At 44.2% G+C, this 121896-nt stretch overlaps 8 protein-coding genes across 8 annotated transcripts; 5 read left to right on the top strand and 3 right to left on the bottom strand.

The window, feature by feature from the left end:
• The first annotated feature begins 21646 nt into the window (after nucleotides 1–21646).
• LOC147958442 (protein FAR1-RELATED SEQUENCE 9-like) lies at nucleotides 21647–25506 on the top strand. The gene is made up of 2 exons (XM_087537071.1): nucleotides 21647–24111; nucleotides 24193–25506. The coding sequence occupies exons 1-2, from the start codon at nucleotides 22617–22619 to the stop codon at nucleotides 24855–24857; spliced, it is 2160 nt and encodes a 719-aa protein (XP_087393197.1). The 5' UTR covers nucleotides 21647–22616; the 3' UTR covers nucleotides 24858–25506.
• Nucleotides 25507–30257: 4751 nt separating this feature from the next.
• LOC125521928 (serine carboxypeptidase-like 3) lies at nucleotides 30258–35341 on the bottom strand. The gene is made up of 14 exons (XM_048686991.2): nucleotides 35108–35341; nucleotides 34869–35014; nucleotides 34358–34434; nucleotides 33651–33773; nucleotides 33460–33562; nucleotides 33023–33060; nucleotides 32795–32899; nucleotides 32634–32714; nucleotides 32356–32511; nucleotides 32163–32234; nucleotides 31909–32027; nucleotides 31662–31775; nucleotides 31322–31367; nucleotides 30258–30599 (listed from the first exon to the last, which is right to left on the bottom strand). Exons 1-14 carry the CDS (start codon nucleotides 35251–35253, stop codon nucleotides 30516–30518), a joined length of 1410 nt encoding a protein of 469 aa, XP_048542948.1. The 5' UTR covers nucleotides 35254–35341; the 3' UTR covers nucleotides 30258–30515.
• A 17196-nt stretch (nucleotides 35342–52537) lies between these two features.
• LOC125519944 (uncharacterized) lies at nucleotides 52538–53010 on the top strand. Its single transcript, XM_048684723.1, has one exon. The coding sequence runs from the start codon at nucleotides 52663–52665 to the stop codon at nucleotides 53008–53010; it is 348 nt and encodes a 115-aa protein (XP_048540680.1). The 5' UTR covers nucleotides 52538–52662.
• Nucleotides 53011–53043: 33 nt separating this feature from the next.
• On the top strand, nucleotides 53044–54890 carry LOC125519943 (pentatricopeptide repeat-containing protein At3g25210, mitochondrial). Its single transcript, XM_048684722.2, has one exon. The coding sequence runs from the start codon at nucleotides 53181–53183 to the stop codon at nucleotides 54372–54374; it is 1194 nt and encodes a 397-aa protein (XP_048540679.1). The 5' UTR covers nucleotides 53044–53180; the 3' UTR covers nucleotides 54375–54890.
• Nucleotides 54891–55813: 923 nt separating this feature from the next.
• On the bottom strand, nucleotides 55814–59276 carry LOC147958441 (S-locus-specific glycoprotein S13-like). The gene is made up of 2 exons (XM_087532133.1): nucleotides 59115–59276; nucleotides 55814–56869 (listed from the first exon to the last, which is right to left on the bottom strand). Exons 1-2 carry the CDS (start codon nucleotides 59274–59276, stop codon nucleotides 55814–55816), a joined length of 1218 nt encoding a protein of 405 aa, XP_087388259.1.
• LOC125519945 (uncharacterized) lies at nucleotides 59144–59855 on the top strand. Its single transcript, XM_048684725.2, has 2 exons — nucleotides 59144–59393; nucleotides 59487–59855. Exons 1-2 carry the CDS (start codon nucleotides 59292–59294, stop codon nucleotides 59706–59708), a joined length of 324 nt encoding a protein of 107 aa, XP_048540682.1. The 5' UTR covers nucleotides 59144–59291; the 3' UTR covers nucleotides 59709–59855.
• A 3230-nt stretch (nucleotides 59856–63085) lies between these two features.
• On the top strand, nucleotides 63086–63709 carry LOC125519946 (hydrophobic protein OSR8-like). Its single transcript, XM_048684726.2, has 2 exons — nucleotides 63086–63335; nucleotides 63424–63709. The coding sequence occupies exons 1-2, from the start codon at nucleotides 63240–63242 to the stop codon at nucleotides 63556–63558; spliced, it is 231 nt and encodes a 76-aa protein (XP_048540683.1). The 5' UTR covers nucleotides 63086–63239; the 3' UTR covers nucleotides 63559–63709.
• A 124-nt stretch (nucleotides 63710–63833) lies between these two features.
• ABCC13 (multidrug resistance-associated protein 11) lies at nucleotides 63834–77818 on the bottom strand. Its single transcript, XM_048684721.2, has 36 exons — nucleotides 77619–77818; nucleotides 77488–77528; nucleotides 77314–77398; nucleotides 76227–76391; nucleotides 76023–76151; nucleotides 75677–75777; nucleotides 75184–75253; nucleotides 74455–74709; nucleotides 72595–72664; nucleotides 72137–72197; nucleotides 71230–71317; nucleotides 70672–70790; nucleotides 70473–70570; nucleotides 70095–70161; nucleotides 69850–69967; nucleotides 69646–69762; nucleotides 69482–69562; nucleotides 69142–69396; nucleotides 68670–68771; nucleotides 68521–68588; nucleotides 68249–68380; nucleotides 68023–68170; nucleotides 67555–67838; nucleotides 67311–67458; nucleotides 66983–67158; nucleotides 66799–66910; nucleotides 66645–66698; nucleotides 66071–66193; nucleotides 65826–65924; nucleotides 65619–65711; nucleotides 65387–65497; nucleotides 65152–65313; nucleotides 64893–65080; nucleotides 64576–64765; nucleotides 64278–64445; nucleotides 63834–64072 (listed from the first exon to the last, which is right to left on the bottom strand). Exons 1-36 carry the CDS (start codon nucleotides 77646–77648, stop codon nucleotides 63992–63994), a joined length of 4389 nt encoding a protein of 1462 aa, XP_048540678.2. The 5' UTR covers nucleotides 77649–77818; the 3' UTR covers nucleotides 63834–63991.
• Nucleotides 77819–121896: the final 44078 nt, after the last annotated feature.

Below are 121896 nucleotides of genomic sequence, written 5' to 3'. Positions count from 1 at the left end.
GTGTATCGTATCACGGTATTTGGATGCACCGGCGAAGTTTGCACCAACTCTCAAGGTGAGAAAGGGCAATGCACGGTACCGAAGAGGCTAGCAATGATGGAAGGGTGAGAGTGCGTATAATCCATGGACTCAACATTAGTCATAAAGAACTCACATACTTATTGCAAAAATCTACAAATCATCAAAAACCAAGTATTACGCTCATGCTCCTAGGGGGATAGATTGGTAGGAAAAGACCATCGCTCATCCTCGACCGCCACTCATAAGGAAGACAATCAAATAACACCTCATGTTTCAAATTTGTTACACAACGTTTACCATACATGCATGCTACGGGACTTGCAAACTTCAACACAAGTATTTCTCAAATTCACAACTACTCAACTAGCATAACCTTAATATCACTATCTCCATATCTCAAAACAATCATCAAGTATCAAACTTCTCTTAGTATTCAATGCACTTATATGAAAGTTTTTTATTATTCCTAAAGGCAAATTACCATGATGTTCTAAAGGACTCTCAAAATAATATAAGTGAAGCATGAGAGATCAATTTATATAAAATGAAACCACCACCGTGCTCTAAAAGATATATAAGTGAAGCACTAGAGCAAAAACTATATAGCTCAAAAGATATAAGTGAAGCACATAGAGTATTCTAATAAATTCCGATTCAAGTGTGTCTCTCTCAAAAGGTGTGTACAACAAGGATGATTTTGGTAAACTAAAATAAAATACACAAATCATACAAGACGCTCCAAGCAAAACACATATCATGTGGTGAATAAAAATATAGCTCCAAGTAAAGTTACCGATAGACGAAGACAAAAGAGGGGATGCCTTCCGGGGCATCCCCAAGCTTAGGCTTTTTGGTGTCCTTGGATTTTACCTTGGGTGCCTTGGTCATACCGAAGCTTAGGCTCTTGCCACTCCTTGTTCCATAATCCATCAAATCTTTACCTAAAACTTGAAAACTTCACAACACAAAACTTAACATAAAATCTCGTGAGCTCTGTTAGCGAAAGAAAACAAAACACCACTTCAAGGTACTATAATGAACTCATTCTTTATTTATTTTGGTGTTAAACCTACTGTATTACAACTTCTCTATGGTTTATAAACTCCATTACTAGCCATAGATTCATCAAAATAAGCAAACAACACACGAAAAACAGAATCTGTCAAAAACAGAACAGTCCGTAGTAATCTGCAACTAACGCAAACTTATGGAACCCCAAAAATTCTAAAATAAATTGCTGGACGTGAGGAAATTATCTATTACTAATCTTCAAAAAGAATTAACTAAATAGCACTCTCCAATAAAAAATGGCAGCAATTCTCGTGAGCGCTAAAGTTTCTGTTTTTTTACAGCAAGATCAAAAAGACTTTCCCCAAGTCTTCCCAACGGTTCTACTTGGCACAAACACTAATTAAACACAAAAAACACAACCAAAACAGAGGCTAGATAAATTATTTATTACTAAACAGGAACAAAAAGAAAGGAAAAAATAAAATTGGGTTGCCTCCCAACAAGCGCTATCGTTTAACGCCCCTAGCTAGGCATAAAAGCAAAGATAGATCTAGGTATTGCCATGATAATGATAAGGTAAATCGCGAAAACTCATCTCATACTCCCTACGTTAAGCATCAAGTTTTTTTTGTGGCAAGCAAAAGTAATCAAAAGGGCTAAATTTAATGGGACAAAAGTCCCCAAGATCAAGCTCGGGAGGTATTGGTTCCTCCTTTGGACCCTCATATTGCACAACCAATTCATCATTATAAGCATTCTTTTGGCAAAAAGTCATGAGTCTTTGTTCAAGGGAAAAACCCAACCCATTATTTTGGATAGCAAAATTATCATTAAATTCAGAGATCCTATCAACAAGAACATCGGTAGGAACCTTTTTCTAAGGTTTTCATTAAAGGCAACATGATCTAAGGATCATAAACGCATAATGTCTTCTTGATAAAAAAAAGGACTGCTTCTATGGGAGGACGGCCGGCATCCACCCTATAATGCGCAAAAATTTCATTGGCCTCTTTTATTATAAATCTGAATTCATGAGCTAAAAATATAGTAGCTGCTCGCTTAACAGAAGAATGCTCAATATTAGAAAATTCTAGGAAAATCCTTTGTATGGAAGGATGCATATGTAAAAATTGTCTTTCAAGTTCAACTATGAGCAAAGATATAGCATCCGCGGGGCTACTAGTTTTATGAAGAATAGACCCGCTCATGGTCGGCAAAGCACCGGCACAAGTAAAGAAATCTTGAATAACTCCTTTTCCAGTAATATTACCACTACCAATCCGAAACTTTTTAGTGTGAAGAATAGTAGGATTTTCAAGAGGATCATCAATAGCATCAAAGTTTTCCATATTATTATCTTTGTCAGTGATAACCTCCCCAGTTTCAAACATGATGGAAACAAATTGCACAAAGAACGAGCACGCAGGAGGCAAGAGAGGAGAAAAGGGAGAAAAAGGGCGAATAAAACGGCAAGGGTGAAGTGGGGGAGAGGAAAATGAGAGGCAAATGGCAAATAACGTAATGCGAAGGATAAGAGTTGTGATGGGTACTTGGTATGTCTTGACTTGGCGTAGATCTCCCCGGCAAAGGCGCCAGAAATCCTTCTTGCTACCTCTTGAGCATGCGTTGGTTTCCCTTGAAGAGGAAAGGGTGATGCAGCAAAGCAGCGTAAGTATTTCCCTTAGTTTTTGAGAACCAAGGTATCAATCCAGTAGGAGACCACGCGCAAGTCACCTCGTACCTACACAAACAAATAAGAACCTCGCAACCAATGCGATAAAAGGGGTTGTCAATCCCTTCACGGCCACTTGCAAGAGTGAGATCTGATAGAGATAATAATAATAAGATAAATATTTTTGGTATTTTTAATGATATAGATTTGAAAGTAAAGATTGCAAAATAAACGGTGCCAGAAATAGCTAGTTGACAGAAGATTAATATGATGGAAGATAGACCCAGGGGCATAGGTTTCACTAGTGGCTTCTCTCAAGATAGCATAAGTATTACGGTGGGTGAACAAATTAATGTCGAGCAATTGATAGAATTGAGCATAGTTATGAGAATATCTAGGTATGATCATGTATATGGGCATCACGTCCATGACAAGTAGACCGACTCCTGCCTGCATCTACTACTATTACTCCACACATCGACCGCTATCCAACATGCATCTAGAGTATTAAGTTCATAAGAACGGAGTAACGCTTTAAGAAAGATGACATGATGTAGAGGGATAAACTCATGCAATATGATATAAACCCCATCTTTTTATCCTCGATGGCAACAATACAATACGTGTCGTTTCCCCTACTGTCACCGGGATCGAGCACCGCAAGATTGAACCCAAACCTAAGCACTTCTCCCATTGCAAGAAAGATCAATCTAGTAGGCCAAACCAAACTGAAAATTCGAAGAGACTTGCAAAGATAACCAATCATACACAAAAGAATTCAGAGAACATTCAAATATTGTTCATAGATAATCTTGATCATAAACCCACAATTCATCGGATCTCGACAAACACACCGCAAAAGAAGATTACATTGAATAGATCTCCAAGAGAATCGAGGAGAACTTTGTATTGAGATCCAAAGAGAGAGAAGAAGCCATCTAGCTAATAACTATGGACCCGAAGGTCTGAGGTAAACTACTCACACATCATGGGAGGGGCTATGGTGTTGATCTAGAAACCCTCCGTGATCAATGCCCCCTCCGGCGTAGCACCGGAAAAGGCCCCAAGATGGGATCTCACGGATACAGAAGGTTGCGGCCGTGGAATTAGGTTTTTGTGGTGCCCTCTGATGTTTTCAGGGTATATATGTAGGTATATATAGGAGGAAGAAGTAGGTCGGTGGGGCCACGAGGGTGGAGGGTGCGCCCAGGGGGGTAGGCACGCCCCCCTGCCTCATGGCCTCCTCGTTGATTGCTTGACGTCCACTCCAAGTCCTCTGGATCACGTTTGTTCCAAAAATCACGCTCCCGAAGGTTTCATTCCGTTTGGAATCCGTTTGATATTCTTTTTCTGTGAAACACTGAAATAGGCAAAAAAAAAACAGCAATTTGGGTTGGGCCTCCAGTTAATAGGTTAGTCCCAAAAATAATATAAAAGTGTATAAATAAGCCCATTAAACATCCAAAACAGAATATATAATAGCATGGAACAATCAAAAATTATAGATACGTTGGAGACGTATCACCCCCTGCCTCGTGGGCCCCCTGACGCTCCACCGACCTCAACTCCAACTCCATATATTCGTGTTCAGGGAGAGAAAAAACAAAAAGAAGGATTCATCGCTTTTACGATATGGAACCACCGCCAAGCCCTATACTCTCTCGGGAGGGATGATCTGGAGTCCGTTCGGGGCTCCGAGAGGGGTATCCATCGCCATCGTCATCATCAACCTTCCTTCATCACCAATTCCATGATGCTCACCGCCGTGCGTGAGTAATTCCATCATAGGCTTGCTGGACGGTGATGGGTTGGATGAGATTTATCATGTAATTGAGTTAGTTTTGTTAGGGTTTGATCCCTAGTATCCACTGTGTTCTGAGATTGATGTTGCTATGACTTTGATATGCTTAATGCTTGTCACTAGGGCCCGAGTGCCATGATTTTAGATATGTACCTATTATGTTTTCATGAATATATGTGAGTTCTTGATCCTATCTTGCAAGTCTATAGTCACCTACTATGTGTTATGATCCGGGAACCCCGAAGTGACAATAATCGGGACCACTCCCGGTGATGACCGTAGTTTGAGGAGTTCATGTATTCACCATGTGTTAATGCTTTGGTCCGGTACTCTATTAAAAGGAGGCCTTAATATCCATTATTTTCCAATAGGACCCCGCTGCCACGGGAGGGTAGGACAAAATATGTCATGCAAGTTCTTTTCCATAAGCATGTATGACTATATTCGGAATACATGCTTACATTACATTGATGAATTGGAGGTAGTTCTGTGTCACCCTATGTCATAACTGTTGCATGAATAATCGCATCCAACATAATTCTCCATCACCGATCCAATTCCTATGAGCTTTTCATATATTGGTCTTCGCTTATTTACTTTTCCGTTGCTACTGTTACAATCACTATAAAACCAAAACTGCTACCGTTACTTTTACCACCGTTACCACTACTATCATATTACTTTGCTACTAAATACTTTGCTGCAGATATTAAGTTTCCAAGTGCAGTTGAATTGACAACTTAGCTGCTAATACTTGAGAATAATCTTTGGCTCCCCTTGTGTCGAATCAATAAATTTGGGTTGAATACTCTACCCTCGAAAACTGTTGAGATCCCCTATACTTATGGGTTATCAAGACCATTTTCTGGCACCGTTGTCGGGAGCATAGCTCTATTCTTTCAGTCACTTGGGATTTATATCTGCTTATCATTATGAAGAACTTGAAAGATCAAAGAACCAAGATTTTTCCCTCAACTACGAGGGGAGGTAAGGAACTGTCATCTAGCTCTGCACTTGATTCACCTTCTGTTTTGAGTAAACTTGCGACACCTACACATGCTATTGATTCTGATAGGTTGCATGTTATTGATGATGCCACTTCTGCTATGCATGATACTTATGATGAAACTACTTCTATGCTTGATACTACTGTGCCACTTGGTGAATTTCTTGATGAACAACTTGCTAGGGCTAGAGAGAATGAAATTATTGAAACTGATAATATTGATGAAAGTGATGATGAAGATTCTCCCCCTAGATATGAATTGCCTGTTGTTCCTGAGGGTTATGTTATGGATGAAGAAACTGCTAGAGACTTTCTTGCCTGCAATGATAGAAGTGATCTTAAGAAACTATTAGCTAAGCTGAAAGGAAAATCTCTGAATGCTAGAATGAAATATGATCCTGCTTATGCTACTTCACTATCTTTATTACTGCTAAGGATTATGATTTCTCTGTCGATCCCGAGATAATTACTTTGGTTGAACCTGGTCCTTTTTATGGCTATGAATCTGAAACTGTTGTGGCACATCTTGCTAAATTAAATGATATAGCTACCCTGTTTACTAATGATGAGAAAACTCGCTACTATTATATCCTTAAATTATTTCCGTTCTCATTAAAGGGTGATGCTAAGATATGGTTTAATTCTCTTGATCCTGGTTGTGTGCGTAGTCCCCAGGATATGATTTACTACTTCTCTGCTAAATATTTCCCCGCTCATAAGAAACAAGCTGCTTTAAGGGAAATATATAATTTTGTGCAAATTGAAGAAGAGAGTCTCCCACAAGCTTGGGGGAGGCTTCTCCAATTACTTAATGCTTTGCCTGATCATCCTCTCAAGAAAAATGAAATACTTGATATATTTTATAATGGACTAACCGATGCTTCCAGAGACCACCTGGATAGTTGTGCTGGTTGTGTTTTCAGGGAAAGAACAGTTGATCAAGCTGAATTGCTATTAAATAATATGTTGACTAATGAAAATAATTGGACACTTCCTGAACCAACTCCTAAGCCAACTCCGAAGAAAAGGGGTATTTTATTTCTCAGTCCTGAAGATATGCAAGAGGCAAAGAAATCTATGAAAGAAAAAGGTATAAAAGCTGAAGATGTTAAGAATTTACCTCCTAGTGAAGAAATACATGGTCTTAATTCATGACCTATTGAAGAAACACACGGTCTCGATAACCCGACACAGGTAGTAAAGGTAAACTCTCTCTATAGATATGATAAAGCTGAAATCCCTCCTGTTAAGTTTGCTAGCAATGCTTAGATGAGTTTGATGATTTTATTGTTAAACAAGAAAAATTCAATGCTTATGTTGGTAGACAATTGAAACATAATGCTTATATGATTGAACACTTGGGTGATTATATGGCTAATGTTAAAGGTGAACTTAAACTTATCAGTAAACATGCTTCTATGGTTACCACTCAAGTAGAACAAGTACTTAAAGCTCAGAATGATTTGCTCAATGAATTGAATAGTAAGAATAATGACTTTGCTGTTAGAGTTGCAACTAGAGGAGGTAAAGTGACTCAGGAACCTTTGTATCCTAAGGGCCACCCTAAGATAATTGAACAAGATTCTCAGAGAACTACTTTAGATGCACCTAGTCCTTCTAAAAAGAAGAAGAAAAAGAAAAATGATAGGACTTTGCATGCTTCTAGTGAACCAGTTGTTGACACACCTGAGAATCCTAATGATATTTCTATTTCTGATGCTGAAACACAATCTGGTAATGAACATGAACCTAGTGATAATGTTAATGATGATGTTCATGCTGATGCTCAACCTAGCAATAATAATGATGTAGAAATTGAACCTGCTGTTGATCTTGATAGCCCACAATCAAAGAATCAACGTTATGATAAGAGAGACTTTGTTGCTAGGAAGCACGGTAAAGAAAGAGAACCATGGGTTCAGAAACCCATGCCTTTTCCTCCTAAACCATCCAAGAAAAAGGATGATGAGGATTTTGAGCGCTTTGCTGAAATGATTAGACCTATCTTTCTGCATATGCGTTTGACTGATATGCTTAAAATGAATTCGTATGCTAAATATATGAAAGATATTTTTACTAATAAGAGAAAGATACCAGAAGATGAAATTTCCACCATGCTTGCTAATTATACTTTTAAGGGTGGAATACCAAAGAAACTTGGAGATCCAGGAGTACCAACTATACCATGCTCTATTAAAAGAAACTATGTTAAAACTGCTTTATGTGATCTTGGAGCCGGTGTTAGTGTTATGCCTCTCTCTTTATATCGTACACTTGATTTGAATAAGTTGACACCTACTGAAATATCTTTGCAAATGGCCGACAAATCAACTGCTATACCTGTCGGTATTTGTGAGGATGTGCCTATTGTGGTTGCAAATGTTACTATTCTAACAGATTTTATTATTCTTGATATTCCCGAGAACGATAGTATGTCCATTATTCTTGGAAGACCCTTCTTGAATACTGCAGGGGCTGTTATTGATTGCACCAAAGGCAATGTCACTTTTCATGTTAATGGTAATGAGCATACGGTACACTTTCCGAGGAAACAACCTTAAGTCCACAGTATCAATTCTATTGGAAGAATTTCATTGATTATTTTTGGAGGTTTTGAATTTCCTCTTCCTACTGTCAAGAAGAAATATGATATTCTTATTGTTGGGGATGTGCATATCCCCGTTGAGGTAACCTAGTGTTATTCGAAAATTCTCCGGTTTCATGCAATTCGGAATGAGTTTGTTAACAAGACTTGATCAACCTTGTTAGTGGATTCCTTTTGATGAGCATGAGATGGATGAATTTATAAAATACAACTCTCTCTACCCTCTTTTTACTTTCTGTTATTTATATTAAATAAAGCAAAATAGTAATTTCTGTCTGTTTTCTTAATTATCCGTGCAATAAAAATACCACGAAAATAAAATTTCTCCAAATGCCCTGAAAATTAAATATGGTTTTTTATAGAATATTTGAGAATATCTGGCACTGAGAACACACCAGGGGAGCAAGCACCTGGCCACGAGGGTCCAGGGTGCGCCCACCCCCCTGGGCGTGCCCCCCTGCCTCATGGGCCCATGGTGGATCCCCTCCACTTATTCCAGCCAGCACACTCCTTCTTCCTCCCAAAAAAATCACCAACCCGCTCAAGCACGAGTTCTAGCTCATCTTGCTGCCATTTTCGATCTCCTTGCTCAAAGCTCCACTCACAAAACTGCTTTGGGGGATTGTTCTTTGGTATGTGACTCCTCCAATGGTCCAATTAGTTTTTGTTCTAGTGCTTTATTCATTGCGAATTTTGCTGCCTAGGTGACCCTGTTCTTGAGCTTGCGTGTCAAATTTATATGGTCCCAAGTAGTTCTAATGCATGATATAGTATCTAGGCACTTGTGGGAGTAGTTGCTATCAATTTTCTTGAGTTTGGTTCACTTTTATTTGAAGTTACTAAAAATTTCAGAAATTTTCATAAAATGATGAAGAGGTTTTTGAGGGGCTCGTCGAGCCGAAGCTCGAAGGACAAGCAAAGTGAGGAGGATAAGAGGCCCAAATATAATCTCCCTCGCACCGCGGAAGTTCGGCCATGTGAATGGCCTTATGATGATTTCTTGAGAGCAGCCGGGATTTATGATGATCTTTTTGCGTTGGCTGAGAATGCAGGTCTCACCGACTTCCTTCGCGACCAACGCGAATAGTATCTCTTACTCACTAATATTTTTGTGCAAAATTTTCATTTCCATGCTAGGAGGTCACCACCTTCGGTGGATTTCTATTTATATGATGAGTATAAGGAGATGTCCCTCTATGAATTTTGTGAGGTCAGCAAGTCGCCCTTTTCGGGCAGTGTAGAGGAACCACATCGTAACGATGTGGAGGGGTTTATTGATACAATTGTTGTAGCAGAAACTAGGAAGGTTTCCGATGCAAGAATTACTAGCATACATTTTCCTGTTCTACGTTACTTTGCAATATTTGCTAGTAGATGCTTGATTGGTCGTGGAAACTGTGGCAACCTTAGTGCCCCTGATATTGTTATTTTGTGCCATGCCTTGTTCTGTGATGACACATTTAGTATGGGCGCTATTGTTGCGAAGCAGTTAAATATTAAATGTACTAAGGGCCCCATCTTGGGAGGTATCTTCGCCTCGCGCCTCGCTGCACATTTTAACATACCTATTAGACATTATGAGAAAGAAGAAAAGTTGTTGCCTCCTATTTTTCTAGACTATAAGAGTATGGTAGCACATGATTGTATCGTTAAGAATAAGGAAAAGATGCTTAAGTACAAGCTGATTTTTGATAAAAATCACCCTGAGACTATCACTTTGCCTGCTCCTTCCTTGTTTGACTTATCTGCAGGCAAGTACCTTGTTCCCCCGGAGGCCATTCACGCCTACCGAAACCCCACACCAGCTACAGAGCCAGATCTGGGACCACAATTTGTTCCTTCACGACAGCCTGTTTACCAGTGGGATCCAGAGGAGATTGCCAACCAGTGGCAACCCAAGGTTCCTTCTCAGTACGACCCCAACTACAACTTTGGATATCCGCCATGCCAGCCGTGGCAGTAGACCAACTTAGGCCAAAAGCCTAAGCTTGGGGGAGTACGTATTTCTCACCGATATTACATTCCTATTCACACTCATGCTAGTTGTCGTTGCTCATACTTTTTCATTGTAATATCCATGCTAGTTTATTTCCCTTTTTATGCTTTCTTCTTGTGTCTTTGATAAACCTTAAGAAAAAAATTAGTTGTAGCTTTTAGTTAGTTTACTTTCCATGCCTGTAGTAGTAGTAACTAAAAAGAAAACCCAAAAAGATTTCTCGTTCTTCTTTTGCTTGTTGGGAGCTTTCCCGTGTAAATAGTTTTATTTCTTTTCTTTTCTTTGGGGGTCAAGAGGAGAAGACCATAATGAAAATGTTGAGTGGCTCTCATATGCATTATTGTTGATCTAACAAAGAGCCCATATTACCTTGTCTTCTCTCTTGAATTGAACAAGGCGCGGGTTGAAATTTCCGGACAAGCCTAACGTGTATTGTACCAAATCAATGCGCCCTACAAATGTCATTCAAAACTTTGAATTCATGTTATGTTCAATTAAAATATTTCGCTACGTGTATAATGCATGCAACCTACCACTCAAATGAACATTTTAGTGCATTCCAAACGTATATACTACCGCTTCAATATGAACTAAATTTAAATTCGTTTCTCTATTTGAACAAGATCTACAGTAATGATTGTTGTGAAGTCAAAGCATTTGAATTCGTTTCTTTGTTTTAATAAGATCTACAATCATCATTATTGTCAAGTTAAACCATCGTTTGTGTATTATCTTCACATCACACCACATGATTAGTCTCGAGTTACATATGAACTATGTGTACTATATGAACTCGAACTAGATTTTTTGAATCCACTTTATTTTGATTTCAAATCAAATTACATTTCTGGCTCTAGCTAGATCTTCATAATCTAAACCATGTCTCATATGTATAATGTGTTTATCACATTATGTATGGTGCCCCGCCCCCTACGCCTACAAGTATTTAGATGTGAGTTGCAAACACCACACATTACCACAAATTCAAATAAAATGTGAGAATGTTCGATATATAGTATTGTTTAGATTGTTTGATATTTAGTTGTAAGCTGCAAACGCCACACATTATCACAAATTCAAATAAAACTAGCGGGGTTACCCGTGCATTTGCGTGGCTAGATTTTCTGTATATTGCTATGTCATGTTCTTTGCTTTACCTATTTTATTTCATTTTATTGGTATTAAATTTTCATACATCTGTGTTCCTCTTATTCTAGCCCCCTGATATTTTGTCACAATTTCTTTTATTGTATTTAGAAAACATGTAATATTCACGGCCTATAACTGAACCTTATTGTCGATTAATACTATATCGTACAGTATCCACATGTTTTGATGTCTTCTCATCTTACTCTAATCCTCTATTGTTTCCAATCCAGTATACATAACTATTGGTAAATGGTATCAAAACTGATAAAATCTTTTGTTCTATGCGCATCATAACTTGCTACTTTACTATTGTGCCCACAATATTTCTTTCTTTACCAGTATATTCCCTGGAATCCAAATGTTATCCGAATTACTTTTTCTATCAAAGTAGCAATCAAATATCATAATTTATGGAAGAAAATAATTATTCAATATATTGGAACCTTACATATAAAAGTGTGCCATGTTCTTTATCGACGCACAAAAGATTTGTCTACAATTATAGTTACGTGTCATGTTATGTGTAACTTTTTATATTTTATTCGGAACCATTATAGTTAGAATCAACAGATCATTTTTGGTTATACATTCATCTGATGAGTTATCTGTCTTTTGATATTTGAATTTATGAATCAGCTCTTGCATTTGTTTATTTACATTTCATGGTAAACAGATCAGTTTTGGTTATACTTTCATCTTATGAGTTATCTGTCTTTTGATATTTGAATTTATGAATCAGGTCTTGCATTTGTTTATTTACATTTCATGGTACATATTTTATGTGTATTGAACACCATGTATACCCTATGTTTTTCACACTGTTATATATTTTAGGTATCTCCAATTTTTCAGCCATATTTTTCTCGGTTGACGTTCTACTACATGTTTCTGATCCATCAAAGCAATAATAAATTATGTGTTAAATAGAACTCCTTAGAAAAAAACCACGATGCTTGTAGCTATATTGATGCTTATATATCTAGCAGAGTGACCTGCGCAATTGCGCGGCTAGATTTAAATTTTCTGTGATATTATTTTAGATTTTTCTAAAATACTTGTACATATGATTATTTATTTTGACTTAGTGGAACTACAAAATTATTATTATTTTATGTGTTGTTGGATAATTCCTTGAATGTCAACCCCATTTCTAAGCATTTTGATCAGCATTAGATGGTCATCATTGTTAGTGATATTCTAGATTGTTAGTGATTTTCTAGATTGTTAGTGATTTTCTTGGACCATAACCTCATTTCTTAGCATTTGTATTAACATTCAATGGTCAGCATTTATGTCTCATTCATGGTGGAAATAACCGATGAAAATAAATAACTAATGAGAAGACATAATTGGGGCTGTGATAGGCATGAATCTTCTGTCCCCCTTGAATGGTATAAAGGTCAGTGTAGAGTTGCATACGTTTGTCTGTTCTCATGTATGCTCTATTCAATTTTGAAGGACATTATACATTCCTGCTATGCATACATATATACACATTCTTCGATGATAAGTCTAGTATTTTGATCTCTAATTCTCACAACAGTAGTAATAATTAGGAGTCACTATAACTAATCGCTAGATTGCTACCAATTGATATTCCAAGTCATGTTCTCTTGTTAATCCATTCCTTGCAAGAAAAACATAACTTTGGATCAAACCTCACATTGGCTTGTTAATGAGATCTAAATAGATATATAGATTGGCACATTTAGGAACACAGTCGCCCACATCATCTACACTAATATACCATTTTATTATTATTATTTTTGATTACGATGTCATGAATCTGTTGTACCATTTTATGTATGAACACAGACTGCGCCATGCTGCTTACATTGATAGTTTGTATTTACCACTAAACATTGACCGGTATTTTTGGTGTATAAATATTCATAAATGGCGGCACTAAGCAGTGTTTGTCACATGCCTATTATTGTATAAATTCACAAATGGCAGTATTACAAAAATAGCAATGAAACGATCAATCCAAATTTTAATACACATAAAGTTTACTATGTACTTTCCACCATGTATGGATTTCATATGAAAATTATTTTTATATTTTTTTATTCTAAAATTCAACCGATAGATGTGTAATCACTGTGCACCTAATCAGAATTCTTTATATACACATTTATTTTTAGTTTATGTATTAAGGACACTTTCAGTTTGAACGGAAGCTAATTTGCTATTTCTCTTTTTTATGTTTATTTTAGTTCATTTAGTAAACATATAGTTGTATATTTTACCTTTATTAAAAAATATTTTTAGTATTTATTAGTTTCTATGGGAGCCAAATCACTACATGTCCTTTTACTATATCAATTTTGATGTCGCATAATGTGGTTGTATTATTTATCGATCTAATAAGTATTTTTAATATTACAACTGAATTTGAATATATTAAGTATATAAAATTACACTAATCTAATATAATACTCCCTCCGTCCCAAAATAAGTGTCTCAACTTTGTAGTAAATTTGAGATACTTATTTCTGGACCGAGAGAGAGAGAGAGTATTTTTTATATATATCTAATATTATTTTTATAAAGTAAAAATACTACTTTTAAAATTTTAAATGATACAAAACATTTTACTATTAGTTACTCATCTAGTAAGGGCCATTTATTGGTTGGACGGATGTGTGTGTTTCAGGCTATTTCCTTGCTCACTTATTTTTTTCCACTTTGATACTATTCGGCCATAGGCTTTTGACATTAGATTAATGCAGCGTGAAAATGGGCCAATATATATGTGGCAGGTCCTGTGCGTAGCGTGGTTAGCTTTGGAAGTATTTTCTCCGAATAGAAGTCGTACTGGAATTGATTACATGTCTACGCAGCACTTTTTTCTATAGAGTCCTGTCTCCGCACGTAAAAAACGTGAGGAAGACTTTGTAAAAAAAAAACTTCAAGCTGTCAATCTCCTTCACGTGATTTTCTTATTTGAACTTTTCCAACCATAGGTACTTGTATGTGACAGGTTCATTGTGTGCATAGTAGTACATGTACATAATATTTGTATGCAACGTATGTCGCTTTAATCTTAGCCGTTTATATTTATAATTAGCGACTCGGATAATTTAATCTGTGTGGACAAACGTAATGGCTCGTTTGTCTCTTGTTTTAATTAGATAATAGATACTTGCAGAGTCCACCTTAGTTCAATGCACGTGCACTATTATTATTATCCACACTATTCGGTCGTGCAAGTGAAAGGCGATAATGATGATTATATGATGAACTTATTGAGATGAGGAAAACTGGTATGAACTCGACCTCTCTTGTTTTTGTAAATATGATTAGTTCATCGTTCTTGATTCAGCCTATTATGAAAGAAACATATTTTCAATTACAACTAGAGATTGTAGTTGCTTATGCCATGCTTAATTAGCTAGGAGTTTATAATGGTTTACCTTGCGTGCCAACGTGCTATTAAAATGGTTGTGATGTGGTATCATAGGGTGGTATCCTTTTTTGAATGATTCGAGTGGCTTGACTTGGCACATGTTCACGCATGTAGTTGAAACAAAATCAACATAGCCTCTACGATATTTATGTTCATGGTGCATTATATCCTACTCATGCTTGCATTCGGTGTCGATTAATTTTAATGCATGTTCATGACTGTTGTCGCTCTCTAGCTGGTCGCTTCCCAGTATTTTTCTAGTCTTCACTTGTACTAAGCGGGAATACTGCTTGTGCATCCAATTTCATAAACCCCAAAGTTATTCCATATGAGTCCACCATACCTACCTATACACGGTACCTACCTGCCGTTTCAAGTAAATTTGTATGTGCCAAACTCTAAACCTTCAAATAAACATTCTGTTTTGTATGCTCGGATAGCTCATGTATTAACTAGGGTTGTCTATATCTTCCATGCTAGGCGGGTTATTCTCAAGAGGAGTGGACTCCACTCCTCACTCACGAGAAAATGGCTGGTCACCGGGATGCCCAGTCCCATGCTTTATGCAAATCAAATCAAAATAACTGCAAACAAAACTCCCTAGGGACTCTTGTTAGTTGGAGGCACTCGTTGTTTCGAGCAAGCCATGGATTGATGCTTGTTGGTGGAGGGGGAGTATAAACTTTACCATTCTGTTTGGGAGCCGCCTATAATGTGTGTAGCATGGAAGATATCGAGATCTCTCTGTTGTTATGTTGACAATGAAAGTATACCGCTCATAATAGTATTCATATCTATTTCAAAACCGAGCCCTGGCACCTCTACAAATCCTTGCTTCCCTCTGCGAAGGGCCTATCTATTTACTTTTATGTTGAGTCATCATCCTTTTATTAAAAAGCACCAGTTGGAGAGCACCGCTGTCATTTGCATCCATTACTGTTAGTTTACATTGAGTATGACTTGACTGGATTTCTTTTACCATGAATTACAATGTCTAATCAGTCCTTGATCTTTAAAGGTGCTCTGCATTTATGTTTTGCGGTCTCAGAAAGGGCTAGCGAGATACCATCTTGTTATATCATATTATGATTGTTTTGAGAAAGTGTTGTCATCCGAGATTTATTATTATTGCTCGCTAGTTGATTATGACATTGATATGAGTAAACATGAGGCCTAAATGTTATTGCGAATGTGGTTAGTTCATAATCTTTGCTGAAACTTGAATGCTGGCTTTACATATTTACAACAACAAGAGCAAACAGAGTTTGTAAAAGTTTTTATTTATCACTTTCAGTTTATCAACTAAATTGCTTGAGGACAAGCAAAGGTTTAAGCTTGGAGGAGTTGATACGTCTCCATCGTTCTACTTTTCCAAACACTTTTGCCCTTGTTTTGGACTCTAACTTGCATGATTTGAATGGAACTAACACGGACTGACGTTGTTTCAGTAGAATTGCCATGGTGTTATTTTTGTGCAGAAATAAAAGTTATCGGAATGACCTGAAAATCAACGGAGATTATTTTTGGAATATATAAAAAATACTGGAAGAAGAATCCACGTCAGGGGGCCCACACCCTGTCCACGAGGGTGGGGGTGCCCCTACCCCCTGGGCGCGCCCCGCTGCCTCATGGGCCCCCTGACGCTCCATCGACCTCAACTCCAACTCCATATATTCATATTCGGGGAGAGAAAAAATCAGAGAGAAGGATTCATCGCGTTTTACGATACAGAGCTGCCGCCAAGCCCTAAACCCTCTCGAGAGGGCTGATCTGGAGTCCGTTCGGGGCTCTGGAGAGGGGAATCCGTCACCATCGTCGTCATCAACCTTCCTCCGTCACCAATTCCATGATGCTCACCGCCATGCGTGAGTAATTCCATCGTAGGCTTCCTAGACGGTGATGGGTTGGATGAGATTTCTCATGTAATCGAGTTAGTTTTGTTAGGGTTTGATCCCTAGTATCCACTATGTTCTGAGATTGATGTTGCTATGACTTTGCTATGCTTAATGCTTGTCACTAGGGCCCGAGTGCCATGATTTCAGATCTGAACCTATTATGTTTTCATGAATATATGTGAGTTCTTGATCCTATCTTGCAAGTCTACAGTCACCTACTATGGGTTATGATCCGGCAACCCCGAAGTGACAATAATCGGGACCACTCCCGGTGATGACCGTAGTTTGAGGAGTTCATGTATTCACCATGTGTTAATGCTTTGGTCCGGTACTCTATTAAAAGGAGGCCTTAATATCCCTTAGTTTCCAATAGGACCCCGCTACCACGGGAGGGTAGGACAAAAGATGTCATGCAAGTTCTTTTCCATAAGAACGTATGACTATATTCGGAATACATGCTTACATTACATTGATGAATTGGAGCTAGTTCTGTGTGACCCTATGTTATAACTGTTGCATGAATAATCGCATCTGACATAATTCTCCATCACCGATCCAATGCCTACGAGCTTTTCATATATTGTTCTTCGCTTATTTACTTTTCTGTTGCTACTGTTACAATCACTATAAAACTAAAACTACTACCGTTACTTTTACCGCCGTTACCACTACTATCATATTACTTTGTTACTAAATACTTTGCTGTAGATATTAAGTTTCCAGGTGCGGTTGAATTGACAACTCAGCTGCTAATACTTGAGAATATTCTTTGGCTCCCCTTGTGTCGAATCAATAAATTTGGGTTGAATACTCTACCCTCGAAAACTGTTGCGATCCCCTATACTTGTGGGTTATCAATCTACCTCATGTAGGGACTGCGGAGGTTGTGGCGATCACAACATGATACATCTGGTGGATCAGACGAAAAGTCACACACAAGGAGAGGACACACCCAACAACGAATTGTAAGTTATCTGTTCTGTCCCTATGCACAAACTTCACCAAAACAACTCAGACTAATAACACAAGAGAAGTAGTTAAATGGATAAAACCAGATTCATGTCAAGTTAAATTAAATGTAGATGCCTCGTTTCATTTTGAAGAGGGAGAAGGGGCGACGGGCACGGTTATCCATGACAAGATAGGCAATTTCCTTGCATGTGCATGTTTTTATGTTCCACACTTGTCATCAGCCACGATGATGGAAGCAGTGTCAATGAAAAAAGGCCTTGAACTGGCGGCATCTTTGAGCTATCACCAAGTCATTGCTGCAGTTTAGAGGTGGTTGAAGCTTGCAAAGGAGGACAAACATGGCGGAATGAAGAAGTTGTAGTTTATGTGAACTGTATTAATCTGGTGACGGAAATAGGAATAGTTCAGTACTCACACTGTCTCCGGGAGGCCAATGGTGTCACACATGAGATAGCAAAACATAGTTATGAAAATCATTTATCTTGTAATTGGGTAGATGATCACCCTTCTTTTCTGACTGAATATCTCATGAACGATGTAAGTGTGCTTATTTGATTAATAAAGTAAGCCAAGATGTCATTCCCTAAAAAACAGTCTGTGCTTCAAAGTTCATCAACACAACCCAAGTTCATACATAGCTAAACATAGAACAAACTACAAATTAAACCTAGGGGAGGTGTCACACCCCGGATTTTTTTTTTCAAATCCGATATGTCTAAAATTTCACAGTGAACTATTTTTTTCCAACAAAACCCTTGATTGATCTCTAGTTAGCTAACATTGCCTAAGATTTGGTTGATGATTGACTATTTGCTTTGTTTGATCACCCAAAGGGTCAAAAGCCCTAAGCCAACATTTGAAACCCTAATTTGATGTTTGGAGAAAAAAATGAACCCTAAAGAATTTAGGGAATAATTTTGAATCCCAAAATAGGGTGACAAATTAAATTATTTATTTGGGCATGACAGTATTCTTAATAAGACCCAGATAATAATTAAGCCTTGGATAAATCCCTAAAATGGATGAAATGTATTGATGTTGGAATCAAATCAAAAATCAAAAGGGAAATTATGTAAAGAGGCTTTGCATTTATTTTAGCAGGAATATATGTCACCATAAGTCCTAAAATGTCTGATCTTTTGTCAATCTTTCAAAATGGATTCAGAGCATATTTGGCTTTAAAACCAAACTAAAATTCAAAAGTGAACTGAAAACAGAAGAAAAAAATATAAGGTGGAAGAATGTTTTTGTTGGAAAGTGGCAAAGAAAATGTTCACCAGATTAGGAATATTTCATTCGAAATTTAGAGCTAGTTTAGTTTTGGAATAAAATTCAAATTCTAAATAGTTTAAAATTTACAGAGATGATAGGAAAAAAAGAAAAAGAAAGGCCCAGGCGAGCCAGGCCATGACCCAACTAGCCAGCCGCAACCTAGCATGGTCGTGCGCCCTCTCCCTCCCTCTCTCTCACTGACGCGCCGGCCCACCAGTCAGCTTCTTCTTCCTGCAACCGCCGCTGACCACGTGCACGACCTTACCAGTTCATGCTTCCGTCGATAGAGGGAAGAATCTTATATCCGATGAATCATGGATGTTTAGACGAATGTCCTATTATTGTGTATTTCTTGAAATTACTTTGAATGTCAAATTCTACTGTATGCTAAATATTTCCACTAAATAAAGATGATTATAAGTCTTCCACATCTTTTAGTATCTATCAGGAAGGAGAGGTTGGCAACTTGATGAGATGGACCACCCTTGGTTCAGTTTTTCTAAAATAACTACTTGGTGAAGCTATAAAACTAATGATGCACGTATATGATAAAATAACAAGTTGCTTTTATGGTAAAAAGAATAGTTGGAACAAATTTGAATTACCTATGAAAACCCCCGTCATTGATGTAAAGAATCAAGCATATCTTTGCATGTCACACCCGAAAAAGGGGAAATTTACAGTGACATGGGATAGGCTTGGCTCTTAAAAAAGAAGGGGGAGAGAGAAAATTATCTTCATAAACAATAACTAGGGATGACTTATTCGCCTGAAAGATGGGTGAATTATCGCTTAGAGTTCACATCTTTTAAACGATAGATAGTAAGGTGTAGAAGTCTTCATGCTGGTCTAACTAACGTGAAGATATGGTAGTGCTAAGTGGGAGTAATCATACGATGCAGATTCCGAAATTCCGTGATGGACTCATTCATTTCTATTATCCGCATCTCATAATAAAGATGATCTCCTTCTTACAAGCTGTGGTATTTGCTCACGGACGAGCAACCTTTAAGCTTGGGGGGAGTTGATGAGTCCAAATTACGTGATAAATTTGGTGGTTTTTTAGTGCCTACGTATCAGGATTTGTGAAATTTTATGGCACTCGCGCACCTCTTTCTGTCGTTATTCCTCAGGAAACGCTTTTGAAGCAAATAAATGCATATGAAAGGAATCCCAAGAAATTATGGCAAAATCATGTTATTTAATGCGATAATCATCTACCATAACAGAATAAAGCAAGGGTACCAGAGGACAGGCGCCGGCGGCGTCTCCAAAGCAAAAGACGACCAACAATACGAGCGTGCCCGCTCGTATGGGCGATCGTATGAGGCGCCTGGGGAACCGCCTCATCGACTATTTCCACCCCATGAAATCGGATCGGAGATCAAACGGGCAAAGACACATAAATTCGTCCAGAAGAAGGAACCCTAGCCTCTGGAGCGATCCGGAGGGGGAATTGGCAAGGAGGAGATTATCATCTTCACCACCAAGCACAAGGGGGGCTACAATGTCATCTTCACCCTCATCATCATCATCATCCCCATTGTCATCATCATCATCATCATCCACACCCATCTCATTGTAACCTCAAGAACCCTAGTGAATCAACTTGTGTGTTACGTGTTTAATCCATTCATGTTTACCATCATGGGCCTTATGATGTTTGTTATCTCCATGTGTGAGTAGTTCCCTTAGTTCTCGGGGATATAGTTGAACCCTAGTGTGTAATAGATCATTTGATACTATCAGGATTTAATATCCTCTTTGCATGTTTATGTAATAATCTTCTTGATGTTGGGTGAAGTCGACTGGTTGGTTGCGGAAGTAGGTGTGTGACATGCCCTATCTCCTTTCGTCCTAGACAGTTGCAGCAGGGGGTAAAACAGAGACCAATTATAGGTTGTATCCACGGGGACCTTTTTCCCCTTAATCACTGTTTGGTAACCTGAGTGGGGAAGAATGATGGTGGCGTATGTGATACAGGACTGTAGTGTGTATGCATGTATCTGTACTGGCTCTGCCCACAAATAAAAATATGCAAAGTGGCCTAGGAATCCAACGTAGCATTGTGTTTATGCACCGCTATAGATGCACGCTAGTGGGGAATCGATACTCCCTGGGAACACTTTAATCCTATTGGTTTCGAAACTCTTGTTCACAATCCTTGTCACTCAATTTAATTTCAGCAATTTACTTTCATGCTCACTACACCATTTCCATCACATTACTACTACTTTGGATCACTCCAACTTACATGCACAATATTTAAACCATTTAAGATCCAAAAGATTGATTCTTGTGATTCATATGGGATCGATACTTTTACTTTGAAAAGGCTACAACTAAATCATGTGCACTTGCAGGACCTTAATAGGACATCAGATAGTATTAGACAAGCCGTTGCCCAAGATAGATCGGGCTCTATCACCTTGGAAATTTTTTCAAAGTTACCACCAGGAACGGGTGAAGTTCCTATACTGGGGGTCGGGCTCTCCTGCTGGGATCCCTGCACGCACTATCGTGCAGGGTCAACCAGCGGCCAACACGTGGCTTGGTGGACCCATCACTCAAACAACCCACCAGATCGTATATCTCTAATTACAGAAAATCAGCAAAACTGCCTTTCTTTCTCCCGCGTATCAACAGACTGCCGCCAAAATCTCCAACACCCTTTCTCCTATCTATCTACTCCATTGTGGATGAGACGAGAATAGATCAGGATCGATAGAGAATTGCCCTCTCACGTGGACGAGCATCTACGATGTTCTTCGGCATGGAAGGAGCTCCCGCGACTTCTTCATCCATAGGTTTGTTGTTGTGCCTTGAATCTGCAAATTATCAACACTCTCATCATATGGAGGAGACAAGATTAAACAGAAACAAACTAAGAGCTTAATCTATGACATGCAGATTAATCCTTTAGACTTAGCTCCTCGTACTTCATCTTCCATTGGTCTGTTTGTGTCTTTTTGCCAATTGTAATGATAGAGAATATTGTATCTAAGAAAAAAGTCAATTTTTTGGTAATGCTCCTATGAATACAGTGCGATATTTGGCAAAATATGTTGTTGAATCTTCAAGTGTTGTTCAGGTTTCACTACAAGAGGACTGAACATCGTGTGGTTTTTTTTACAAAAATGGTTCGCCCATGAACTAATTAGTATATGATATTCTTTTTATGTTGTGTAGATCAGGAGACCACAAATGTGGGAGAGGCAAGTCAAAACACAGATGATTATTACAGCAAAAGGTTAAAGCCAGAGATAGGAATGGAATTTGAGAATGAGGATATAGCATATGAGTTTTATAATGCATATGCAGGACATGCAGGTTTCAGTGTCAGGAAATTTTGGCATGATAAATCCACAACGAATGTTATTCGAACAAAGAAATTTGTATGCTCAAAGGCAGGTTTCAAGGACAAGAGCAAGGAACAATGCCAGCGGAAACGAGCAGATACAAGAGTTGGGTGTCTGGCAGAGATGACCATTAAAATAAGTGCTAACGGAAAATATGTTGTAAGCAGCTTTGAGGATGCCCATAATCATGAACTGGTAACTCCAAGCAAAGCCCATCTACTGCGATCCCAAAGAAGAATTACAGAAGCTCAGAAGGCCCAGATTGACATTTTGAATGATTCGGGTATTAGACCAAAATCTGGTCATGAAGTGATGAGTAGGCAAGCAGGAGGGCGACAAAGTCTTTGCTTCGGTCACAAAGATTATAAAAATTATCTCCGATCGAAGCGTGCAATCAATCCAAGAAGGAGATACAGGTGCCATTCTTCAATATCTACAGGAGAAGCAAATGGAAAATCCTTCCTTTTTTTATGCAATACAAGTAGATGAAGAGGATATGATGACTAACATATTCTGGGCAGATGCAAGATCAATATTAGATTATCACTACTTTGGTGATGTGGTATGCTTTGACACAACCTTTAAGACAAATAGTTATGGCAGACCATTTGCCCCTTTTGTTGGTGTCAACCATCATAAACAAACAGTGGTTTTTGGAGCTGCATTATTGTATGATGAAACAGCCGATACGTTTGAATGGTTATTTGAAACATTCAAAAGGGCCATGTCAGGAAAGGAACCAAAAACAATATTGACCGACCAATGTCCTGCCATTATTAGTGCCATTGACAAGGTTTTTACTAATTCAATACATCGTCTATGTGTGTGGCACATGTATCAGAATGCTGCAAAACATTTGAGTCATGTTTTCCAAGGTTCAAAGACATTTAAGAAAGATTTTGCCAAGTGTGTTTATGATTTTGAGGAAGTTGATGAATTCTTAGCAGGTTGGAATGATATGCTAGTGAAATATAATTTGGAAGACAATGACTGGCTACATAGATTATTCCAGAACAAGGAGAAGTGGGCTTTGGTTTACGGTCGACAGACCTTTTGTGCGGATATGAAATCTACACAAAGAAGTGAGAGCATGAATGCATTATTGAAGCGGTACTTGCATGTTCGTCTTGATTTATTAGATTTCTTCAAGCACTATGAGAGGGCCGTGGATGATAGAAGGTATGCTGAAGTGGAAAGTGATTTCTATGCGAGTCAAACATCACCAAAAGTGCCACATGTGCAGATGCTGATTCAAACTTCCAAAGTATATACACCTGCTATGTTTGAGATATTTAAAGGAGAATTTGACATGGTAATGGGATATTGTGTGTATGAAAGTGGTCGTAGTGCCTCTATTTCTGAATTCAAGGTTACCCATTCAGCTAGCCAAAATAGTCATACAGTGAAATTTGATCATGATGGATCAAAAGTTTCATGCTCATGCAAAAAGTTTGAATTTGTTGGGGTATTGTGTCGTCATGCATTGAAGGTGTTGGACCACAACAATATTAAGGAGTTGGCACCGGAATATATCTTGAAAAGATGGACAAGGCAAGCAAAATCAGGGCCATCACATGCAATTCAAAAGTGCGCTGATGATGAAGATGCTAGAGTTGTGCTAGCTAGGCAGTATGGATCACTATGTCGCACTTACAATAACATTTTGAGCAAAGCAGCAGCAAACAAAGAGGCATATGCACTACTGCAAAGTATGTCAATTGAACTAATGGAAAAGGTGGACCAGATTTTACATGGAAGCAACCAGTCGAAAGATATCCCATCAAATCATGAACAAGCTGAGAAGCAAGCAGAGAAACAACCAGTTGAATGCAACAATGAGAACATTGTCCAAGCACATGGAATAAAAAGAAAAGAAAAAGGAAATAGCAGTAAGAGGATTAAATCTGGTTTGGAACTAAACAATAAGAATACACGGAAGAAAGGTATGGTATAGCACAAGAAATGGGTACATAAATATTTGCTCATGTTATTTAAATAGATCTAACAATTTCTTTTCCAAATAGGTCAAGCAACAACATGCAAGAATAGGAATGATGATTGTGCTCCTGCCTCAACTGAAGCAAATCCTAGCTTCACCATGTCAAATCATTACTCCAACTTGCAAGTACTGCAGAGTGCCATGCCTCTAGTACCACATGCTACGAACTACAGCTTGCAAGTATCTTCGCACGCTATGCCTCCACTACCACATGTTGCGACCTACAATTCGCAAGTATTGCCACACGCTATGCCTCCAAACCCACAAGCTACAAACTACAGTTTCCAAGTATCATCGCGCGCTATGCCTCCACTACCACATGCTGCGAACTACAATTCGCAGGTATTGCCGCAGGCTATGCCTCCAAACCCACAAGCTACAGACTACAATTTGCAAGTATTGCCGCGTGCTATGCCTCCACAACCACAAGCTATGAACTACAATTTGCAAGTATTGTCGCGCTCTATGCCTCCGCAACCACAGGCAGAGAACTACAAATTGCATCAACTTCCTCAGATTATGACACCAGTACCACAGCCAGAGAATTATAATTCGCAAGTATTGCATCACGGCCTGCCTCAAGTATCGCAGGCAAATGCTACTTCTTTTCAGCAGTTACTCGGCTTGCAACCACAACAACCATATTTCTATTATGGTACTCAACCAAGTCAGGTATATTTATATAGTTAGTCGTTAAAAATTAAGATGAACATGCATAGGCCATTCACTTCCGTTAACTTTAAACTGCATGTAGAGTTCTGTATTGATACCGACCTCGGATTGGCCAACATATCAAAATGACCAGCTGCCGACTAAGGTATTGTTTCACTTATAAGTCAGACTCTCAAATTCAAGTTTATTTCTCACACAAAATCGTTTCTTTCTTATTTCAGGACTTGGGTGGCCAATCAAGCCATGGACAAGATAGCACTTTTAAATAGCTCTGTATAAATATTGCTTCTCAGAATTTCTCTACAAAACAATAACATCCTGATGTAATAGTTTATCTTACTATTCCTTTTGGTGTGAGATGTATAACGGATTTATTCTAAATGGAGACATAAAAGTGTACTGATTAGTTGCTGGTTATTTCTCTATGGTTCAATCCACAAGGATCTTTCACCAATTTGAGATTTCTGTGACTGTTGTGTGACTTAAAACAGAGAACATGTCCACATGAGGCTGCCTAGTTTGAAATCATTGAAAGCTAGTTCAATCTCAAATTAATTGTTATCTTAGCAATATACTACGTAGTAATTAATTGGATGGCCCATGTACTAGTATGAAGCCATCGAAAGCTAGCTACTAGTACAGGATATAGATGAAGAAATCAGCTACCACTAACCTCTGTCTGACGAGTGTGCATCGGCCTCCCGTCTTGATGTGCGCCTCGACGACCTCCGGCGGCATCCCGGCGAAGCGGCGCTGCACCCAGCCGACTGCACGCCCTGCAGGTCCCCACCTTCTCCAACGGATCTGCTTGGTCCAGGAGGGGAACGGCGGCATGCCAGAGCAGCTACTCCAGCCTCGGCCGGGGCTTGGGCGCGCCGGAGTCAGGCAGCGGCAGCACCGGCAGCAGCCGCTGCTCCCTCTCTATCGCTGGCCACGACCACGAGCCTGGACCGCCGGACGGCGGACCTCACTTTCTCGAATCCTCTCTCTCTCACGAAGCTCAGCTTAGTGGAATAATGGTACTAGCTCGAAGCGTCCGCGGCGGATAAGGCAAGGGAAAGGACTTTTCAGAAAACCAAACAAAACAAAATCTGTTTATTAAGTGGTGGGGTCCACGGGTACATGTGTTGCTCAATGATTGGCCCTGCACAATAGCGCGTGCAGGGCTCCCAGCAGGAGAGCCGAACCCCTATACTGGAGTTGGTAATTGTTACATCATGGTATGTGTGATGGCAACGACGCAAAATTGTAAACGAAGAATTGATACAAACCCCGGGTAGAACAACTCTTGCTATTAGGGTGTTAGCTACAAACTATGTTAGAGCTGCATCTCCTAAAGTATCTGAACGTGAAATAATCAGATCTGGAAAAAAAGGCCTAGTAGGGGAGCTACAAATTAATAGGGGGTTGTTGCACGTGATGATCATAGTCATTTTATTGCAGCTGCAAAATGGGTATTACCATACATGAGTAGTGTTGATTCAGCGGAGATCTTGGCCATCAAGCATGGTCTTTATTGGGCAGCAAGGATCGGATGCAATGTTACTCATATTGAGTCCGATTTTTTTTTGAAACGGAGACAAAAGATTTGCCATTAAATAAGAGAGAATAGAGTTTGTTACAATTCACCCACGACACCACATGAATTATTACTCTCGCGATATGAAAGACCCTAAAATTTTTTTGCACCGGCGGTGACCCAAAGGTTGGCTTCGGTCGAGATGGTGTTAAGCAAGGTAGTCGGTGGAGCACTTTTAAACCTAAACACTCTTGCATTTCGCTCATTCCAAATTATCCACGTCACAAGCATGGTGAGGGAGGCTTTGGCTTGGCGGTTTGGCGTGCCGGCGTCACAAGTGCTTGTCTACCAAGCGTCGAGGAGTCCAACAAGCGCCATGAAGAGGTGTCCAACTCGAAGATGTGAAATTTTTCAGTGACCAAGGCCCATAGCCTTAGAGTGTAGCGGCACTTGAAGAATAGGTGTGACCCGCTTTCTTGCACCCTCTTGCAAAGTGGACACAAACCACAATTTGGCCACCCTCTCTTGGCTAATCTGTCTGCGGTCCAAATTCTATCTTGAAGTGCCAACCAAGCAAAAAACTTGACTTTGGGGGGACCCCAAACCTTCCAAACCATTTGGTCCATGGGTGAGAACACCATCCCTATGAATTGCGCCTTATACGCCGAGGCCGCCGAGTAGTGCCCACTAGTCATGTGTTTCCACAAAATGTCGTCCTCGGCGAGCGCATCAAGATGCATCTCATCCAAGAGCATCCAAAGGGTGAAAAATTGTGTGATGAACTCAACGGAAATAACGGTTGGAGGCTTAATCTTGAGCATCCACGTGTTGTGCTTGATGGCCTCGCGCACTTTCCACTTCTTTCGCGAGGAGACTTCGAATATTAGTGGCGCAATGTTCTTTGGCTTGTGCCCAAGAAGCCAAGGTGATTCCCAAAAAGGTGTCTTCGCACCTGTTAGAAATATGCCCTAGAGGCAATAATAAAAGCATTATTATTATATTTCCTTGTTCATGATAATTGTCTTTATTCATGCTATAATTGTGTTATCCGGAAATCGTAATACATGTGTGAATAATAGACACCAACATGTCCCTAGTAAGCCTCTAGTTGACTAGCTCGTTGATCAACAGATAGTCATGGTTTCCTGACTATGGACATTGCATGTCATTGATAACGAGATCACATCATTAGGAGAATGATGTGATGGATAAGACCCAATCCTAAACATAGCATAAGATCGTATAGTTCGTTTGCTAGAGTTTTCCAATGTCAAGTATCTTTTCCTTAGACCATGAGATCGTGTAACTCCCAGATACCATAGGAGTGCTTTGGGTGTGCCAAACGTCACAACGTAACTGGGTGACTATAAAGGTATACTACGGGTATCTCCGAAAGTGTCTGTTGGGTTGACACGGATCAAGACTGGGATTTGTCACTCCGTATGACGGAGAGGTATCACTGGGCCCACTCGGTAATGCATCATCATAATGAGCTCAAAGTAACCAAGTGTCTGGTCACGGGATCATGCATTACGGTACGAGTAAAGTGACTTGCCGGTAACGAGATTGAACGAGGTATTGGGATACCGACGATCGAATCTCGGGCAAGTAACATACCGATTGACAAAGGGAATTGTATACGGGGTTGCTTGAATCCTCGACATCGTGGTTCATCCGATGAGATCATCGAGGAGCATGTGGGAGCCAACATGGGTATCCATATCCCGCTGTTGGTTATTGACCGGAGAGCGATCTCGGTCATGTCTACATGTCTCCCGAACCCGTAGGGTCTACACACTTAAGGTTCGGTGACGCTAGGGTTGTAGGGATATGTATATGTAGTAACCCGAATGTTGTTCGGAGTCCCGGATGAGATCCCGGACGTCACGAGGAGTTCCGGAATGGTCCGGAGGTAAAGAATTATATATAGGAAGTGCTATTTCGGACATCGAGACAAGTTTCGGGGTCACCGGTATTGTACCGGGACCACCGGAGGGGTCCCGGGGGTCCACCTGGTGGGGCCACCTGTCCCGAGGGGGCACATGGGCTGTAGGGGGTGCTCCTTGGCCTACATGGGCCAAGGGCACCAGCCCCAAGAGGCCCATGCGCCTAGGGTTTCAAGGGAGGAAGAGTCCTAGGAGGGGAAGGCACCTCCTAGGTGCCTTGGGGAGGAGGGATTCCTCCCCTTGGCCGCACCCCCCTAGGAGATTAGATCTCCTAGGGCTGGCGCCCCCCCCCCCCTTGGCCCTCCTATATATAGTGGGGGAGATGGAGGACTTCTTACCCCTGCCTTTGGTGCCTCCCTCTCCCTCTCCAACACCTCCTCCTCCTCCATAGCGCTTGGCGAAGCCCTGCCGGAGTACTGCAGCTCCATCACCACCACGCCGTCGTGCTGCTGCTGGAGCCATCTTCCTCAACCTCTCCTTTCCCCTTACTGGATCAAGAAGAAGGAGACGTTACGCTGACCGTACGTGTGTTGAACGCGGAGGTGCCGTCCGTTCGGCGCTAGGTCTTCGGTGATTTGGATCACGTCGTGTACGACTTCCTCATCCCCGTTCTTTGAACGCTTCCGCGCGTGATCTACAAAGGTATGTAGATGCAATCCAATCACTCGTTGCTAGATGAACTCATAGATGGATCTTGGTGAAACCGTAGGAAAATTTTTGTTTTCTGCAACGTTCCCCAACAGCACCATTGCCCACGGTGATAGTGGTAGAAGCATAGAAAAAGTTGAGGTCCTCCTCATTGCACGGGTTGCCCATCCCCACCCACAACTTGGTGGGCTCCTTCCATTCATACCAAGGCCACCGCAGCCGCAGAGCACGCGCGAACTTTTCCATGTTGAGTACCCCAAGCCCCCCATACTCAAGTGGCCTACAGACAGTTTCCCAATTCACTTTGCATTTCGCCCCCGTCGTCTTGTCCGAGCCGGACCATAGGAAAGCTCTCTCGAGCTGGTTGACTTTGAAGAGGATACTTGGTGGGATGATCAACGGTGTGATGAAATAGATCACTTGGGAAGTGAGAACAGACTTGACAAGGGCCGTGCGTCCAATGGTGGTGATATTTTGGCCCTCATACGTTGTCAACTTGGATGCAACCTTGTCCACAAGAAATTGAAGATCCACCAACCTTAGTTTCCAAACAGAGAGGGGGAGCCCCAAGTACCTCAAGGGGAAAGAAGCCCTAGTTGCCGGCAGAATTTGAGTGATATGATCCAAGTCAAGATTATTGCAACGAATGGGCACCATCGAACTCTTAGTTTTGTGGTGGAGACTATGCAAAAACAAGAAGATTATTACGGCGAGGAGGTTGCAACGATCGCATAATGCAATCAGTTGGTTTGTGATATTGCAAAGGTCTTGTTCTCTCATTGCTTTCGTGAAACAAACTTGGTAGCTGATCGCTCAGTTAGCCTCTCCTATAGTATTGGATCTTCTAATTTTTGGGTAAGTTTTATCCCTGATTTTATTTCTCAATTTTTTATAAATGACATGTCTATCATTTGAGAAATAAAGTCTTATTGATGTAAAAAAAAGAACAATATGGGCCGACCCAGACGAAGGGGGGTTTAAAACAAAACAAAAAATGGATTATCCCCCGTACAACGGGAGAAGAGGCCGTCGTTAAGTGCCAATTTTTAAGGGATCTGGTGGTTTTTAATTTTACAGACAGACTGCCTAATTCTAATTAGTCTCTTTCTTCCACCTAGATAAAGATCTCACGTGGCGTATGTTGCAGACGACCAAGTAGGGTTATGATCCTTATGATATACTGAGACACGTATTACTATGCAGAAAAAGGAGCAGGGCACCCAGAAGTCGTATGCAGCTGCGTCGGCTCTAGGCAGACCGCATACTGCCATCCACTCTTGTTTTTGGCAAATCACATCACAGGTATATGGAGAAGAACAATTGAAATAATTTTAATTTATATCGTCAACTCAACACTCAAGGATGCGAAAGGCACCCATCAATCGATTATAGAGCATGCATGAATCATTTTTATTATTATGCTTCTAACATAGCTGCATCGTAAAGGCAGCCAAGCTTTGTGGGCGCAAGCAGGAGGCCACGGAATGATCCGGCTGGCTGTAGCTGTATGACGTGAAACACGTACGCAGGAAACGTTGGAGGAGCCAACACAAATACTGTAGATCAGAGAGGCTCGTTGTCCAGCCAACGCTGAGCCATGGCAAAACATTGTTTAGGCTGGTGTCGTATTGCTGTATGGCCACCACCCTGCGACCGCACCATAATAAAGAAATCATGATTCCTCTATACAATCCCAGTATACATGTAAAGTGAGAGAGCGCCACAGTTTGAGAGCTTGGTATGTCAAAATTCAAAAAACACATTTGAAAGTTTTTCAAAAACTACTCCCTTCATCCCACAAATTTATACTAAATCAGCGACACTTTTGAGACGGGTGGAGTATTTGTTACATGTGTATATATTCATATTTTCTATGTGACTACAACTTTTTATTAGATAATACGTTGAATTTTAAGCTACATAACCCCGCAAAAAAAAGAATTTTAAGCTACATAAAAAAGGTGGCTCAAAATAGGTAAAGCCATGTTCGGTTAATCCCCTTGCCACAGGGATTAAAGGGGATTGGGGAGATTTGAGGGGAATTTTGACTTGCAAGGGATTTAATCCCTTCAGTCCCTTTCAAACCTCTTCAAACCCTGCCTAACCGCACAAGCCCTAAAGAGAAACCCCATTCCGATCCACATATTTGTGCATTTTTTTGTGCACCACACCAAAAATGTACGCACATTCTATACACCCATATGTAGATGCACAAAATTATTTAGACATTTTTTAGGTCTCAAAGTAATCTTTTCGTCGTCCCCCCCCCCCCCCCCCCCCCCCCCCCCCCCCCCCCCCGCGTCCTCCATGTAGGCTAAGGTTTGTATTATGGACAGAAAGAAGAATGTACAGCAAAGAAGATAATATACCTTTACCGTGGCGAATGTAATATTGTTGGCATATGCAACCGTGAATCTGCATAGGAAAATAACAGGTTCTCTTGATTAGATAACACTACATATATAAGATTGAATTTTGGAACCATGATATACATTTGAAAACTTTTTTCACGGAGCTCATGTCACAATTTCTTTGACTAAATTTATATGCAACATAACTACTATTTTTGTGAAGTCCTATGGGCACAAAAGTCATTCTAAAACCCTGTACATCTCATTGTGAGACATAATAAAAAGTTTATACTTGGTCTTAGAAAATAAGAAAAGAGAGTAGATGACTAAGTTTGAAGGATAAGTATGATGACTTAACCCTCCACTCTGACCATCCACATGCCATGCTCTCCAGTCATCAACAATGGAGAAGTTCAAGGATCTGATCCACTCATATGTTCCCAAAAATGGTACCCCAGGGTCATGGTCTCCGCTGCACCCACAGAGGTCACCATTTTAAGACGTGGAAGAAGATTCAACCAGTATGTATATTAAAAAAATCTTCTAGCAAAATAGAAAGGGCCACTTGTATCTGCAAATCAGAATTTGTCCTTTGATATTTTCACCTGAACACAAGCACACGGTAACCCCTGGTGCTGAGATTAAGGTGGTACGGTATGCTGCTTGGGAGGTCTCCCGTATAGGGCAATCCTGTGATGCATCTTACCCACTCGCCAATTGTTCCCTATATGCCATACTTGTGCCATTAAATTCAGAACCTCGTTCAGACCAATCCATGGTACAATTTTAATTTCAGAGTGTATATTTTGCGGAAGAGGTTGGTATAAGAGTATGATTGTAAAAGGATTCATCTGGTTACCTGCTTTATCCGAAGAGCATCTCTAGTCACGTTTTCATTCGCCCAAATGTTAGCTAGGTAGTAACGGTACGACTGCGTGTTGGAAAGAGATGTCAGATTATGGAAACAGAGAGATGAAGTACTACAGTATCATATTCAGTAAAATCTTCTATAGGAATTTACACTTCATGTATAAGTATTAGTAATAACTTACAAAACAATTAATAGTAGGATGAGGAGATGGAACATTTTGTTGAATGTGTTCTTCTGACAGAAACCTATTTCTTTCAGCAGCAGCATTCACAGGGTTTGGTGCAGTGCGTACACATTTGTCATCCAAGATATGATCGTGGTCGACTTCCGAAAGGAGCTGCAACACAAGGGACCAGTGTGCTTGAATAATTAAATATAGATAAATATCTAATGTATGGCAGCAAGTATTAGTTATTTCAGAGAAAAAAAAAAAGCAATATGTCAGTATGTGAATCATACCTTTTCAATAGTATTTAGAATCCCAGCACATATGTTATTCAGCGGGTTTATATAGTCTCCTTTACAGTTCTCAATTGCAGCCTTTTAAAAACAAAACCGATACATGATCAATGATTGTAGAACTGCACTTTGCAAAAGGGTACGAACGCGGAATTTGATACCTCATATAGTTGTCCCGGTATGATTCCAAAGCCATGAGCATATGGTATTCTGGAATTGGAATCAGTATACCTGGAGCCTGTAATAGGGTTGCCAACTAAATAGCCCTATAAACAATTGAATGAAAAATAGGGAACCGTTATGATTTTTTCATGTTGCTTGCGCACCTTCTCTCGTCCCCATTAATTTATTAAAAAAAACTTTAGTTTGAAGGCTAGGAAATTACTTGCCTTGAGATTAATCACAGGTTGCTTCCTTTGCTCAATTCCTGCAGTAAAGTGAAACAAAATGAAGATATCATTATGAGTTGATTAGTAAGATATGTGGTTATTTCAGTCATAAGCAACTTGAAACATGAACTGGCATGTGACCAGGCTAAAATGCGAAGACCATAGTGATCTATGTGACTGAGTAGAGAAAATAGGAAAACTGCAACATTTAACTTTTGATTCCTCTTAACAACCTGCAAGGATGGCTTTATACACCTTTGTTTTATTTTTGCAAAGGTCCAAAATAAATATCGAAGAGGTTATCACAGATTGCTTCTCCTATCCTTATTTATTTCTAGGATGTGCAGGTATTATATACTCCCTCCATCCTGAATTACTTGTCTTAGATTTTTCTAGATAGGGATACATTAATTTGGGACAGAGGTAATGCTAGTTACCTTCTGAGATATATTGCGCGATAAGCGGAATGATCTTCCCAGCATATGAACTTCCTCCAATGTAAAATGCATTTGAACGATAGCGTGGGTGCTCGTCGAACCACTAGGTTAGTATGCACAAGATGGTCAGAAACTACATGAAATTCTGCCAATTCAAACTTAACTAGGAGATAAGTTGTGCCTCTTTTCACCTTGTTCAGAAATGTCACGACTTGCAAGGAAGATGACATGTCCCCAACATCATAGCCTTTTAGATCACGAGCATATGAGAAACCAGAACCGACAGGAGAATCCAAGAAGATGATACTTGCCATCTGACATTGTTAACAAAGACGGAATAATTAAACTTTTGTGTTCATTGCAATCAATAGCGATAAGTAGTTCCCATGTGGTTTATAAGAGATTTGTTTTGGCTTTTGCAGGTTCGAGTTAAGCCCGCTCTCGTAAACATTGGTGTGTTTTGCCCATTTCTGTAATGAAAATACTAGGAGAAAAGAGACATCTCCGGTGTTACTTTTTTTATGGAGAACATGCCGGAGAAGTAAGAGTTTCTGGTGCTACGAAGGCTTAAATGCTACCATGATATGGGCATCTGGGCCGTTGGATTCTTATATTTAACGACATCCGTGAGTTGTTGGATCTGCTAGACCTATGCGCGAATTTTGGACTCCTTGTAGTTTTTTTTTGCAAATATTGTAGAGTTATTGAGAGCCACCAAATCCGAGAATCCGACGGCCGAGAAGCTTGTATCATGGTAGCACCTAAAGCTTGGTAGCACCGGATATTTTCCCCTACATGTACATCTATTCAAGAGAGGTCAAAAAGATCAGACCATCGGAAGGACGGTCTAGGAACATAGTACATCTCTGGTGCTATGACTTGTCACTGAAAATCTCACCTTCGACCATGAATGCGGATTATAGACCAACTGCGGCAAATGACCATCATAAGGTGCCAGCACAAAATTTACAGGGCCTGTAAAAAAACATGGCGGATGGTAAAAAAATAACATCTCATCTGAATCACTCGACATCGATCTACTAGTGTATCAGAGTAGGCATCTATTCCCTCTGTTCCAAATTACTCGTCGTAGAAATGGATGTATCTAGAACTAAAATACATCTAGATACATCCAAACTTGTGACAAGTAATTCGGAATGGAGGAAGTAGTAGCGTTTTCTTGGTGAAATCACGGTAACTGCAAAGTTAGCATCTAGTCTAGGAGAGTTGGATCACCAGCTTCATCTCAAAATGACGGCCAACTGCGAGCACCGGCCATGGCGAAACTTGTAAGAAAAGAATGTCGCTGCAAACTTTCAAGACTTTTTTTTTAGAACAAAGGTTCAAGAAAAGCCCGACTTTGAATTAAAAAGCCATCGATCGGCCAGGATTGACTTCGAGCGACTAACCAACTTCGAAGGCGAAGCCGCTGAAGCCCGAGCAGCGGGGCCCGCCGGTGAGCCACAGCAGCACGGGGTCCGTGCCGGGGCTCCTCTCCGACTCCACGAAGTAGTAGAAGAGCTCCGTCCCGGTCTTCTCCTCCACGTCCACGTACCTGCAACGCAGTGCGCGCGTACATGCATGGCGGATCCCCCATTAGTCCCAACAGTACCAGGCGGCAACGAAGCTTTGGCTGTGAGGCTCTTACCCGGTCTCGAGGTAGAAGGGCAGAGGGCCATGGAATCCTGGCAGGTGGGTGACCGCCGCCGACGCCGACGCCGACGCCGAGGGCGAGAGCGGCAGAAGGAGCAGGCCGAGAAGGAGATGCGGCACCATGAGAAGCTCCAGCTGCATTCTACTTTCCCTCTACTTCTCCGTCTGCCTCTACAGTCTGCATTCTACTCTGCTCTTTGCAAACTCTGCTGCTCGCGGGACAGGATCCGGTTACATGCATCAGGCCATCAAAGCCCGACCGTTTCGGCAGGCCCGCCGTACCGCAGCCTTGTGCACGTACAGGGTCCAAGATGGCTCAGCCTCACCGGTCACCAGACTTCTCGTTCGCGTGTTTCTCTTCTTTGGATTTGGAGGAGCATTGGAATCGGCCGGCTGGTTTTCGTCGGCGCGTCGGTTGCCCGGCACGCTGTTGGATCGCTCCTGCTCCTGGCCTCCAGCAGAGCTTTAGTCAGGCGACGTCCAAAAACAGAGTTTTCATATTATTATTTCAAGTTTTGTTAAAACATATCTAAATGTGCCGTAAGTATTGCACATCTAATCTTATGTCATATGTGAAGATTCGTGTGGATATTTTTTTTCTTTTTCTTTTTGAGAAGTAATTCGGTACAACCCTCCTCCCCCCTCCCCCCCTCAAAAAATAAACGTAGAAGGGGTAGTATTGTCCATACTAAATTTCATATCTGTGTACCCGCCGTCCGTCGTAGGGCCGGCCGCCCGTGTACGTCCCGCCCCGTACACCCGCGTCGTACGCATACCGTGGCATTCGGTAGTTCGATCAGGAAAGGAAAAAAAACCACACCCCATCCCCGCCTACGAAACCCTAGCGGCATCAACGCCGCCGTGGTCCACCGCCGTCACGACGTCAGGCAGCGTCCGTAGTCACCCACGTGCCGTGTCGCCGGTGTTGCGTGAAACCGACACCCCATCCCCACCTAGGAAACCCTAGCGGCATCAACGCCGCCGTGGTCCACCGCCGTCACGACGTCGACCCCGACGTGCCCGTCTAGTCGCGAGCACGGGCGGCGTCCGTAGTCACCCACGCGCCATGTCGCCGGTGAAACGCCCAGCGCTCCCGCGTCAACGTTCTGTCCTGGTACGCGCCCTCCAGGACGTGGGTGGCAGCAGCGCATCGGCGTCGACCCCAGGCGAGGACCCCTCAACGGCGGAGAGTAGGTTCTCTGGCTCTTTTTTTTCTTTTTGATTTGTCCATTGCATTTTTTATGCAAAATGATTCCCTACTTGGCTAAATAAGAGAGTAGTGACCTCTTAATGACCTCTTAATGATTTTATACATTCAAATTTGTATGCATGACACATAGTCATGTCATTGTTGATGAATTTACTGTATTCGCGATGATGTTATGGAATGTTGGCATTGATCTCACACCTTATTTGTATGTGTATAGATGGAGCAAGAAACCGGATACGCCAGTGATGATTTCGGTAGCGATAATGGATCCTCGTCATTGAATGCGAACCAACCTCCCGATGACAACTATATGAGTCAGGATGAATCGTACAGTGGTAATGTAAGTGCCTTGAATGTTGACCAAAACATATTGAATAGAAACTAGTTCTTTGACACTTACATGTCTTTTAAATTTGTACAACTACATGGCAATGATGACGATGAGCAATATGATATAGATGAACAATTTTATGCAGATAGTGCGAGCCAGGTACGTTGAAAAAATTGTAGGGCAATGATTGACATTAAAAATGTATTACCACTTATTTTACTTTAAATGTGCACAGATAAATGCTAATGGTGACAATAAGCGTAATAATATAGATGATGACAATGCCAAGAGCGAGGTCGATGCATCTCGTAGTAGGAGTGCTAGCCAAGTAAGTTTTTACATTATTTATGGTAAGTAACAATACAAGAACAGATTAACATGCAAGGTTATATGTCATATTTTGCAGGGAGGTGTTGGTGGTCCTAGTGGGAACGATGAGCACAGTGATGATGATCAGTTTAACCTTGACATGGGCTATGATGAATATCAGCAAGAGTCGCTTGATAGGCATTGGAAAGTGATGGCAAAACATTTAGGTCATTAGATGAGGTGTACACGTTCTACAACAAGCATGCGAGAGAACGTGGGTTCAGCATCAGGAAGGACTCGATAAACCATTCAAAGGATCGCGCAAGGACTGCGCGCTTGAGGAGGTATCCTGTTCCGCCACAGGAAAATGACAGGCCAAGTTCTGTACCATGAAAGGCCGGACCCGCAGGCTTAGACCGGAGAGTCGATTCTTCTACTAAGCCCATTTGACAGTTAAGCTTGATAAAAAGCTTAATCTTTGGTATGTCAGCGGTTTCTTCGATGATCACAGCCACATTCTTGCACGACCGGACGAAGTCCCTTTCCTCCAAATCATAATCAGATCAAAGCATTTGAGAGAGCAGAGATCTTAGCTATGCAGGAGTTGAGATAAGAAAACATCTTATTTTTGACAACATCGTTAGCAGGAATGGCTTGTATGCAAAGTCACCGTTTCAGAGAACAAAGCTGTACGACATGTGCTACAGGGAGAAGATGAAATTGCTTGCACAGGGTGATGCTTGTGACGCCCGGGAAATTAGGCTACAGTGATCTCACGTTAATGGTGACACGTCACCTCTGTCACTGTAATTAATCTCGGATTAATTCAAAACCGTTTCAAATTTAAATCCTAAATAAATCAAACGACAAAAGTTTTCAAATATTAAAATAAAATGTTCGGTTTGTACTAAATATTACATAGATAATTATGATGTAGAAGATACAATTTTATAAAATGCATAAATATTTTAAATTGAATTAAAACAGAAAAGAAAGAAATAATAAAAGAAAACAAAAAAAAGAAACAAACAAAAAAACAAAAGGAGACCCTTGGCCAATTGGGCCAACAAGCCCAGCTAGCCTCTACCAGCCCAACCGACCGGCCCACCCCGCACCCATAAACCGTTCCCCACTTCCCCCCACTCTCCACCGACACCCCACTCCCCCCCACGAAAATATCTCCTCTCTCCCCGATTGGATCGGGAACGGAGGAGGAGGTCGCCGCGACGCCCTCGCTCGACGCCCGACGCCCCCACCGCTGGACCTCGATGGAGGGCGCCCTCGCCGGCCTGCTTCCTCTCCACCGCGTCGTCTTCGCCCTCCTCCTCGCCCCCCCTGTTGCCTAGTCCCTACGAATCCCGGTGAGGCCCTCGGCCTCCTCTTCCCCTCGCCCCGCCGCTACTTGCGTCGCCCGCCCGTGGTGGCCTCATGCGTCGCATGGCCCGCGCCACCGCGCCCTCCCCCCCTCGTGCGCCCCTGTGGCTGTCCCCTGCTCGCCCAGCCACCCCACTCCCGCGCTTGCTGCTGCTTAGAGCCGTAGCCGCGTCTGCCACGGCCAGCGCCGCCTGGTGCTCCCCGCTTGCACTGCGTGCTTCTGCCTCCCCCTTGGCATGCTGCCGCCGTCGTCCGATGCCTGCGGCTGTGCTGCTGCTACCTGCGTCGGACCGCGCCGACCCCATCTGAGACCACGCACCCCCTCTCTCCTTCTCCTCCCGTCACCGCTCGCACTTACCGCGATGGCCCGCCGCGCTACTGGTCTCGCCGCTCGTTGCCGCCCGAACGGCCTCCGGTGGCCGCCTGCGCATCGCCGCGGCCTCGCCCCGCTGCCTCGCGAGCGGGCTCGACCCCGTACGGGTTGCGCCCGCTGCCCGCCTGCCCGTCGCCCGCTATTGGCCCCTGTGCCTATGACGAACGGGGCCTGCCCAGAACAATAAAAAAAAGGAGTTAAAAATAAATATAAATAGATAAATAATAAGTAAATAAAAATGTTAACTAATTAATTAATTAACTAACTAAATTAATTAAGTTAATTAATCATGTTTAACTAAACTAATTAAATGGGTTAACCTAATCTAGTAATTAAGCTAATTAACACTGATTAGTTAGTCTGAGCCTATGACGAATGGGGCCCACATGTCAATTTGACCTAGTCCACCTTTGACCCTGCTGACTTCATGATGACATCACGCTGACATGATAATAGCTTTTCTAATTAAATTAATAAAATAATTCCAATAATGATTAAATCTTTATAAATTAATATAAAATAATCCGTAGCTCGGATGAAAAAACTTTGTACATGAAAGTTGCTCAGAACGACGAGACGAACCCGGATACGCAGCCTGTTCGTCCGCCACGCATCCCTAGCATAGCGAACTCGCAACTTTCCCCTTCCGGTTCATCTGTCCGAAAACGCGAAACACTGGGGATATTTTCCCGGATGTTTTCCCCCTTCACCGGTACCATCTCGTACCGCGTTAGGGCACCCCTAGCACCGATACTTGTCATGTCATGCATCGCTATGCATCTGTTTGCTTAATATTTATTGTTTCTTCCCCCTCTTCTCTCGCTAGACACCGAGACCGACGCCGCTGCTACCCAGTACGACTACGGTGTTGACGACCCGTCTCTCTTGCCAGAGCAACCAGGAAAGCCCCCCCCCCTTGATCACCAGATATCGCCTACTCTCCTCTATACTGCTTGCATTAGAGTAGTGTAGCATGTTACTGCTTTCCGTTATTCCTATCCTGATGCATAGCCTGTCCTTGCTACTACTGTTGTTACCATTACCTGCTATCCTACTGCTTAGTATAGGATGCTAGTGTTCCATCAGTGGCCCTACACTCTTGTCCGTCTGCCATGCTATACTATTGGGCCGTGATCACTTCGGGAGGTGATCACGGGCATATACAATATACTTTACACAGTTACCTTACCTGTGATACTGTTCGGAGATGGGGGCTGAAGGGGCAGGTGGCTCCATCCAGGTAGTGGTGGGCCTGGGTTCCCGACGGCCCCCGACTGTTACTTTGAGGCGGAGCGATAGGGCAGGTTGAGACCACCTAGGAGAGAGGTGGGCCTGGCCCTGGTCGGCGTTCGCAGATACTTAACACGTTTAACGAGATCTTGGTATTTGATCTGAGTCTGGCTACTGGCCTATACGCACTAACCATCTACGCGGGGACAGTTATGGGCACTCGACGTCGTGGTATCAGCCGAAGCCTTCGTGACGTCAGCGACTGAGTGGCGCGCGCCGGATTGGACCGTAAGCCTGCTCTTGTATTAAGGGGGCTAGTTCTGCTTCCGGCCGCGTTCGCAACGTGCAGGTGTGCAAAGGGCGATGGGCCCAGACCCCTGCGCCATAGGATTTAGACCGGCGTGCTGACCTCTCTGTAGTGCCTAGATAGGGCTGCGACGTGTTGATCTTACGAGGCCAGGCATGACCCAGGAAAGTGTGTCCGGCCAAATGGGATCGAGCGTGTTGGGTTATGTGGTGCACCCCTGCAGGGAAGTTAATCTATTCGAATAGTCGTGATCTTCGGTAACAGGACGACTTGGAGTTGTACCTTGACCTTATGACAACTAGAACCGGATACTTAATAAAACACACCCTTCCAAGTGCCAGATACAACCGGTGATCGCTCTCTCACAGGGCGACGAGGGGAGGATCATCGGTTAGGATTATGCTATGCAATGCTACTTGGAGGACTTCAGTCTACTCTCTTCTACATGCTGCAAGACGGAGGCTGCCAGAAGCGTAGTCTTCGAAAGGACTAGCTATCCCCCTCTTATTTCAGCATTCTGCAGTTCAGTCCACATATGATAGCCTTATTCCAATTGATACCAATACATACATATGTAGTGTAGCTCCTTGCTTGCGAGTACTTTGGATGAGTACTCACGGTTGCTTTCTTCCTCTTTTCCCCCTATCCCTTCTACCTGGTTGTCGCAACCAGATGTTGGAGCCCAGGATCCAGACGACATCATCGACGACGACTCCTACTACACCGGAGGTGCCTACTTCTACGTGCTGCCCGCTGACGACGACCAGGAGTAGTTAGGAGGATCCCAGGCAGGAGGCCTGCGCCTCTTTCGATCTGTATCCCAGTTTGTGCTAGCCTTCTTAAGGCAAACTTGTTTAACTTATGTCTGTACTCAGATATTGTTGCTTCCGCTGACTCGTCTATGATCGAGCTCTTGTATTCGAGCCTTCGAGGCCCCTGGCTTGTAATATGATGCTTGTATGACTTATTTTATTTGTAGAGTTGTGTTGTGATATCTTCTCGTGAGTCCTTGATCTTGATCGTACACATTTGCGTGCATGATTAGTGTACGGTCAAATCGGGGGCGTCACAAGTTGGTATCAGAGCCGACTGCTTGTAGGAATCCCCTTTCCACACTCCTTGGCTAAAGTCGAGTCTAGACATTACAAAACTTTTTACTAACATGGCTGTGTGCCTTACGGGCCCACGTCGCCATCTGGGTGGTTTTAGGATCTTTTATTCCTCATCTATACTCTAGGACTCTGATCTCTCTTCTATTCGGGTTAAATGATTTTACTAAATCTGACTCTAGGTTCTCGTAACTACTTTCTCCCGGAGAGCCCCTTATCACAGATGATCGCATGCTGCACCAGAAGATTCTGAAGATACTCTCCGATGTTCTCTTGAGACTTTGTGCCCACCGCCTTTGCAATTCCCTACCACTGAATTATCCCTATGGATAAATAGATACACCAGCCGTCCTTAATTTTATTCCTAGCTGATCTTGTTATTGCAAGATACCCCGAAATTCTCTCTATTGTTCCGAGAATACTTTGTGCCTACTGCCTTGCAGTTCTTTGCCGCCTGAATGCCCCTATGGATAAATTCTCGCACCTACCGAGTATCCGCTCATCCCCAGTTGTTTAGGTGTTTCACTAAGGTCTTCGAGATAATATTCGATCTTCCGAAAATCCTTAGCAGCTTATTGCCCTTGAAATTCTTACTTGCTTGCATTATGATTAATCCCATAAGTCCCGTAATCATTATTGGCATCCCTTGTCATTGTCATTTTGAGTCTTTGATCCAATATGGTTGCGAATGCTTGCAATCCTCAGGATTTATCCTTCCGGCTCAGACATCATTTTAAACATGAGCTGATTCTCGACCAATCGGATTGCCATCGATTGTACCCGTAAGCATACGCAACTTATCCATCCTTAATCAGAGTGTTTGCTTCCGATCCCTTGGTCGGAAACCATAATTCTTTTGTATTTGAGCTTTGAATTAGTCAGTTGTTTCTATAGTCTGATCGCCTTGCAATGTTTCTTCCTCTGGTTAAGTACCGATGCTCACATCAGATCCTTTGAGGACCACCGGATCCTTTGTTGGTTTTTATCCGATAGCATCCTTCTTATTCAATCCCTTTGGAAGTTCTTTCTCCATTGGTAAATCCTATCCTCTGATTGACCAACCATGCTCTGCTTTCGAGCTTGTGGTATTTACTATTGAAGCTTGTGGTACATGTTTCCACGATACCCTGATGGGTTGAACCTATGCCTTTCTTATTCTGTGTGAACCCGAAAGTTTTCACGGGTCATACTCCTCTGGTAATTCACCAGGTAGGTTTTGACACTGAAATCATTTTTATCTAGAGCAGTGAATGAAAGGTTATGCATTGAAGAAGTGGGAGTCGACCTTGAACTTTGTGTTCATGCCCATGGACACGATGTAGATCTTATCATTAAAGCTTCTCTTAAATTAATTTTTTCCCTTGGTATAAGTTCTTATATCTGGGATCCGGCCTTCTGCAATTGTGGTTTCGACCATATGTTCTTCTTTGACCCCATTTCACGAGCAAGTTTAAGCACTTGCCTTCTGTGGATTAATACACTAGTCCAACCTTTACTTTGATCTTCCATCGAGTATTACACCATGGTACCTCGATAATATCAAGTACTACATAACCTCTTATGAGTTCCTCATCAAGTACTACATTCTCACTGAGTCCAAATTTTTCACGGGCTCTGAGTTATTAAACACTCAAAAACCGGTAACTGAACCAAGTCCGCACTACAGTTCGACAACCTTTGGTAATCTTCTTTACTTACGAGTTTGTACCCGATCATATCCTTCCTACCCTATTTGGCTATATCATTACTGTGATGATTTTAACTGTGCTACCTGGTCCTTATTCACGGAGCACAAATTTCGACAATGAGCTAATCTTACGTCGATCTTCCTTGTCATATCATTTCTCCTTGAATAGCAAACTTGATTTCGAGCTTGTTTCATACCCATGGTTCTGGTAACTTTCGCTTCACCCTTCCTTTTGCTTGATGTCATCGACGATCGATTATACCCTCATGAAACCCCCTCGACAAGTGTGTCGTGGCCATCATCAACATTTTGACCCCTTCCAGGATATCAATTGAATTCATGATGAGAAGTACCATCCTTGCCCTCGATGATTTGTGTTATCATCGACCACTTTATTGCCTTCCGTTCAACACAAACTTGTTCGTGTTTCGTGATATACCTTGAGATCCTTGCTATTCAACATTAGTTCTTTACCTTGGAGTATTACCATCTTTTATGTCAAGAATGTCGTGAGAATTTCACCACCTCTTAAGAATTCTAGATACAAGTGATACTCCTTGCCATATCCGTTTGCTCCTTGGTCCCCGTGTTGTTTCTAACCAGAAAAACCGTCAATTGAACTATGACATGCGAATTCAGAACTTCTAGCAACCCTATTGCTTTGAAGTTAATGGTCGGCCGTTCGTTCTTAGACTATTGATTATTGAATCACCTTTCTGACATTGGTCGTGCAACCCACCCATATTTTGGGCGCACCTTTCAACCAATGTTTAATTGTGTATGTTTTCCGTGAGCATACTTCCTTATATCATTTGATCTGACAAATGTTATCTCCTTGTTCACTCAATTGTGGAAATCCATCTTTTGGAAATCTCGATGAATTGCCGTTGAGTTCACCAGACACCTCCTTGTCCTCTCCTTGGATTAATTATGAACTCTTGTTAACGGAAATCACTTCATAGTTCATTTCCCGAGAATCTTACATTGTCATCTCGTCAATTGTGTTGCACTTTTTCTTCTCAGGCTTACTAAGTCGGAGGTATCCTAGCACTAATCAGATCTGAATCTAGGTCAGATATGATGGTTGGAACATATTTCCAAGAGTTACAACAATGGTCCTTATGTGACCCGGTAAGGTGATGTCATGCCTAGCACACCTGGCCGGAGGCCCAATTGTTATAGTTTCCCTTTTCAGCCAGGCTATCCTTTCTTCCATGAGGAAATTGTAAGACTTATTCTATAAGTTCTTCCTGATGGACCCTTTTTGTTTCCAAAGTCTGAACTTGCTTGGAGACCATGCAATGCTATCTCGAAGCATGTTTGTGGTACTCCGATTTTCAACAAGGACATTTGAAGCCAATGCTAAATGTTTCCTGCTAAATTATCCAAACACCGCTGTATGGGTAATGTCATGAAATTTCTCTCCCCTACCTAAAGAGTTTTTCTACGTTATATCCTATCATGGATATCATGCTCTGCTTGTCCTTGGGAAGGATATACCCCTGAAAGATGTGTTTAAACACATTTTTCCTTTCCATTGTTCTGTTTAACCTGAGGATCACATTTTCCTTTCCATTGGTTTGTTTAACCTTTCTTGTGATCTATATGATCTAAACAGTAAGATTCTTCTGCTCATGTAAACACATCGGTGTACAATTCTGTCAGCAAGACCCTGTTACTATTGTTTATGACATTCCGGTAGCCACCGATGGATGAGAACTTTGCCTATTGGTCCGCCTCGTTCAACGAGCAGGAAAATGGTTCTCTTCGTCCCTCGCCCTTGGTACCGACGCTGTTGCCAACACCACTGGCAGGCTACCCTCTGACATGCCGTATCTACATGATCGTGCAAGGCATCACCGCCCTTCCTACTTTTACCCCACATGGTGGGCCCATAACCCACAGTTCCACAGGATCGAAACCTGACTCTCCTGTACACCCTGTTGTCAAACTTATTCCCCACGCTTGACTTCGTATGTAATTCACGGGCCACCTGCCTAGTGATCTATTCTGGTATCAGGCGCAATACTTATTCCCATTGCTCTGAACCCCTTTCACATTTCGTATCAGGCAACAAATGATTGCCTATCCACTTGAAAACTTCTTATTGCACCTTCGTACCTTGCTCTCGATATTTTCTTCAGTTTCTGTTCGAGAGTTACTTTCTACCACCTTCCCCGATGTTATCGACCAGGTAGTCAACCTTGTAGAGGTCTGCTCTCTCGGAATAACCACCCTTTATTCTTTCGTAAGAACGATGGACATCCTGAAGAAAGGACGACAATTTCATCATGATGCGATGAAGCAGAGAAATGAAGACGTCCATGTAAGGGATCGACCTCTTCGAGAAGAGCAACCAAGACCGAGAAGATCCGTTAGAATTTCACAACCACAAATTTCCCCCTTACACCACCTCTTAAATCTCGGGACGAGATTTCTTGTAGTGGAGGAGAATTGTGACGCCCGGGTAATTAGGCTACAGTGATCTCACGTTAATGGTGACATGTCACCTCTGTCACTGTAATTAATCTTGGATTAATTCAAAACCGTTTCAAATTTAAATCCTAAATAAGTCAAATGACAAAAGTTTTAAAATATTAAAATAAAATGTTCGGTTTGTACTAAATATTACATAGATAATTATGGTGTAGAAGATACAGTTTTATAAAATGCATAAATATTTTAAATTGAATTAAAACAAAAAAGAAAGAAATAATAAAAGAAAACAAAAAAACAAACAAACAAACAAAAACAAAAGGAGACCCCTTGGCCAATTGGGCCAACAGGCCCAGCTAGCCTCTACCAGCCCAACCGACCGGCCCACCCCGCACCCATAAATCGTTCCCCACTTCCCCCCACTCTCCACCGACACCCCACTCCCCCCACGAAAATATCTCCTCTCTCCCCGATTGGATCGGGAACGGAGGAGGAGGTCGCCGCGACGCCATTGCTCGACGCCCGACGCCCCCACCGCTGGACCTCGACGGAGGGCGCCCTCGCCGGCCTGCTTCCTCTCCACCGCGTCGTCTTCGCCCTCCTCCTCGCCCCCCCCCTGTTGCCTAGTCCCTACGAATCCCGGTGAGGCCCTCGGCCTCCTCTTCCCCTTGCCCCGCCGCTACTTGCGTCGCCCGCCCGTGGTGGCCTCATGCGTCGCATGGCCCGCGCCACCGCGCCCTCCCCCCTCGTGCGCCCCTGTGGCTGTCCCCTGCTCGCCCAGCCCCCCCCACTCTCGCGCTTGCTGCTGCTTAGAGCCGTAGCCGCGTCCGCCACGGCCAGCGCCGCCTGGTGCTCCCCGCTTGCACTGCGTGCTTCTGCCTCCCCCTTGGCATGCTGCCCCGTCGTCCGATGCCTGCGGCTGTGCTGCTGCTACCTGCGTCGGACCGCGCCGACCCCATCTGAGACCACGCACCCCCGCTCTCCTTCTCCTCCCATCACCGCTCGCTCTTACCGCGATGGCCCGCCGCGCTACTGGTCTCGCCGCTCGTTGCCGCCCGAACGGCCTCCGGTGGCCGCCCGCGCATCGCCGCGGCCTCGCCCCGCTGCCTCGCGAGCGGGCTCGACCCCGTACGGGTTGCGCCCGCTGCCCGCCTGCCCGTCGCCCGCTATTGGCCCCTATGCCTATGACGAACGGGGCCCGCCCAGAACAATAAAAAAAGGAGTTAAAAATAAATATAAATAGATAAATAATAAGTAAATAAAAATGTTAACTAATTAATTAATTAACTAACTAAATTAATTAAGTTAATTAATCATGTTTAACTAAACTAATTAAATGGGTTAACCTAATCTAGTAATTAAGCTAATTAACACTGATTAGTTAGTCTGAGCCTATGACGAATGGGGCCCACACGTCAATTTGACCTAGTCCACCTTTGACCCTGCTGACTTCATGATGACATCACGCTGACATGATAATAGCTTTTCTAATTAAATTAATAAAATAATTCCAATAATGATTAAATCTTTATAAATTAATATAAAATAATCCGTAGCTCGGATGAAAAAACTTTGTACATGAAAGTTGCTCAGAACGACGAGACAAACCCGGATACGCAGCCTGTTCGTCCACCACGCATCCCTAGCATAGCGAACTCGCAACTTTCCCCTTCCGGTTCATCTGTCCGAAAACGCGAAACACTGGGGATATTTTCCCGGATGTTTTCCCCCTTCACCGGTACCACCTCGTACCGCGTTAGGGCACCCCTAGCACCGATACTTGTCATGTCATGCATCGCTATGCATCTGTTTGCTTAATATTTATTGTTTCTTCCCCCTCTTCTCTCGCTAGACACCGAGACCGACGCCGCTGCTACCCAGTACGACTACGGTGTTGACGACCCGTCTCTCTTGCCAGAGCAACCAGGCAAGCCCCCCCCCCCTTGATCACCAGATATCGCCTACTCTCCTCTATACTGCTTGCATTAGAGTAGTGTAGCATGTTACTGCTTTCCGTTATTCCTATCCTGATGCATAGCCTGTCATTGCTACTACTGTTGTTACCATTACCTGCTATCCTACTGCTTAGTATAGGATGCTAGTGTTCCATCAGTGGCCCTACACTCTTGTCCGTCTGCCATGCTATACTACTGGGCCGTGATCACTTCGGGAGGTGATCACGGGCATATACAATATACTTTACACAGTTACCTTACCTGTGATACTGTTCGGAGATGGGGGCTGAAGGGGCAGATGGCTCCATCCAGGTAGTGGTGGGCCTGGGTTCCCGACGGCCCCCGACTGTTACTTTGAGGCGGAGCGACAGGGCAGGTTGAGACCACCTAGGAGAGAGGTGGGCCTGGCCCTGGTCGGCGTTCGCAGATACTTAACACGTTTAACGAGATCTTGGTATTTGATCTGAGTTTGGCTACTGGCCTATACGCACTAACCATCTACGCGGGGACAGTTATGGGCACTCGACGTCGTGGTATCAGCCGAAGCCTTCGTGACGTCAGCGATTGAGCTGCGCGCGCCGGATTGGACCGTAAGCCTGCTCTTGTATTAAGGGGGCTAGTTCTGCTTCCGGCCGCGTTCGCAACATGCAGGTGTGCAAAGGGCGATGGGCCCAGACCCCTGCGCCATAGAATTTAGACCGGCGTGCTGACCTCTCTGTTGTGCCTAGGTAGGGCTGCGACGTGTTGATCTTACGAGGCCGGGCATGACCCAGGAAAGTGTGTCCGGCCAAATGGGATCGAGCGTGTTGGGTTATGTGGTGCACCCCTGCAGGGAAGTTAATCTATTCGAATAGCCGTGATCTTCGGTAACAGGACGACTTGGAGTTGTACCTTGACCTTATGACAACTAGAACCGGATACTTAATAAAACACACCCTTCCAAGTGCCAGATACAACTGGTGATCGCTCTCTCACAGGGCGACGAGGGGAGGATCATCGGTTAGGATTATGCTATGCAATGCTACTTGGAGGACTTCAGTCTACTCTCTTCTACATGCTGCAAGACGGAGGCTGCCAGAAGCGTAGTCTTCGAAAGGACTAGCTATCCCCCTCTTATTCCGGCATTCTGCAGTTCAGTCCACATATGATAGCCTTATTCCAATTGATACCAATACATACATATGTAGTGTAGCTCCTTGCTTGCGAGTACTTTGGATGAGTACTCACGGTTGCTTTCTTCCTCTTTTCCCCCTATCCCTTCTACCTGGTTGTCGCAACCAGATGTTGGAGCCCAGGATCCAGACGCCATCATCGACGACGACTCCTACTACACCGGAGGTGCCTACTTCTACGTGCTGCCCGCTGACGACGACCAGGAGTAGTTAGGAGGATCCCAGGCAGGAGGTTTGCGCCTCTTTCGATCTGTATCCTAGTTTGTGCTAGCCTTCTTAAGGCAAACTTGTTTAACTTATGTCTGTACTCAGATATTGTTGCTTCCGCTGACTCGTCTATGATCGAGCTCTTGTATTCGAGCCTTCGAGGCCCCTGGCTTGTAATATGATGCTTGTATGACTTATTTTATTTGTAGAGTTGTGTTGTGATATCTTTCCGTGAGTCCTTGATCTTGATCGTACACATTTGCGTGCATGATTAGTGTACGGTCAAATCGGGGGCGTCACAATGCTGATATTGCCAGAGGAATCATGTTGACCAGAAAGGACAGAGATCCAGATTTCTTCTTTAAGCACACAGTTGACGCTGAAGGCAGGCTCCAAAACCTGTTCTGGTGTGATTCGCAGTCACGCCGGGATTATCTTGACTACGGTGATGATGTCATCTTCGACAACACATGTATGGAATGTCGTTCATCCCTTTTGTGGGTTTGAACAACCACCGTTGCACTATGGTATTCGCATGCGCCATTGTTTCAGACGAGACCGATGCTACATATGTTTGGTTGCTTAACACGTTCTTGAAAGCTCAATGTCAGAAGAGGCCCAAATATGTAATTACCGATGGAGATGCGGCGATGATCAGGGCTATCAGGAAGCTGCTTTCTGACGTGTGGCATCGTCTATGTTCATGGCATATTGAAAGAATATGCAGAAACACCTCAACCACAAGTCATTGAAGGAGTTCAGGGCATTATTGTACTATGCCACTACACATAAAGTTTTTGAGGAGAGATGGGCCTTGTATGTGCGCAAATGGCAGACGGAGAGAACGAAAACATGGCTCCATAGGATGTACAGGAAGAGGACGCTTTGGGCTGCATCATATTTATCTGGTGGGTTTTTTCTTGGTATGCGTAGTAACCAGAGGAGTGAGAGTTTGAACTCCAGCCTGCACCTCCATCTTGACTATGGTATGACGATCGTTAACATGATTGTACACTATGAGAATTGTATCGTTTGCCTCCGTGAGAATGAAGCTTATGATGACTACACGGCCTCACAGACTGTCCCAGTAACAATGATTGAGTGTGAGACCATTGAGTCGTATGCTGCCAAAGCATTCACGCAGGCAAACTTTATATGTTGCAACAAGATATGAAGAAGGTACAGGAGCTTGAGGTAATTGATAGACTGACAGGGACCGATAGTCAGAGATTTGTGATTGCGTGGAAGAATAACAGGGATAACAGATTTAATGTGGACTATACGCCAGGTAACTCGGCAGAAACTATAAAGTGCAGTTGCCAAAGTACGGCTCGCAAAGGGCTTTCTTGCAAGCATATTCTTCATGTTTTGAATGCACTGAACTTACATGTGATACCCAGGTGTTGTGTCCTGCGAAGGTTCTCAAAAAAAGCAAGAGCTGGACTGCCCGTGAAGCGCACCGGCGATCTGTTTGCGTGGGGTTGGTCGAGTACTGAGGACAGAGCTAGATATAGTGAGTTGACCATCAAATCTGCAGAAGCATCTCATCTCGCATGCAGTAATCCATTCTTATTCGACAAGTTGATGGCAGCTCTGGATGATATTATAGCGAATAAGGACGTTTAGGGGAATGAAGATGATAGTCAGCGAAGCTTCATGAATGATAATCCATTTGAGCCTAACCGAGATCATATTCTGGTTCGTGATCCAGTAAAGGTTTCCACCAAGGGCGCACCTAAGCAGAACAGTAGAGGTCGCGGTAAGGGTGGCCCAGATGTGACAAAAAATGAGAGACCTAAAGCATTTGACGAGAAATCTGGACGAAAATGTAGCTTATGCAGCCTCCCAGGTCATAACAAGAGCACATGCAGTAAAAATGAAGAGTATGTCTATTGTTTGTTTATGTTAGTTTTGTTGTTTCATTTACTATACATTGATTCTCATAGTTTGTAATTTATTCTATGCAGCAACTGGGCTTGAAGACAGAAGTGAGCACGGTGCATCTGTTTTACTTCATCTATTTATATGTAACTGTACGTCTTTTTGCTTTGTTTATGTTAGTTTCGTTTATTCATTTACCGTACATTGATTCTCATAATTTTTAATTTATTCTATGCAGCAACTGGGCTTGAAGACTCAAGTGAAGACGATGGAAGTGTTTTACCTCTTCCATTTATATGAAAGACATTTGTTAAATTTATATTTGTGTTGAGTATTTTATATGTGTGAAACCAAGATTATTGGCTACGAACCGTTGTTATATGAGACTTGATATTTTCTGTCGACTATAATAAAATTACCGCGGTGACAATTGTTATGTTGAGACATCATTATTGTTGATATAAATGCTTGATTGAGTCACTTAGATGGATATGCAATAACTAGGACACATCTAGATGTGCTTTATTTTTATTTCTCATTTAAACACTTTTGATTCTCTTCAAATTTAAATGTCTAGCATATCAAGCAAGTATGCATATAGTTTATAACAAGCCATGTGAACAGAAGCATTTAACCGGCGACATTTACAAATCACATTTTGTTCATGTTCTGATCCAACATGATAAACCAATTCTCGTCTACTATTTGTTTAGTTGTCATTCGACGCTCCTGAATTTCAAGCATACATCCCTCTATCTCTTTCTGACATTGTCTGCTCTCTAGCATATCATCCTATCTCACTCTCTTTTCTTAGTTCTCCTTCATCTCTAACTTTTCTTGCTTTCTCTTCTCGGTGTACTCGTTTCTTGTCATCATCAACTCATTGATATTGTTTCATCGCCTATATCTCTCCTTCTCCCTTAAGTTTCTCCTTTCCTCTATTCCTCCCACTGGGCTGACCCGTGCTAGACGTCGGAGTGGGACTTATAGACACGTTTCTCTTTCCTCTCCATCACCATCGTCCATCTCCGGAGAGGAATTTTTACCCCTCCCAACTTTTTGGAATGTTGTCATCATTCCTTGATTATGACATTGTATTGCAGAAAATAATCTACTACAAGATGCTCATGTCCAAGCTCCGGGCGAAAATCATCACAGAGATGCGTGTTGCCGAGGAGGCACACCGCGCTGCTCAAATTGTGGCGGAGCAAGAGGAGGTACCGGAGGAGGCCCCAGAGGACATGGAGGAGGCGGAGATGAAGTTCCAACACGCCCAAGCCACCGAGGCAGCAACGCAGTTTGAGGCGAAGCGAGCGGCCATCCTTGACTAGATCCAATCCATTAGAGGTGGTTGCGAACCGTCACCGTATCCACCTCGCCGACATGAGGCGGGAGTGGCTCTTCACGAACCTCGACGACGAGGAAGAGGAGTTGGAGTTTCGTCCCGCCAATGACCACGAGGCTAGTCCGTCCGTCCTGGAGGGTCATCTACATCTCCGATGACGACGAATAGATTAGGATAGTTTGCTTGTTTTTAGCTTGTTTGTTCATGTAACATGTACAGTAGTACGTATGATGAAATGATCGTTGCGTTGCCAGTATGAATTTAAGCGTTCATAAATACGGATTGTGATTAAAATAACAAACAAATGACGGACAAACCGGCATCATCTGCGGACGCATCCCACACACATTTAGGGGTCGGATTTGCCTAATCCGATTGCAAGCTAGAAAGCATCACCACGAATTTACTAGTACTCCCTCTGTAAACTAATATAAGAGCATTTAGAACACTACTTTAGTGATCTAAACGCTTTTATATTAGTTTACAGAGGGAGTACTATTTGTAGTAAAACGTATCGTTATGTGTAATGCACTCCACCGGAGTTCTGCTTTGTAAAAGCACTAACAAAGGCGGAGAGAGAAGACATTCCACTGCATCGACAGAGGCAGCGGCGGCTAGTCCCTGATGGAGTGGGGCGACGAGTGGCTCGCGCCGGACAAGCTGCAGCACGTCCTCGCCTGCCTCCTCATCGCCCTCGCCGCCGCCGCGCTCGCCGGACGGAGCTCCCGCCCCTTCCTCCGCCGCCGCGCGCTGGCCCTCGGCTGCGCCGCCTCGCTCGCCGTCGGCGCCGCCAAGGAGGCCGCCGACGAGACCCGCCTCTTCGGGTCCTCCGGCGCCTCGCTCAGGGACGCCGCGGCCGACCTCCTCGGCGTCGCCCTCGCCGCGGTCCTCGTCTCCCTCGCCCACCGCCTCCGCCGTCAACGGCGCCGCGAGAAGGCCGACGATACGGACGGCAGCATCTCCATGGTCTGAGTAAGTCTGAGTACTGTCAAATGGGTCGCTGGGCCTAATTCTTTTGCCGGCCCGTTTTCACCGGCCCGCGTGGCGAGGCCTTTCTCGTGCGCGTGACCTTTCCACCGTCGCTCCGATCTCTCCTCCTCCTGCGCTTTAGGGAGACGCCGCCGCGCCGCCGACCACCCGCCATGGCGCTCCTCGCCGCCGTCCGCCGCCTTCCTCGGGCCATCCGGCTCCTAAAGCCTCACCACCTCCGCACCACCTCTTCCTCCGCCTTCTTCGGCGACTCCGAGGGCTCCGCGCCCGCCTGGGAGCCGCGGTCCCCCGTCCGCTCCCCGCCGGACGACCAGTTCGCGGCGTGGGTCACGCGGCTCCGCCCGGGCTTCACCGCGTGCGACCTGGCCGACGCCATCAACTCCGAGCAGGACCCGGACCTCGCGCTCGCGCTCTTCCGCTGGGCGGGGCTCCGCCCGGGCTTCCGCCACGCGCCGGCCTCCTACATCGCCGCCCTCAACGCCGCCTCCTCCGGCAAGCGCCCCGTCGCTGCGGAGAACCTCATCCACGACGTGCTCGCGGGGGCCTGTCCCCCCGACCTCCAGCTCTTCAACGCCTGCCTCCGCTTCTGCTGCGACCGCCGCAGCCTCTTCCCCGTCGCCTTCGACATGTTCAACAAGATGCGCGCCCTCCCGGCCAACGCCGGCTGCCGCCCCAACGTCGAGACCTTCACGCTGCTCCTCAGCACCGTGGTCCGCCGCGTCCGCCGCCCGCCGGCGTCGCTGGTCTACCTCCACGCCGTCAGGTCCCTCTCCCGCCAGATGAAGGCCACGGGCGTCGTCCCGGACACCTACCTGCTCAACCTCATCATCAAGGCGTACGGGCGGTGCCTCGAGGTGGACGACGCCCTCAAGGTGTTCCGCGAAATGCCCCTCTACGGCTGCGACCCCAACGAGTTCACCTACGGCTACATCGTCAAGGCCATGTTCCAGAAGGGCAGGACCGACAACGGGTTGCTGTATCTCAAGACGATGAGGGACAAGGGGTTCGTGCCCAGCGGCGGCGTGTACATGTCCGCGGTGGCCGCACTGGCGCTGGAATGGAGGTTCGAGGAATCGAGAGAGGTGCTTTTGGATATGCTGGATAGCAAGAGGAAGCCGGACATGATCACTTACAGGACGCTGCTCGAGGAGCTGTGCCGAGCTACGCGGACAGAGGACGCGTTCCAGTTGCTGGAGGAGCTGAAAGAGAGGAAGCGAGGGGCGTTGGACCAGAGGATGTACTCGGAATTGCTCGATGGGCTGCACTGGATTTCTCAGCCACAGCAGAATAGCTTTCCTCGCCGTGACAGGGGCTCTGCCTCTGATGATAGGGGATCTGATGACTGAAATACTTGGATGAAAATTGCATGTTTTCGTGCCATCCAATGGCAAAATCAGTCATAGAAAGTCAAATTCATGAATTAAGCAGGAGGGCCACCTTCACTGGGATTATCTGGTTGACTCAACTTTGCACAACTACTGCTTCTGGCATGATCGATGACATGCCCACAGGGCAGAGAAGATGCACAATATGTCTTGACAAGAGATGTGGTGGGATCAGAAAAATTGCTTGTTGCTGGCGGCAATGATTGCTGGGGTGCTCTTGTCAAATGCAATTTCCAAAGTCAATCATGGTGGCACATTCAGAAATGGTTATTCCAGGTATCATGTATTGAACACAACAAACTGTAGTAACGTTGATATATTTAAAATTCCTTTTGCTCGTAAAGTCCGGTTATAGAATAACTAGTGCTTGCGCCTGTGAGAAATTGCTCTATATTTTCTCTACTTGGTGTTGATAGCACAACCAGTATTGATTGTATGTAGAACCTCGTTCATGGTTGTGCAGTTAAGATGTTTATCTGTGAGAATAGTGTTTTTTTTTTCTGAAATGATCTGGTCAGACACGTTTTAAATTCCTTTTGCTTGTAAACTTCAGTTTGTAGAATAACTAGTGCTTGCGCCTGTGAGAAATTGCTCTCTATTTTCTCTACTTGGTGTTGATAGCACAATCAGTATTGATTGTATTGTAGAGCATCGTTCATGGTGGTGCAGTTAAGATGTTTATCTGTGAGAATAGTGTTTTTTTTTCTGAAATGATCTGGTCAGACACGTTTTAAATTCCTTTTGCTTGTAAACTTCAGGTTGTAGAATAACTAGTGCTTGTGCCTGTGAGAAATTGCTCTATATTTTCTCTACTTGGTGTTGATAGCACAATCTGTATTAATTTGTGTTGTAGAACCTCGATCATGATGGTGCGCTTGAGCTATTTATCTGTGAGAATAGTGTATGATGTGCCATTTTTTTTCTAAAATAATATGGTCAGACATAGTCCTCTCATACCACATAACATCTCTTGTTGATATAACATGGATACAAATGAGGGCGCAATTCCATATTTTTTCAAGTTTAAGAAAACTTTAGAATATGCTTTTTGACTTAGTATTTATTTTAAAGGCCCAAGTGATCCGAGCTCAATTTACAACATTCATCGACCCTCGAAGTGACACTCCATCCTACCAAAAAGAGTTGGAGATAACTCTGCATCCTTTGCTGCTGATGCCCCTGTGATGCCATGATGTGTCCTTTGCGGTTTCTGTTTCCCCGCATCGATCAAGCAGCAACAAGGGCCGTTTGGCCTCAATGCCAGTTTGGGTCATCAGACGGGTCCATTTTGGCTTCCTGTCAAATCTGGACTAGCTAGACGGGTCTAACTTTACAACCCTGGTGTGGTGTGCCAGTGCCAGTCACTGCAACTGGCACAGACGTATATATGGTCACAGGAGTCAGCAGACGTGCAAGGTGGAGTCATCTTCCTCCCTTATCAGCTCATTCCACCTCCGTTGACTGTTGTTGCCGCCGCATCTCAGCGCCTCCTTCCTCACGCACCCTGCTTTGGAGGAGTCGCCGCCGTCGGCCGGCTCGAACCCGACGAGGCACCTGCACTCCCGGGCGGCCCCTTTGACCTCGCAGTAGCCGAACGGCCCGCACGCGCCGTAGACGAGGCACCCCTTGCCCGGCCGCTCGAACAGGGGCACCCACGACGACGACGGCGACCCCTCCACCCACACCCTGAACATCACCTCGCCCGTGTGGTCGAGCTTCCAGTGCGACCTCGCCGGGGCCGAGTCGTTGGCTCTGTTGTAAGTGAAGTAGGCCATCTCTCCGTCGTCGATCATCTGGGACAAGAAGGATTTGGTGAAGCTGGCGGCCGTGGCGCCGTTCCACACCCCGGCGCGCCAGTAGAGACTCGACCCTCGCCAGGTCAGGATCTGGAGGCCCGTGCTGGTGTCGCCGCTCAAGACGAACTCGCCGGTGGACGGGTCGTCAGGGCCCTTCCACGCAACGATGCGCGCTGCTACGTGGGTCTTGTAGTTCACCCACAGCTTGAATCCCGGAAGAAAGGTGTCAGTCGGCTGATCGTAGCTCTGCCATATCTCCGTGCCGTTCCGCGACCGGAGAACAAAGTTTCCGGTGTCGAGCAGCACCGCCACCGCACCTCTGCCACCTGATCCCGCGGTGGTGACGTTGTTCGTCTTCGTCGCCCAGAGGACACGGCTGTCGGAGTCGGACAAGACGAGGTCAGAGGTGTTGCTCGCGACCAGCTTCCCGGGCAAGCTGCTCGTGATCGGGTTGTCGCGGTTGGCCACCCACACGTATGTTCGCTCCGAGATGTTGTGGTACCATATGCCTAAATATGTGTTGGCGGCGGAGCTTTGCAGGGAGAAGAAGCTTTGCGTGGAAGGCGCTGAGATGCGGCGGCGCTGAGACGTGCAAGGTGCGTAGAGCGTGACCTTGCTGTTATTTGGTACCAGTTGACTGATATTTGTAGTGATACTATTCTAGTTGTCCTATAAGGTGATCAATACTCTCATTATAATTGCTGCCGCATCAAATCATTGTATTGAAAAAGTAAACGTATTTCTCTGGTTAACTTTTAGGAGAACATTTTAACCAGAGACGTTTTGTAACATAGAGGATGGACGGGGAACGCTTAAATGTCCATTCTGTGATGAGAATGAGAGTATTGATCACTTTTTTTCAGATGTGCAGTGGCAAGATATATGTACGAAATGTGGTGAGGTGTGCGTTTAATCCCTGCCGGCCCCTATTTGTTTTGATGATAATACATCATACATGGATGCCGCAATAGTTTTGATCCAAAATCGAGGAACTTAGTAGTGTTGGTGTAGGAGCGGTTATTTGGACGTTGTGGAAAGCCCGCTATGCCGCATGCTTTAGGAATGTTTTCCTTGCGGAGCCTGTTATTCTGATTTTTAGCATATCACATTACATATCCTTCTGGGCAATTTTTCAGAAAACAAGAGCTAAAAAATTGCAGCGTAGCGAAGCAAGACTTCTAGTTGTGATGGCCACTGAGATCTCCCACTGGAGAATGGGGTGGGGGCCTCTACAGAAACTTGAAGTTAAAATTGATCGGTTATACTAGCTGCTATTTGGAGGATCACTTGAAGCAAATCTTGTTTTGTATGAGTTTGCAAAAGGGCATGCTGTTAATTAGTTGTTGGCCCGCAATAGGAGTAGTTTTGGCTGTTTTGTTGAATGATCATCAGCATGTGGGCCATGGTCGGTTCCTGGTATAGCTGCGACCAGGACTCCCTGTGAAAACTGATGTATGTTGTGTGCTCAATTTCCGGTCCAAAGGCTCCGAACTGTCTATGGGCCATGGTCTATTCCTGGCATGTCTTAGTGCTATCCAATGGCAAAATCAGTCATAGAAACTCTAATTCATGAAAGAATGTACTTCTGCTTGATAGATTCAATATGTTTTAATGGGGAAATGCTGAAGAGCATAAGGAGGAACTGCAATGACCTGGTTGACTCAAACTTATGCACAATTACGGCTTTTGTCATGATTGATGCAATACCCACAGGGTAGAGAAGATACGCAAAATGTCTTTGATGGAAATGTGGGATCAGAAAAAAAAATTTGCTTGTTGCTGGCAGCAACGGTCGCTGGACTTGCTTGACAATAGCAATTTCCGAAGTAAATCACGTATGGCATCCAGAAAAGGCTGTTCCAGGTATCATGTATGATATGAAGAACTACACAACAAAACTTTAGTGTGGTACCTTTTAAATTCCTTTTAAAGCTCAGTTGTAGAATAAGTGTTTATGCCTGTGAGAATTTGCTCTTTGTTTCTCTTCCTGGTGTTGATAACACAATCTGTATTGTAGAACCTCGTTCATGACAGATATTTATCTGAGAGAATAATGCATCATGTGCCTTTTTTTACCTTCCGAAATAGTCTTGTCTGTCAATACACCCTTCATACAAGTGGTGTTCTTCTGAATTCTACCAACATCCGTGTTTGTGCAGTGTCCAGCACTGGAACCAAAAAAACTAGTCGATTGTATCAGTAGTAACAAATGGATGAAGTTGATCCTTTGCCAATCGTAGCGAGTCAGACACGAAATCCTGCATATTGCTATCCTGATTTGTGGTATCAGTTTTTGTTTTTCTCTTTTGTTTATTGTTTTTGTTTTTTGAGGGGATGTAGTATCAGGTTTCGGTGTTGGTTCAGTTTTCTGGTAAGTCGAGCAAGTACTCTCTTTGTCCGTCCGGAATTAGTTGTCGTGCAAATAGACGTCCGTCTGAAATTAGTTGTCGTGGAAATGGATGTAATTCCGGACGGAGGTAAATCAGGGTGTGATTGTGACGCCGTGATGTGCCAGTTGCAGGGCTGTATTTGCAGCTCGGTTCACCCGGTTGCTATGGTTTGCCGGTGTGTGCCGCGTACGTAGCAGGTGAAGTTCTGGATAAGCATGTTGCTCACCATCCTCTGCTACATCGGCCCCCGTCAGGACGTCAAATGGTTTCATCCTTCGCCGATCGTAGTGATTAGTGAGCCAGACACGAAATCTGTGTTACCATCATCTACAAAACCGGTTTCAAAAAACAAAAAAGATCATCTCCAAAACCTCGACCCAGCTGGTCTCTAGGAGAAAACAGACTCGCTCCTGCCGAAACTCGACTGGACGGGTCTAACTTTGCAACCCTGGTCAAAAATTTCAAGTTGCAACTGGCACAGTCGGAAATGTCTAGTCTAATCTAAATATTGTGACACGAGTCAGCGCGCGCGCGGTCGGTCGCTGGTCGAGGAGTTTATACCCTTCGTTCCACCGAATGGACAGAAGCAAGGAGCGCTCCGTCAGTCCTTTCCTCGCCCCACCCCCGCCTCCGCTTCCGGCGACCGCGAGCAGCACCTGCACCGGGGACAGCGGCATCCACCGGAGGAGGAGATGGAGACGGCGCCGGGCTCGCGGTGCCGCCGGTGCCTGGAGATCCTGTGCGCCGTCCTCCTCCCGCCGCTCCGCGTCTACCTCCGCCACGGCTTCTGCTCCGTAAGTACACCCCATGTTTCGTTTCCTCCATGCATGCGATTCAGCCGATGCATGCTGTCGCTCACTCTTTCTTGCCGCTTGGTGCCGGAGCAGATGCGGTTCTTGATCAGCGTGCTGCGCACCATCATCGGCTACTACTTTTGCCTTCTCTTCGTTATTCAAGCCCCCGTCATGGGTTACGTGCGGAACTGCCTCACCTTCTTCTGCGTCTTGCTCCTCGTCGCATTCCTCAACCGCCCCAGTAATGGCGATGACGACGACGCCGACGAAGACGACGACTCCGCCACCGCCGCCTCCTACGTCTTGGTCGCCTGACCGTGTTTGAAGATTCCATGCCGTGTGGATTGTCAGTTCCACAACGAGATTATTTGGGCGAGGCCTTGCCATTGTATCAAATTGAGTTCTTTTTTATTTATTTTTGCTGGTAAAATTGAGTTTATTATTGACCCGTTTAAATCTCAACCTCCTATGTGCCTCATTGTGTGTTTTTTACAAAGGGTGAATTTTAGTTTAAAATGAAGCGTCAAAGTGAGCACATGCCAGGCCTTTGCATAGTTGAGCACATGCCAGGCCTTTGCATAGTTAGGGCATCTCTCCCAACGTTGACTCGCAAATTTGCTCTTGCATCCGTCCACGGACACAAATGTGGAAGCCAGCCATCCAATGTTGTCCGCATACATTTCAAATACAATTTCAAATAACCGGACGAAATCCATGCAAACACGATGGTTTTTTATATAAACCGGAGCACATTCAATACAATTCCAACATTTTTCATTCAAAATAGCGGTCGGACCCTAAACCTATACTACGGCGGCGCCCGTTGCCCACTTCCTTTGTATTTCGTATCGGCGACCACGTACTCCATCTGCTGTCTTCATGCGAGGCGGTTGGGTTCAAGACCCGTGAAGTGAATGTGCGATCTCCGGCAAAGAAGAGTAGAACATGAGAGACAAACCGGCCGACTTGTGATATGGCCACAACTAATGCTGGTGTTCATGAATTATTGCCGCATGCCGATGGATTAAAGGAAGAGAATTCCCTAGACGTGCATATTTGCATGCAAAGTGAAAGGGTATTAAATCAAGGCAAGGAGTTTGCTTCCAAAACTGATCAGACTCAGTTTGGCAAGGAGTTCACTAATTTCTGGAAAGAGTGTGGAGCCTACGTTGATGCAAGGGACCTTTGGATTTGTGATTTATTTGGTCCAATCAAAAATATAAGATGCAGAGATTTCTTGCCACTCGCACGTAAAGAAAAGATTGTCAATCGCATCAACAGACCATGCAAGATTAGAGACGTGCTTTGCTTGAGAGGATGTGGATGGGGTCCACCGTACAAGCAGATCACGTACGAGGAGATGGTGCACCTATTTCTAAAGGGATCAAGTTTAAGTTCGTATGTTAGTTTTAGAAGTAATAGACAAAGCTATCTATTGAGATGTAAAAGTCAAATACCTTTACGTTTTAGGAGAGTCCATATTTTATTTGAGTCAGAGATAGGGTTGTGTCCTTATTTTTGCAAGTCTAGACGTGGGCTATTAATAGCCATGGTGCGGCAATGTAAAGGAGGAGGCTATATTTTTATGAAATATACACGATGTGTTTTTAGGATAGACATCCGTATCAAGTTTTGGAGGGATTTTTAGAAAACCTCTGTGTTGCGATTTCTCTTCGTGGAAATTGTTTTGCGCGTGAGTACCTTCGTCGAGATTGGTTTTCTCGTGCTGGGCCGCAAGGTTCAAACCCTCTACATCGTGTACATCGCGTGCGCGGGCGAGAGGTTACCGCTATTGGTGGTGGAGTGTCGTGAAAGGTTGGGCCGCAACGACGGATCGGATCTCGCCACGAGGTTCGGTCTTTATCAACTTGGGACACAATGCACTGCCGCCTCCCATACCCTATTCATCCTCGGAGGAGTCCCCAGGCTGTCCGTCGCCGGCGCCGGTGAACGTGAGGTCGATTATGGACGTAGACGTAATGTCACTGTCCACCTACCACATGCGCCCCCGAAAGTTGGATGACGACACGTAGGACGCGTAGCTGGCGGCGTTGGAGTCCATGACCACCCCTACACTGCCAGCGGCTTGTGCGTCCATGTCCGGTTGTGCCGACTCTGCCTTCCGAGCGACGGCTCACTAGTAGAAAACAGAGCTTTGGTCACAGCGCAATATATACATTAGTTCCTGTTGCATTACGAACCGGGACTAATGTGAGCATTAGTCCCGGTTCGAGCGTCTAAAGGCATTAGTTCCGGTTTAAATGAGCCCTTTAGTCCCGATTTAATTGGGTCATTTAGTCCCGGTTTGAGACACGAACCGAAACAAAAGGGCATCGCATCCTTTAGTCTCGGTTCGTGTCTCTCTTTTGCATGCCGTTTTCTTTTACGTTGCTGCTGGAGCAGATGGGGTTCCGGATCAGCGTGCTGCTCGCCTCCGCAGTCTGGGTCCTGGACTACGTCTACCGTGACGGCCTCCCCCACAACGACGACGACGACGACGACGACGATTCTCGAGGAGTCCCCATGTGCCACCGCCTCCTACGTCTTCGTTGCCTGACCAACGGGCCAACCAGCAAAACCGTGGCCATCCCCTGAGTGCATCCCCTGCATTGATCTTTGTATGGCCTTGCCCAAATGCAAGCTCAGACACATATTTATTATTGTAGGAGTAGGAAAGAAAGCATAAAGGAGATAAAAAAATAGGTTAACTAAACAATGAAACGAGCAAAAGAACTCTGGAACTGTTCGTGCAGATGAAACTTTCATTCACTCTGAGTCTCTGACCTCTTGGAAGAAACCTATGTACTTCCTATGAAAATAAACTTCAATGCAAATCCATTCATGTAGGTCATGCGTTTTTTCTATTCTTGAGTTTTTAGAGACCTGCAAATCAAGGAGGCAACTGGGACTGGGAGATATCTTAAGAAAGTATAATTTAGGAAAAGTTGATGTAAACTCTATGATGTCTCAGGGCATGTATAATGATGATATATTAAGGATGCCATGCCGGATAATTGCTGGGTAGAAAGAGAGAGAAACGAAACGAAGAATAGATAAAACTTGTTGTATCCCACATTGGATAATAGTGAAGGAATATTTGTGTGGCTTCGGCATGTACATTTTAGTCCAACTTGAGCATCGCCTCGAGCAGCTCCAAGCTTGGACTCTGATCTGGATTCGAACATGGCCGAAGAGGAGAGAGGAGGAGATCGGAATGAGAGTCAAAGCTAGGGTTATGGTTTTGTGTGGATTGGAACGGATGGGCCAGGACAAGCCGACATGGCAGACATGTCTGAACATGGTTCGCAGAACTCAATATCCGTCCAACATTTGGAATGAGTTTGAGGCGATGGGGACAATTCAGATAAATGGGTGGCTTTTGTGAGAATTTTTCCGGATGATGTCCATACAATTCGTCTGGACAAACGAGGTGGCTACGAGGACGACAACAGGAGATGCTCTGATGGTGCGTAACTCGTTTTTCAACTTCAGTTTTGGATGGCCATCGGCACTGGAATGTTGGTTGATGCTTATATTCAAAGAATGAGAGTCGTAGAATTTTAGATTTTGTGGCTCAATACGCAATTTGGTAGGACACGTGAGCGTGTGATAAACCCGAGCTGACCTGTAAAGCGCGACGCTGCCGTGCCTCCCATCGTAGCACTTGCAGCCAACCCAACCCGCACAAGTCGCGTCTCCGTGTCCCCAAATCCAACCGAGTCGCGATCTCCCCCACAGAAAAACAGAGCCGCGCACGCATCGTTGGCCCAGCTCTCCTCCCCTCCCGCAGCTCCACCTCCGCCTCCGAGTCCGGCGACCGCGAGCAACCCAGCCGGAGACAGCGCGATGGGGCTGTGCTCGTGCTGCTGCCGGTGCCTGGAGATCATGTGCGCCATCCTCCTCCCGCCCCTCGGCGTCTGCCTCCGCCACGGCTGCTGCTCCGTACGCCACCGATTTTACCTCCCCGCCCCCCTCCCATTCTTGGCCGGCTAATCACCGTGTCTCTCTCTCCTCCTCGTTTCTGGCGCAGATGGAGTTCTGGATCAGCGTGCTGCTCACCATCCTCGGCTACCTGCCGGGCGTCCTCTACGCCGCCTACGTCATCTGCTCCGTCGACCCCGACCGCGTCCGCCGCCGCGACGACGACTACATCTACGTCGCCTGAGCAGCACTCCTCCCCTCCCCCGCCGTGTGGTCTTTCTATGGGATTAGGTTAGTGGAATGAACCAGTTCTGTTCCGGCCCCCCGTACACTTTGGATGACAGATTATACCTGAAATTGGATCCAGATTTGCTGGTAAATGCAGTTACTTCTTACTTGCCTGGTTCACTTGTGAATTGTGATTATTGGTTTACGAGTATTTCATCTGGGTCCATTTCAACTTTGCTGTGATGATACTTAGATACAACAGATTCTATCCTAGATCAATTTCAGCAAACCTTCGAGTTCCGACAAATCGCTTCATAAGCTAGAGGATCAGACTTCCTATAAGCTCTTAGATGTGCATGTGAACTGAAGAAGGTATCAGTGATCAAAGTGAGATACAACTAAGCCTAGTGTTTCCCTAGTATAACAGAGTGGCACATGATTTTTCATAGTCACATCATAGACGCGTTCGCGAACCGTGAGAATCTTGATCTGTTGTCATTCATAAGAACCTCTGGGTTTCCTTCTTCAACCTAAATTTGGAGTAAATAGAGAGTTAGACACTGTTCTAACTTGGTGAGCGAAGGGCATATAATGATTTTGAACATAGTATAATCATGCTGCTATAGATGTCCAATGAAGGGCATCTGATTCACAGTATTTTGTTGCATCCAAATTTTGACTCTTTGGGTTTATCTAATCACTAAGAGGTTACAAAAGCATAATGGCATGGCTTACCAGTTTGCCTTGATCAAGAACTAGAATATTGTCCATCTTCATCACCGTTGAAATGCGGTGGGCTATGGTGAGGACCGTCATGCCTTTGCATTCAGAAGAAATAGTATTCTGTAACAGGAATGCTGTCTGATTGTCAACATTGGCTGTGCACTCATCAAGACAAAGTACCTGTAGATTCATTAGCACGTTTAACTTCTTTGAGCAACTACGTGGCACACAACTTAACATCATAAGCTTTTTCTGCTGATGAAACTTGCAAAAAGTTTGAAAATACCAACAACGTAGCACAGATAGATACCTTTGATGATTTTAGGATGGCACGGGCGAGACATAGGAGTTGTCGCTGGCCTACTGAAAAGGATCCACCACTTTCTTTAACATGGATATCAAGTCCTCCTATTGATTCTATCTCTGCCTTCATATGGCATTTTTCAAGAGCTTCCCATATCCTGATATCTGTTGTTATACCGAAAGGGTCTAGATTTTCCCTGTTTGTCAACTCAAAATTAGAATGCTGGACATAGGTTTCTCTGTTTAGTTCTCTAAATGTCCAACCAATGCCCACAAAATTGTAGAAGCCAGAAAAGAGAGAAATAAGAGCAACTAATAGTTTACCTCAAAGAACCATCAAACAAAAACGGACTCTGGGGTACTACTGCAAAATGTCCACGAAGATCTCGGACAGCAACTTTGGCCACATCAAAACCATCTACTAAGATGCGACCATTGCAGATTGGAGTTAAACGGAAAAGTGCATTCAGTATACTGGATTTTCCTGCTCCGGTCCTTCCTATTATTCCAACCTAATAAACCAGGGAAGTTTAATGGTAGTTTTCTGAATGACTCAATAAGAATGTGCAGACAGTTACCATACCTGCATGCCAGATTCAATATGGAATGAGATTTCATTCAAAGCCGGTGGTAGATCCGCTTTGTACCTTAGAGTTACATGCTCAAACTCAATCCTCCCTTCTGTTGGCCAACTTCTATCAGGAGATTCTGATCCCTGGAGTTCTTCTTGAGGTATACCGACATACTGCAAGCATTATTGAATTATTAGAGGAAAATATGCTTGTCACTAACAGGGAGAATATTTCTTGGCTTTTTACCTCAACAACCCTCTCAACAGAGATCATTTCCTTTTCTGTCTCTGTAAAAGTGGTTAAGAAGCCATTCAACAGTGATACAACAGGTGCTGCATACGATAACGCCAGGCCAACCTGCAGTGTATTTTCTCTATCTTAAATTCTATATAGTTCAAACATACCAATATTTTCAACAGGAACAGAAATGTAAAAAAAATGAGCCTGGAGTTGGTAATTTCTTCCCTGTCATACTTACCAGTCCAGGTGTACCAAACTTAACAGGAGAGTTACTATGGAAGCCAACAACGGAAATCACGGCGATGAACAAAATAATCAACCCTGCCAACAACTGAAGTGATCTGCTAGTTAATACATTGACTACGCAATAGACCTAACTAATAGAGAAAGATTCATGGTTTCATAACAGAAGATGAAGTTACTATCCCTTGACAAAGAATTATACCTGGAGTCTTAATGAGAGCCACAGACTAGCAGTAAGCTCAGAGTAGGATGTTTTCTGGTATAGTGTCAGTTGTTGGATGAACCTCTCTAAGAAAAAACCCTGTGTATTTTACCATCAGTGTCTTGAACAAATCACATCAACACAAGTCACTCAAGCTTTAAAGTTCTAACAGCTAGGTTCAAATGAAGGTAAAGGCTCTGGTATCCTTCATATAATTTTCAATAGTCTTGATGTAATTAACATACCTCCTTTTGGAATGCTCTTATCGTTGATGAACCATCAAGTGTCTCTGTAAAAGATGAATAGATAGGTGAACGAGCAACACTGTCAAGCCGTCTTACTTCACGTGATGTCGACCTGTAATAGAACTGCACAGAATGTTAATTTGTTTCTCCAAAAGTAGAGCATATGTACAGTGCGAAAGAATCAGATTCCACACTGTAAATGTATTTAGGCTAACAAGATGAGTTATGCACTACACATAAGCTCCTTACAGTCTGTTTTTTTTTTGAAAGGCCTTACAGTCTGTTTTCAGTTTTGTGGAAGGCTCTCCTGAAACGCATGTTATGCAGTACAACTTTATAGTTGTTACCATAAGTGCCAATCAGTTTTTTTTTGTTTTTTTTGCGGGGTAAGTGCCAATCAGTTTATCACTACATAACATTATTCGAACATTCTCAATGCATGTTATATATCAGTTTATCACTACATAACATGCATTGAGAATGTTCGAATAATGAATTTAATTTTTTTGGAAGAATGTGAATGACCAAAGCCTTAGTGAAGAAAAGCACAAACTAAGGAAATGGATAGCAGTACCTGCACTTTGCTGTAGATAAGCCAAAGAGGGACTAAGATGAGTAGAAACGTAACCTGTGTGGGAACGTTCATGAGTTACAAGCTAAGTGAATTGGTTTATTTGAATATAATGTTGGCCCACATTAGAGTTATAGTAAAACTATTGCATATTTACCTGTGAATAACACAAAACAACAAGGGTGCCAAGTAAGCCAAAGAAGTTGGCCACAAATATATTGAGAATAAATGGAAGAGAATCATCAACAGTGTAGAGGTCCGACGATAATCTGGAAGTTCATAAAGTTCATCAAGGGTGTTTCTGTATTGCAGAGTTTGCTGAAGATTCCTGACATACTAACCTATTCAGTATTCGGCCACTGGGATTTTGGTCGAAAAAAGAAACCGGGGCACCGATTAGACTGCCAAGAAGATCAGCATGTATCTGAATTGCTGCACACAGACCGCCATATGCAAAAGAAAATGCCCTTCCCAATGTGAAAAAGGAGTTGATTATGCCAAACCCAGCAAGGATAGTCTACAGAGATCAAAATCTTGAATCAGCATAAATGCACATCAGATCTTATTTATTTCACACACTGCCTTCTGTTCTGAGTGACCAGATATAGATAACATGTTTATGATAATAACTGTTCAAATTCAGTAGACTTAGATAGAGAACATTCTTACCAGATAAAATCTTGTGTTATTGGTGCCTGAGCTGCTATCCACCCAGTAAGTTAACCAAAGATCATTGCCATTACGAGATGCTTGCATTAAGAGTGCACTCACAAATATCAGAAATACCATTGACCACCCTGCTAGTGTTGCATATTTTCTGTAGAAATAATCATTTCGGATTAGCTGTAGTAGGAAGTTTAAGAAGCTTCCACTATTCAATGCAGTAAATCAACAATATTGCAAAACAACTCACTTGTACACAATTATCTCAACCATGCCTTCTTTCCTGCCCTCTGCTTCAGTCTGATCTCTTTGTTCCTCCTGATCAACCTCTGAACCATTGTCAAGCACATCTTTAGTCTTGAATTCAGCGGTGCTTGGTCCTTTATCTTTTCGTGAACTTGTTGCTGAGACAGCAGATGAACTATCTGGATTAGATATTTTTGAATATGGAGTTTCCAAGAAACTGTCCAATGTCCCAAACCACTTAACAAATCCATTGCCCATGACCACAATCATATCTGCAGCATAAATAGCCTGAAGAGAAAAGTAAAAGTTGTTGTTTTAGCGGAAGCTATCTTCATTTTCTTGCTATCAAATTAAATGCTCATTTCATGCATATAATTAGTTGGTGCCAGGTAGTGTCTTAAATCCGATATAGATATTTATATTTAGAAACAACATGCTACAACCTGTTTAAGTGAGATCAAAATATCATTACCTGGAGATTGTGGGTGCTTAATAATCGTGTTTTTCGCTTCATTTGTGGTCCCATAATGGCTTTTTCCAGGATCCATGAAGCAACTTGTGAGTCAACCGCACTAAGTATATCATCAAACAAGTATACATCAGAGTCATGATACAAAGCCCTGCAAGTATACGATCATGGTGTTAGTACAAAAACTTTGGACTTCCCAATGTAGACTGCATAATGGTTTTAATATGACCTTGCTAATGCTAGACGGGCTCTCTGTCCACCGGATAAGTTGAGACCTTTCTCTCCAATGTGTGACATATCTCCCCCAGTCATTGTTGAGATGTCAACATCAAGGGTACATGCTTGTATTACTTCTTCATATCTGCATGAATATTGCAACACAGAATAATAATTAAAATAAAGACACAATAGGCACTACGTAATTCAGGTTTTCAGAAAAATAAAAAAAGCACCACCATTAGCAAAACAAGTGATTTTTAAGCTAACATTTAAATACTCTACCTCCTTGTATCAAATCCTTTTCCAAGCAAAATGTTATCTCGTAAAGAACCAGATAATATCCATGGTACCTACAAAACCATTGATATTTTTAAAGTAACTATGTAGTTTAACTGGGAACCTTAAGCCATTTCCAAATCATAAAGTACTACCTGTGGTACATATGCAATTGAACCGCATGAGTTAATAGAACCACTGATGACAGACATTTCTCCAATGATTGAGTTCAGCAAAGATGACTTGCCTGAACCAACCTGAAAATGGACATAAGATTGTTTTCTTCCAATTAACAGAAATAACTGCAATAGCCACAACAGTTGTACAAGAGTGGATATTTTTATTCCTCATGGGAAATTAAGTTGCTTAATAAAAAGCATTCTGAAAGTTACATATCCAACTATGAGTATCCAAATCAAAAGCAATTTTGCATTATAGAAGTATCAGAGAAACGATAAAGCTGGAGAAAAGAAGAAAAGAAATGTGGCAATCAACATTTAAGAAGGTCTCACTGGTGGTAGTATTGCATATTCTAATATGATTTTCAGTCAATAATACAGTTCCCCAAGGTATCGAAGAAAATACACTACTTCTGTAGTAGGATAACCATGCAATTTTAAAAATCACCTCGCCTACGATTGCAATGAAGAGGCCTTTCTGTAGCTGCAGAGATATGTCTCTGAGAATTATGTGGGGCTCAACAGTGGAGATACTAGACCAAGAACAGCATAGGTTCCTGATTATAACAGCTGTGGGATCATTGATTGTTTCAGTATTTCTGTTGAAGTCATCCTTTACAATGTCAGTTGAGATAGTCAGCTCAGAAGAGCAATGCTCTGGAGTAGACAAATAGTTGTGCAGTCTTCTGCTAGAGATAACAGACTGCAATACCAGAGAATACAGATAAGGTTACAGTGGTAGAGATGCATCTGGCATTACAATAACAGTTGGAGATCATGTAACTTACATCAATCATCCCATTAATAACCCATGGCAATGAGTTTAAGGGAGATATTAATGTGTTGAAGAGTGCGACACAGGTGAAGACCTGTAAGAAGGAATCCATGTATGGTGTCACACCCTGAGGCCCGAGGGCATGTTTCAAGTATATAATTCAAGATATTGCTTTACCGTGGCGGCATCCAGTGAGTGGCCCATTATTGCAAATATGGAAAAGGTGAAAAGGGAGAACAATGTTGGCGTGGTTGCCCAGAAATAGACACACCATGCATCAAGATATTTTCGAGTCTGTCAGGAAAAGAAGCACCTGTGAGTTCCGGTGCCAAAAATGCAACTTGATAGAAATTTTAAAATTGCTAACAAGCAACTGCACACCGCAAGATGCTTCACTTCTAGTTCTCTTCTTTTATTCAAGCGTTGAGTGAATAGTTTGTCCCAGCTGTACATCTTCACTGTTCTAATGTGTGCTAAGAGTTCTCCTGCACAACTTATCCTGTCCACAGAAAAATAGCAACAGGTATTTTTGCACAATTACTCAAACTTTTTTTCCATTCCTATTATTAAATTAAGACAATAGTTTATTTGTTCCATGATAGTAAGAGAGGAATTGCTTATCTCACCTCTCATCTTTTTGCTTCATCATTTTTTGTGTGGCAGTAGCAATCCTTGTAGAAATCCATTTGTTCACTGTATAATATGGCAGTGTGTTGATGACATAATTCGAACATAAATCTTGAAGTAATGATTAAGAAAGGCCTAGCATGACGTGATGCAATATCTATGGAATCATGGTTGCTTTAACATGCACATTTTTATGTGTTAGCTCTAGCATAGGAGCATGTATCTGTCAATGCCCCAGATAAAAGGAGACATGGATGAAGTAAGAGGCCGAAGAATGATCTACAAGTAACATAAAAACATGGGATTTATGACCTGGCAAGTCTCTCGAGATATACGGAAACCTAGTTCACATTAAACAATTAGAAAAATAGCAATACCTGGTATCAGTATGATTGTTATTGCAAGTCCAGATAGAAATGCATAATTGACTTGTGTATAAAGTAGGTAAAGAGCAAGTCCAATCTGCAATGGGAAGCTAGCCAAACAACAAAGCGTGCAATTCTGCAATTAATTACGGCGGCACAAGCATACAATTTAAAGTCCATAATAGCCAAGAATCAGTAGAGAATGAAATACCTCCAAGCATCGTGAAGATTGTTACATATGTTTACTGTGCGGTCAACATCAACAGACATGAAGGTCTGAATCTCTCCTTCAGAAAACCTAGAACGCTCAGATAGACTGAGGCATAGACACTGTTTTTTTTAAGGCGCATCCAAATTGAAAAGGGACAAAGGTAAGTCAAGTAATGTTTGAATGATGCTTCAAGTGTATCGGAAGATGATACAAAATTCCTTGTTGATTTGTAAGAACAAAAAAACATTCTACAGCAGCAGCCAGCAACAGAAGATATGCTACAACTATTGTACAATCTCACAAGATTGGTCTAAACAAACATGAGCTATCATACAAACTACTCATTGGATCCATACTGAATGTCAGAAAATGGTGACCTAGTGTCCTAGATGATGATTCCTATCGTTCTTGGGAAGTGAATAGTAGCCAAGATGCATACGAACATCTTAGTAATATGTCCTCATGACCAGTTTAATTAACTATTATTGTACAATGCAAGCAGACTGCAATGTTCTTTGCTTAGATTTTTTCTTTTTAACAGAATTACAGTAGGCATACCTTCCGGTAAACTATTCCCATCATGCTTGATCGCAACATCAACTTGAGCTTTGCAAGACGAAAGGAGTACTGGGTATCTAAAAATGACCTAGCAAATGGTGAAACAGAAATTGAATAAAGTCAATTACTAATGAGATTTGAAAAGATGCACAAGTGGTTAATCATCTGGAAATAATTGTTCAGCATTTATCTCGTTTCACTATTTAGTATGGTCATTACAACAAGTAAAAACCACACTCGTAATACCACAAGAGGTCAGAAATTATAACTTGTGAAGTCATCTTTATTATCATACTTATTTCATTCAGGACGAAACCAATTTAGCTAAAGCAGCAGTAAAATGAACATGTGACACCAGTACAAGTGTACGGCATGATGCAGCATTATTCAGAAGATAACATGAGAAGACCACAATACCTATCACATAACCTGTCCGTCAGTGAATAAAAGGCTTACACAGTTTGCAACTTTTAAACTGAAAGTTTATTTCGTTCGAAATGAAATTGAAGGCATACTGTGGACCTCAATAAATTCAATACATAAAATGGAGTCATCACTTTCTGTTAAAAGAAAGACTCGTCAATCTTGTTGAAGTATCAAAAATAAAAAATTTCATCTTCACAAACTGTGACTATGTTACCACAATTTCACCTATAACTCATCAGTGCCTAAGACTTGGTTAAAAACAATGTCTACACTTTCAAATTTAAAGAAAAAACTAAAATAGAACCAGCACTCAAGGTGAAGTATCGAAATAAAAAAAATCATTTTCATAAATTGCGACTATTTTTGCTGCAAAATTCACTTGTAGCTCATCAGTATCTAAGACTGAGTTAAGAATGATGTGTCTAGCTAGACTTCCAAATTACACAAAAACGCACAATTAATTTGTGGTGAGAAGATTTACTTGATAATCGAAGTCAATCCTAGGGAAATGGCAATAATATATCCATCCATGCCAACGGAACCTGACGAAAGAAATGTTGATAAATACCAGAATATGTAGCTTGGTTTATTTTATTTACATGGCGAAAAAGCACAAATAAACCAGTATAATGGATGCTACTTTGATAAGAAACATTATTCAGATACCCTGTTGTTTAATACATCTTGTAGCTTATTTATTGATGAATCCCAACATATTATGCAGTGCTTCTACAAGAACTACTAGCAGAATCCTAAGAACTACTTCTAAAAAGCTTGTGAGAATATTTGCTGATTGTCTTTGGCTTTCCTGAACTATCCATGTGAAGCAAACTAACGAAACACTCTGTATAGTGCAAGTTTTAGTGCCAGAGGAACATGGCAGTTATTATCCTTAGAAATTTTTAGTGGAAAGCCTTGTAGATTTTTAGGAAACAACACCTTCTTGAATAAGCTTTATGAACTTGTTGAGTAGCAGTGGGCTTACAAAACTGATACTGTCATTTATCACCTGCACGAGCGGAAATTATGATAATGTATTAGAAAACAAAAACTGTTAGGAAAGCAACTTATCTTTATTGAAGGCCCAAGAGGCATATATATATTACACATGACTTGAGGTGCAAGGAAACTAAACATAGACTAATAAGAACTCCTAGACCAATACTAATACTCCTTAACACCCCCCCTCAAATGCAAAGCGTATGCAATAGCATTGCATTTGAAGAAGTGTAATACTAAAAAAAAATGATAATCCAAATCCGTGTCTTGAGAGTGTCGTCGTAGCATGAAGAGTCTTCAAAACCTGTCGAGTCGCCAAAGGGGATAATGAAGAGATGGCACATCAGAGGAAGACACCGCACCGATAGAAGATACAAAAGAAGTATCAAGAGAAGATGGGTTGTCGAAAGAAGATGGTCCATCGAGAGAATAAAGCATTGCTTAAAGAATCATGGCCCATGAAAACCAACGGCGAAAGAAGCTCGGCGGCAAGGGAATGGGCTTAGATCAACAATGCAAAGAGAGGCCACAGAAATCCTATAGAGAGGACAATGACCAGAAAAAGGCTGACAGACATAGGTATGGTGGACTCACATGACATGAGAAAACACAAAATATCAACGAATTTGGTGGACGCAGCGAAAAATATAGAAAAAGCACATGCCAGACTAATGCAATGACTAAAAGATCAGCAGCGGCAGCTAGCAAATAGGCTAGCAGGAACGCATCAACTAGCAAGTAGGCTAGCAGAACGCATCAGCTGAGTAGAGCAGCAAAGGGCAGCGGAACAACAGCAGCACGCAGATGGACGTGCGGGAGCAGAGCAGCAGCCAGCCAGCAGGGGCACACGCGGTCGACAGGAAGCAGCAGCGTTGGCCAAGATGAGATCCAGCTGCAGGCAAACGTGTGCGGACAGAAGCCTGCAGCTGCAGGAGAGCAACACGCAGGCTGCTGGAGCTGTACGGGCAGGCCTGCACGTGGAGCGGAGCCTTCCTGGAGCCTGGAGGTGCTTCCAGCCGAGCGCCCCAGCCGAGCGCACAGGAGGCGATGGTCCCGATCTGAGGCAGCCGCCATCGATCCAGGGGCAGGTAGCGGCCCACGAGGTGCCCACACCGAAGCAGCTGGGCGAGCAGTCAAGGCGCCAGGCGGATCACGGGGCTGGTGGTGCCATGGAAGACGAGATCGATCCAGAGAAAAACAGATCGATCGAGAAAAAAAATAGTGGATCGCAAGGACGAGTTGCGGCGTCCGGAGACCTAAACCTAGGCTCTAATACCATGTTAGGAAAGCAACTTATCTTTATTGAAGGCCCAAGAGGCATATATATATTACACATGACTTGAGGTGCAAGGAAACTAAACATAGACTAATAAGAACTCCTAGACCAATACTAATACTCCTTAACAAAAACAACCTTTGAATGTAGGGTTCATTCTAAGCAATAATTTTGTCAGCATTCATTGAACAAGATAGAAATTATTAACCAAGTATATCAACCTCCTTTTTGTGAACTGCTAGCAATATATTAATCACAAAGCTGTCTGTCACAGCACATGTATCAAATTAATAAAATCTATCCCAGCATTTAGCACATGGAGTTTTCAATAGCAACATGATAATCCTTTTTTTTTGTAACTTGGTTAATCTGGTCATGTATGCAACATGGCTATAGAAAAGGGATGCAGAAAGAGATCATGTACTTCTGTGTCATAAATCCCTCGCCCTTTTTAATAAAATTACAAGCCCAAACAACTCGACATAAATGTACTCAGCTGATCTATAATAATTTTAAAAAGGTACCTTTAGTATGCCCAAACGTAAGTAGGACCATCCATAAGCGTAAAACATAGCTCTAAGTAGAGAAGAATCAGCATGGTATTTTTGATGTTCAGCGGTCCAGGAAGACAGAAGTTTGTCATAACAGGAAGCAGTTCTGAGCTCAGCGGGTAATTCAAGTAGATCTGTGAAGTCAAGTTGTCTTCTGATACCAATGTCCATCATTGGATTAACAGACTTAAAAGTCAACAGTTCCCAAACATTGTGCTGCTTATTTACCTGAGAGGACAGGATGTAAAGCATAGAGAAACTCAGAACCTGAACTATGTAATTTGGTTAATAGAAGCGAAATACCAGTGTCCAAATTACAAATAATCAAGTAGCAGGAACATATTTTTTCATACACAAAAGGTTTACACTGACATATTGGCATGGTTTTAGAGGAACATGTTTGCAGGTGTTGATTATAGGTTGGCATAACCTTAATATTGATTCAACTATTCCTGCCATGCTTGCAATTATCACTTGGAGTTTTCAGCTGTTTGGGGTTGACACCTGCACCCAATACAGGGATGCCATTTGTATCGCACAAATCACTTGCCCTCGAAACAAAGATGACATATATTTTTATGACAAGAAAAGTTAACATTAACTTGACGAGTTTAGGCAAAATTATGCATTTATAACATAAGAAATTGCACACATCCTGAATGTATAGCAAGAACTCAAAAAGGGATTACAAAAACGTCATACCAAGTTTGCATTTTCAGCCTCAGAATTTTCATTGTTCGGAATGAGGGGAGCTTCGATAGAGTTAACTTCTCTGAAAGAGAACAACACAGCACACAGCTTTACATGAATTGTAAGGAACACAACTCGGTATGATTTATAACGATGAATAACAACACAGGGTTGGTTATTCAACCGAGTAGCTAGGTTGCTGTGCTTGGCAAAAGAATTGTCTAGCGTGCCTACGTTAAAGTTAAATAGAGGATGCAGCCTACATGGATCCAAAACAAATTACAGTTGTAGTTTGACTTTGCCTCATTTAGCAACGACACACATGAACTAGAGCATGGTAAGATTAAAATAAAGCACAACGTGTACTAATTAGAATGACTTAGGTTGCATTTCATGATAAGCAACATGCTTGCTCCAAGTATAACTCCTAGTTCCTAAAAGATAAAAACCGATTTAAGCATTAATAAAAACAATAATGTGCTGTGGGTGATTTACAACCAGTTACCTTTTGTTGCATAATTTGTGTACTGCAGTTATGACAATAAGAAAAAGTCCAAATGTAATTGATGTAGAGAATGAGACGATCTCTGTAACATATGCCATTGCCTGTAATGAACACCAAAACAGAGCATAAACTAGATGCTTCTTTTTGTGTAGCTGCCATTTCATGTCAATTTTGTATGCAACTTGCAGTACCATGCCAGCTAAAGAAACAGTTGAATGGACAGAAATTATAGGTTATCATAATACAGCAGAAAATCGTAGAGAAGAGTGTCATAACTCGTATCCATAACAAAGAAGCATCACTCAAAGGGAAGAAAAGACAGCAGATTGTGTATAAAATGGAATACCTTCATTTCTGTAAGCCTGTATTGCAAATGAGGTATCTCTAGAAGAATCTTCAACATCCAGCAGATGCATATGATTGGATTGCATAGTATTTCGGACCAAGGGCCATTGGCAGAGATAAGAACAGCTACCTATTCAAAGGACAGACTATAATGGCCGGCTGGAAAGGAAGAGCATGCAGATCGTTATTGTAATGAACCTCTTACCCATGCAAGAAACTGGGAGCACCTGAAGAATGATTCGTGGTTTGGGACATCTATCCCTTCAATTTTCTTCTTTACAAGCACAATTAGTCCAAGCAAAGAAAGGCAGGCTGCAAAGCTAGGTATGCCGAACACAAACAACTTTTCTGGTAAACGTCTCCTGACGTTCTGAAGCAGCGAGTGAAATTATAATCGTTAAAAGAACATTGGCAAAAAGTAATAGCAGTGTATAAAATTATAATCGCTAATTGCAGTCTAATTAACTATCGGTGCAAACAGGACATATTTGATGCTTAAACTTTTGCAATATTTAAGCAACTCTCGATTCTCCACTTATTCAAACAGGGCATATTTGTTATCCACTAGAAACATCAAACAGATCATTAGCTAGAACCTTTGAGTTCAGTACTCCAATTGGTAGAACAACCAACCGGCAACAAAGAGCTTCAGTGAGTTCTGAAATACTACATCCAAGTTGCATAATACCCGAAGGTAGACCTAGAAATTAATCCTTCAGCATATTATTAACTGAACCCCTGTTTCAACCTATTGTTTAACAGAAAGTAAACGCAGCACTATAGATTAGTAGTATAACACTATAAATACATAAATGCTCTGCCTATAAGAAATACTCCCTCCATCCGCAAATACTTGTCGTAGAAATGGCTGTATCTAGACTTATATTAGTTATAGATACATCCATTTTATCCATTTCTAGGACAAGTATTTCCGGACGGAGGGAGTAGCTGTCAGCATCCGACTGTCCTAGAATTTGCAAACAGACTAATAACACCTTAAGAATGACAGGCCCCACAAATAATCGTATACAGTATATGTTGTCTCTGTCACTAGTTAACTGTCTTGGTGCTTTTTAGACATCCTCAAACTCCAGAGGCCCAATTGCAAGCAAACTGAACTGAACTTGTATGCGATTTTGCTCGGTGCTGCGATGCCTCACCAGCAAGTAATAAGTTGGTGCCATCAACCATGTATCCACTATAAGTATCGATTAAGATATACTCCTATTTACTTTGATACGAACTAATTTACCAGAGCAGTTAATCAGTTCTGAACACAGTCGGACCAGTACCTCGGCTCTAGACGCGTTCCTCCTGGCGATGAAGAGCGCCAGGACGGCGACCGCGGCGACCACATTCCCCCCGAGCCCCAGCACCGTGCGACGCGGAGCAAAATTAAGGAACAGCAAAGCCAAAAACGATTTCCGATCGTCACCACCCGCACAACGAAGGAGGAAAAAGGATATAAATCCGCGAAGCACGGGGCGAAACGCCTCCCGTCCCAGACCTGCAGAAACCACCGCCGCGTCCTGATCAACACAGCGCGCATTCGGAAAGGGGGGAAATCCGGCGCGCGCGAGGGGTTTAGGAGCCGTACCGTCGGATCGCCGGGGCAGAGGAAATCCATGGCGGCGTCGGGGGTGGGCGCGCGGGCGCGCGATTCGGCCCGGCGGCGAGCGGAGAGACGGGGGCCACACTAGCGAGCGGAGGAGGGAGAGACCCTCGAGCGTGCCGTCGTCGTCGCGCACATTCCTCTTCTCCCCTCTCTCGTCCTGATGAGTGAGTGCGCCGTGGAGCGAGGGGTTTTGGTGCAACTTTTCCGTCGCCGTCTTCCATCGCTGAGCGGCCGGGCCACGTCGAGCGCGGGACCCACATGTCATGGCTGGTGAAAAGTGGCTTAAGCTTTTCTGGGGAAAAAAAGGTTGAAAGAGAGAAAGCCGCGGCCGCACTAGGGCGACGCGAATGGCGTGCGCGCACGCACCGGGCACGCGGACGCCGGTGGGAGCTCTGCGATAGTGGATGGGCTTTTTGTCAGCTTTTTGCCTTTTGGGCCTTGGATCCATACCTCTGTTACATACCTACTCTCTCTCGTTTCGCTCATAGGAAAAACTACTCTCTCATGTGCTGCCCACTAGTACCGAGAGCAACTAGTTGACGAGCATTTCTTCGGGAGCCTCATAACGATCAGCGTCACTTGACGTGCTCTCAGCCGTTCGTCATGTGTTGCGCTCTTGGCGCTCTCTCCGAAATTTTTTTCACACACGTTTTCGGCTTTTTAAACGTTTTTTTTTGGGTTTTGATGTTTTGGTTTTCTATCGGTCATCCTTAGCTTTTGGATAAAAATATATTTAAAAAAATTGCAGGAAAAAACGTGTTTTTCCCTTTCACGAGAGTAGTGGTTTTGCTTTCGCGAGAGTCACGGCCGTGCCTCTTGGAAATGAAAAAAATATGTTTTCTATTTATTTTTCTTTTGCAAGAGGCATGGTTGTGCTTTCACGAGAGGCACGCCCGTGCCTCTCGGAAACGGAAAGAAAAGACGCGTTTTTGTTTTCTTTTCTTTCGCGAGAGTCACAGTTTTGCTTCCGCGAGAGGTACATTTGTGCTTTTGCGGGAGGCACGGCCGTGCCTCTCGGAAAAGGGGGGAAATGCGTTTTCTGTTTTTCTTTCTTTCACAAGAGACACGATTTTGCTTTCGCGAGAGGCATGGTTGTCCTTTCGCGAGAACATGGCCATGCCTTCTCGGAAACGAAAAAAACACGTGTTTCCTCTTTTTTTCTGCTTCCGTAAAAGGCACGGTTTTGCTTCCGCGAGAGGCATGGTTGTCCTTTCGCGAGAAGTATGGTCGTGCCTCCTCGAAAACGAAAAAAAAACACGTGTTTTTTTTGTTTTCACGAAAGGCATGGTTTTGCTTTCGCGAGAGGCACGGTTGTGATTTCGTAAGAGGCATGGGCATCCCTCTTTCGAAAAGTGAAAAAACCCGTGCTCTCGGTTCGGTTTTTTTGTCTGGTTTTTTCATGAGAAAAAAGTTCGTCAAAATCTATCAACATGGGATCTAGTTTTGAAGATCTCGATGCGAGGAATCAAACTGTGAAAGCGGTTCGAGATTTGGACGCACGGTTTAAAAGATAAAAACGTTGAAATAAACGGATCTACCGAAAAAAAAAATCAGGTTATACACATGTAGCGTGTCATTTGTCGCAACCTGGGAAAATGGGAGTGATCTTTACAATGGGTACTTCTCAATTAGTCGACTAATACCCCTAAAAGGAATGTGCTGCCCACTAGTAGATCCACACTTTCTAGCAAGCGTCGGTGCTATAGCTCGCCAACTGCAAGATAGAGCACCATCCCGCCTTGAGGGTTTTCGTCGTGACTTGGTCTGGGCTGGCTTAGCAACGTGCTTTCGTGTTGTTTTCTGGGAGCAGTTTTGAAGAGCTTCTATGGACGTTTTAAAAGCTTCTTTCTTGCCTGTTTTATCAGTGTTTTTCTTTATTTTCCATTGGTTTTTGTTTTTTCTTCAATTGGCAAACGTTTTAAAAGCTTCTTTCTTGCGTGTTTTATCAGTGTTTTTCTTTATTTTCCATTGGTTTTTGTTTTTTTTTCAATTGGAAAATAAATATTGACCTTTTTCAAAAACTTTGAATATTTGACAGAATTTTCGCCAAGAATCATGTTTTTATATACAGGTTTAAATATATTTTTAAACCTGTTAAACATTTTATTAATGCACAATTAGTTTTTGTAAAATGCACATTGAGCATTTCTTAATAACATACTCCCTCCGTCCCAAATATAAGAGTGTTCTCGACACTACTGAGTGTCAAAAACACTCTTATATTATGGACAGAGGGAGTAGTAAGTATTTTTAAATACATGTTTAAATTTTTTCAGAAACATCCTCATCATTTTCTTAAAAACATGCAAATAATATTTTAGGTGTTAGAACATTTTGAAAATGGCACGTGCATTTTTACATGTTATGTTTTTTTTTCTAAAATGCGTGAACAAATGTTTACATTTCATGATTTTTTTTAATGTCATCAAACATATTTTTTACAAAGTGAAGTTTTTTAGATGTCATGACTAATTTTTTGAATGGTTCGATTATTTATTTTAAAAATCACACAACCAATTTTTAAATTTTCAAGAACATTTTATTTAAATTTCTTGAATTGTTTTTAAAACGTGTGATTTATTTAAAATGACACGAGCATTTTGTTTAATGGAACGAATTTTTTAAGTTGCACAAACAATTTGTTTACACTGCATTAATATATTTAGATATGCAGTAATTTTTTAAAAATTTACGTAAATTAATTTTGGAAATACATACTTAGAATATTATCAAATATAAAAAGGTAAAAAAACAAAAAAGGGAAAAACGGATGAAAAAAAAACATGCGTAGTGTGAATCTCAGCTTGTGTTGTACTACATTGGACCTGGCCCAGTTAGCGAGCGTCGCAGGCGATGTCTCTATCCTGACGCTCTTTTTTCTTTAGGGGACCATCCTGAAGCTCCTAGTCAGCGCCTTAGGCGCTAGCTACCCAATTTGCGCTCGCATGTCCACTCCCGTGGCCCGGCCCAACAATGCGACCTCCTTGATCGCTCAGGTTTCCCCTTTTGTTGGCCAGTAGTCTATTTGTCCGTTGACCGTTGACTTTTCTAAAAAAAGTTCATAAGTTAAAAAAATTGTACATTTACTTACATTTTCAAATTGGAAAAAGGCTCATGGTTTGGAAACATGTTAACAATTTGTAAAAAATCATGGGTTTAATTTTTTTGTAAATTTGCAGAAATTATTCATGAATTGAAAAGAAATTGTGGTTTAAAAAATATTAATGTTAAAAAAATGAAACTAACAAATGAAAGAAGAAAAACAAAAGCCGGTAGAAAACCCTAAGCGGAAAACGTAGAAAAAAAGCCAAATGTATCTACTAGCTTCACAAAAGCGGAAGTGCAGAAGTCACAAGCAACTATAACATGCACTCACCTTCTCTATATATGGCAATAATGTGGAGAATATTAATATTATAAGTTTATCAGCTCATTGCTATAACTCTCTACATCATCAAATACATACAAAACCTTCGCATTCTATTTTTTAACACATGCAAACCTTCCACATCATCGAGCATATGCAAGCCCTTCATATCATCGTTTTATTTGTTTTAGCAACAAATCATTCACCTAAGCTAGAAAGTCACATGAAACTATAACATGAAGTTGCTCCGTTTATATATGGCGAGAATGTAGAGGGTATTAATAATTCAAATTTGTTCTTGATAAAAATTATTCTTATAAATTCTTGTGGTAATACGCGGTGTATCGCCTAGTAATGATAAAAAAACAATTAATAAGAGTGCCAGATCAACCCTTCCGATTAAACTTACATGGTGCTTTGGGGCCGACTTTGCTCGTCAATTCTCAATGAGATCATGGAATAAATGCAACAATGGAAACATGTCTATTAATTGTCTTGCATGTCTACTATATGTCAATCTTTAGTACTCCCTCTATAAACTAATATAAGAGCGTTTAGATTACTACTTTAGTGTTCTAAATGCTCTTATATTAGTTTACGGAGGGAGTAGTTAATTTTTGGCCGACTGATGAATACATCTGATCTCCTTTTATCAATAAAATTGGATCATCGGTACATATGCTAATTCGTAGCTTCTTTTGTTGTGTTGTTTAATTGGAGTCAAGGGTGGGCATGCCACAATGGTGGAGTACTCGCCACTTGTGCCAAGAGGTCCCAAGTTCGATGCGGCCTCTATGCATTGCACCGTATAATCCTTCACGACACCCCACCTAGTGTGGGAGGTTTTAACACTGGGTATGTCCTTTTTCTGGCCTTGGTGTTTAGTTGGAGTCCCAGTCAACATTGCAGCATTGGATATGCTAAAACTGAATCAGTCATGGTCGTCATATTGAGTATAACATTTTTTTACTTTCGGTAGAGTGTTCTGTCGGCACCAAGAGAAATGCTCTGATCTAGCATCACCGAAAACTTGTTTTGGTTGATTACTGTGTTAGTTATGTCACTGTTGGTTTTGTTTGTCTTTTTAACCCAAAATCGGATCAGTATGTGAGGAGGAAAAGAAGCAATCATCATTGATTTTTCTTTTCTTTGAATTATGTTTTTAAATATTATCTTCGTCTGTATTTATTAGTCCCCATCGTAGTTTGGGTCAAACTTTGACCATATATGTGACTAGCAAAATGTTAATGCATGTTATAAAAAAATATATTGTTGGATTCATATTTTATTGTAGTTTCCCATGATATTGCCTTTGGTACGTATAACTTATACTGTATTTTATTAGTTAAAATCAAGGTTAAGATAGTACCCAAAGTATGAGGTGAACTAGTAAATCAGGGGAGAGGTAGTATGTTGTAGTGGTGTACTGAAGCAATACTCATCGATGACCAGGATATCGAGTGCAAAATGTTCATTCGCTCCAGGGTTATAGAAGGATAATGCTCTCCAATCGTTTGTTACTCATGCAACCACGAGTCCCGGAAAATGGAGTGAGTTAATTTTGAGTACGCCAAGGATCCACAGCATCATCATCCCTTCTCGCAGTAGCATTTGTCTTGGTCCTGCAATCATGTACCACACGTGATGGTCTTTCTTCGCTTCCTCAACTACCCATCATGATTCAGAGAGTTGTAGAACTCGTGCAACACAGTTTCAGAAAAAGAAAAGAACTCGTGCAACAGAAATACCAAACCCATTTTCTCGTTAAAATGGAGTGACAACCTACTTTTCCAACGGATTGATCACAACATCATCACCTACTACTGTACTCACACTTGCTCTCGTAACACGAACCAACCACGTTGTCTTTCTGTATGCAAAAGAAGAATTAGCTACTACAGTTACAGTAGTAAACAATGACCCAAATCTACATCACCTCGCTTAAGCACCCATATTTTCCACGATGGTGCGTCGTGGATGTTGCTGGCGTGTAAAGGCCAACCATGCTCAGACACGAAGACAAAACATCAATCTTTTCTTTCCAAAAAGCTGGCAGAATTGAACTGAGCTGACCAACGGCCAAAGCAAACAGCGAGTGCTTTTGGTGCTAGTGAATTTCTCTCGTGGCCGAGCGACAAAAGTTGGCGCCTGCTCGCATCTATCGCTGTGCAGGCCACGGTGTGGTGTAGTGTAGAACGCCGCTTTTGTCTCTTGCTAGGGCGGCAGCACTGCGCGTATGCACCCCGAGTGGCGAGACATGGGGCAGGCCCAGTGCCACCAGCGAGCAGTAGCGCATGCACCACAACCGATGTCGTTGTAGTACCTCTCGTTCCTGTTTTCATTTCAAACATCACGGAGAATGAATAATCCTGTGAGCCACACTTTTGTGACAAGATATATAAGAGCAACTACATCCGCGGATAGCAAATTTGGCCCCTCAAATGCCACACCTTCAAATTTACTTCTCTGCATCCGGATACCTTACTCCTTAAACATAGGAATCGGTTGCTGCTCCTTTTCCTCCTCCTCCTCCTCCTCCGGCTCCGGTGAGTCCGGAGGCAGGCCGACTACAATGCGGGCGGTGTGCCTTGTCCAGATCTCCTCCTCAATCTGGAACCGACGCTCCGACGTGTCATCCTTTTTTTGCCGGGCCATGTCAAAGCCGGACGGCGAGGAAAGAGTGAGGCGGAGAGGGAGAGAGGTGGACGGGCTCCGGCTGCGGGATGACGTCCTGCTTAAATAGCTGGACTTTGGCCCTCGGGCGGTGAGCCGGAGCGGCGCCAAGCGGTGTTCACACCCCATCTGAGGAGACGCTCGTCGATCCGTCGGGTTTCCAGGTGTTTTCCTGTGGGGCCACACGTCAATCCGACTTGGCGGACACACCCGGTTGCATGCGGGCCTTCCCTTATTTCCTTCAAATTTGGGTTGGATATGAGGGGTGTCAGTCAGCCCGAGCGTTGGAGGTCCATTTGAGGCGCTCGACTGGGTGACAATTTTTGACCAGTCATTGACCGGGCCATCCGTCCGGGTGTTTGAGGAGCCCGGCTCTAGATGCTCTAAGCAAACATATGAACTAATGCACTGTGCATATGTTGAATTTTCTCTTGAGGCTTACACTTTAGTTGGAGAGATTTTAGAAACACATAAATACCAAAAGCATGGGATTAGGATGTCATGCCATTCCTGATTCTAACAGAAATTAGAAACAATGGCTGCAACGTATAAGAGAAACAGTTTAACTCGACCAGGAGAACACGTAGGAATTTTCATAAGGGGTTTCTTTCTTATAAGGCAAGGTTGTCATAGAAATCGAAGAATGTTCTGAAGACTGAAGAGGTTGAACTCAATGTAAAAAATCCCTTTACCTTAAATAAGGAAAACTTTAAGGTTGCAAGCAAAGCGCATTACAGTAAAACTCGTGTAATTTCCAACCCTACAAACCAAACAAACTCTGTAGAGAAAAATCCTATGAAATCTATTTGGAGCAAAGAGTTCCACGCGGGTTCCGAGGAGGAGGCAGCTCCGATATACATCTTTCTCGAAAATAAATAAGACTGTCCTGGCTTTCTTTGCAACAAGCAGCGTGCTTGATTGTAGAAAAGCTTACATGCATCGGCGTCATCCTCTGGGCCTTTCCACCTTCCGAGAGCGCACCAAGGAAGACGAAAAGCGAGGTACGTAGACGTGCCACTGCCAGCCAAAAGCCTCCTTCACTTTCTACTGCTGGCATAGAAACATGCAGCAGCTGCCCGCGCAAGATTCGCGTACGTACGCCGTCGCGTGCACACTGAGACAGGGCACGGGAATCTCAGCACGGTATACGGGTTTTGCATGCAGAACGCAGCACGCAGCAATAGCATGCATGCGTTGCGTTGGTGGTGCCGCAGCCATGCCAAAGCAACCCCTACGTACGGGCGTGAATGTCTCTGCTAGCTGCCTCTCCCGATATCGATACTAGGCCCTATGCACCCGTCTGATATGACCGCGCGTTGCCAGACGCCAGTGCGTGCTGGTGGTGTCAAAACAGCCGCGTCGCCATCGATCGTGCGTGGGTGTGTGCATGCATGGTCGCCTCGTCTGGACGGAGGCAGGCAAGGCTACCAGCAGGCACCAATCCTTGTCGCCGTGAGATTGGTAGCGTAGGTACCTAAGAGCACCTAGAGCGGGGCTCACTGTACTGACCAGACTGGTCACTTTTTCTTGACTCAACCACCAAACACGAGAGGCAGCGTGCTACGGAGAGGGCGCTTGCGGCAGGGGCGGCTGTGTCTTCCTCCGGCCGCCACACGGATTGCCGGAGCTCGAAGTGGAGGAGAAGCTCCTCATGGCTATTTTCCGGCGCTCGTTGACAACGACGGCCACGGGCGCCCATCAGCTCCATCGGAAGCATGTGAAGGCGCCCCCGCTCAGTATCGAGCAATCGGAGCGCGAAGTGGCGGAGAAGGCGGCGACGGCAGCGGAAGCTATGAAGCTGGCGAAGTAGCAGAACCGCACCGTCCGGACGATGACTGGCTTCATCGACTCCTCGTTGATGACTCTGACGGCTCAGACGCCCTCCTTCCGCCGTCGATGTACACGGAGGGTTACAACCACTCCGGTGACCGTACACTAGTAGAAAAAGGGTCAATCGTGAAGCACATTAGTGCCGGTTTGTATTTGAGCCGGCACTAATGTATACATTAGTGCCGGTTCCAACGGCTAGCCGGGCCGCTTTCATTATTACCGGTTCGTGGCAAACCTTTAGCACCGGTTCGTGCCACGAACCGGTACTAATGAGAGTGGTGGCAGGATGTTGTCAGACAGGTGCCCCTCCAGCCCCTTTAGTACCGGTTCGTGCCACGAACCGGTACTAAAGGTCGTCCTATATAAACCCTTCGTCCACCAGCACTCTGTTCTTCCCCCTTTCCCCTCTCCGGCCCTCTCCTCTGTTCTTCCCTTCTTCCTCTCGAGTTCATCACAAAATTTGCTCAAAATTTGTCAAGATTTGAAGGCCCTCATCCATTCAAATGATCACAAAGGTTAGCAACTTTGTCCTTTCATCTCTCATTGCTAGATTAGCTCTTGCATTGGTTTATATAGTGATTAATTTGTGAGTTTAGTAATTTGGGAGGATATACATATATATATATATATATATATATATATGTGCTAGTATTTGATTTATATGCAATTTGAGGTCAAAAATAACACTTAGTTTGCATATGTAGGTGTGGTTTACTTAGTGCCTTCTAAATCTCCATCGTAGCCACCGTCGATCGCCCGCACCGTCCCGTCGCCGGCACCACCTTGTGGTGAGCCTCTTGTTCATGACATTTTACATAAAAATTGATGTGTGTGATTTGGATATATAGTTAATCGTATAATTATCTTACCCGTACGTTGTTTGTTATACATATAGTGCCATGGTTTTGATATCCGTCCCCGTCGGCCCTAGTCCTTGTTATGATTCGGATGTGGTATGTATATTCTCTTTTAGAATTAGTTGCATTTCGTGTTTATGACAAATTATGCCCATCAAGTTGACATAGAAATTTTTTCTAGGAGGTATCTGAACCTGAAATTCCAACCGACCCTATTGCCGAGAGGTTAAATTTAGTTGAAAGAGAAAACGAGTACTTGAAAGAAAAATTGAAAAGAATTGAGGGGGAGAAGATGGAATTGGAGTTGCATGTTGCCGATGTCGTCGATGATCACAAGATCAAGATGGAGAAAATGCGCTTGAAGATTAGAAAGATTAGAAAATATGCCATCGATAGTGAGGCTTGGTATCATTATGCTGTTGGATCCATTGTTACCTTAGTTGCGATCTTGATCGTATTTGTTGTTGCATTTAAATGCTTTAGCTAGAGAGTTATTTGTTTGTTGCATTTAAGTGTTGTATGAACTTTATGTATGAACTTGTATTAATTTGGTCTATTCGGTGTTGTGTAATGAAGATGAGCCGGCAATGGATGTACGATGACCGATGCTCTCCCCAGTTCGTTGAGGGCGTGCGTACTTTTCTGCTTGCGGCTGAGGCAAACAAGCGGGCGGATGGTTTTATGCCTTGTCCATGTGCTCGCTGTAAGAATGGTCAAAATTACTCTACGTCAAGAACCATTCACGTCCACCTGTTTAAGACCGGTTTCATGCCCCATTATAATGTTTGGACCAAGCACGGAGAAAGAGGGGTTATGATGGAAAACAATGAAGAAGAAGAGGACGACGAAAGTTATCCTGGCCATGGGTTCCCTGAATACGATGATACAACAATGGGGGAAGAAGCTAAGCCGGTAATGCGGGAAGAAGGTGAGCCGGCAATGCGGGAAGAAGCTGAAGAAGAGGCATCAGATGAGCCCGTTGATGATCTAGGTCGGGCCATTGCCGATGCAAAGAGAAACTGCGCAAGTGATTTGGAGAAGAAGAAGTTGCAGCGCATGTTAGAGGATCACAAAAAATTGTTGTACCCGAATTGCGTAGGTGACAAGAAAAAGCTGGGCACCACACTGGAATTGCTGCAATGGAAGGCAGAGAATGGTGTATCTGATAAGGGATTTGGAAAGTTGCTGGTAATGATAAAGGATATGCTTCCAAAGGACAACGAATTGCCCGAGAGTACGTACGAAGCAAAGAAGGTTGTCTGCCCTCTAGGGTTAGAGGTGCAGAAGATACATGCATGCCCTAATGATTGCATCCTCTACCGCGGTGAGTACGAGGATTTGAACGCTTTCCCGGTATGTGGTGCATTGCGCTATAAGATCTGCCGTGATGACCCTGGTGATGTCGAGGGCCGGCGCCCCAGGAAGAAGATTCCTGCCAAGGTGATGTGGTATGCTCCTATAATACCACGGTTGAAACGTTTGTTCCAAAACAAAGAGCATGCCAAGGCGATGCGATGGCACAGAGAAGACCGTAAGAAAGACGGAAAGTTGAGAGTACCCGGTGACGGGTCGCAGTGGAGAAAAATCGAAAGAAAGTACGGGAAGGAGTTTGCAGATGACGCAAGGAGCGTATGGTTTGGTCTAAGCGCAGATGGCATTAATCCTTTTGGGGAGCAGAGCAGCAACCATAGCACCTGGCCTGTGACTCTATGTTTGTATAACCTTCCTCCTTGGTTGTGCATGAAGCGGAAGTTCATTATGATGCCAGTGCTCATCCAAGGCCCTAAGCAATCCGGCAACGACGTTGATGTGTACCCAAGGCCATTAGTTGAAGAACTCTTATAACTGTGGAATGGAACAGGTGTACGTGCGTGGGATGAGCACATGGGGGAAGAATTTGACCTAAAGGCGTTGTTGTTCGTGACCATCAATGATTGGCCTGCTCTCAGTAACCTTTCAGGACATACAAACAAGGGATACCGCGCATGCACGCACTGTTTGGACGATACCGACAGTATATATTTGGCTAATTGTAAGAAGAATGTGTACCTGGGACATCGTCGATTTCTTCCGAGCAGGCATCCCGTAAGAAAGAAAGGCAAGCATTTCAAAGGTGAGGCAGATCACCGGACGAAGCCTCGCCACCGTACTGGTGCTGATGTACATGATATGGTCAAGGATTTGAAGGTGGTCTTTGAAAAGGGTCCTGGTGGACAACCTGTTTCGAATGACACTGACGGACGCGCACCCATGTGGAAGAAGAAATCTATATTTTGGGACCTGCCCTATTGGAAAGACCTCGAGGTCCGCTCCGCAATCGACGTGATGCACGTGACGAAGAATCTTTGTGTGACCCTGCTTGGCTTCTTGGGCGTGTATGGGAAGACAAAAGATACACCTGAGGCACGGGAGGACCAGCAACGTATGCACGGAAAAGACGGCATACATCAGGGTCATGCAAGCTACGCTCTTACCAAAGAAGAGAAGGAAATCTTCTTTGAATGCCTGCTCAGTATTAAGGTACCGTCTGGCTTCTCGTCGAATATAAAGGGAATAATAAACATGGCAGAGAAAAAGTTTCAGAACCTAAAGTCTCATGACTGCCACGTGATTATGACGCAACTGCTTCCGGTTGCATTGAGGGGGCTTCTACCGGAAAACGTTCGATTAGCCATTGTGAAGCTATGTGCATTTCTCAATGCAATCTCTCAGAAGGTAATCGATCCAGAAATTATACCAAGGGTACAGAATGATTTGGTGCAATGTCTTGTCAGTTTCGAGTTGGTGTTCCCACCATCCTTCTTCAACATCATGACGCACGTCCTAGTTCACCTATGCGAAGAGATTAACGTTTTGGGTCCTGTATTTCTACACAATATGTTCCCCTTTGAGAGGTTCATGGGAGTCTTAAAGAAATATGTTCATAACCATGCTAGGCCAGAAGGAAGCATCTCCAAGGGCCGTCAAAATGAGGAGGTCATTGAGTTTTGTATTGACTTTATTCCTGACCTTAAGCCGATTGGTGTTCCTGAATCGCGGCATAAGGGCAGACTGGATGGAAAAGGCACGCTAGGAGGGGCACAAATAATATGTATGAACGGACATTCTCTCACTGAAGCACACTACACAGTTCTACAGAATTCCGCCTTGGTGGCTCCGTATATGGGTGAACACAAGAATTTGCTACGCTCCAAACACCCGGAGCGGTCTGATGACTGGATTACACGTGAACAAACCAGGAGTTTCGCCAGCTGGTTGCAAGCACGTACCATGCATGACACCTCTATTGAAGATGACCTGTACTTGCTGTCCCAGTTACCATCTTCGAATATAATGACTTTCAAAGGGTACGAGATAAATGGTAATACATTTTACACGATCTCCCAAGATAAGAAGAGCACCAACCAAAACAGTGGTGTCCGCTTTGATGCAGAAACCAAGACGGGAAAGGAAACATATTGTGGTTATATACAGGACATATGGGAACTTGACTATCGACGTGGTTTGAAGGTCCCTTTGTTTCGGTGCAAATGGGTCAATATGACATGAGGCGGGGTAACGGAAGACCCGCAGTACGGAATGACAACAGTGGATCTCAACAATCTTGCGTATGCAGACGAACCATTCGTCCTAGCCAATGATGTGGCACATGTTTTCTATGTGAAGGACATGTCTACCAAGCCAAGAAAAAGAAAAGATAAGGAAGCGAATGCATCGTACGATGAGTCAAAGCGGCACATAGTTCTTTCTGGGAAGAGAAACATCGCGGGAGTGGATGACAGGACAGACAAGTCAGAAGATTATGAAAAGTATGATAAAATTGCTCCATTCACAGTGAATATTGACCCGAGCATCCCGTCAAATGATGAAGATTTTCCATGGCTACGACGCAAAGGGACACACGCGAAGAAAAAGTTTCACACCCAAAGATCTGGGATGTGATCGGCTTAGCTATCATCACTTTCTTCTGTGTTTCACACCCAGGAGGGAATCTCTGTAATAGTTAGGGTAGCTAGTTATGTGTTTTGGCATTTGAAACGCGAACAAATTTTATGTGCAAGCAAATTCTTTCATGCATTTATTGATTTTTTTCAGCTAAATGACCCTGAAATTGAAAAGCATTTCAAATGAACTCAGAAAAGGATGAAAGTTTGATGAAATTGCTCCATTCACAGTGAATATTGACCCGAGCATCCCGTTAAATGATGAAGATTTTCCATGGCTACGACGCAAAGGGACACATGTGAAGAAAAAGTTTCACACCCAAAGATCTGGGATGTGATCGGCTTAGCTATCATCACTTTCTTCTGTGTTTCACACCCAGGAGGGAATCTCTGTAATAGTTAGGGTAGCTAGTTATGTGTTTTGGCATTTGAAACGCGAAGAAATTTTATGTGCAAGCAAATTCTTTCATGCATTTATTGATTTTTTCAGCTAAATGACCCTGAAATTGAAAAGCATTTCAAATGAACTCAGAAAAGGATGAAAGTTGGCATGGTATCATAATTTCACCCACATAGCATGTGCAAAAAAGTAGAGAGGGTTACCGTAAAAACTGGATACACTTCGTGTACAAAATGGACAATCTGTTTCGAAGTATCAGGGTTTCGGACGAAAACTCATCCGTTACAAAGGCATTTCATTTTTAAATAACTTAAGCATTACCAAATTGAATATAATGATAAAACACACTAATATTAAACATAAGAAAAAAGAATCACTGGAAAATATATTTTTAAAGTTAAGTTATTCACAAACTAGTGATTCACACAAATTTCAAATAATTCAAATTTTAAACTATTCAAATTTAAAAACTACCGGCACTAACTGAAAGTTTCTAAAAGCTATCAAAAATATTCACAAAGAAACTCTAAATACAGCAAAAAACAACTAAAAATAAATAAAACAAAATAAATAAAGCAGAAAAAAACTGAATGAAAAAAGCCCACCTACCGGGCCACAGCGGCCTGCATACGACTAGAAACCCAACCTGTTGTTGGGCCAGGATGCAGGCCCGCAAGCCCAATAGGCCCCACAGGGCAGAGTAGAAGAGGTAGGCCCAGAAGGCCTGCTTTAGAGAGGAGCTCGAGACAGCAGCGGCGGCGGGGCTTATAAGCAGGTGTGAGCGTCCTTCGGCTAGCGAGGTGGGACTAAACTTCTGCGCCCCTCGCCTGGCAGTGCACCCCCTTTAGTACCGGGTCGTGGCACCAACCGGTACTAAAGGGGGGGCCTTTAGTACCGGTTGGAGCCAGGAACCGGTACTAAAGGGGGGTGCTCCCCCCCCCCCCGCTTGGCCTGGCCAAAACAGGCCTTTAGTACCGGTTGGTGGCTCCAACCGGTACTAAAGGTGTCCCCTATATAAGAAACACTTCGAAATTTTTCAGTTTCTCATCTCCCACTTCTCTCTGCCGCCTCCCCGTCCCGCGCCGTCGCCGCCCCCGTTGCGCCGTCCCCGTCGACTCCGCCACGCCCCCGTCCTCGTCGTGTCGTCCCTGTCGACTCCGCGGCACCCCCGTCGCCGTCCCGGTCGCCGATCCCCTCGCTTCGCCGTCGCCGTCGCCTTTGGATCGACCTCGCCCTCGCCGTCGCCTCGACCTTGCCCGCGCGCGCTGTGAGCCCCTCCCCCGGCCCCTCTCCTCCCTCCAATCGATCGTAGCGCACACCGGCGCCGGCGCCGACCGTAGCGCACACACACGCGCGCGCGCACACACACACTACATGCACACACACACACACTACACACACACTAGACGCGCACACACACACAATTTTTCTGTTTTTAGCTTTTAGTTTTTTCTGTTTTTCATACAAAGTTTTAGATGAATTAATTAAGTAGATTAGATTAATGTCAAATAGTATGTAGAAATGTTAGTTATAATATATATAATGTCAAATGTTATAGAAATGTTAGTTATATAGAAATGTTAGAAATTTTGGAAATGTTAGTTTTAGCTAGCTAGATGAATTAGATTAATTTCAAATTGTTAGACGATGATCGATGTTTTTTTAGTTTCTTATATTTTTAGTTATAAAATTTAGAATTTGCATATATGAAATCATCACAATCCATCATTTAAAAAATGTTACTTTACTTTTGCGGCATATAGTATTTTGTTGTCGACGATGCCCGGCCCGCATCCTCGCCGTCGACACGTCCGCGACGACGTCCTGCTTCAGAGGACCCATGTCCGGGACTGGGCTCCGCCGGGCTGGCACTGGAAGGTGCTACCTTCAGGGGCGCGACGCTTGGTGAGGAACCCGGCCCCGGGTCCCGTCGTCGACCCTCATCTCCTTTGGTGGCATTCACGTGGGCCACTTTCGGTGCGGAGGGAGCCGGCCCCGCCGGAGGTGGTACGTCGCCGTGTCAAGGTAAGTAATTAAGTAGTACTAGCTAGCTGCCATCTCTTTAATTATCATGCTTGATTAATTATTATCTGATCAAATTAAATTCCATTCTCGTAATAAAGGCCCTGAAGCAGGCGCAGGGGACTAATCTGTGTGCATACTGCGTTTGCGAGAACATTCGCATGATGGCGTCCGAAAGGAGCAGATCTCAAAGACAGGAATGGGTACGCTTGTCAGAACACTATTCACAATTTTTACACCATTATCGATATCTAGTCACACAACTAATACACATGCATATTGATCTCCTTCTTAACAGTTCAAAGAGGTGCGGGACAAGCTCCTAGAAACGGAGCGCGTAGAAACACTTCAAGAGGAAATAGCGGGATTTTTGCTCGACCAGGTCATAAATCCGAAGGTAGAATACTATTACCCGCTACCGCCCCCATCGAACATGTCATGAACCACTTCCAATTGTCATCGTGTGCTCCGAAGGCACCAATTAGGCTAATGCCACTGGCTCCGAAGGCAACATGCATATGTAGGAGAAATTGTATATAGCTATACATGTGTGTATGTGTAAATTAATATGGTGGTTTGTGAGACATTGATGATATATATATATGATTGGTTCTACTAGAAATTCTATTTATATATATATATATATGCATAACGTGTACAATGTGTAGTACCGTAAAATACCAGCAAACGAAAAAGAATTAAAATGGAAAACACAAAATTAAATGAAAAAGAAATCATAAAACCAAAAATCCCCCAAACATTTTAGTACCGGTTGGTGTTACCAACCGGTACTAAAGGGCTCCCGGCCCCCGGAGCTGGCTCGTGCCACGTGGTTGCCGTTTAGCACCGGTTCGTACTGAACCGGTACTAAAGGGGGGGCCTTTAGTGCCGAAATGTTAGTGCCGGTTCCGAAACCGGCACTAAATGGCCTTACGAACCGGTGCTAATGGCCCGTTTTCTACTAGTGGTAATGGCAAAGGACCGGCGTGAAAGTGGTGAATATGCTCACTATTGTCCGTCTCTATATACATTGTTCGTACTTTTAGTTTACATCTCTATGCATCGGCTGAACTGTGATATGTAAACTCTGTATTTTGCTTCGGATAATTGTGATGTGTGGTTTGTGTTTTTTTTTTGTTGTTTTTTTTGAAAAATAAAAGCACGTGCAAGAGATTCGGTGCCTGGATGGCCCTCCTCTCCCCTCCCTCCCCTTCCCCCATGTGGCAACACCTGCGTCGGGCTCCTCCCCGGCGGCGTCCCTGCACCTTGCATCTCCACCTCCCACCCCTCCGCTGTCCCTCCCGGGCTCCGCTCCGGCGTCTCGTGCCGCCCCCATCCGCGTTCTGTCCTCCCCTCCTCGCCGTGGCCGCATCTCCCCTCTCCGGGCCAATAAGTTTTGGGCGTTGGATCTCGATGGCTCCGGGTCGGATTCTGAGGCTCCTTCTTCTCCTCCCCGCCCTGTCTCGTTGTGTTGTCCTTCTGTGGATGCGACGGTGGGTCGCCGGCGCAAGTTCGCGCCCGGGGGGCGGGGGCGCCCCGTTGGGCCCGCCTTGGAGGTGGATGGGTGGCGTCGCGTTTCGCGGGGTCGCCGGCGTGCGTCGTGTTGGTCCCCTGCTGCGGGCCTGTTGGGCTCCGTTGGGTTGGCTGGGGCTTCGCCGCCTTTGGCGTCTAGCTCTCCGGCAGGTCCTCGTGCCTGCTCCGCCTCCCCTGCGGCCTCCGTCGTGCCGGCGGCGTCGGAGTTGGTGCCAACCCTAAATCTGGTTTCCGGGACGGCCCTGGTTCCCCCGCCTGCGGAGCGGGCCCCGCCTGGTGTTGCTGGGCCTGCTGGGCCCGTTTCGGTGTTAGCCTTGGCTTCTCTGTCTGATTTCCCCCCTTCCTTCTTTGGGCTCTGGGCCGCGGGTGGCCCAGGTCCAGCCCACCCTTCCTGTGAGGTCTTTTATCGAGCCGGGTCTGGCTCGGTCGGGGTATTTATGGGTGCGGAGGGGTGTGGTTCCCCCTTTTCTAGGGTTTCTAGCCTCCTCCTCAGATCTATCTCGTCACCGTCTCCCCATTCGGCGCTTCGCCAGATCTCCTCCTCCCCCTCCCCTCTCCCTCTCCTTTGCGGCGGTGGCTGCGATGGACCGCTCTCGTGCTTCCTCCAGTGAGGCGGTCTCCGGCCAGAAGCGCGGGCGCGATGGCTCCGGCGATGCGGCCGCAGATCTGGAGTACGAGGCGGCGCTCCGTGCTAAGCTTTAGGCCTCCCTCGCCCCGGTGGCGGGGTCGGCGGCGGCTTCGGCTGGGGTGTCTCCCCGCGCCTCTGGGTCGGGCCCATCTGCGCCTCTCCCCCCCCCCCGCGTCTGGTGCCCCGTCGGCCGCGGTCGATCCCTGGGAGCTGGCAGCGGCGGCCAGTCGGGCGGGCTCGTCGGGGCCTTCCTAGGCGTCCCCCCCGCTGGGCGCTGCTCTCCGAGGCGGTGCGCCGTTGCGGGCTCTGGTGGTGGCTGGGGGTGGCCCGTCTCGCTTCGTCCCCCGTGGGGCATCGGGGGCCCCGGTCCGCCACCCTGTTGGCCCTGCTGCCGGGCGGGGGGCTGGCTCTGGTCCTGTTCCGTCTGGTGATGGCATCCTCCCTCCTCCCCCTCGTGGATCTGGTCGCAACCCTCCCCAATCCCAAGTCTCCAACCCCATCCTCACCTGCTTCGCCTGTCACCGCCCAGGGCATTTCCAATCACGTTGTGAAAACCCTCCTTCTGTCTCATCTGCAGAGAAGATGGCCATCTCACGGTAGATTGCCAGAATCGTGTCAAGCCCCCCGCTTTCGTCCACTATGGCACCGGCCTCCCAGGGTGTTCTTTCTTTGCTTTAGACAAGGGGATCCCAGAGGCAGCCCCTATTCCATCGCTTTCCAATGTCGGCATTATTTCTGTTCAGGCTAAACGCATTTCTTCCCAGACCCTTCTGGATGAACTTCAGTTATGGGATGAGGGCGGTTGGGATTGGCAAATTCACCAACTTTCTGAGTTTGATTTTGCTGCGACTTTTCCCTCCAAAGAGAGCCTCCGTATGATCTCCTCTTGCAATAGCTTCACGCTGCCTCTGAATCAACTTGTAGTCTCGGTCAAAGCCGCGTCCAACGGGTCTAAGGCGATTTTTGCTCTGTCTGATGTGTGGGTTCTGGTCGAAGATGTCCCTCCTAGCATGCGCACCATAGCGTTCCTCATGGCTTTCGAGGTGCTCAGCGGGAAACCTATCGAAGTGGATCAAGCCTCTCTGGCCATTCTGGGGTCGGCCCGGCTTCGGGTCTGGTGTGTTGATCCCCTGTGCATTCGCGGCTCCATTGATGTATTTCCTGCGGCTGGTGGCTTTCGGCTCCGGGTGCGGGTGGAGGGGGCCTCGGGTCCGGTGTCGCCTCCTCCTCCCCCCCGGCCTCTGGCAATGGTGATAAAAGCAAAGATGGGGATGGATGCCCTGATGACTCCATGCATGGGACTGATCCTCGGTTCACTCAGTCGGAGTGGGATGGGCTTTCTCCTGAAGATCAAGATTTACTAAAGGAGAATGCGCCGGCTGGTCGGGGGCCCCAGGATGCGGCTCCTGGCTTGGGCGGAGGGGATGCGGCTTCGGGTGGGGCTAAGGGCACACCTTTCTCGGCTGTGTGCTCCAACCTCCCTGCCCGTCCCGCTTCTCCCTCCTTGTCTGGCATTGAAGACCTACCCCCGGCTGGCCGTGCTGTGTCCAAGGTGAAGAAGAAGTCCTCTGTTAAGAAATATTCCGCCAAGAGCCGTGCTTCAGGTGACTCGAGGCAGTTCGCGGCTGGGCTCTGCCGTAGGCTTGATGCTGACATGGGTGCGGCTTCGGGTCCGTCCTCTGCTGCGGCTTCCCCCAGTCGTGCTTGTCCTATGCCTGTGCGCTCGCTAGCGTCCACGGCCCGCAAGAGCGGCCGCGTCTCCAACTGCGGTGAGCGGGTGGTCGATCGGGCGGCTCGGCGTGCTGCGGCTCGGGATCTGCCCCCTTCAGGTTCGTCCCCAGCCCCTTCCCCTCCCTCCCCACGGTTGTCTCCCCTGTGCATTTAGTTCTTCCTTCACAATCTGATGATCACTTGCTCAAAATTCTAGATGATGTTGGTATTTGCTTAGATTCTAGCATGGGTTCCCTTCGTTGACTCTTGGTGTTATTAGGGCAAATGAGGTAGCCCAGGCTGATATTGTGAAGGCCAAGGAGGCTCGGGTGGGTTCGGCCGCCCCACCGGTTGTGGCCGGTGGGGACGAGGGGGGAGATGACAGGTGTCAAGCTCCCCCGGTGTCTTCTACTCGCGTGGCAAGGAAGCGTGCTAAATCCTGCATGGCGCCAAGCAGGTCAAGTCTCCGTATCAAAAACCTATCTTTTAGATGAAGGCCTTAATTTGGAATATTCGTGGTTTCGGCGCTAGGGGGCGTAGGGACCAACTTAAAGACCTGGTCCGATCTGAAAACGTAGACTTTATTGGCCTTGTTGAGACTATCAAATCTTCCTTTTCCTCGAGTGACTTATCGGCCATTGCTGGGATAGACAGATTTCATTGGAATTATGTGGCCTCGGCTGGGCTCTCCGGTGGTATCTTGCTTGGTGCCAAAAAAGATACTTTCGACTTTGTGACTTTCGACCATGGCATTTTTTGGGCTAGTATGGTGGTTTCCCTTCGATCCCTCAATTCCTTGTTGGAAACCATGGTGGTCTATGGTCTGGCTGACCACGCGATGTCTTATGCCTTCTTGGACGAGATTAGTATTAAAATTGAATCCTGTCAGCTATCCCTCCTGATCGGGGGCGATTTTCATTTGCTTCGTTTCCCTTCTGACAAGAGCTCGTCTAACTTCTCCTGGGCCCTGGAAGATGCTTTTAATGCTTTTATTAGGGACACGGCTATTCGTGAGATTCCTAGGGTTGGAGCCCGTTTCACCTGGTCTAACCATCAAACTCCCCCAATCCGTTCTGTTCTTGATTTTGTTTGTTCTAGGTGGGACTCTCTATTCCCCCGTGTCAGTCTTAGAGCTCTGGCTTGTGTTGGCTCTGATCACACCCCCTTGATTCTAGATGATGGTTCGTGCCCAGTTGGTTTCCCGAGATTCCAGTTTGATGCTTCATGGCTCCAAGTGGAAGGTTTTAACGAGTTGGTGGCTCAAAAGATTCTGACTTTCCTCTCCTCTACTCGACGCTCTTTTGGCCCATGTATGACTGGCATCAATGCTCCTATTTTTTGCGTAGATTCCTTAGATGCTGGTCTAAAAACCATTACGCTGAGTCTAGGTGTGACAAAGCTAGGTTGGTTGCTCAAATTGGCGTTTTAGATGATCGCGCCGATAGCTCTGGGCTGTCCTCGACTGAATGGCAAACTCGGTATGGTTTAGAAGAGGCGCTGCTGGGCATTCATAGGCAAGAGGAAGTGTACTGGAAACAGCATGGTACTATCAACTGGACCTTAAAGGGTGACTCTCCTACGTCCTATTTCTTTGCGATTGCTAACGGTAGACGCCGGAGATGCATTATTGATGGCCTTACGATCGACGGCGTCAGGGTCTCTGACCCCTCGGTGATTATGCGTCATGTGGTTGATTTTTTCTCTAACCTCCTAGCTGTTAAACCCTTTCTAGGCTTTAATTTGGCCTCGCCCTTTTGGTCTCCTCTGGACCAGCTTTCGGTCGCTGACAATGAGAGTTTGCTGATCCCCCCACGGAAGAGGAAATTTTTGAGACGATCCGTTCTGCCAACCTGAATGCGGCTTCTGGGCCTGACGGCTTTTCCATTCCTTTCTTCTGGCAATTCTGGCCTCAACTAAAGGGCCTAATTATGTCTATATCTCAAGGGTTTTGGTTGGGGACTGTTGACATCTCGAGACTTAACTACGCAGTTCTCACCCTCATTCCTAAAGTTAAAGGCGCTGACTTGATCTCCCAATTTAGACCCATTGCTTTGATTAACAATTTTGCTAAGATTCCTGCCAAGGGGATGGCTACTAGAATGTCTCCGATCGCCCATCGGGTTATTAGCCCTTTCCAATCCGTGTTCATTAAGGGGAGATTCATTCTGGATGGGGTGCTTTGCCTCCATGAGATAATTCATGACCTTCACTATAAGAACACCAAGGCTGTGGTCCTTAAACTTGATTTCGAAAAGGCGTATGACTCAGTCAGCTGGGGTTTTCTATTGGAAATATGCCCTAGAGGCAATAATAAAAGCTTTATTATTATATTTCCTTGTTCATGATAATTGTCTTTATTCATGCTATAATTGTGTTATCCGGAAATCGTAATACATGTGTGAATAACAGACACCAACATGTCCCTAGTAAGCCTCTAGTTGACTAGCTCATTGATCCACAGATAGTCATGGTTTCCTGACTATGGACACTGGATGTCATTGATAACGAGATCACATCATTAGGAGAATGATGTGATGGACAAGACCCAATCCTAAACATAGCACAAGATCGTATAGTTCGTTTGCTAGAGTTTTCCAATGTCAAGTATCTTTTCCTTAGACCATGAGATCGTGTAACTCCCGGATACCGTAGGAGTGCTTTGGGTATACCAAACGTCACAACGTAACTGGGTGACTATAAAGGTAGACTACGGGTATCTCCGAAAGTGTCTGTTGGGTTGACATGGATCAAGACTGGGATTTGTCACTCCGTATGACGGAGAGGTATCACTGGGCCCACTCGGTAATGCATCATCATAATGAGCTCAAAGTGACCAAGTGTCTGGCCACGGGATCATGCATTACGGTACGAGTAAAGTGACTTGCCGGTAACGAGATTGAACGAGGTATTGGGATACCGACGATCGAATCTCGGGCAAGTAACATATCGATTGACAAAGGGAATTGCATACGGGGTTGATTGAATCCTTGACATCGTGGTTCATCCGATGAGATCATCATGGAGCATGTGGGAGCCAACATGGGTATCCAGATCCCGCTGTTGGTTATTGACCGGAGAGTCGTCTCGGTCATGTCTGCTTGTCTCCCGAACCCGTAGGGTCTACACACTTAAGGTTCGGTGACGCTAGGGTTGTGAAGATATGTATATGCAGTAACCCGAATATTGTTCGGAGTCCCGGATGAGATCCCGGACGTCACGAGGAGTTCCGGAATGGTCCGGAGGTAAAGAATTATATATAGGAAGTGCTGTTTCGGCCATCGGGACAAGTTTCGGGGTCACCGTATTGTACCGGGACCACCGGAAGGGTCCCGGGGGTCCACCGGGTGGGGCCACCTATCCCGGGGGGCCCATGGGCTGAAGTGGGAGGGAACCCAGCCCAAAGTGGGCTGGGGCGCCACCCCCCCAAGGGCCCATGCGCCTAGGGTTGGGGGGGGAACCCTAAAGGGGGCGCCCCCTTGCTTGGGGGGCAAGCCTCCCACCCCTTGGCCGCCGCCCCCCTAGGAGATCCCATCTCCTAGGGCCGGCCACCCCCCTTGGCACCCCTATATATAGTTGAGGAGAGGGAGGACTTCATACCTCAGCCTTGGCGCCTCCCTCTCTCCCCGTTACATCTCTCTCTCGTAGTATAGGCGAAGCCCTGCTACTGTGACGCCCTGCATCCACCACCACGCCGTCGTGCTGCCGGATCTTCATCAACCTCTCCTTCCCCTTGCTGGATCAAGAAGGAGGAGACGTCTCCCATCCCGTAGGTGTGTTGAACGCGGAGGTGCCGTCCGTTCGGCGCTTGGTCATCGGTGATTTGAATCACGTCGTGTTCGACTACATCATCACCGTTCTTTGAACGCTTCCGCACGCGATCTACAAAGGTATGTAGATGCATCTGATGACTCGTTGCTAGATGAACTCCTAGATTGATCTTGGTGAAACGAGTAGGAAAATTTTTGTTTTCTGCAACGTTCCCCAACAGTGGCATCATGAGCTAGGTCTATGCGTAGTTCTTCTTGCGGGAGTAGAACACAATTTGTTGTGAGCGTAGATGTTGTCAACTTTCTTGCCGCTACTAGTCTTATCTTGCTTCGACGGTATTGTGGGATGAAGCGGCCCGGACCAACCTTACACGTACTCTTACGTGAGACCGGTTCCACCGACTAACATGCACTAGATGCATAAGGTGGCTGGCGGGTGTCTGTCTCTCCTACTTTAGTTGGAGCGGATTCGATGAACAGGGTCCTTATGAAGGGTAAATAGAAGTTGACAAATCACGTTGTGGCTTTAACGTAGGTAAGAAAACGTTCTTTCTAGAACCCTAATTCAGCCACGTAAAACTTGCAACAACAATTAGAGGACGTCTAACTTGTTTTTGCAGCAAGTGGTTTGTGATATGATATGGCCAAAGTTGTGATGAATGATGAATGATCTATATGTGATGTATGAGATGTTCATGCTATTGTAATAGGAATCACGACTTGCATGTCGATGAGTATGACAACCGGCAGGAGCCATAGGAGTTGTCTTTATTCTTTTATATGACCTGCGTGTCATTGAGAAACGCCATGTAAATTACTTTACTTTATTGCTAAACGCGTTAGCCATAGTAGTAGAAGTAATAGTTGGCGAGCAACTTCATGGAGACACGATTATGGAGATCATGATGATGGAGATCATGGTGTCAGGCCGGTGACAAGATGATCATGGAGCCCCAAGATGGAGATCAAAGGAGCTATGTGATATTGGCCATATCATGTCACGTTTATTATTTGATTGCATGTGATGTTTATCATGTTTTGCATCTTGTTTACTTAGAACGACGGTAGTAAATAAGATGATCCCTCATATTAATTTCAAGAAGTGTTCCCCCTAACTGTGCACCGTTGCGACAGTTCGCTGTTTCAAAACACCACGTGATGATCGGGTGTTTTATTCAGACGTTCACATACAACGGGTGTAAGACAGATTTACACATGCAAACACTTAGGTTGACTTGACGAGCCTAGCATGTACAGACATGGCCTCGGAACACAGAAAGACCGAAAGGTCGAGCATGAGTCGTATAGAATATACGATCAACATGAAGATGTTCACCGATGTTGACTAGTCCGTCTCACGTGATGATCGGACACGGCCTAGTTGACTCGGATCATGTTATGCTTAGATGACTAAAAGAGGGATGTCTATCTAAGTGGGAGTTCATTAATAATTTGATTAGATGAACTTAATTATCATGAACTTAGTTTAAAATATTTTACAATATGTCTTGTAGATCAAATGGCCCACGTAGTCCTCAACTTCAACGCGTTCCTAGAGAAAACCAAGCTGAAAGACGATGGCAGCAACTATACGGACTGGGTCCGGAACCTGAGGATCATCCTCATAGCTGCGAAGAAAGATTATGTCCTACAAGCACCGCTTGGTGACGCACCCGTTCTCCCTGCAGAACAAGATGTTATGAATGCTTGGCAGGCACGTACCGATGACTACTCCCTTGTTCAGTGCGGCATGCTTTATAGTTTAGAGCCGGGGCTCCAAAAGCGTTTTGAGAGACACGGAGCATATGAGATGTTCGAAGAGCTGAAAATGGTTTTCCAAGCTCATGCCCGGGTCGAGAGATATCAAGTCTCCGACAAGTTCTTCAGCTGTAAGATGGAGGAAAACAGTTCTGTCAGTGAGCACATACTCACTATGTCTGGGTTGCATAACCGCTTGACTCAGCTGGGAGTTAATCTCCCGGATGATGCGGTCATTGACAGAATCCTCCAGTCGCTTCCACCAAGCTACAAGAGCTTTGTGATGAACTTCAATATGCAGGGGATGGAAAAAAACCATTCCTGAAGTATTTGCTATGCTGAAATCAGCAGAGGTAGAAGTCAAGAAGGAACGAACATCAAGTGTTGATGGTCAATAAAACCACTAAGTTCAAGAAGGGCAAGGGTAAAAATAACTTCAAGAAGGACGGCAAGGAAGTTGCCGCGCCCGGCAAGCAAGCTGCTGGGAAGAAGCCAAAGAATGAACCCAAGCCCGAGACTGAGTGCTTTTATTGCAAGGGAAGCGGTCACTGGAAGCGGAACTGCCCTAAATACTTAGCAGACAAGAAGGCCGGCAAAACAAAAGGTATATGTGATATACATGTAATTGATGTGTACCTTACTAGTGTCCGTAGTAGCTCCTGGGTATTTGATACCGGTGAAGTTGCTCACATTTGTAACTCAAAGCAGGGGCTGCGGAATAAGCGGAAACTGGCAAAGGACGAGGTGACGATGCGCGTTGGGAATGGTTCCAAGGTCAATGTGATCGCCGTCGGCACGCTACCTCTATATTTACCTTCGGGATTAGTTTTAAACCTTAATAATTGTTATTTAGTGCCAGCTTTGAGCATGAACATTGTATCGGGATCTCGTTTAATTCGAGATGGCTACTCATTTAAATCTGAGAATAATGGTTGTTCTATTTATATGAGAGATATGTTTTATGGTCATGCTCCTATGGTGAATGGTTTATTCTTTATGAATCTCGAACGTAATGCTACACATGTTCATAATGTGAGTACCAAAAGATATAAGGTTGATAATGATAGTCCCACATACTTGTGGCACTGCCGCCTTGGTCACATAGGTGTCAAACGCATGAAGAAGCTCCATGCAGATGGACTTTTAGAGTCTCTTGATTATGAATCATTTGACACGTGCGAACCATGCCTCATGGGTAAGATGACCAAGACTCCGTTCTCAGGAACAATGGAGCGAGCAGCCAACTTATTGGAAATCATACATACTGATGTGTGCGGTCCAATGAGTGTTGAGGCTCGCGGTGGCTATCGTTATGTTCTCACGCTCACTGATGATTTAAGTAGATATGGGTATATCTACTTAATGAAACACAAGTCTGAAACCTTTGAAAAGTTCAAGGAATTTCAGAGTGAGGTTGAAAACCAACGTGACAGGAAAATCAAGTTTCTACGATCAGATCGTGGAGGAGAATACTTGAGTCACGAATTTGGCACACACTTAAGAAAATGTGGAATAGTTTCACAACTCACGCCGCCTGGAACACCTCAGCATAATGGTGTGTCCGAACGTCGTAATCGCACTCTATTAGATATGGTGCGATCTATGATGTCTCTTACCGATTTACCGCTATCTTTTTGGGGCTATGCTTTAGAGACTGCCACATTCACTTTAAATAGGGCTCCGTCGAAATCCGTTGAGATGACACCGTATGAATTATGGTTTGGGAAGAAACCTAAGCTTTCGTTTCTAAAAGTTTGGGGATGCGATGCTTATGTCAAGAAACTTCAACCTGAAAAGCTCGAACCCAAGTCGGAAAAATGCGTCTTCATAGGATACCCAAAAGAAACTATTGGGTACACCTTCTACCTCAGATTCGAAGGCAAGATCTTTGTTGCCAAGAATGGGTCCTTTCTAGAGAAAGAGTTTCTCTCAAAAGAAGTAAGTGGGAGGAAAGTAGAGCTTGATGAAGTGTTACCTCTTGAACCGGGAAATGGCGCAACTCAAGAAAATGTTCCTAAGGTGCCAGCACCGACTAGAGAGGAAGTTAATGATAATCAAGATACTTCTGATCAAGCTCCTACTGAAATTCGAAGGTCCACAAGGACACGTTCCGCACCAGAGTGGTACGGCAACCCTGTCTTGGAAATCATGTTGTTAGACAACGGTGAACCTTCGAACTATGAAGAAGCGATGGCGGGCCCGGATTCCGACAAATGGCTAGAAGCCATGAAATCCAAGATAGGATCCATGTATGAAAACGAAGTATGGACTTTGACTGACTTGCCTGTTGAACGGCGAGCCATAGAAAATAAATGGATCTTTAAGAAGAAGACAGACGCGGATGGTAATGTGACCATCTATAAAGCTCGACTTGTCGCTAAGGGTTATCGACAAGTTCAAGGGGTTGACTACGATGAGACTTTCTCACCGGTAGCGAAGCTAAAGTCCGTCCGAATCATGTTAGCAATTGCCGCATTCTACGATTATGAGATATGGCAAATGGACGTCAAAACGGCATTCCTTAATGGTTTCCTTAAGGAAGAATTGTATATGATGCAGCCGGAAGGTTTTGTCGATCCTAAGAATGCTGACAAGGTGTGCAAGCTCCAACGCTCGATTTATGGGCTGGTGCAAGCATCTCGGAGTTGGAACATTCGCTTTGATGAGATGATCAAAGCGTTTGGGTTTACGCAGACTTATGGAGAAGCCTGCGTTTACAAGAAAGTGAGTGGGAGCTCTGTAGCATTTCTCATATTATATGTAGATGACATACTATTGATGGGAAATGATGTAGAACTCTTGGACAGCATCAAGGCCTACTTGAATAAGAGTTTTTCAATGAAGGACCTTGGAGAAGCTGCTTATATATTAGGCATCAAAATCTATAGAGATAGATCGAGACGCCTCATAGGTCTTTCACAAAGCACATACCTTGATAAGATATTGAAGAAGTTCAATATGGATCAGTCTAAGAAGGGGTTCTTGCCTGTATTACAAGGTGTGAAATTGAGCTCAGCTCAATGTCCGACCACGGCAGAAGATATAGAAGAGATGAGTGTCATCCCCTATGCCTCAGCCATAGGTTCTATTATGTATGCCATGCTGTGTACCAGACCAGATGTAAACCTTGCCGTAAGTTTGGTAGGAAGGTACCAAAGTAATCCCGGCAAGGAACACTGGACAGCGGTCAAGAATATCCTGAAGTACCTGAAAAGGACTAAGGAAATGTTTCTCGTTTATGGAGGTGACGAAGAGCTCGTCGTAAAAGGTTACGTCGACGCTAGCTTCGACACAGATCTGGATGACTCTAAGTCACAAACCGGTTACGTGTATATTTTGAATGGTGGAGCAGTAAGCTGGTGCAGTTGCAAGCAAAGCGTCGTGGCGGGATCTACATGTGAAGCGGAGTACATGGCAGCCTCGGAGGCAGCACATGAAGCAATATGGGTGAAGGAGTTCATCACCGACCTAGGAGTCATACCCAATGCGTCGGGGCCAATCAAACTTTTCTGTGACAACACTGGAGCTATTGCACTTGCCAAGGAGCCCAGGTTTCACAAGAAGACAAGGCACATCAAGCGTCGCTTCAACTCCATTCGTGAAAATGTTCAAAATGGAGACATAGATATTTGTAAAGTACATACGGACCTGAATGTAGCAGATCCATTGACTAAACCTCTCCCTAGAGCAAAACATGATCAACACCAGAATTCCATGGGTGTTCGATTCATCACAATGTAACTAGATTACTGACTCTAGTGCAAGTGGGAGACTGTTGGAAATATGCCCTAGAGGCAATAATAAAAGCTTTATTATTATATTTCCTTGTTCATGATAATTGTCTTTATTCATGCTATAATTGTGTTATCCGGAAATCGTAATACATGTGTGAATAACAGACACCAACATGTCCCTAGTAAGCCTCTAGTTGACTAGCTCGTTGATCAAGAGATAGTCATGGTTTCCTGACTATGGACACTGGATGTCATTGATAACGAGATCACATCATTAGGAGAATGATGTGATGGACAAGACCCAATCCTAAACATAGCACAAGATCGTATAGTTCGTTTGCTAGAGTTTTCCAATGTCAAGTATCTTTTCCTTAGACCATGAGATCGTGTAACTCCCGGATACCGTAGGAGTGCTTTGGGTATACCAAACGTCACAACGTAACTGGGTGACTATAAAGGTAGACTACGGGTATCTCCGAAAGTGTCTGTTGGGTTGACACGGATCAAGACTGGGATTTGTCACTCCGTATGACGGAGAGGTATCACTGGGCCCACTCGGTAATGCATCATCATAATGAGCTCAAAGTGACCAAGTGTCTGGCCACGGGATCATGCATTACGGTACGAGTAAAGTGACTTGCCGGTAACGAGATTGAACGAGGTATTGGGATACCGACGATCGAATCTCGGGCAAGTAACATATCGATTGACAAAGGGAATTGCATACGGGGTTGATTGAATCCTCGACATCGTGGTTCATCCGATGAGATCATCGTGGAGCATGTGGGAGCCAACATGGGTATCCAGATCCCGCTGTTGGTTATTGACCGGAGAGTCGTCTCGGTCATGTCTGCTTGTCTCCCGAACCCGTAGGGTCTACACACTTAAGGCTCGGTGACGCTAGGGTTGTGAAGATATGTATATGCAGTAACCCGAATATTGTTCGGAGTCCCGGATGAGATCCCGGACGTCACGAGGAGTTCCGGAATGGTCCGGAGGTAAAGAATTATATATAGGAAGTGCTGTTTCGGCCATCGGGACAAGTTTCGGGGTCACCGGTATTGTACCGGGACCACCGGAAGGGTCCCGGGGGTCCACCGGGTGGGGCCACCTATCCCGGGGGGCCCATGGGCTGAAGTGGGAGGGAACCCAGCCCAAAGTGGGCTGGGGCGCCACCCCCCCCCCAAGGGCCCATGCGCCTAGGGTTGGGGGGGAACCCTAAAGGGGGCGCCCCCTTGCTTGGGGGGCAAGCCCCCCACCCCTTGGCCGCCGCCCCCCCTAGGAGATCCCATCTCCTAGGGCCGGCCACCCCCCTTGGCACCCCTATATATAGTTGAGGAGAGGGAGGACTTCATACCTCAGCCTTGGCGCCTCCCTCTCTCCCCGTTACATCTCTCTCTCGTAGTATAGGCGAAGCCCTGCTACTGTGACGCCCTGCATCCACCACCACGCCGTCGTGCTGCTGGATCTTCATCAACCTCTCCTTCCCCTTGCTGGATCAAGAAGGAGGAGACGTCTCCCGTCCCGTACGTGTGTTGAACGCGGAGGTGCCGTCCGTTCGGCGCTTGGTCATCGGTGATTTGAATCACGTCGTGTTTGACTACATCATCACCATTCTTTGAACGCTTCCGCACGCGATCTACAAAGGTATGTAGATGCATCTGATGACTCGTTGCTAGATGAACTCCTAGATGGATCTTGGTGAAACGAGTAGGAAAATTTTTGTTTTCTGCAACGTTCCCCAACATTTTCTTCGCCAAGTTCTGTTGGCCAAGGGCTTCGATGGTGCGGTGGTCCACCGTCTGATGCAACTTGTCACTGGTGGGCACACGGCGGTGGCTGTCAATGGCCAGACCAGTAATTTCTTTGCCAACGGTAGGGGCCTGAGGCAAGGAGATCCGGCGTCCCCCTTGCTTTTCAATTTTGCGGCTGATGCTTTATCTCACATTCTGTCTCGGGCTGCGGCTGCTGGTCACATCTCGCCGGTTAGCTCCCATCTTGTTCCTAATGGCATCTCTCACCTTCAGTACGCGGACGACACCATCATTTTGGTTGAACTTAATGATAACTCCATCACGAATCTGAAATTTCTTCTTCTCTGCTTTGAAGCCTTGTCGGGCCTTAAAATCAATTTTTCTAAAAGCAAGGTCATTGTGACTGGGGTATCTGCCTCGGAAGCGCAGAGGGTCGCCCATCTCTTGAATTGCTCGCTAGGATCCTTTCCTCTCAAATACTTGGGCTTACCTATCTCCCCGCTTAAGCTTTTGGCCAAAGAGTTTGCCCCGTCTGTTACTAAAGTTGGCAATAGAGTTTTGCCGTGGCGAGGTCATTATAATTCTCAGGCGGGCAAGGTCGCCCTTACCAACTCCTGCCTTTCCTCTCTCCCAATGTTTCTAATGGGCTTCTATCTTCTGTCTGAAGGGACACACGCGGGCTTCGACAAGCACAGGGGTGCCTTTTACTAGAATTCCTCCGATAACAAACGCAAATATAGGATGGTCAAGTGGGACCTCATTTGCAGACCTAAGCACAAGGGGGGCCTTGGCATCATTAACACTAGAATCATGAATAAGTGTCTCTTGTTAAAATGGTGGTGGAAGATTATGTCCCTTGATGAACGTCCTGCTTGGCTTGACCTTCTCAAAGCTAAATATTTTCCCTTCTCGAGCCCTATGTTCGCCTCCTCTTCTGGTGGCTCTCAATTTTGGCGCCATCTCGTTAGTATTAGACCGATCTTCCGATCCCTAGTGAAATTCGTTGTCCGTAATGGCAAATCTACGCGTTTTTGGTTAGATTGGTGGGTTGGGGATTCTACTCTTGCGGTGGCTTACCCGACTTTGTTTTCGTTTTGTGCTAACCCTGAGATCTCTATCTCTGAGCTCTCGGCTCAGGGTTGGGTTTTAGATTTCCGGCGCTCTCTTTCCCCTGCGGAGTTGGAAGATTGGCAACGCCTTACTGCCTGCTCCCCCCTGCTCTTGGAGGAAGAGGACTCCGTTTTTTGGCCCCACTCCCCTTCGGGGCGGTTTTCTGTTAAGTCGGCGTACTCACATCTCATCGCTGGTGTTCGCACTGACAAGTTTAAACTTATTTGGTCTGCCCGCATACCTCCTAAGATCAAAATCTTCCTTTGGCAAGCTCTTCGTCGCAAACTTCCTGCGGCTGACCAGATTAAAAAGAGGAATGGGCCGGATTCTGATAGTTGTCATCTGTGTGGCGCCCTAGAGGATACAGAACATATCTTCTTCCAGTGCTCTTTGGCAAAATTCATTTGGAGTTGCATTAGACTTTGGCTTCATGTTCCTTGGAACCCTTCCTCTTTTGCGGATCTTCGGCGATGTATCAATTCTCTAGCAGGCCGGTCTAAGCGGGTTTTCATGGTGGGCTGGGCAGCGATCTGTTGGGCGCTTTGGACTACTAGAAACAAGTTCACTGTTGAACATATTTTCCCGACTAACCCTGTGAGTTGCTTATTTAAAGCTAATGTCTTTTTGCAGCAGTGGAGATCATTGACTAAGGATGGGGACCTTGAGGCGTTCGACGATATGCTATCCAAAATGAAATCTACGGCTTCTTCTCTACTGCCGCGGTCCAGGAGGACGGTTTCTTAGTGTTTCGAGTGCTCGTTTGGCTGGCCTACGTGCCATGATAGGCTGGATGCCTTGTACCCATACTCTCTAGTCGTACTGTGTTAAACTTATGTGGTTCCCTTCTGGTGGCTGTGACTCTGCCTGGTGGCTTTATCTATAAAGTCGGGATCTCGCCTTTTATCTAAAAAAAATGTGTGGTTTGTTTTTATATACGTATGTTAACTGTCCGCTTTGTTTCATTGATGATCTACATAGTTTGTTTCACCTTGCATGTATAGTACGGATTTAAGGTACCAGATACGAGGTACACGGTTGTGGACGCGACGATTTGAGAATTGACTGGTCACTGTCCGTGAATGTGTTCGGACGCATCTGTTGACGTATAGGGTACCGGATTTGATATATATCCGGCTGTAGATGCTCTAACTATGGGCATGTGAGGCGATTGCATGGTCACATAGCAACCTACTACCTCCATTCCAACGATAAGGCATCACGTATTTTAAAATTAAACTTTCACTATAAATAGACCAACTAAATTTGGGTATAATTTTGTTACATATAACCCAAATTTTATATTAGGGGACAGAGGGAGTACTATTCAGAAACATTCATAGTAGTCTAGTTAATTTTGTTAGGCTTAATGAGAAAATCTAATAGTAGTTTTGATCGTACGCAGAAAATATGAGAAGGCAAAACGTTTAGTATAAATAATAGTGAACCCATTTCAAGTTTAGTATATTTGATGTATGTTGGTTTATGGTACAAATCATAATAAGATAACCATATTTTGCATAATTAGTGATTTTAATGGTACAATTAATAATGGGAAAACATATTTTGCATAATTAACAATCTTAGAGGTACAACTCATAATGAGTAACTACTTGAAAATGTGTATTCATGTTATTATCAGTAATGTAATAAATTAAAAACATGATTTGATAAATTATTCTGCATCAATTAGCAATTTTAGTGTTACAGTGAAAAATACTATTTGAAACACTGGAAGAATAATGTTAGATTTGACGGCATAAAACAATTTAATTAATAAAATCATTAAAATCAAAAACACCAATTTGGACTTGCCATGTGCAAAAAGTTTAATCCAATCTTGATAGTGCTTGAGGAAAGATACCAACACATAACCGATTTGATTTCAATAACTTCGAGTTAAGTGGGGAACATGTGCTTTTGGCTCAAAATCAACACCTTTTTTTTGGTTTGTTTTTAGGTTGCTTACCACATGGACCATGTGGTGGCTCAAAAAAAAACACGTTACTAAAAAAATCATGAAAACATCAGACATTTACTTCTGTTTTTTCTAAAGTTCAGTGAAAAACATATATTACTAAGCCTTGTGCAAAAGCAATATATTAAGTCCATAATTTTTTTATAGTCACCCAATATAGCTTGTTTTCGTAAAAAATACAAACTAGCATATTCTTTACGACGATTTGCATGTTCATAAATACTACATACCATATTCAGGAATTATTTTTGCAATACTATTTATAGTTTTTGGATATGATTTTTGGTTTTTTAAGTAAAGGGTGTAAGCGAGCTTAGAGAGCATAGAATCCACTAATGTTTGACTTACTTGTTGTAGCATGGGAAAATATTGCAACATCATCCTCCAATTGTCTTTCAATTGTCCGGACACATGCACATAATTAGATGGACAGACACACAAACAGAAAGAGGCCCGCAACAAAACACGTACACAGACAAACAAAGGGAGGGTGATGTAGGGTAGGAACCCCATAGCCCGATCTTTCACGATAGGAGCGGAATCCCGCGAAGAACACGAAGAACACGAGGTGGAAAGAGAGGGAAAACACAGGGGAAACACAAGAGAAACACTAAACCAACACAAGAAAGTCACACATGTGCTAGATCCTCGAATACATAGGGTTCATACGGTACACAATCAACCAAGGACGATACAAGGGTAACGGTCTTCTCCGTGAGGAGGTCTTAATGTTCTTCCCTAAAGAGGGGTCTTGAATCCAGAGGGATCTTCTCCGAAGAGGGGCCGCGGTCTCTCTCGTGGAGTAGATCCGATGTGGATGAGCAATGCTCTATCTCTAAAATGAGCTAAACCAATGCTAACCCTAGAAAGTTGGACGAGGTGGAGTATATATAGTCTAGGGGGGGGGGGGGAAGGGGTACACGGGCCTTGGCCCTTCACTGTGCGCAGACAGGGGAGGCCGGATGTCCGGGCTTTCACGCGACGCCGGATGTCCGGGCTGAGGAGGCCGGATGTCCGGGCTAGAGCGGTGGGCTTTGTTGCTCTCGGGTTCGAAGGGGTCTGGATTTCCGGGCTGGTGGCCGGATATCCGAGGGCTCGGGAAAGGCCGGATGTCCGGGGCCTGTTGGAGGTGTAGGTGCGTCCATGGGGATGGTTATGGGATGCTCCGCATCAGAGGGAGAGGGAGAGGTGTGAGTGGTGGATCGGGGCTTACATGACGGACATGTCCATGCAGACAGTCCGGTATAGGGGGAATCTTTGGGGGAGCCCATTGGGCTGCATTTGTTCGGGCAATGTCGTTCGGGTGGACATATGTGGGAGTATTATGGAGTGCCCATGAAGATGCCCTAAAACTCCGAACCAAAAAGCTCAACCTCTGATAATCCCATTTGGTTGACACTTGGAGGGTGAGGACCATGCCTCCACATCCGTTGGTCCCCTAGAGACAATCATGCTTTCCTAATAGCCTTCTAGATATCATCACCTGCGCTAATATAATCATGGGCAATTGAAAACAAAAAAGGCGTGATGATCATGCACCATCATCATTGGCGCCGTGGTCCAACGCAAATCACTCCCATGTAAGAGATTAGGATAGAGATTAGCACTTTACCCTTGCCGCAGCAGGCCATGATTGGCCAATTAGCATGTTAATTAATCGTCAAGCCGCTCTCTGTGGGTGTTGGCTAGCCACGAGCTGTCTCAAAGGCTACGACCCTATGAGCCCGTGGGACATACGGGTTCGTCGAGAAGGCGCGCGTGGTGGTACTGCATAGGGATTTGGACGCATGTTACGTAGTACGTGTTGGTGTTGGTGTTGGCAATCTGCGCTGGGAGCCAAGCCATCTGGCCGCGTTTAGATCCTAGCGGCTTGTCTCGTCCGTGGCCAAAAGATCCTGGAATCCGTAGAGTTTGACGAGATTTGTCTTTTGCTCCTAAATCGCATGCGCTATGTTCCCGTCCGTATTGTGATCTTCACAGGGGTAGTAAACTGTTCATGAACGCCTGATATATGCTCAGCAATGTACGCTATACAGAACGACAGAAAATGTCAAATTACCAATCGTCTCGTGCCTTGGTCAGAACATCATCGCATCTTTCTTGCTTCTCGTCACATGCTGCTACTACTTGTACACAAGAGTTGTGGCATCATGTACTGCAAATGAGATACTCCATGATTACACATGCTTATGTGAGGCCTACATGTACGCGGTCCTCGAGGCTGCATCCTCCATGATTACCTGCAGCGGCTATGGGATCTGAATGGGAGATTCGTAGAGGACACCGTGTTTTTACTTCGTTTTCGTTGTCCCCTCTCCTGCCGGTGGATCCGTGACTCGGCCAACATCACGAAAGCCCGCCTAGGCCAAGGTGGCTACGAAGTAGTAGGAGTGGAGTTCACATACGTAGCTGCCATGAACTCCCTTGCCAACGTATCAACGCTCACGTTAGTGAGTAAGAGCAACTCTAGCATATGAGACATACTCCCAAACTGTATTAAAAAAGATAGAAAAAAACTCCCAAACTGTGTATCCAATTTACTATATGTCCTTTAAAAACAACAAAAACGGTGGCTTGCCTAGGGTTTTTCTTTTTGCAGGTAAATCGGAGAGCTTTATTCATATAAAAATATTTCTAGAATGATCAGCCAAAAGGCTGGTCACTAGAAAGCTAGGGGTTCCATCAAATAGCTCCTGGTCACATTCAAAATGCAAGCATGTTTCGCACAGAGAAATATAGAGTGTATGACGGTAGATCAATTTATGATTCGTCTTTTTTGAAAACAAAAAACAGTGGCCTGCCTGGCAGACCATAATATTAGTGGCAAGAAATATACTGTGGCAAGAAATATACGGTGTACGACGGTAGATCAATTCGTCTCTGCAGAAAGAGACCCAACAGCTCGGACGTGTGCCTGTCCGAAAAGCGTCACACGACACAAGCAATGACTCCCAACGAGATACTGTATGGTAGAAAAATAAGAAAAGCAAAAGGAAGCCAGCTGCCAGTGCCGCTACAGCAGCAGATGAGCAACAGCAATGGCGCTACGCTAGGTTCATTCACCCCGAGAGCTGGGGGTGCGGTGCGTATTCAAGTCGTGAAGTGATGGAAACCCACCGCTCCTGGAACGCACGTACGTCCGGTCGGTCGGTCGGTCGGTCTCCTGCTCATGCATAGTATCTGCGTTGCTTCCGTGCACGACCTCCACTGCTAGTGCTACGAACTGTTGCCGTTTCGTTGCGATCTTGTTGCTGTTGCTGGGTAGGATTCGGGACGGAGCTTCTGTCTGCTGCAGTGGTTTCATATTCATGGCCATGCTTGATTGTGGCAGCAAGCACGTACTGTTCCTCGGACCCAAATGAGGCGAGCTAGAGCGAAAGTCCTCTTCTCCTCACAATCTCAAATGAGCTCGTGATGAAGAGTAAAATAAAAATAAAATGATGTTTTTTTACAAACTTTGACAAATGTTTTAAGCACATGCAAAATTTCATCATGAAATGATATTTGCAGAAGTCATGGCAAAAAATTATCAGCACTCCTAAATGCTTTCGAAAATATCAGTTTTGGAGCATCGACTTTGTTTTTTGCCATCACTTCCATAAATGTCATTCTATATGATAAAACCTTGCAACCACTCAAAATATCTGGCAATGTTTGGCACAAAAAAAAAGTTCAGATTTTTTTTTTGAATTCATTTCTGTTTATACAAGTGATACACCCAATAGATGGATGACCTTTATCTACATGTACCGGAAATAATGGCCATTTTGTGCACACATCACAAAGAATCACGGTAGGGTGAAAAGAGCACCACTAATCATGGGTGTGGTAGAGTTTCTCTGTTGTTTGATCGAAAACCACTTCTTGGGCATAGTACAAGTACCCAGAACTTGAAAGAGATGTCGTTTGGGTAACCTGATTTGTCATATGCTTATTTATTTATTTTTTTACAAGGAAATTTATTAATATCGCAGAGATATCAATTACACCCAGTCTCTGCAACAACGCAATGTCATAAAGACATTAGGATGCACACAGCCAAAAGACTAGAAGAAGAAGAAGAAGAAGAAGAAGAAGAAGAAGAAGAAGAAGAAGAAGAAGAAGAAAGATCTTGCTACAGTGATTAATTCCTTGTAGCTGCAGCATGAACTACCAACTAGACAACACCCAAAGTCCAAAAACGACGCCTCTAAGAAGTAAACAGTGCACAAGCACCGTCATCGCCTGATACTAAATCTTAGGTTTTCACCCTGGACAAGATCCACGCTCTAAAAACAATGCCTTCAACAAGGTCATTGCCATGCACAATCAATTAAGGCCATGCCTTGGATTTTCACCCTCAAAGCTAAGACTATGTACTCCGCCTGTGTTGCCGCCCCCACTTGTCGATGCCACTGCTACCAGTCATGAATCACAAGGCAAAGTCCCCATCGCCACGAAGACTCGATCCGCCATTACATACCGACATGTTCCGTAATGTCAACACACAACAAAGCTTCGCGTCACGCCCTCCTAAAGCCACTCGAGCTAAAATAGGGGCGCACATGAGCGAATCCTATCCGATCCAGAAATCTACATGCGTCAAGCACCCACTGGAGATCTCCGGCGGAGCCTTCCAAAACCCGTCAATGACCAGATCAATGAGGGCCGGCATCAAGCAGAACACTGTTTTGGCACTAGAAGAACCCTAGGACCTCTGCCGAAGAGAAATAGATCTGGGCTGGAAACCCTAGATCTGCCGCCATGGCCGGCCCCAATGCTGCCCTCACAGCCATGGTGTTGTCGGGGCCAGCCAGAGGCGAGGGCCAGTCACCAGCCAACCCACGTAGCACCGCACTAGCCCCCAACGAGTCGCTCCGGTCACCTCCATCCACCCTGTCCCCCTGACAAAGAGTGCTCTGCAGCAAGGGCATGAGCAACCATGACTGAGGTCCACCGAAGGGCAGTAGGGTGCCAGCACGGACTAGATCTGAGGCGAGGTGAACCAGATCCGGCAACCAGCTACCAGAGGCGTAGCCGGGAGGCCTCCCACCGGTGATCCATAGCAGGACTGGGGCAACGCGCGCGGGACGGATCCCACCGGTGGCGATGCGGTCTGCTACATGAGGAGAAAGGAAGGAGGCTCCGGTCACAGGGGAGGCGCGAGCACCCGCCGCCGCCAACCAACACCGGGGGCTTTGCCCTGGTGGCGTTGGCAGCGACAGGGGGGTTGTGCAGGGGGTTAGAGGAGCAGCGGCGGGATCACCACCCGTGTCGCCCGCTGGAAGGACGCGTTATCAAATTTTGGAGATCTTCAACAAAATGACACTAATTAAGATTCAACTCAGTCGGACTAACCTTATTGTAGTATTGAAGAGGGTGGTCACATACCAAAAAGTCACTTTGGAACCCAGGTGCATTGGAGTCCTATTTTTTGAACTGTGCCAAAATGCTTTTTTGAAGTTTTAAAAAATTCTGAAAACAAATCAACATGTTTATATGAATGTATATTACACATGTGCAAATTTTGATGCTGAAATAAGTAACCATGTGAGTTACACAAAAATGACAAAATCGTGGTTTTGGAAAGATGAACAGTGCATGCATTATTCACTATTTGGAAATCACCATTTTGTCATTTTTATATAGGTCGCCTATTTACTTATTTCATCACCAAACTTTACACATGTGTAATATACATCCATATGATCACGTAGAATTTTTTTCAGAATTTTTTGAAACATTAAATGTGATTTTCAAAGTATTTAAAATAAGGTCCTCCAATACACCCGGGTTCCAAAAATCCACTCTCGGTCACATACTATCTATGTTGTATGAACTTGATATCTATATTGTATGAAATTGAACTGAACTATCAGTCCACCTATGATATGATATGCTATACTTCATTTACATTTTGTTGGTTGCTGCATTGCCATTGTTTTGCACTGTTTATCGTTGGCTATTGCTAGAGACTTGGAAACCGGAAGCCATGATGTTAGGACATAATGGGAGTGAGACCGACTCAATATTTCAAAGATGATTGTTGGTGAACTTATTTTTTATCGATTCACAATATATGGTTTTACAATTCTTGTTATCTATCAAGTAACATTGCATCCTCTTGGAATGCGATAGTTGGATAGTTTGTAAGGCATTAGTCTGCTCACATAAAGGTACCACATTACTTTTGATCATCTTTCGTATGGTTAGGAAGAGAAGTAGACAAAAATGTGTAAGTAATCTGGTGTTCCTAGCAACACATATTCTTATTAAATTTTCAAAAATAGCAAAATTCATCCCTCGATTAGCGCAGTATCAGTTCAACGTACTTACGAGGGGACAACCCATAAAGAACTGTTGTTGTATGTATTGATCAAGCATGCACGTATGTGTACATACTTCTTTTTTCACAAAAGAAATATATTAATATCGCGAAGATACCAGACACTCAACCTCTACACCAACAAAATGCCAACTAGACATTGATGATGCACACAACAACCTAAAACAAAAAAGAAGAAAAATAAATAAATAAATAAAAACCCGTCAAAGTAGTTAATCACTCACAACAACAACACACAAACCACCACCAAAGACAACACCCAGATTACATAAGAGGTTCTTCAAAAGCTACGCCTCCAACAAGGGAATAATGCATAAGCGGTGTCGTCGCCTGATCAATTGCTCTTGGGTTTTCACCCTCAAGATAATCCGAGTTCTCAAAACAATGCCATCGACAAGGCCATTGCCAGGTACAACTAGCAAAGTCAGATCTTGAGCTTTCACCCTGAGAATCAAGACCCGGTACACAAGGAGTACCACCAACATGAAGTACTCCAGTGCTACCACCGCAACTTGCCGAGGCCGCTACTACAAGTAACCAAACACCAGGCTCACAGGATCATGTGTCGGAGATGGATAAGAACACCGCCCCGTATGCCATGCCCGAACAACACCCTATGAAGCTACTTCATCGCATCCAAGGCACCTCTCCACCCCTTCTTCATGTCCTGCAATCTCAGCCACCATGACATTCCCCATCTCTGTCCATACCACGGAAATCTAGAGGAAGACATGTCCCACGATAGCTTCGCGCCATGCCCTCTTGAAGCCTCACAGACTGATGTACAGTCGTGCACGACCGGATCCCCTCCGATCCAGAAATCCAGGGGCATTTCACCAATCCAATTAGATCTCCGACGGAGTATTCCGGAACTCGTCGGTGGCGAGACCAGGAGGATTGACATCAGGAAGATTGATGGTTTGACCCAAGAAGAACAATAGGGCGTCCACCTTTATTGACCCAGGCCATCAACCCCACGTCGTCGGCTCACGGGAACAGGCTGCCCCGATCTCCTCCACCGGTGAGTGGCAGGAGATGAGTGCCCGCACCGCCCGAGGTCTGGTCCTGAAGGCTGCCACGACCTCGAACACCTCGTGCCAGGCCGCCGCCGCACAACCGATGTGAGATTGCACCTCCACGCCGCCATCACAGGACCTCGCCGCCGCAACAGGTCTGCCCCAACGCCACCCGCGCGGCCACCTCGGCACCACCACCACCAGCACCTGGGGTTACCTCCCTGGCTCCCAAGCTTCGCCTCCTAAACCAAGTCATCCGGGGCCGCCACGCCGCGCCGGCCGGAGCACTACTAGGGATAACCGTCGTAGTAGCGCTGGATTTATAGCTATCAATAGCGCTTGTACAAGCTCTACCACTAAGGCGCTACAGCTGACTGGTAGCAGTAGTGCAGGTTTTCCAGCGCTACTGCTATACCTAGTTAGCAGTAGCGCTCGGTCGGTAACAGCGCTACTGATAATAGTAAGTAGCAGTAGCGTTTCTTATGAAAAGCGCTACTGCTAAATTTGCCTGTATTTTTGAATATGCAGCTTATTGTCATTGTGTTTGTATAGGTTTTATATACAGTACTTTCATCATATGATTTTATGACCATGATTAGTTATTATATATATCAGTGGGTGAAATGAACGTGGATTAGATTCAAGTGGAGGCAACACGTGGTGCACATCGAAAGTACTACTAATCCAACATGTTCCACGTTCATTTCACCGACTGATATATATATATATATACATATATACATATATATATATATATAGTAACTCAACATGCTCATATATATAACAACTTAGCATCATGCATCATCATAATAATAAATAACTCATCATTGTTATTATAATAAAAAGTCCTACTCATCATCATCATACAACTTCTACTCGTTATCATAATAACAAGTCATACTCATCATCATAGTCATCTAACCAACCATACTTAATTGTTCTTAGCACATGATCATGAGTATTAACTAGGACCTACTACCCTCTCTAAGGTAAATTAGCATAAAACAAGATAGGCCCTGACGCTCCATTATGGAGAATAGAGATTATCCCGTCTTCAATTCTTGCGCTTCGCACAATGTTGCTTCCAAGTAGCTCCCTACGATTGTCCATACATTTTTCCAGTCTTTGATTGTCATGTCTTCATCGGTTTTAGAAATCCGGTATGAACATCAGTGAAGCCTAGGATGACCTGGCCGTAAGCTAATAACATCAAGGCGACCTTTCGGAAGCATCAGATCAAGCATACAATTCTTCAGGATTTTCTGTTGAAAAACATAGTAATAACTTTGTAGTTAGCAATGTAGTCTAGCTTTAAAAGAATTTATGCAAAAGATGCACGGATGTCATAATAGTAAAAAATCTTACCATGCCATCTCCATGGATGTTACCGTAGTTCAACATGTGCGCTAGTCGCACGTATTGACCATAATGTGCAGGAGTTTGATAATTGATATTGTGATTCTCGGCAGCATTAATAAATGAGATAAGATGATCTTTCTGCTGATAAGTTAATTCTAGGCCATCAGTGTAGTAGATTCTGTCTACATCTTTCGTTCATTTTTTGAAGAATGAAAATAAGTTGTTAATGGAAATAAGCTCTCAACTATTTTGAAATAAACTATATAAATTACTTAATAAATATGCTTGAGAAATTTACATAGAGGAAGAAGTGGAAGCGTATCAACAAGGACCCAAATGCCATCGTCATGATCACCAAGATCGAAGGTGACATACATACCCTCCTGAAAATCATATGCCTTCCACAGTGCTTCCCAATTCGAGCAACCAAAATGGGATACGCTCTCCGAATTGTATAGATTTACAGCAAAATCATAATCATTATGGGTCCTGAGATGAACTATCTTTGTATCCATTTTTTCATGATCTTCGAAATCCAGATGCTCCAAGACATAGCGCCTTGCATGGCATGGGATAAGCTAGTCGAATTGTAAAAGACGAAAATTACACATTGAAGAAGCATAAAGCATGATTAATTACGAAAAAGACTTGTCGTTGCGTACCATTTCAACATCGAAGGTCTCATCGAGCTTAACACTGAAGCGCCGACCGCCTACCAGGTGAGGCCCGTCGACAGACCCCGGTCGTCGCCGCAGTAGTCGCACTTCGGGATCCTATCATTGTCGTCAGACATTTCCTATGTCCATAATTTAAACATTAAACTTGTAAAATACAATATATGTACTACAAAAACTAAATTAGATCATTATTATTCATCACGGGTTGACTGTCGGTCTGTCGAGTCTTTTCTTGAAAACTGTCATCTCATCTCATGTGGTGTATATGGTGGACACTCCCTCAATGATTTTTTGACCGTCGATGATGGTCGTTACTCCTCCTCCCCCTAGTGCATAACAAAGGTCTACCACAAGGAGAAGAAGGAGAAACAACACCCATGACAACAGTCGGGATTCTTCGTCCTCTCTCATATATGGTGAACACTCTCTCACTGATTTTTTGACTGTCGGTGATGGTCGTTACTCCTCCTTCCCCTAGTGCATAACAAAGGTCTAGCACCCGGAGAAGAAGGATAAACGACCCCCACGACAACAGTCGGAATTCTTCGTCCTCTCTCATATATACTGGACACTCCCTCACTGATTTTCCGACCATCGGTGATGGTCGTTACTCCTCCTTCCCCTAGTGCATAACAAAGGTCTAGCACCCGGAGAAGAAGGAGAAACGACCCCCACGACAACAGTCGGGATTCTTCCTCACTCAATTTTTGACTGTCATGTATGGAGCCTCGACAGACTTAAAGTCAACCCGAAATGTCGTTTAATTATCTTTCTAGAATATCCGGGTGACTCGATATTTCCTACATATTCTAGCACAAGTCATGCCAAAATGCACGGAATAATCCCGCATGACCTTTGCTAGAAAGGACATATCGAGCGCCCAAAATTTGCCGGAATGGAAATTAATCGACACTCCAGCAAAACATAGGCCAGTTGCTGGTGTTTGGCTGGTCATCACATTGTCACAGCTATCCATCCATCCATCCATCTATATGGGGATTTGGCTGGTCTCACCTTGAGGTCGGAGAGGGTTGGTGACGGGGACGACGGCAGCCTGAATGATGCATGGGCTCCTTGATTTCTAAAAAAACAAAATATAAACAAAAACATTATTAAAAAGATATGTCTAAAACAAAAACAAAATTTGTAAAACCAAGTTTTAACCCTTAAATTTTGTAAAACCTAGTTCTAATCATCGACATGGGCATTTTCACATTTTATTTGATACATATAATACTTAAAGATAATGGGTTCAAAAGACCGACATCGAACGAATAAAAAAATTAATTGTATTCAAAAGACCTACATTTACTGATTTTTTTAATTTTCTGTTCTATTCAACATTTACTAATTTTCTATTCTATTCAAAGGAAGAAAATTTACTAAAAATTTCCTATTCTATTCAAATGACCTACATTTACTGATTTTTTTCTATTCTATTCAAAAAACCTACATTTACTAAAAAATCTCATGTAGCATTCTAATACATTTCTGTACCTAAAAATTTCTATTACTAAAAATTTATATACCTAAAGTTTTATACAGAGAGAGGTGGGAGGAGGAGGAGGAGGGATGAGTGAGCAAGAGGGCATCGGGCGGCGGGGGGAGGGATGAGAGAGGAGGGCAGTGGGAGGAGGGAGGAGGGCGCAGGGCGGTCGGAGGAGGAGGGAGGAGGGAGGAGAGAGGAGGGCCGCCGTTGGGAGGAGAGAGGACGACGACGAGAGGAGGAGGGAGGGAGAGAGGCAGATACCTAGCCTCCGCCGGAGGGAGGAGAGAGGAGTGACCGCGCGACGGCGCGCGGCAGAGAGAGCGAGTGAGAGA

This window comes from Triticum urartu, chromosome 7A, assembly GCF_056163025.1.
Source record: "Triticum urartu cultivar PI428250 chromosome 7A, HENAU_Tu73, whole genome shotgun sequence".
Taxonomy (NCBI): Eukaryota; Viridiplantae; Streptophyta; class Magnoliopsida; order Poales; family Poaceae; genus Triticum; species Triticum urartu.
This window is presented reverse-complemented; position numbering and strand designations above follow the sequence as displayed.

Coding starts and splice junctions, on each gene's coding strand:
- LOC147958442 (XM_087537071.1), top strand. CDS start 22,617: ATGGAAAATCCTTCCTTTTTTTATGCAATACAAGTAGATGAAGAGGAT. Junction 24,112..24,192: donor TAAGAATACACGGAAGAAAG/GTATGGTATAGC, acceptor TTTTCCAAATAG/GTCAAGCAACAACATGCAAG.
- LOC125521928 (XM_048686991.2), bottom strand. CDS start 35,253: ATGCAGCTGGAGCTTCTCATGGTGCCGCATCTCCTTCTCGGCCTGCTC. Junction 33,774..34,357: donor ATCCGCATTCATGGTCGAAG/GTGAGATTTTCA, acceptor TAACAATGTCAG/ATGGCAAGTATCATCTTCTT. Junction 32,512..32,633: donor TTCTAAATACTATTGAAAAG/GTATGATTCACA, acceptor CTTGTGTTGCAG/CTCCTTTCGGAAGTCGACCA.
- LOC125519944 (XM_048684723.1), top strand. CDS start 52,663: ATGGAGTGGGGCGACGAGTGGCTCGCGCCGGACAAGCTGCAGCACGTC.
- LOC125519943 (XM_048684722.2), top strand. CDS start 53,181: ATGGCGCTCCTCGCCGCCGTCCGCCGCCTTCCTCGGGCCATCCGGCTC.
- LOC147958441 (XM_087532133.1), bottom strand. CDS start 59,276: ATGCCGCTGTCCCCGGTGCAGGTGCTGCTCGCGGTCGCCGGAAGCGGA. Junction 56,870..59,114: donor CCGCGCGCGCGCTGACTCGT/GTCACAATATTT, acceptor TAGGACAACTAG/AATAGTATCACTACAAATAT.
- LOC125519945 (XM_048684725.2), top strand. CDS start 59,292: ATGGAGACGGCGCCGGGCTCGCGGTGCCGCCGGTGCCTGGAGATCCTG. Junction 59,394..59,486: donor TCCGCCACGGCTTCTGCTCC/GTAAGTACACCC, acceptor GTGCCGGAGCAG/ATGCGGTTCTTGATCAGCGT.
- LOC125519946 (XM_048684726.2), top strand. CDS start 63,240: ATGGGGCTGTGCTCGTGCTGCTGCCGGTGCCTGGAGATCATGTGCGCC. Junction 63,336..63,423: donor TCCGCCACGGCTGCTGCTCC/GTACGCCACCGA, acceptor TTTCTGGCGCAG/ATGGAGTTCTGGATCAGCGT.
- ABCC13 (XM_048684721.2), bottom strand. CDS start 77,648: ATGGATTTCCTCTGCCCCGGCGATCCGACG. Junction 77,529..77,618: donor TCTGCCCCGGCGATCCGACG/GTACGGCTCCTA, acceptor TGGTTTCTGCAG/GTCTGGGACGGGAGGCGTTT. Junction 65,925..66,070: donor TAAGAGCATTCCAAAAGGAG/GTATGTTAATTA, acceptor TAAAATACACAG/GGTTTTTTCTTAGAGAGGTT.